This window comes from Limanda limanda, chromosome 17, assembly GCF_963576545.1.
Source record: "Limanda limanda chromosome 17, fLimLim1.1, whole genome shotgun sequence".
Lineage (NCBI taxonomy): Eukaryota > Metazoa > Chordata > Actinopteri > Pleuronectiformes > Pleuronectidae > Limanda > Limanda limanda.
The window spans coordinates 23,832,873-23,974,685 of NC_083652.1; the positions used below are offsets into that span (position 1 = coordinate 23,832,873).

At 42.4% G+C, this 141,813-nt stretch overlaps 12 protein-coding genes across 16 annotated transcripts in view; 4 read left to right on the plus strand and 8 right to left on the minus strand.

Annotated features, from left to right (window-relative positions):
* Window positions 1–2,166: 2,166 nt before the first annotated feature.
* trim35-12 (tripartite motif containing 35-12) lies at window positions 2,167–7,103 on the minus strand. The gene is made up of 6 exons (XM_061089475.1): window positions 6,549–7,103; window positions 5,447–5,542; window positions 3,623–3,853; window positions 3,066–3,088; window positions 2,864–2,982; window positions 2,167–2,726 (listed from the first exon to the last, which is right to left on the minus strand). Exons 1-6 carry the CDS (start codon window positions 7,101–7,103, stop codon window positions 2,167–2,169), a joined length of 1,584 nt encoding a protein of 527 aa, XP_060945458.1.
* A 12,981-nt stretch (window positions 7,104–20,084) lies between these two features.
* On the minus strand, window positions 20,085–24,525 carry gipc1 (GIPC PDZ domain containing family, member 1). The gene is made up of 6 exons (XM_061089479.1): window positions 24,231–24,525; window positions 23,416–23,601; window positions 22,355–22,535; window positions 20,877–20,989; window positions 20,684–20,765; window positions 20,085–20,590 (listed from the first exon to the last, which is right to left on the minus strand). The coding sequence occupies exons 1-6, from the start codon at window positions 24,519–24,521 to the stop codon at window positions 20,439–20,441; spliced, it is 1,005 nt and encodes a 334-aa protein (XP_060945462.1). The 5' UTR covers window positions 24,522–24,525; the 3' UTR covers window positions 20,085–20,438.
* Window positions 24,526–28,872: 4,347 nt separating this feature from the next.
* Window positions 28,873–36,324, minus strand: dnajb1a (DnaJ heat shock protein family (Hsp40) member B1a). The gene is made up of 3 exons (XM_061089478.1): window positions 35,729–36,324; window positions 30,831–31,441; window positions 28,873–30,715 (listed from the first exon to the last, which is right to left on the minus strand). The coding sequence occupies exons 1-3, from the start codon at window positions 35,937–35,939 to the stop codon at window positions 30,485–30,487; spliced, it is 1,053 nt and encodes a 350-aa protein (XP_060945461.1). The 5' UTR covers window positions 35,940–36,324; the 3' UTR covers window positions 28,873–30,484.
* Window positions 36,325–40,837: 4,513 nt separating this feature from the next.
* On the plus strand, window positions 40,838–46,308 carry tecra (trans-2,3-enoyl-CoA reductase a). The gene is made up of 11 exons (XM_061089480.1): window positions 40,838–41,005; window positions 42,309–42,360; window positions 42,437–42,481; window positions 42,581–42,684; window positions 44,291–44,406; window positions 44,648–44,753; window positions 45,107–45,179; window positions 45,269–45,312; window positions 45,409–45,466; window positions 45,542–45,630; window positions 46,135–46,308. The coding sequence occupies exons 1-11, from the start codon at window positions 40,838–40,840 to the stop codon at window positions 46,306–46,308; spliced, it is 1,029 nt and encodes a 342-aa protein (XP_060945463.1).
* A 1,100-nt stretch (window positions 46,309–47,408) lies between these two features.
* samd1a (sterile alpha motif domain containing 1a) lies at window positions 47,409–58,689 on the minus strand. Of its 2 annotated transcripts, none has more exons than XM_061089477.1 (7): window positions 58,102–58,689; window positions 52,718–53,078; window positions 51,495–51,628; window positions 51,324–51,384; window positions 49,832–49,913; window positions 49,433–49,547; window positions 47,409–48,723 (listed from the first exon to the last, which is right to left on the minus strand). In XM_061089477.1, exons 1-7 carry the CDS (start codon window positions 58,519–58,521, stop codon window positions 48,577–48,579), a joined length of 1,320 nt encoding a protein of 439 aa, XP_060945460.1. In that variant the 5' UTR covers window positions 58,522–58,689; the 3' UTR covers window positions 47,409–48,576. The 2 variants fall into 2 exon arrangements, with proteins under 2 accessions (XP_060945460.1, XP_060945459.1); XM_061089476.1 differs by having other exon boundaries at window positions 51,495–51,631.
* Window positions 58,690–62,225: 3,536 nt separating this feature from the next.
* On the minus strand, window positions 62,226–77,803 carry prkacaa (protein kinase, cAMP-dependent, catalytic, alpha, genome duplicate a). 2 transcript variants are annotated; one of them, XM_061089336.1, is made up of 10 exons: window positions 77,018–77,803; window positions 69,650–69,711; window positions 69,005–69,133; window positions 67,919–68,017; window positions 67,730–67,812; window positions 67,511–67,637; window positions 67,313–67,408; window positions 66,996–67,118; window positions 65,625–65,789; window positions 62,226–64,454 (listed from the first exon to the last, which is right to left on the minus strand). In XM_061089336.1, exons 1-10 carry the CDS (start codon window positions 77,061–77,063, stop codon window positions 64,329–64,331), a joined length of 1,056 nt encoding a protein of 351 aa, XP_060945319.1. In that variant the 5' UTR covers window positions 77,064–77,803; the 3' UTR covers window positions 62,226–64,328. The 2 variants fall into 2 exon arrangements, with proteins under 2 accessions (XP_060945319.1, XP_060945318.1); XM_061089335.1 differs by lacking the exon at window positions 77,018–77,803 and adding an exon at window positions 71,992–72,439.
* A 638-nt stretch (window positions 77,804–78,441) lies between these two features.
* Window positions 78,442–83,633, minus strand: asf1ba (anti-silencing function 1Ba histone chaperone). The gene is made up of 4 exons (XM_061090064.1): window positions 83,267–83,633; window positions 80,635–80,750; window positions 80,032–80,208; window positions 78,442–79,233 (listed from the first exon to the last, which is right to left on the minus strand). Exons 1-4 carry the CDS (start codon window positions 83,373–83,375, stop codon window positions 79,042–79,044), a joined length of 594 nt encoding a protein of 197 aa, XP_060946047.1. The 5' UTR covers window positions 83,376–83,633; the 3' UTR covers window positions 78,442–79,041.
* A 2,344-nt stretch (window positions 83,634–85,977) lies between these two features.
* Window positions 85,978–91,057, plus strand: crb3a (crumbs homolog 3a). Of its 3 annotated transcripts, none has more exons than XM_061089446.1 (5): window positions 85,978–86,309; window positions 86,494–86,591; window positions 87,278–87,475; window positions 89,955–89,995; window positions 90,087–91,057. In XM_061089446.1, the coding sequence occupies exons 3-5, from the start codon at window positions 87,343–87,345 to the stop codon at window positions 90,294–90,296; spliced, it is 384 nt and encodes a 127-aa protein (XP_060945429.1). In that variant the 5' UTR covers window positions 85,978–86,309; window positions 86,494–86,591; window positions 87,278–87,342; the 3' UTR covers window positions 90,297–91,057. The 3 variants fall into 3 exon arrangements, with proteins under 3 accessions (XP_060945429.1, XP_060945430.1, XP_060945431.1); XM_061089447.1 differs by having other exon boundaries at window positions 85,978–86,291; XM_061089448.1 differs by having other exon boundaries at window positions 85,978–86,134.
* A 2,069-nt stretch (window positions 91,058–93,126) lies between these two features.
* tubb4bl (tubulin, beta 4B class IVb-like) lies at window positions 93,127–96,433 on the minus strand. The gene is made up of 4 exons (XM_061089450.1): window positions 96,332–96,433; window positions 95,363–95,471; window positions 94,503–94,613; window positions 93,127–94,411 (listed from the first exon to the last, which is right to left on the minus strand). The coding sequence occupies exons 1-4, from the start codon at window positions 96,386–96,388 to the stop codon at window positions 93,354–93,356; spliced, it is 1,335 nt and encodes a 444-aa protein (XP_060945433.1). The 5' UTR covers window positions 96,389–96,433; the 3' UTR covers window positions 93,127–93,353.
* Window positions 96,434–100,992: 4,559 nt separating this feature from the next.
* On the plus strand, window positions 100,993–103,971 carry LOC133023768 (nuclear factor 7, brain). Its single transcript, XM_061090837.1, has 6 exons — window positions 100,993–101,385; window positions 101,585–101,680; window positions 101,760–101,990; window positions 102,073–102,095; window positions 103,140–103,258; window positions 103,350–103,971. The coding sequence occupies exons 1-6, from the start codon at window positions 100,993–100,995 to the stop codon at window positions 103,886–103,888; spliced, it is 1,401 nt and encodes a 466-aa protein (XP_060946820.1). The 3' UTR covers window positions 103,889–103,971.
* Window positions 103,972–106,677: 2,706 nt separating this feature from the next.
* On the minus strand, window positions 106,678–107,631 carry LOC133023743 (G-protein coupled receptor 183-like). Its single transcript, XM_061090804.1, has one exon. The coding sequence runs from the start codon at window positions 107,629–107,631 to the stop codon at window positions 106,678–106,680; it is 954 nt and encodes a 317-aa protein (XP_060946787.1).
* Window positions 107,632–126,079: 18,448 nt separating this feature from the next.
* gcgra (glucagon receptor a) overlaps window positions 126,080–141,813 on the plus strand; it is a 38,736-nt gene continuing 23,002 nt past the window's right edge. The window contains exon 1 of the mRNA XM_061089562.1: window positions 126,080–126,266. The gene's annotated coding sequence lies outside the window, so the exon portion shown is untranslated. The remainder of the gene's footprint in view (window positions 126,267–141,813) is intronic.

The following is a 141,813-nucleotide window of genomic DNA, read 5'->3' on the forward strand; positions in this document are numbered from 1 at the left end:
TGAGGTGAGAGGCTTAACTTCCAATCCGTCTCAATAAGCTCGGAATAACTGCTCATGTGAAGTTTTCACACTGAAAATGATTCTCTCAGACATAAGGCCGATATATGCTTCTCCGTTTTTGACGGACACGGACAGATAAGACCGCCCTCTCCGCCGTGGAACGCCCTCTCCTAGCGCCTCGGACAGCTTTTCGTGCACCTCTGTTTTTTTCTAACTGTCCGTGGATATTTCGGAGACCCTACGGACAGCTCTTGGCTGTGATTGGTCTGCTAACGACTTCATTTCTGTACGATGTCATTTCCGGACCTCAAACTTACTGCCTTCTTCCCTGTGTCACATCAAACCCAATCACAACTACGATTCTACGATTAATGTGACGTGTGTGTTAATCCAGCGGAGTTGTCCGGCTGACGGTGGCTCGTTAGAGCACTGAGGCCATGTGTGCACGGTCACATAGTTATAACGAGCTTTCAAAACGGCGCTAGCGGGCTAGGCTAGCGGGCTAGCCACCATGCTAACTGCGGTGCAAAAACCCGCCGTCACGACTTTAATTCCACTTCTATCATGACACTGTTTCTATAATACCGTCAGGTTAGAAACAAACACTGGATAGTAGTTGTTAGTGTCGGGAGTCCCTGCTGACTGTGTGTGGAAGCTGGGGGGGAGCTAGCTGGGGGGAAGCTAGCTAGCTCCGTCTAGCTTCAAGCTGTGAGATTAGCAAAACAGTTCGGTAAAAAAAAAGCGATTACATCAGCATTTTGACCTGCTGGGTGTCACTTTATTTTATTTAGTTTCCATCGTAGCTACACTGTGTGTAAGTGGGGAGTAAGTAAATAAACAGCGTGGACTTCTTCTGATTACTCTTGAGGTAGGCTTCTCCAAGCTTGTCTTCCGTTGCGCCACCTACTGTTCTGGCGGTGAATTGTTTTCACGGACAACTATAAATGAAAAATTGTCCGTCCAATCCGTCCATAACGGATTCGTAGAAGCATGATGGAGCCTTTACAGTCAACAGTCTGGTTCCTGGATGAGCAGCCCTGTGTTCCGATGTTTACCTGAGTGTCTGCACTGCTGAACCCCCCCCCCCCCCCCCTTTCTTCCTCTCTCTGTCAGACGCCACTGACCTTTGTAGCATGAAACAGTCCGCCCGGCGGGGGTCTCTCCAGCGGCCGCGGGGGGGTCTCAACCTGCTGGTTAACAACACAGGGTTCCCTGCAGAGAGCCTTCAACACCAACGTCATGAACCCAGTGAACAACTTTAAAGTGAGGACAGACAGGAAGTGTCCAACGCACAAACCGAATTCTGTATTTTCTTTCAAAATAAAAGAAGGAAACTGGGCGGGGCTATTCCACTCTGACAGTGTTCTGCTCCTCCTGGATCATTGGGAGTTACAGACACTGTGACCTGCTGGCTTCATCTCACATTCATCAAGAGAAGCTGTCCACCCTTCAGCGTCTCTTCTGTTCTTTTTACTGTCTCCTCCTCTTCCTCACAGGAAAGGTTGGAACATGCAGACGCTTTCGAATAGTTTCCACATGACCTCACTGAAGCAGAAATCATTCACTTTATTAACTGAGAAGCACAACACTGACATCATGTTGCAGGAATTCAGGTTTTCTCACACACACACACACACACACAGTGGTTGGAAGTTTGTACAGTCACTGAAAACATGCAGCTGGAGACGTTATTATTAAATTATTCTGAAACCAATAACCCAAACCTGCTCAGTTCTCATGGTGACACATTTCATATTCTTCATTCACAATCACAGACTCTGGTGTTAAGTTCACTTTGCTTCCAGAAGTGAAGCTGAGATATCCCCGGACCTGAGCGCTGACATCTGGTATCTATGTTTTACTAACTGATTTAAAACCAAACTTACCTGGAATATGACATTTGAACAAACAAACAAAATATTTGATATGTGGTGTCATCATGCCTTCAGATCAGAACCTCTTCTTAGCGCTTGATTTATGAATATAACTGTAGAGCCTCTAAGCAAACAGACGCTGAATCAACCCCCGGAAAATAAACCAGTCATTATTCGGATCACTCTGTTTGTACCGTGGTCATTTTACACACGTACATGCACTGACATCATCTGCCTAAATCACTTGATTTGCACTTTCTTAAATTTCTAGTACACTGAGGTTCTCATCCCGTCACCAGGTGGCACTGTTCCACACGGCCACCTTGGCGGGGCAGATCTTCAGGGCGTCGGGGTTATTCCCGTTGATGTTGGCGCCGGGGCAGAAGAAGGGAAACATCTTCTCAGTGAAGCAGCCTGTGAAGGTGAAGATGGACGTCATGCTGACAGGGTTGGAGAAGGTCACCTCCCCGGCGTCGTAGTCCAGCTGCACCCTGACTCGGGTCAGCTCGCCCTGCAGGTGCAGCGGCGTGCTGGGCCTGGTCATGGCGGCGTACTCGGTCTCGTAGTGCGAGATCATCCAGAAGCCGCCCTCGGGACAGCCCGAGATGCGGCCCTTCCTGTCGATGGACTCGTTGACCACCCCGAGCATCCAGTCCACCTTGTCGCCCACCTCCACCTCCCAGGCGTGGCGGCCCGAGGTGAAGCCCTCCGAGCCCAGCACGAACACAAAGTGGCCGAAGCGTTCGTTGTTGTCCGGCAGCTGCTTCAGGCGACCGCTGTTAGAGACGCTGGTCAGGTCCGAGGAGAGGGACAGCAAGGAGTAGGCGGTGTTGGGGTCCAGGGTGATGGGAGCTGAGAGGGAAGGACAACAACAGGTCATTCAGTGACGTACACAAAAGACGGGTTGAATACCTCCTAAAATTCAAGGTACGCACACACACACACACACACACACACACACACACACACACACACAGTTGAGAACTTACTGTAGTGAACCAGCTCCACCATCTTCTGCCACACATTATATTTGAGGGAGCTGACATGTTTGGCCACATTCACAAGCGCGCCCGACATTTTCTCCGGGTCCTTGTGTGGGATCTGAGCTCTGAGACGAAAGAGACATTCAGGAGCGTCACTAGAAAGTCCAATGAAGTATAAACAGATACTTTAAAAGATTTTGTGTCTCACCTTTTCTTTGTGTTTGTGTAATTCTGAAATCGAAAGCAGACAGAAAGTATTATAGTCAGTGAGAGGCAGGGGGGAATTTAACATTTAGATTTAGATTTAGATTTAGATTTAACATTTAGACTTAGATTCAGATTTAACATTTAGATTTAGATTTAACATTTAGATTTAACATTTAGATTTAAATTTAAATTTAACATTTAGATTTAAATTTAACATTTAGATTTAACATTTAGATTTAGATTTAGATTAAACATTTAGATTTCACATTTAGATTTAAATTTAACATTTAGATTTAGCATTTAAGTGTAACATTTAACATTTGGATTTCAATATTTAAAGTATCTCTAAGTTGACAAATATTGTTGTAAATGTGCAAAAAAGTTACTCTCAAAAATTCAAACCGGTTTTTTAAACATGGTTTGAAGCTAAATGTGACAAAATGTTGCTGTTATTTTCAGCGTGAGCTGCTTGACAAACGGCACCCCATACAAATGAACCCAAAAAAAATTGGTGAGAGGTCGAATGACTTTATAGAAAACTTGTTAAACTCCTCCCACCTGAAGGAAGAGCGCATCGCTGGACGCGATCTCGTTCTCGATGGCGATGACGGCGTGAGAGAAGGTGAGGATCTCTCTGGTGATGCCGTTGGACTTCCTCTGCACCAGCTCTCTCTTCTCCTCGTCCTCCTGCTGCAGGGAAGCCAGACGAGACGTCTCCTCCTTCTGCAGGAACACCCGCAGCTGCTCAAACTCCTCCTTGATCTGCTTCTCTGTGGCCTGGATCTGGTTCTGCAGCAAATAATCAAGACAGAAAACACACTGAACTTAGTCATGTTTGTGCAAAGAGGTCATTACAGATGTTTTAAAGTGTGTAAGATTCAGGTGAAAGGCATCTATTGGCAGAAACTGAATATAAAATAATTAATCTTTCATGTTTGGAAGGGGAGGGGTATTCAGCTGCAACATGCAACTTTACCACTAGGTGTCACTTAATTCTACACATTGAACCTTTAAAAGGAAAATATTTATTTTCTTTCTCAGCTTCTATTTATCTGGCCTAGATCTTGTCCCCTTGGGTTTGAAAGCAATAAAATATAAATAATTCAAATTATTTGTTAAATTATTAATGTTTTTACATTAAATATATTATATATATAAATATATACACTTAGTTCACATCACATGTGATATGTGTTAATATAAACCATATTGATATTATATATCATTTTATACAATAATATTGTCTTTTGCACGCTCTGTCTACATATTCTTACACTCATAGTATATTATATTATCTATTGTATAGTCAAATACTTATATTTATACCTCCACTATATATCATATATTATATCATACTCTCTGTATATTCTTTGTATACATAAGTCTATATACACATATTTATACATGTGTACATGTTATTATTATTATTATTATATTTTCTATTATTATATACTGTTGCTGCCATTATTACTATATACTGCTATTATATTGGTATAATAACTATCATATATAAATATATATTATGTTATATTATATACTATATATACTGTACTATTTTTATATACTCTCTAACAATAACATTACCATCATATCATCAGTACTATTATCTACCTATTTATCTTGTGTTTCTGTTTTTTCTTCTTTCTACCTCAATATTTTTTTATTTTATTGTATTGTATTGTATTTTATTGTTTTCAAATATACCGGCTGCTATGACGACTTAATTTCCCTTCGGGGATGAATAAAGTAATCTATCTATCTATCTATCTATCTATCTATCTATCTATCTATCTATCTATCTATCTATCTATCTATCTATCTATCTATCTATCTATCTATCTATCTATCTATCTATCTATCTCTCTATCTATCTATCTATCTATCTATCTATCTATCTATCTATCTATCTATCTATCTATCTATCTATCTATCTATCTATCTATCTATCTATCTATCTATCTATCTATCTATCTATGTATCTATCTATCTATCTATCTATCTATCTATCTATCTATCTATCTATCTATCTATCTATCTATCTATCTATCTATCTATCTATCTATCTATCTATCTATCTATCTATCTATCTATCTATCTATCTATCTATCTATCTATCTATCTATCTATCTATATTCCTGGGCTATACAATGAGAAGAGAACAGTCATAAAAACCCTAATATAGATCTAAAAATGTGAGTTTAGATTAAAAGTTTCCAGCCTTATTTTGTCATTTTTGAAACAAGCAATACATCACAGCACTGAGCAGTTACAGCATCTTTAGAGAAGACTCAGAGGCTTGGACATGACTTGTGACATGTTGACACACTAACAGTGAGTGCAGGCGCCTCCAGTGTTTCGTGGAATCTTGGTGTTTGTTGATACCTTGATGTGGACAGTTGTGTCATCACACTCCTGTTTGGCCTGATACAGGTGACGCAGGTTTTTCTTCAGAGGGATCAGATCCTTCTTCAGCCCGGACTGCAGGGGTGAGGGGGGGGGAGAACGTGACGACAGGTGTATCATGCATTAAAACATCTGTATTAAACATCTTTTGCTGAAAATGAGTAGAATCATCATGAGACTGAGCCCTAAAGGTTTGTGCTGTTCCTGACTTTGCTCAGGGTCAAATAAAGGACATCAGGAATAACCACACACTGGGAAATGTACAAATGCATAATAATAATGACCACACCCCCGAGTGCATCTCCACCAAGCTGCAGAGAGATAGATAGATAGATAGATAGATAGATAGATATATAGATAGATAGATAGATAGATAGATAGATAGATAGATAGATAGATAGATAGATAGATAGATAGATAGAGAGAGAGAGAGAGAGAGAGAGAGAGAGAGAGAGAGAGAGATAGATAGATAGATAGATAGATAGATAGATAGATAGATAGATAGATAGATAGATAGATAGATAGATAGATAGATAGATAGATAGATAGATAGATAGATAGATAGATAGATAGATAGATAGATAGATAGATAGATTACTTTATTCATCCCTGAAGGGAAATTAAGTCGTCATAGCAGCCAGTATATTTGAATACAATAAAATACAATACAATAAAATAAAATAAAAAATATTGAGGTAGAAAGAATAAAAACAGAAACACAAGATAAATAGGTAGATAAGGTGCAGTGGCAAGATGATGGTAATAGTACTGATGATATGAGGGTAATGTTATTGTTAGACAGTATATAAAAAAAGTACAGTATATATAGCAGTATATAGTAATAATGGCAGCAACAGTAAATATAATAGTAATAGTAATATAATGATAATAATTATAACATGTACACATGTATAAATATGTGTATATAGACTTATGTATACAAAGAATATACAGAGAGTATGATACAATATATGATATATAGTAGAGGTATGAATATAAGTATTTGACTATACAATAGGTAATATAATATACTATGAGTGTAAGAATATGTAGACAGTGTGTGAAGAATGAGAGCAGTTACCTTCAGGTCCTGCGCCCCCTCCTCCAGCGGACACACCCGGTGGCCCTGGTGCTTCTTGGCCGTGTGACACACACAGCACAACACCTCAGAGTCATCGAGACAGAAGAGCTTGAGAACTTCTCCATGAATGATGCATTTCTCCTCCACCATCCTTGGCTCCTCCGGCCCGGTACCATTGACCCATGACCCCGACCCGCCCGCGGCCGCCTGGCGCTCCTGCTCCTGCTCCCTCAGGAAGGTGTCGGCCACGTTCTTCAGCACCAGGCTGACCGTGGGCTCCATCAGAGAGACCTTGCTCCTGCAGACCGGACACTCGCGCCGGGCCTTCTTCTTGTTCCAGAACTGCTGCAGGCAGGCCCGGCAGAAGCTGTGGCTGCACTTCAGCACCACGGGCTCCTTGAAGATCTCACAGCAGACGGGACAGGACAGCTCCTCCTCCAGCATGGAGCCCGAGCGCTGGGATGCAGCTCGAGGCCGGAGCGCCGCCGCCACCTTGGGACTGTGGAGGAAGGAGAGCTTCCCCGGCTGGGAGGAGGCCCGAGGGCGCAGCGCCATGGTTCCTGTCTCTGCTCTCTCTCTCTCTCTCTCTCTGAAGAGCACCTGCTGCTCTCTGAACGCAGTCCTGAGTGATCTGGACAATCTACTGCACCCAGGTTTAAAGATCAACAGCCACTTGAAGAACTGGTTTACTTGTCTTGTGGTAAATACAGGACATGTCGCCACCCCCCCGCTGACAGCCACACAGGGCTGTGTGGAGGGGGGGGGGGCGGCCTCCAGCTGAGTAAAATAAACTGTTGTGTTTTTCTCCTTAGAATAAAAAATAAGAAATCTGCTCTGGTCATTTTTGGTCTATTTTTGAGTGACAGAAAAGGCAGGAGGTTTGTAAAGTATTTCCGGAAAACTTTCCGGAAACTTTCCATTGGAAGTTAAGCTCGGGAATTAGGGGGATTTTGGAAAAAAAACAACCCGCAAATTAAACGCTGAGCAATAAAAACATCATTCAAAACTCTATTTTAAAGATGTATGGAACGTTGAGTTTCAACCCTCCACTGGTCATTCTTCCATCACATGCACAGATAACTCCCAGCATGCTTCACTCTACAGCAGGGCTATTGAGGCCTGCTGTAGAGTGCAGGACTAGTCAGGTAAGATTCCATGATATTACTGGGAAAATATATTAGCATGCTGATTGAGGATTGTTCATCTGTTCATCTAGACTATTTCCATTCATTTATCCATCAATTGTAAAATATGTTTACAGACGATTCCAATTGTTTGGCTAACTCCACAGTCCAATGCTTTGGTTCTGTGATATTAAAATGGAAAAGCAATGACCTTCTGATCTCGAGGCTCTTTACATAATTAGATCAACACCTTAAATATAATAGAGAAACCATCAGTTCTCACAATGAGCAGCTCTGACGATTGAGAGTCAAAACTCTGTTGGATGGAAAACACAGAATCTTAACGTTTGTTTGTAATAAAAATAAAATATCAACATTAAGTTACATGTTCAGTCCGAAGGATTCAGTGACGAGTCCACTTGTTTAGCTTCTAACATTATATCGTAGGAGGTGAAGACTGTAGCTGCTTCTTCTTCTTCTTCTTCTACTGTTTAATTCTGTCTCTGCTTCCTGTGATTGGTCCAAAAGTCCAAACAATCCAACAAGTTTTTCACTGCAAAGCAACAGATTGTTTGAATTAACAAGAGACAAACATCGGAAGAAAACATGAATAAATACTTCATATTTCTCATAATCGTGAACAATTGATCATCTTTACAACGTCCAGAGGATTAATACAAACTCTTCTTCTGTTTGTTATTCTCAGTTTATTAATCTGATCCAAACAACGTGATGTTCCACAAACTTCTTCTTTCAGCTTCAGAGAGAAACTGAAAACCACCAAAGCTTAACAACAATGTCTTTAAACTGGTTCCCATGGTTCCCAGTACTTTCTAATGTGCTCTGGGGGGGTGCTCTATATGACATGACTAATTTTCTCCACAACAAAGGTCCCAGTAATTACGATGGAAGAACCAACTGCCGAAGTCGCACAATCAGAGATGTGTTTTTTATTCCTACAGCTGCCTCCAGATACGTGCTCGACACTGCCCCCTGGGGGACCTCACTGGGATAAGACCCCTCTACGCTGCCCCCTGGGGGACCTCACTGGGATAAGACCCCTCTACGCTGCCCCCTTGGGGACCTCACTGGGATAAGACCCCTCTACGCTGCCCCCTGGGGGACATTGCTGTGATAAGACCCCTCTACGCTGCCCCCTGGGGGCCTTGGCTGGGGTAAGACGCCTCTACGCTGCCCCCTGGAGGACTTGGCTGGGATAAGACCCCTCTACACTGCCCCCTGGGGGACGTGGTTTGGATAAGACCCCTCTGCACTGCCCCCTGGGAGACTTGGCTGGGATAAGACCCCTCTACGCTGCCCCCTGGGGGCCTTGGCTGGGGTAAGACGCCTCTACGCTGCCCCCTGGAGGACTTGGCTGGGATAAGACCCCTCTACACTGCCCCCTGGGGGACGTGGTTTGGATAAGACCCCTCTGCACTGCCCCCTGGGAGACTTGGCTGGGATAAGACCCCTCTACGCTGCCCCCTGGGGGCCTTGGCTGGGGTAAGACGCCTCTACGCTGCCCCATGGGGGACTTGGCTGGGATAAGACCCCTCTACGCTGCCCCCTTGGGGACCTCACTGGGATAAGACCCCTCTGCACTGCTCCTGGGGGCCTTGGCTGGGGTAAGACGCCTCTACGCTGCCCCCTGGGGGACTTGGCTGGGATAAGACCTCTCTACACTGCCCCCTGGGGGACGTGGTTTGGATAAGACCCCTCTGCACTGCCCCCTGGGAGACTTGGCTGGGATAAGACCCCTCTACGCTGCCCCCTGGGGGACTTGGCTGGGATAAGACCCCTCTGCACTGCTCCTGGGGGACTTGGCTGGGATAAGACCCCTCTACACTGCCCCCTGGGGGACTTGGCTGGGATAAGACCCTTCTACACTGCCCCCTGGGGGACTTGGCTGGGATAAGACCCCTCTACGCTGCCCCCTGGGGGACTTGGCTGGGATAAGACCCCTCCTCACTGCCCCCTGGGGGACTTGGCTGTGATAAGACCCCTCTACACTGCCCCCTGGGGGACTTGGCTGGGATAAGACCCCTCTACACTGCCCCCTGGGGGACTTGGCTGGGATAAGACCCCTCTACACTGCCCCCTGGGGGACATTGCTGTGATAAGACCCCTCTACGCTGCCCCCCTGGGGGACTTGGTAAGGATAAGACCCCTCTACGCTGCCCCCTGGGGGACTTGGCTTGGATAAGACCCCTCTACACTGCCCCCTGGGGGACTTGGCTGGGATAAGACCCCTCTACGCCTCCCCCTGGGGGACTTGGCTTGGATAAGACCCCTCTACACTGCCCCCTGGGGGACTTGGTAAGGATAAGACCCCTCTACACTGCCCCCTGGGGGACTTGGCTGGGATAAGACCCCTCTACGCCTCCCCCTGGGGGACTTGGCTTGGATAAGACCCCTCTACACTGCCCCCTGGGGGACTTGGTAAGGATAAGACCCCTCTACACTGCCCCCTGGGGGACTTGGCTAGGATAAGACCCCTCTACGCCTCCCCCTGGGGGACTTGGCTTGGATAAGACCCCTCTACACTGCCCCCTGGGGGACTTGGCTGGGATAAGACCCCTCTACACTGCCCCCTGGGGGACTTGGATGGGATTAGACCCCTCTACACTGCCCCCTGGGGGACTTGGCTGGGATTAGACCCCTCTACATCCTGCCCTCTCTATCCGTGTTCTCTACCTGGTGTCTCTGACTTCCTGTCAGCTGGACTTCCTCTCACTGTCCTCAGGACACGTTCTCACAGTAACATAAGATTATCGTTAAAATTAAAATTGCACTGACCAGCTGAGCACTTGCATTTTGAAGCGTGTTGCTCACTGCGGCTGGAGAACGCTTCACTTCCTGCGTCCGTCACATGATGTCGATCCTCGCCTGCTGATTGGTCGTTAGGGTCGACGCTGTGAACATTTAATGTAAATTGATGATAGTTGTAAAACAAAGCTTAGTTCCTGTTATTTATAAAACGCTTTTCTAGTCGTGATGACTCAAAGCTCTTTACACTTTAACATTCACACACACACATTCACACAGAGCATCTATTAGCAGCACTTTATGCAGATGGGTCCGACTGGGGATCGAACTGCCGACCTGCAGGTTGGAGGACGACCGCTCCCTCCCTCAGCCACAGCTGCACTTGAGAATGGCGCTGCGGTGTGAAGATCTCAGAGACATGTGTCAATCAAACTATCAATGGACTCCACGGCAGCACAGGTGTTTTACAGGTGACCTGCAGGGCGTGGCCGAGCACGCTGGTTAATGTCGACGCACCTGAGAGCCGGGGATTATTCCCCAGATTTATAGAATATGTAATAGAGTGGAGGCCGTCTCTTCACTCAGAGAACCAACACGACAAAATAACCAAGAGTTCCGTTTATTTTATGTTTCTGTACCTCATGTGTTTTCTAATGGGCTGTGAAATATTATTGTTAAATTGATTTTTAGTGTATTTATTACCAAAGCAATCTAATATTATCATTTTAATTTTAATGATTAAATAAATAGCCTAAAAAGCATGCCCCTTGCAAATATGATGATGAATGCTGCCGTGTGAATTGATTTGTCCACTATGGACCTGATGTCAAAGTTTACCATGAAAGAAAATGTCCATTAAAAGTTATAATTCGCTGGTCATGTTTGGAGATATGAGGACTTTGGTAACACAGCTGGTCACTATTTCAATACATATATTTAATGAAGCTACTAATGTGTGCTGCTCAAGGTATTTTATATCATAAAGAAAATAGAAGAACACATAAGTCACTTATTTATGTCGCATATACATATATTTATTGATGCATTTATACATTTACACATTTTTGTCTATTTACTTAATCTTACCAATCTATTTTCTAAAAGACAGGAGTTTCCATAAACCCAACACCAGTGAATTATTAATGTTTTCTTTGCAATTTTGCTTTTAAATCTTACAAAACAAACAGCTAAGAGCTAAGAGCTGAGATCTCGTTCACAAGGAGGATTATCAGAATCAGAATCAGAACCAGAACCAGAACCAGAATCAGAAGGTATTTATTGCCAAGTAGGTTTACACCTACCTGGAATTTGCTCTGGTTATTGGTACATACAATGAACATTGAAACAAAAAAACACAATAAATACACCACACATAAGAAAATAAACAATAAAAAGAGATTATTATTTACTCACTATTTACTTCTTATTTACTCACTTTTTCTAAAATGTATACAAAGTAACATTTATTTAGACATAAACATATCTATATAAAATATCTAAAAGATAAAAGATATAAAAAGTGAAGTAAAAAGTGAAATGCAAAATGCAAAACAGTAACGAAAAGATACAGAAGGAGTCTGAAACCAGGCGGAGTCTAAATGATCCAAAGTGTCTGTTTGTGTTGAAGAATCATCACAGAGCAGATTCATGAAGTGATAACACACAAGTACATCACAAGACATTTCTAGTTTCTCTCACTGTGAAGAAACAGTAGTCAAAACAAACATCATCCAAATATTCATTAATGCATTAACGTTATTAGAATCACTATTGAGACAATTACTGTTTTTCTGATGTCAGGATGTGTTCTCTCTCTCTCTCTCTCACTGGAAGCACCAGCCGCGCTGCGCCATGCTGTAGCAGACAAAAGGTTTTCTTTCTTCACAGGAAATGAATCTCCATGTTCCTCCCTCGTTCAAATCTGCAACACCACATACGACTTCCATCGAGCCAAGTGGGTTGTAATCCTGGAACCAGGAGCTGGAAGAGAAGTTACTCCCGTCGGACCAGTAAATCTGAGGATCTCTGTACAAACCGATCCATGCCCAAGGGCCATCGGGTTTCAGATTCTTTATCTGGTCGTTGTCACAGTGGCCAGATCTGTGGCGTGTTCTCTGCAGTGCTTCTGAGCCTCAGACCAAGTCTTTCCTGTATTCACTGGCACAAACTCGAATCCTCCTGCAGCTGAGTCTGAGAACAAAAGAGGGATTGTTGAGATCACACAATGGATTTCAAAATCATATCTTAAACATGATGTTGTATCGTAAAGATCAATATAAAGCACAACATTACCATTGTAGCAGACAAATGGAAGCTGTTCATGGCAGGAATAATCAACCCATTTTCCTTCTCTATTCATTCCCACACAGAACTGATTGGCTTTTCTATAGTTTGGTTCACCAGGTACCCAGTTCCTGTATTCAGCTCCACTCTGGTTGAACCCATCTGACCACTTCCAGTCCACATGACTGTACAGGCCGATCCAAACCTGAGACCTGTGACCAGCAGCAGGAACTGTGTCTTTCAGTTTCTTCATTTCTTCAGGGTTTCCCACAGTGGCCAGGTCGGTGTACTTCTCTCTGCAGTAGCTCTGAGCTTCAGTCCAAGTCTTTTCTTCAGACACAAAGTGGTACTGGTGGAGGAGGCAGGTGGAGAAGGTGAGGCACCCTGAGGAGGAAACCAGTTATTGTTGTTATGCATGAGGACTAATCTCTATGTTCATATTTCCTGTTAGACATCATACAAACAGTTAAATTCACTGACCTGAGAGACACAAGACACCAAAGAGGATCCGGTCCATCCTGATGCTGCTCGGTGGACTGTCTGTCCCAGTGTCCTCCACCAACACCTAACTGATCCAGCTCTAGTGCAGCTTTAGGGAAATGTAACTCCAGCTCCTCCTCTGCTACAGACAATAGTGTTCTGTTGAACTCTTCATGCAAAAAGGCAAAGATGCAAACAACAATTTTTTCTCATGTATTTCTGGAGGCATCTCACTGTGCAGATAGATCTGATCGTATCTGAACTCCTCTTCCATTGTTCTGGCTGCTTTGCATTGTAAATCCTCTCTGGCAGGAGCTCTGTGTATTCACTCATCTCCCTCAGGGTTATTATCTATTAGTCTAGGTCCTGGGGAAGATTTGTATGCACTTCATATACCAGAGAATATCTCAACTGTTATAGACTAATATGACCCCACTGAACAACGTGGGATGTGTGGCAAAATCTCTCTCCGGGACGAAAGTCCTGAAAAAGACCACTACAGATGACACTATTATCACACCACATGTGAATGGGACTTTTTTCCCCCTTTATAGATATCCTCATCAATTTCTACCAGATTAATCTTCATATTAAGAGAAATACTTTTTGTATTACACTTTGTCTCAGAAATTAAATAATATATGCAAATTAGGCAATATCTCATTAAATATGCGTACTTATAAACTCTTGAAGCTACAGATTTTCTCAGGTGATCACAATGTTTACAGTGTAAGAATTCTGGTTTGATATTTCTAATTGTGTCTCTGTAGATGTCCAGGGTGGATGCTGTGTGTGTGTTGCTGTTATCATTGGAACGTTAACTTAAAGTGCACAATACAAAACAGCAGGTTTATTCCCTGTGTTGCAAGGTAACACTTCAGGTGCAGGTACTGGTAGGAGTCCAGGTATGGGGATGATGATGAGAGCTCATTCATTGATAGGATTTTTTACAACTATTGCCTCCCTTGCATTTGCAGTACTTGCAACAACGGATACCAGCTACCCGACAGGGACTTCCATTCTTGTGTGCACACTTGCCACACGAGCAGGGATCTGGCAAACCTTCAGGTTTTGAGATTACAATCTCAGGGACTAATAAACGGCCCTTTCTTACAAAACCATAAGCATCTGCATTAGAGATTGAGGTGGCGTCTGTAAATGGTGCTCGGACCCAAAGCTGCTGTTGATAATAGGCTCTTTGTATTTGTCTTCTTGCATTAGTTGAGGTGCAAGCAGTCCTCTCAAAGTCCATCTTGAGGACATTACTATCCAACGCAGCAATGCGCAGGTCGTCAAATGTCTCCATGTCTGTTGATGGTTTGAGACATTTGACCAAGAATGTTTCCACCATTTGTATTGCACTCTCTGTTAGCTGTGGACAGTTGACATTGAGAATCAGAGAAGAGTTGTCTGGTTTGTGGACAGTGTTCAGAGCTGCAAGTTTAGTTAAATGTTGCTGGTTGTATCACAGCCAGTCAGCGCATGTAGTGCTGGGAGGAACCTTGCTGGACAGCCATGTGCTCTGCTATGACCTCAGGTCACTATGGCTGCCGAGTAAACTTTTGTTGAAAGAAAAGTTGGAGGTGATGACGTGATGACAGCAATATTTACAACAGCTAGGAAATGTAAGCTTTTAAAGTTTAGGTTAATAAATAACTGGCAATTCCTGTATGTTGCTAGTTGTATGTAATAGGTAATAGTTGTAACTTTTTTTAGCCATTTTATTTATATCAAATCAGAATGCTTACACTCTTCTATGACCTTATAATCATGGTCATTGTGAACATTGTGATCACCTCAGAAAATGTGTAGCTTCAAGGGTTTATGTACGCATATATAATGAGATATCGCCTCATTTGCATATTTTAATATTATTTTTTAGATAAAGTGTAATACAAAAAGTATTTATCTTAATATGAACATTAACCTGGTAGAAATTGATGAGGATATATATAAAGGGGAAAAAAAGTCCCATTCTCCGGTCCGGTGCTGGTAGAATAGAGAATACTAGGGCTGTCAATAGATTAAAAAAAATTAACTAATTAATCTCAAATTTTGAAATTCATTAATCTAGATTAATCGCGATTAAAAGTTTGTTTTTCTTCTAAAGACTAAATCTTATAAATTAACAAGTAATCACTTCAGACAGCCTGTATTTTACACAACGTTGTGTTTTCAAGGAGGCTCAGGCCTATAACACTTTCCTATAAAGTGGCAGCCAGGTCGTTAAATATCATGTATGATAAATTGTGTACAAATTTTTTTTTTAAAACCAGCTGAAAATATTCCCAATGTCCTTGGAAACAATAACACTGCTTCTTTCTTCATTGAAACATCCAGATTAGTAAAAGGTAAAAAAAAGTAATGTATTGAGACACCATTGGTACTGTCATCTTTAACATTGAACAACACACACAACAGCATAACAAGTGGCCTTGGTAAACTGAACTGACATTCAATCTGTCATGTTAAAGTGCAAAAACTTAAAGTGCAAACAAACATGAAAATGAAAACAGGAGATCTCTGCTACTTCAAAGGTCCCACCGTATGCACATTTCACCACAGTTGATATGGTTCCTTGGGGTCTTAATGAAATGTCTGAGACATATTTTGGTCAAACTGCCACAAGGATCATTTAAAACAGCACCTTTTTACCCTGTCTGAAACAGCCCTCCTCAGACTGACCTGTTTTGAGTGCTGGAGACGAAGATACAATATTGCAACCAGATCGTTTTGAACCAGAGTCAGGTGGACCGAAGCCTGGCTGCGAGAGCCCCAGTGCAGGCCCGCAGTGGGCTATGGGCACACACACACACACACACACACACACACACACACACAGTTCGAGGAAGATAAAAAAGTGCACATGAGAGGACGGATGGAGTGGAGTTGCCTGCCTGGTTCAAGTAGCTTCTCCAACGTCTCCAGTTCAGCCAGCTCCGGTGAAATCCACATGGAGATGTTGGTCTTGTGCTGAGTCAGGGCGGCAGACGGGACTTATCTTTTGACGGCTGTGTTTGAAGTGCGTCGAGGAATTCCTTCGCACCGCTGTGTAACGCGACTTTTTTACTTCCAACGCAAAATATCTAGTTTTCCAAACATTGTCAATAAAATGAGCTGTGACAGGTGATGTCATTGCTGACTGACGTCCAGTGGTCACCGGTGAGGGAGACGCTGGCAGCTTGCTCGAGGAGCTGAATTTTCTTCCGCACACCGGAAGTAAACAAAGTTGCGTTAACTGCGTTAAAATATTTTATCGCATTAATCTCGGGCACAATAATCTCATAGATTAACGCGTTGATTTTGACAGCCCTAGAGAATACACATATATGCAGTGGAGTAATGTGAAAAGCACCTGAGTACCTGTGTGTCCTAAGAGTCTGAGGACGTGAACAGAGCCACTGCACTTCTTCTTCTGTCCACCAGGGGTTCTCAGCCGGTCTGTTCGCCTTCTACCACGACGGCAAACCTCTGACCCCCCCCTTCGCCAGCGGCCTGCCGGCGTTCAACGAGAGGTGAGGACCACGAGTCCGTGTGTCGTCCTGTGGAGAGTCGTCCTACAGCTGCTGACTTCAAACCTGTGTGTCTCTGTGTGTGTGTCTGGTCCTCTGTCCTCTGACCTCTGTCCTCTGTCCTCTGGTCCTCTGTCCTCTGTCCTCTGACCTCTGTCCTCTGGTCCTCTGTCCTCTGACCTCTGACCTCTGACCTCTATCCTCTGACCTCTGTCCTCTGTCTTCTGACCTCTGTCTTCTGTCCTCTGTCTTCTGACCTCTGTCCTCTGACCTCTATCCTCTGACCTCTGTCCTCTGTCTTCTGACCTCTGGTCCTCTGTCCTCTGACCTCTGTCTTCTGACCTCTGTCTTCTGACCTCTGACCTCTGTCCTCTGACCTCTATCCTCTGACCTCTGTCCTCTGTCTTCTGACCTCTGGTCCTCTGTCCTCTGATCCTCTGTCCTCTGACCTCTGTCTTCTGACCTCTGTCCTCTGACCTCTATCCTCTGACCTCTGTCCTCTGGTCCTCTGTCCTCTGACCTCTGATCCTCTGTCCTCTGACCTCTGTCGTCTGTCCTCTGTCCTCTGGTCCTCTGTCCTCTGGTCCTCTGTCCTCTGTCCTCTGTCCTCTGACCTCTGTCCTCTGACCTCTGTCCTCTGTCTTCTGACCTCTGTCCTCTGACCTCTGGTCCTCTGTCCTCTGGTCCTCTGTCCTCTGACCTCTGATCCTCTGTCCTCTGTCCTCTGACCTCTGTCCTCTGACCTCTGGTCCTCTGTCCTCTGGTCCTCTGACCTCTGTCTTCTGACCTCTGTCTTCTGACCTCTGACCTCTGTCTTCTGACCTCTGTCTTCTGACCTCTGACCTCTATCCTCTATCCTCTGTCCTATGGTCCTCTGTCCTCTGACCTCTGATCCTCTGACCTCTGACCTCTGGTCCTCTGTCCTCTGAACTCTGGTCCTCTGGTCCTCTGTCCTCTGTCCTCTGTCCTCTGACCTCTGTCCTCTAGGGGATGAACGTCTTCTGCTCCACGGTCACCGAGTGCTGGGACCAGGACCCGGAGGCCCGGCTGACGGCCGACTGCGTGGTGGAGCGCTTCCACGCCCTGCAGGAGGACCAGGACCTGACACCAGAAGCCGTCAGAGACAAGGACGGAGACAGACAAAAGAACTCAGAGACGCCAGAAGACGATCAGATCCGCTCCTCGTCCTCCCAGGCTCCTCAGAGAGAGGACACACAGCTGTGAGGCCTCGGCTCAGAGACAATCAGACTCTTCTGTTGTATGAAAGTGTTGTTTCATCGGAGTCGGTCTCCGTGTGTGTGACTGTGATCCCCCCCCCCCCTCCTGTGTCGGGTGAACAAGCGGCTCCAGCTAACTATTTATATCTCTGGCATTGCATTAGTGTTTTTTTACAAACTTTTTTCTCATCTTATTCTACAGAACAATGCCACGTGCACTCTCTCATGTGTGGAGACATTTCACCCCATCCAATGTAGAAGGAAAGGCTGTGTACATTTGCAAATACTGTGCAAAGACCTATGTTAAGAATGACACAACGATGCAGAAGCATATAGTCAAGTGCCCAAAGTTTCCTCAGGGCTCAAATCAGCCTATGACAAAACAAAATGTTTATATTTATGTCTGTATATGACAAGGTAAATACAGTTAGTATAAATTACCCACAACATTTCCAGTTTATTCCCGTTAATTCCCGTATATTCCCGTTAATTCCCATGGAAAGTTTCAAACTTTGAATATTCCCGGAATTTTGCAACCCTAAGTAGGACACTGGTGATTTTAAAAGGTAAACAGAACAGTAACCAGTCAAACTGACTTGTTACAGATGTTCTTTGTGTGAGATCCCTTCAGTTCACTGGATTCACATGAGGCCTGAGAATGACCCTGCGGAGCTGGACCAGCACGATCAGGTTCACCGGGGGGGGGGGATCCTGTTACATCGCCCTCTGATGGCCACTCAGAGAGATTCCTCCGTCCATTTAAATGTCATACATGTTTCAGGAGGACGAGGGCGTGACACGATACAAACAAACACTCCCTCAGGGATCGTTTCTGGGAATACGCAAAAACATTCCAGCAGATTTACAGCATTGTCTCTGTGTCTGTTTTTTAAACCAGCGTTAATCTGATGTTTGTGATGTTCCTGACTCTGCTCCGGGGCAAAGAAAGGACATCAGGAATAACCACACACTGGGAAATTTACAAATCTGATCTGAATATTTACAGACGGGGGTAGAATCAACTCTCTTGGCCGAGGTAACGTGTGTGATGTATGAACGTGTTTGCAGCTCTTCAAACCGCAGCATGTTGTGTTCAGGAAAAGACCAAACAAAGGGAAAACTTCCATGTCAATGTTATTATTGCATCACAAGTGGCCAATGACAACAATGTAATACAAAGCTACAGAAATAACCAGTTCTTCTCAGTGTTACAGTTTTCTAGCATCAGTTTTATTACAGAACCCCATTAAGATTTTGATCAAATCTAAAGAACGACATTAAACTACAAAATAGCTTCATGATTTTGGACATAGTGATAAGGTTACCACTGGATGTGTTCTTTTAAAAAGACGTGTTTAACTACGTCATGCGACACATGGGGGGGGGGGGGGGGGTAGTTTGGTGTCGTTCTGCTCCGACGACGATAAACTTGCATGAAATGAGGGAGAAAAAAAAAAATCTATTTCTTTCTTTTCCTTTAAATACAACAACTCTCAACTCTCTTCTATAATACTGCTCTCTATAATGCTTTCAAAATAAAGTACAAACACAGGATCCAATTCTTCATCTGTTACACTCGTTTTAAAATAGGCATCACATCACTTCATATAAAAACACTAGCTATAAAAAAAAAAGAATGAGTCAACACTATCCACAAACCTGGAAACTAATCTGCTTCTCATTCCTGTGTAACCACCTTCAACCACAGGCTCATTAACACTGATTCTCTTCAACACTGGAAAATGTTGTGTCTCCACAGTCAACACACACGTCAACACACAGCACGCCACTGGAGCGATTCCTTTAGGTCAGGAGCTACAGTTTAATACCAACCCTTCTGCAACCGCACTTTTTTACTTTATAGACAAACGATAAAAAAACAGCAGACTTCATGATGACGATCAAAACAAAACGGCACATGCTTTTAAACCTGATCCGCAGCAGGAACATGGGAGTGGTTCAACACGACACTGAACTGGATCTGAGGCCGACGCCCCCTTTGTGCTGTGCAGGAACTGAGCCGCTCACCCAGTGGGACCAGTGCAAGCTCCCATCACTTCTACTGTTGGTTTACAGCGCAGAACAATGTGGAAATAAAAACATCACATTTGTGTCAAATATTAACTTTGTGTTAAGCCGTCGCCTCTCCCCCCCCCCCCCCATGTTAGAGACGTGTAGTGTACTTGTTCCACAGCCAGCAACTACAACATTGACATGCAGGTTCGTGTGATGCGGGCTCATCAACGTGCTTGTAGTTTTTGGGATAAAGCCGGAAGACATTTAAAAGCACTTGGGAAGTCCTGGCAGTCCTCTCCCTTCCTCTGGCGTCCTCCTCTTCTCTCGAGGACGAGTCTCCCAACAAGGTTGCACACGAAATTTAAAAAATAGTAGGAGTATACACTGGAATAAAAACAAAACGTGTGACGGTAGTGTTGCGTTGCTTAGTAGTGCTGCATGTTGTGGGCGTCGCGTTCACAGAGGTCGTTCTGCCTCCACTAGTCTCTGGGGTCAAACCCGTCCGACCTTAGCGTCTCCGATGGCGCCCCAAACGTCGAAAACAAATTCGTCTGGGAAGGCGAAGTCTCCCAGGGTTTGGTCTAACGCCTCGGCAAATTCATCAGGGTTCTTCTTGTCCTTTCCCAGCTCCACCATGGTCGCCGCTGCGGAGCCAGAGAGAGGTCGCACAACATTTAGTGAAACCAGCAAATGAAACACACACACACACACACACACATATATATATTCAGAGTTACCCAGCTCGCTGTCTCTGATGCCCATGTAGCTCTCCAGCAGGTCGTCCACCTTCTCAATGGCCTTTTCCTCAAATGCAGAAGGCTGGAGGGTGAAAAACACAACACACGAACTTAGGCAATTCCACAAAAAGAGATTTTCTAAAAGGGTCCAGAGACGTGTTATCAGTAGAGGAGCTGCTGTGAACACACGTACCAGTTCCTCCACGGTGGCTGGACCTTTAGACCGCAGCCGCAGGGTTCCCCGGCCGGTCCCCAGCTGCACCCCCGAGGCCGACCGGGACCCTCCGGACCGCTGGCCGATCATATCTACACAAAACAATTGAACAACAAGAGGTATTTAACAACAGGTTTAAGTTTTTAAGAACTTTTTAAGACAATAAAGAATGAGATTTAAGACCGAGAGTACAACAGATATTAAGGAATATCGGAGTCCCTGGTGTTTTTACACTTCCCCATCATTGAGGATATGTAGCAGTAGTAGAGCATAAACCTCAAAAAGCCACAAAGAGTGTTGATAGATTGAGGTAACAACACCACGTTGGTCTTGTTTGTAGTTTTATTACAGTGTGCTAATGTGTGTATCGTTGAGAAAGAACTGCAACACATGGAGACGCAAAAAAAAAGCATTTCTCAAAACACATAAGACCTAGTGCGTAATATTCTAAGCTTTTAAGACTTTTTAAAGGCTAAAATGTAGGATCCTGCAGAGACTCTATAAAACGCTTGCTTCCTTCTTTATTTTCAGAACCAAAACATCTCATACGGGTGATTTGCTTCTGCATGATCCTTTTCAAGCTGCTGCATGTTGCACCTGAGGAAAGTGGACCCACGGGGAACTTGACTGGCTAAAGGTGCAGTAACTATGAGCAGCAAAGGCACCAATTTCATTAAGTCAGGCTTTATCGCTTCATTTTTACAATATGATTTGAGATTCTAAACTTTAAGAGCTGCACTGAGAAAGAAAATGAGGACTCAGGGACCAGGGTTCATACACATTTTGACCAATGGATTTTCCATGACTTTTCAATAACTTTAAACCAAATTTCCATGACCGAACATTTTGTGAAATCTTGGTGTATACACGAAAAAGTGACAAAATGTAGTATTCAAACTAACAATGAGAATTCCAAGGCATACAGTACACCTTAAATGACACAAACCCAAGTATGCCTGCCTATATTTTGAGCGTATTTCTTCAAAAGCATATGAATTATTTAAAACTCAGCGTAAATGAACTAGGGATGGGCATTCGATTAAATTGTCTTAATCGATCGTCTATTAATTATGCCCATCCCTTAAATGAACGACATGAAAATGTGAATATAACAAATTTCCATGACTTTTCCAAATCTTTTGGGAGATTATTTTTTTCCATGACTTTTCCAGGCCTGGAAAAACACATTTTAAAATTCCATGACTTTTCCAGGTTTTCCATGACCGTACGAACCCTGAGGGACATTAAAGGACGCTGTGAGATCTGAATGTTGCTTTCATAGCCGCAAGCATGGCAGTAATATTAGCCATAAGTGGATTGTAAAATGACTGTTTCAGGGAGTGCAGATGTGTGGAGGAGCACATTGTGATGCTACACAACCACACTGACTAACAAACGTCACAATTAAAGCTGAATCCCCATCGAGTTCGTCTTTCTCCCCCCACCCCCACACATACCGAAGGCCTTGAGAGGCTCCACCAGCTTGATGGTGAAATCCTTTCCCTTGGGCAGCTCCTTCAGCATCTTGGCCACCTCGTAGTGCCGACAGCCAATCAGGCGATGGCCGTTGATGGACTCGATCATGTCGCCCACGCTGATGACCTGGATCTGGTGGATGACGCTGCCCTCACGGATTCTCTGAAAACGACAAATATCAAATAGATCATTCAAAACACTATCCGTAGGGATGGGGGGAAAAATCCATTCAGTTACAAATCGCGATTTTTGTGAATGACGATTTTAAATCGCCATGCTGCCTCCCAAATAGATTTTTTAAAAATTAAAAAAAACATATTTATTGGGATATACCGGGGGGGATATATGGGGGGGGCAACATCACCCCAGAGCATGTTGACCAGCTCTTGTTTTTGCACAAGAATCTAAACATACCCAAGCACTAGCTTTGCATCGCCTACATGCAAACAACAACAGCCTACTTTTTGTTTATTTCAAAGTTTATATTTTAAGTAAACTTTTATTCATTCTATTTAATTTACCTTTTATTTATTGTTTAAAAGTAGCCTAAGTGGCTTACATGTCTTAATCTGTCAGTTTGTGTGCAGTTGACAGGGGCTATACAATAATAGGGAACATTTTTATTTATTTTCTCTATTGGCTGCCCGGCAGTCATTAAGTTAATGTTAATATTTGAAATAAAACTGGTAAAGCTGTAAGTGAATTTGACTGTGTTGTATTTGAAGGTATGATTCAAAATGTTTCCATGGTCCAGTATTTAAAAAAAAAAAAAAATAACCAAAAGAAATCCCAGGAAATCGTAATATCGAATCGCAATACATACCGTATCACCACCTAAGTATCGTGATAGTATCGTATCGGGAGCTCCCTGCCTGTTCCCGTCCCTAGTGTCCAGCTTGTTATGTTCTCATAAATACAAAGACATTCAGTCTCATTTCATGTGGAGCAGAATTTTGTATATTTAGTTTCAGGTTGAGGTCTTTCCCCCGGGGCTACTTGGATCAAAAGGATCAATTCTCTCAGACGGGTCGATGCTCCTCACCTTGATGAAAGCGTAGCCGGCTCCATTATCAGTGATGGTCAACCCGAGAGCATCCTCCCCTTTGAACACCTCGATCTCCTTCTTCTGGCCTTTAATGTGGGCAAAGATAAAGTCCTCCAGTCCGATCTGACCTCCCAAGAGTTTATCCATGTCCACTTTGTGAGTGTTCAGTGTGCAGAACATGACCTGTGGGGGGAGAAGGGAAAAAACAAACAGATTAAAGGTTTTCCAAGCGTTGCGCGTGTTGCCAAGCAATTCCCCGCCAGACCACTAGGCGGAGTAATGTTTTTTGTCGAGGTCGGTTCTTCTTCGTGTGTGGCACGAAGAAGAGCGGTTTATTGACATCGCCACGGCGGCTCCTCAGAGCCTTTTTCTAGCGGACAAATCCTCCGGTCAGTGACGGGTTAAACTAGTGGTCATAGTTTCGGATCTCTTCTGCCAAGTGCTCTTCTATTTGGTCCATATTCGTTCTTCTAAATCTTCCGTGGTTCCCGCCGGTATTATCGGGCATGAACCGGAAATGTGACTCCGGAAATGATGTAGTTAGCAGACCAATCACAGCCTTGTGGCTACGTGATGCTTGCGGAGCTTTGCCGTCTAGTTAGAAAAATTGGGCGACGCACGTAAGGACGTAAGAAGGGATACGTAAGTACTTCCGGGACCCTGAAAACGCTGAAGCATGCGCCGAACTTAACCATGATGGAGTCCACGCTGATGTCTTGTTGAGTCCACACTCAAAGATGTAGACTTTACGAAACAGAAGAGAGAGGCTGTGACCTGAGAGTGTGAATGTTTTAGTCACCAGAACATCTCACCTCCGCAGGCGGGATCCCGAAGGCCTCACCGATCTTGGCGTAGAGCTCGCGCACGTTGCTGAAGCCCTCGATGCGCCCGGTGGGGCTGCCGTGGGCCAGCTGCGTGTGGAAGATGAGGCGGGGTCTCATGCTGCTGTGCGGCGGCGGCAGACCCTCGGAGGCGGAGCCGTCCCCCAGCCCGAGGACACCCCCGTCCAGGCCGTCCACATTGAGGCCCGCGCGGATGGGCTCCGCCTCCTCGTTCTCCACCAGGGGGGACGCCTTCTTCCTTCTTCCCAGACCCAGAGGCATAGTGGTCCTAGAGGGGGGGGGGCAGAGGGAGGGGGAGGAGGAGGAGAGGAGGAGGAGGAGGAGGAGGAGGAGGAGGAGTTATGCTCTGATCCAGGTCAACATAAACTTGTTCAGCCAAGTCAGCTGCAGGGTCTGTGGGGGGGGGGGGTCCTTCAAAATAAAGGTCCTCAAGAGCTGTAACCAGGTCCAGTGTGGATCCTCAGAGCAGCTCACATCGCTGGGTCAGTCAGGACCAGCGGGGGGGGGGGGGTCTGCAGCTGGAACACACAAACACAACATAGATATACACCACGTTCCACATTATTATGCAAATTGGATATAAGGGTCAAAAACATTGATTTTTTAGTTTTTGAATTAAACTCATGGATGGTATTGTGTCTCAGGGCCACTTGGATGATTGAAATCAATCTCAGACACCTGTGATAATTAGTTTGCCAGGTGAGCCCAATCAAAGGAAAACTACTTAAGAAGGATGTTCCACATTATTAAGCAAGCTACATGTTTCAGGCAAAATGGGGAAGAAAAAGGATCTCTGTGCTGCTGAAAAGCAGCAAATAGTGCAATTCCTTGGTCAAGGTATCACAACATTGGATATTTCCAAAAGAATTGCGCGTGATCATCGGACGGTGAAGAAATTTGTCACTGATTCACAGCACAAGCGGGTTCGTTCAGACAAAGGCAAAATAAGGAAGATTTCTGCCAAACAAATGCGTAGGGTTAGGAGGGCAGCCACTAAAATGCCATTGAATAGCAGCAAACAGGTGTTTGAAGCCGCTGGTGCCTCTGGAGTCTCGCGAACTTCAAGATGAAGGATGCTCAAGAGGTTTGCAAGTGTCCTTAAACCTGTTATTCGTTCCTCTAAACCAAGCTCACAAGCAAGAAAGGTTGCAGTGGGCTCAGGACTACATGAAGACTAACTTCCAAACTGTTTTGTTTACGGATGAGTGCCGTGCCACCCTTGATGGTCCTGATGGATGGAGTAGAGGATGGTTGGTGAATGGCCACCATGTCCCAACAAGGCTGAGACGTCAACAAGGAGGTGGCAGAGTCATGTTTTGGGCCGGAATCATGGGGAGAGAGCTGCTAGGCCCCTCCAGGGTCCCTGACGGTGTGAAAATGACCCCGGCAAAGTACGTAGAGTTTCTGACTGACCACTTTCTTCCGTGGTACAAAAAGAAGAACCGTGCCTTCCGAAGCAAAATCATATTCATGCATGACAATGCACCATGTCATGCTGCAAAGAATACCTCTGGGGCATTGGCTGCTATGGGCATAAAAGGAGAGAAACTCATGGTGTGGCCCCCATCTTCCCCTGACCTTAACCCTATTGAGAACCTTTGGAGCATCATCAAGCAAAATATCTATGTGGGTGGAAGGCAGTTCACATCCAAGCAGGTGCTCTGGGAGGCTATTATGGCATCCTGCAAAGACATTAAAGCAGAAACTATCAAAGAACTCACAAGTTCAATGGATGCAAGAATTGAGAAGGTGATATCAAAGAAGGGGTCCTATGTTGACATGTAACTTGACCTGTTAAGATGTTTTTGATTAAAACTTTTTTTGATTTCAGTAAATATGACCTCTTAATGCTGCAAATTCAAAAATGACAATTTTTAGTTCTTTACAACCTATAAAATATCTTGAAACTCAGAACTCATTTTGAGTTTTTTATTTTTGAAAAAAATACTGTTATCATTGGGAGGTTTGTTCAATAAAATTTGAATTATACTCTAACAGTTGATGACTTGAAAATTATACTGACTGGCTGTGCATTAATATTTAGGAAAATCTGAGCAAAGTGTAATTTGCATAATAATGTGGAACACAGTGTATAAACAACAAAGATATATATTTAGATGTATATATTTTGTTTTCTATTTTAAATTTTTGATATTCTGTTTCATTGTTATTCTATCTTATTCTTTTTTATTCTATTTTATACTATTTCTATTTTTATTTTATTTTTTTGGGGGTGAAATAACTGAGCATTGCTTAAAGAGAGTGTGTGACCCAAGCATTTCGTTGACAGTGACTGCTTCATGTTATCTCTCTGCATTTGACAATAAAAAGCAGTGATTACATCAAACACCCCCCCACACACACACACACACACACACCACAATGCATCACCTCAGATCACTGACACACAGCAGTTAGCTCTGTCAGCATGGCTCTACCTCCACATCTCACCATGCTAACGCTAGCTGCTAGCTGCTAGCTCCGACACACATCTTCCCCTTCTAGCAACACAAACGCACAACTCCCATGCAGCAACTGCAACACTTAGCCGCTAACAAGGAAAGCTAACCCGGCGGGTGTGGATCCCTCTGGGTGGGAACGCGTTTCCTTTACTCTTCCTGACGGTGATTAGCCAGATGAACGGTGCTGGGTGTAAACATGGAGCCGGGCCGGCGGTTCTTACCCGGGGTTCCTGCTGTTAGCTACTAGCTAGCCTCCTGCTGTTAGCTAGCCTCCTGTTAGCTTAGCCGGCTAACGGTGCTGCTGGGAGTTGTTTACAGAAATGATCCCGAGCAGGAAGAGAAGGTCCGGCGTCTTCTGCTGCTGGAGTCCGGACAGGGTGGAGAGGTGGGAGCTGTAGGTGTGTGTGTCTCTGTGTGTGTGTCTGTTTGTGTGTGTGTGTGTGTGTCTCTGTGTGTGTGTGTGTCGGTATGTGAAGTCTCCTGTCCGCCCAGCACGGATGGAACACGACGGACGCCTTCACGGTCCCTCGTAAACCCCAGCTTCCCCGTGTGACGATCGCTCTGAGATCTTTAAAGGTAAAAGTATTCAGTGTCAATCATAGATTTACATATAAAGACTAGATGTCTCGGCCGGACGTCACCACATGACGTCAGAGAGACAAACGTCAGAAATGTAGTTATGACACTGCATACATTATTACATTTTTTTAGAAAATAACATAATTATTCATAAGTATGCAGTGTCATATCTACATCTCTGACGTTTATAACAAACCAGACCGTTTCAAAATCGGTTGAAAATTTAGCAAGTTATGGTTATTTACCACTACCAACACAATGTTATGGGTGAGCGAGCTGCCCCGTAGCAAGATGGCCGCCAGGTGGTGACGTTTCTCCGTCGAACGAGACATCTAGTCTTTATATATATCTATGGTGTCAAGTACCAACAAAAACAGTTACGCTACTTTAAAAAAAAATGCTCCATTACAATTGAAATCCCAGAAGTCAGACACGTTACTTACTTTAAAGGTTCAGTGTGTAGAGTTTAGTGACATCTAGTGGTGAAGTTGCATGTTGCAGCTGAACACCCGTCACCTCAACCTCTCATTCCAAACATGACAGAGGACCTGTGGAAGACTTCAGTTGTCATAGAAACTGGAAAGGTGTACTGTCTGTTCAGTTTGGACAATTGGACCCTCTGCAGATGTAAATATAAAGTATTTCGATATAAAGGGTAAAGAAAACAAAAAAACACACAATTTAGATGATTACACACTAGTGAGAACGTCACTAGGATTATTTTTATATTAATCTTTTGCATATAGATCCCACTAACCTAAATTGTATACGCTGAACCTTTAGCAAAAGCACTTTTTTTAAATACTTCTTTCAACATTTAAAGATAAATATATGGAATAAAACATTTAAATGTCTCTTTAAAAAGAAGCGGAGTAGAGACATGCAGTTGACAGGAAAATACTCAAGTTAACTAAAAGTATCTCAAATCTGTAATTTTTTTTTTAAGTTACAATTCATTTCTGTAAACCTAAATTCAAATGGTGTTTATTACACTTTGTTGATATCCATGAGTATACACTACCCTCTGATGGCCACATGACGTAACTACACCAGACTATTATAAAGGTTATATTTTAAAGATTTTAGCCAGAAGGGATAATTGTTGACAATTACTGATATGAATTGACAATATAGCTTAACTCAAAAAACTCAGAAACTATTTTTATATAAATGCATTTTCAAAACTGTACAGGACCTTGTAAAAAATATAAAGATTACCTTTAGTTATTTCTGTGTCATGACGTTAGGTGTAGCCACTTGTTTTAAACTTTCAAAATAAAAATAACCACCAGATTTTTTAAACGCAGTTACTGTGCAGCGTGTTGGTGTGTAATATATAATAGCAGGATATCTCATTTATATGCTATTTCTTGAGCACTATTATTATGAAATAGCAAAGAAATATACGATTTCAGAGATATTATTGCATTTGCTACAGTGCTGAGTGGTTTAACATTCATAATTTACAATGTAATGATCATGTCAGCCTCCCAGGCTTTCTTTTGTACTCTGACCCATAAAAGAAATATGTATTGCATAAGGGTTGTAAAAATACAGTGACATCTGAGAGAAAGGGTTTCAGGGAGAAATGCTTTAATCATTGTAAAACATCCTCATTAATCAAAACAAACAGGCCCTAATAATCAAGGACATATGTCACTTTCTTTAATCTGGAAAATCAAATAATCACAGCATAGGAAAAACCTTTCGAAAAAATTACATCCTAAATCCCACTCTGAAGAATTACATAAACAAGAGGTAAAACAAATATAATACATAAACACTTTCCCGTAAAAAGGAAAACTATGTGCAAGGGAAAATTTTTAATTTTTTAAACAAAAAAAAGTTAAACATTACAGAGATTACACATCTCTACTTCAATCATGTTAAACCACATGTTTGTGTCCGTTAGAAACGTGAACCTGCAGCAGGAGCAGGTTGAGGAAAGAAACGACCGCGGCTTCTTCTCACAGTGGAAACGTCAACACTGAAACACTTAGTGTGCAAACACCTGGTTTACAAACCTCCACAGTAAGAGCTGTGTAGAACTTAAAATATTTCCAGATACTGTGCATGTTATAGTGCACAGTCTGATAAAATAAATAATAAGACATGTTATAATAAAGAATAATGTAGGCTTTAAAAAAAATTATATATATATATATATTCTGCAGGCCTTTAAATCAGGGGTTTAAACACATTTGCATCGCAATTAAGCATCAGTCTTATATCTTATCTCATAAAAAAGAAAAGACAAAGAGCTCAGTGGCTTTAGATGAAATGATTCATCAAACAGAGAAGAGACAAATGAGGAGGAAGGGAAATATCACACAGACGTTGCTCATCTATAAAAGGTACGATGAAGGAGTTTAGCTTTAAGATTTTAATCATTTGTCAGCTACACATGACGGGACACACACATGCTCAACATTTAAGACCTCACACATACATATTTGCAAACCAACAGGGATGATTATTTGGCACAATGATTCCAAGGTTACACAGTGAAGAGTGCAGTCCTGCTGAAGCAAGGTCTTGTTAAAGGAAACATTTTGAAAGATGGGCTGTCTTCAACACATTGGATTTGATAGGTTAACTCTGATATCTCCTGATAGAGGACACCGATCTGATAGCAGTTCAGTCTTTCCTACATTTAAAATGTGTTTAATGCTACCTGAATGTGAAATTCAAAAATCATTGGCAGCTGAAACTAATCACATCCTGTCGGTTAATGTAGTTAAAGCTACATTCAAGCATACGTCAGTTCACCTGAGGTATTGTTAATCAGCTGGGTGCTACTTGAAAGCATTTCCCAAAAAAGTGCTCAACTGAAACCACATCCTCAAACTCTAAATAAAATGTTCAATCAATACAAGTCAGTGAACTGTTAAGTCCCTCCCCTTCTTGCAGCCATACCATTTACACACACACACACACACACACTTGCTACGGGTTACTTTTCTAACTTAATCCTGACACTGAAGCAGGCCGCTGCTTAACACTGTTACTCAACCTGGAGTCTTGAGACACTCGTTACACTCACTGGATACTGGCTCAGAATGTGGGTTTGGTGTTCACGTGGTAACATTACACATCTGGAACCAGATCTGCCCTGTGCCTCTGCCTATCCGGCTCAAGGATGGACAGAGAGAGTGTCAGAGTCGTTACACTTCATTAGTTAAGTCACGGCGGGAGGATCTGTTTGAGAGCGTCCCGCGTGCTTTGTCCCAGTTTGTCAGGGAATTTAACGGTGAAGTCCAAGATCATGTCGCCCCTTTTCTCGGGGCACTTGGACAGGGGCAGCCCTTCTCCAGCGACACGCTTCTTCATTCCCGGTTTGACAACGTCTCTGGAAGACACAGTGATGGTCCGGCCGTCCAGCGTCGGTGCGTTGACCGTGCAGCCGCACAACGCCTGCAGAGAGAAAGAGAGAGAGTAGGAAGCATCAGCATCTTAAGTCAACATGTGGTTACTAGAACAGGTGAAAGGAAAACTGCATGTCTGATTCTTTAGTTCTGATCTCACTTACTTCTCTGAGTGATATCTTTGCAGGGTAAATGATATCGGAGCCCTCTCGTCTGAACACCGGGTGTGGTTTGTCTTTGACCACGAACACCACGTCTGCAGGGATGTTGGTGGGCGTTTCATCTCCCTCCCTGGGAAAGGTGATTTTTGTCCCGTCCTTCCAGCCACGTTTGATGTCCACTGTTAGAATCTTGTCCTCGCTGCGCATGGTGCAGCCGTCCGGGTTCAGCGTCTTCCGGGAGATCTTCATCTTCTTGGAGCAGCCTGAGAAAACCTCCTCGAGGCTCACCTTCAGCTCGTGCACCACGGGCGGGTCCTTCTTCTTCTCATGCGGTCTGCGGGACCCTCCTGTATGGGGTTTGAAAGGCCTGGGAAACCCACCCATGCCTCCCATGCCTCCCATGCCTCCCACACCTCCCATGCCTCCAGCTCCAAACCCTGGGAAGGAGTCGTTGCCGTCCCGGTCATCCTCCCCATTCTGTGAGAACAAATGGTCAAACGGGCTGCGGCCTCCAAAGAACTCTGTGAACATTGCGTGAGGGTCTCCGTGGAAGGAGTAGTGGTAGCTCTGATCGCTGTGTCCTCGACCTCCACCACCGGCCGAACCCTTGAGTCCTGAAAGGAGAAAAAACATGGAGCCACATCAGAGATGTGAGCTTTAACTGGTCAGGAACTATTTTTGTCTCATATGAACAAAAGGTAATTGCAAGGATAAACCCTTCACTTCCTGTGTCTGTCACCGCTGGACCACGCTCACTAATCATTCGGTCCACCCGATCGAGTTAGACCCCATAGTGAAAACTTTATCTAAATCGAATTTAGTTTTAAAAACTAGGCTTTCCTCCTTTTGGCAGTAGGTGGTGCTATCGCTACCACTATACTAGACTCATAGATCTGTTCAGGTCAATAACATTCTTTTCTCTCTTCAGATGATATAAATCTTTCACCATTGCAACTAAGACTTTCAAGGATTCAAACATCACTGACACATTAAAGCAAACTGACAACAAATAATTATTGGCTTAATGAATCCTTTGAAGTGTTCTTTTTACAGCTGATTTGATCTGTATATTGTAAAGCAGCCAAGAGCAGTTCATCAAAGTTTAAAACATGTCACTTCCTTTCGCCAGCAGGTGGCACTGTAATTATGAGTCAATATTGATATGGGTCTGATCAGGGCGGGACTGTGAATGTGTGAATGAGGTTTGAGGCTGACAGAACAATGCACAGGAGTTATATTAAATCCCTTTTTTTGGTGAATCATCAAAATGTCACGCCACGCCACGGTCACACCGTGTGATGAGATCATATAGAGGTTGTTTATATCTCCATCTTGTTGAGATGACATTCACAGAAGTTGAAGTTGATCTAATGAAAGCCAAAGGACAAGTTCATCAGACTAATTTGTTTGTCATGAAAAGACAAATGTCCCTATCGATTTTTGTACATGTCGGCCAATCATAGTGCTGGGGCTTCAGCCAGGGGGCGCTAGTCAGTTATTTTGTCACGCCCATTCCTTAAAACCATATAAATATCTTCAGGGGGGGGCTGTTGTTACACAAATGTATTGAAGGAGACTGAAGCATGAACACTGAAGTTACAGCAATTTTGTGTTTAACGGCGAATTTATGAACTTTGACACCACGCCACTAATATGGCGTTTGACGAAAAGTCCCAGTAATCTTATGCCATTATTAATGTCCTGAGACACTTTTGACACAGTTTGACATGGTTGCAGTCAGTGATGAGGAGGAATACTTCCAAGTGTAAGATGTTCCAAAAACAAGATATTTCCTGTTGCCACCAGGGGGCACTGTGATTTTAATTAACAATTTCTGTGTAGATGTCATCAGGCCGGGACTTTTGTCTTACATGTCTAGTTTGGACTCGATTGCACCTTGTATGTCTGAGACACAGAACATCCTGTTTTGATGGCGTGTAATCAAACTTTTATGCCATGCACAACTCGAAATTCGAGGTAGTTATTTCTCCATCTTGTTGTGATGACACTCATGTCCATATGAAGTTGATCTGATGAAAACCCAGGGACAAGTACGTCAAAGAAAACATTTAGAAAACAGCCAAAATGGCCACATAATCCAAAATGGCGGGCTTCCTGTTGTGTTTTTCCCATTGCACCTCTAGACTTTTTTTTCTAGTCAGGATACACCTGGGCTACGATGTTTGTGAAGATCGGTGAAAGCTAACTGAGAGGCTTTTCCTTAGATGGCGCTGTTGAGCCATTTTGCCACGCCCATTTCAAATTACTCCAGAATACAATTACTTTTTGGAGTTTTGAATTTCCTGCAAACTTTGGTAAGAATTTGAGCGTCTAGGCCCGAAAGGGAAATACGAATCCTTCCATATACAATATAGTGGTGGGGGAAAAATCGATTCTGTTCAGTATGGTGATATTTTGCGCCCGCGATTATATCGATACTGTAGCACAAAGTATTGCAATATTTAAAAAAATAAATAAAATAAAATCAGCCCCTGGCTGGCAAAGCATGACGAAGAGAGTTTCAGAGTTTAAAAGATACCTAGTGTGTCTGCTGAAAGGATGTTCTCCACTGCAGGAGATATAGTAACGTTCCAGAGGAACTTTAACATCTGAGCATGTTGACCAACTCCTTTTTCTGAACAAAAATGCCAATATTCCCAAATGAATTTAACATTTTGGGTCATGACCTTGCAGCCAACTGGACTGGACTCTAGTAGTACACATTTTTTTGTTTTTCTCAATTTGATTGAAGCTCTAGGTTACTCTTATTTATATGATTATTCTCAGGTTTATGTTACTCTATTATGTCTGCTTTATGTTACTGTATTGTATTTAAATAATTGTAAGTTATGTGCTGGGAGCTCAGTGTTCATGTGTGAGGTCTCCTATTCAGAAAATAATTACAAAGGTCCTGTGTCCTGAATGTTCAAGGACAAAGTTTTTGCACTTCAGTTAATGTGTAGAAGACAATGTTGTTCACAGAATTAAATGTGACATTTGAAGTGAGGTGAGCAGTCTTATCTTCCTCATTTTTTGTAATGCCTTTGAATAATATGGGGGACATGAATCGCAATATATCGCAGAATCGCAATACTATTGAATCGTCACATTTTTGCCAATTCCCACCCTCTACAATAGGGCCTCCCACCGTAGGTGCTCTGGCCCTAAATGGTGTCTCCATTTAAACATTTATTTTATATTTGTTACATGTCCTGCTCAATTTCAAATTCAAAACAGCTCTATTCAAAAACTCTTGTTTCCCCAGGTCACTACTGACACACTTCCAAGACCAGAAGGTGACAGAAGTAAACATACAATTTAGTTTATCGCTTTGAAACAATGTCTTCACCCCAGCCATAAACAGCCTGCTGCCGTCGGTGCCGCAGCATCCGGGCCGGCAGCACCAGGCTCAGAGACAGTTTCATCCCCCCCGCCATAAGACTTTTAAACTCCTCTGAACTGCAATAACTCCACCAAACCAGCACCCTGGCATATCTGCATATTTGCACCAGCACCGTAACAAGCATATTTGAATATTTGCACTACTGCACAAATTGAACATTCATCTGTAAAGATATATATATTTAGATGTATATATTTTATATTTTAAATTTGTGATATTCTATTTCATTGTCATTCTATTTTATTCTTTTTTTATACTATTTCTACTTCTATTTTATTTTTTTGGGTTGAAATTACTGAGCATTGCTTAAAGAGAGTGTGTGACCCAAGCACTTCATTGACAGTGACTACTTCATGTTATCTCTGTTCATTTGACAATAAAAATCTTGAATCTTGAATCATCATGTGGAAAGTAACCCCCCCCCCACCCGAGACACAAATCTGAATATATTAAAACTGGTTACACAGGAGGAATCATTCCAGAGACGGACAGGAAAGAACTCGCTGTTTCCAGCAAATTCTACAGCTATTGTTCACACGCACACAAACACACACACACACACACACACACACACACACACACACACGCACACACGCACAGACTGATGACAGACACATCGATGAGACATGTTTGCATCAGTGCTGGGGCAAAAAACGATATCACAATAATAATTAAAATGTGATCTCATCAGTGGATATCGATAATTATCACTATAAAAGGCAAATTAATATATTTTTGTGAATCTTAAAGACAGTTTTTAGCTCCTTGCTGGAGGTTCACATTTCTAACGGACACAAACATGTGGTTTAACACGATTGAAGTAGAGATGTGTAATCTCTGTAATGTTTAACTTTTTGTTGTTTAAAAAATATATATTTTTTCCCCTTGCACATAGTTTTCCTTTTTCACGGGAAAATGCTTATGTATTATATTTGTTTTAACCTCCTGTTTATGTCATTCTTCAGAGTGGGATTTAGGATGTAATTTTTTTCGAAAGGTTTTTCCTATGCTGTGATTATTGGATTTTCCAGATTAAAGGAAGTGACATATGTCCTTGATTATTAGGGCCTGTTTGTTTGGATTAATGAGGATGTTTTACAATGATTAAAGCATTTCTCCCTACAATCAATAAAGTTTTCATCCCTTAGCCATCAAATCTTAATTTTGTCGGTATTGATATTACTCCAGGTATTGTTTTCAACATCCCAGTAATTAATAACATTCCTTTTTTATAGTATTTGTGATATGCTTTTGTCCCACTGTGTGCATTCCATCAAATTGTTCTTTCATTTCTCTCTCAGATGTCACTGTATTTTTACGAAACCCTTATGTTGATGAAAGTTGAATCGCTGATGATCAACCACCAGCCTTCATGTGAGCACCAGCCGGACCGAACCGGACCGGACCGAGCACGACCCGGGTCCGCAGAGACGTCAGCACCACCCCGGGCACATGGTGATGCTGACGATGATGATGACCACCAGAGGAGCAGCGTTACCTTTCTCTCCATGCTTATCGTAGATGTCCTTCTTCTTGGCGTCGCTGAGGACATCGTAGGCCTCCGCGATCTCCTTGAAGCGGTCCTCGGCCCCGGCGGACTTGTTCTTGTCCGGGTGGTACCGCAGGGCCTGCTTCCGGTACGCCTTCTTGATCTCCTCCTCGGTCGCACCTCGGGCGATCCCCAGCACCGAGTAGTAGTCGGCCACCATCCCGGAGTCAGGTCCTCCTCAGACGAGCATCCTCATCCCGGGGGGGGGGTTAGCGTCTGCTCCGTGGCAGCGGCTCATCCAGCGGGGCCGGGCCGGGCGGTGGGGACCGGGGGGACGGGGGGACAGGCTCCGCCGCAGTAGCCGGGCTAGCTAACGGGCGAAGGGTGGTCGCTCCTCCCGGCTGGTCGCGCTCTCACAGCCGGTCACTTCTTCTGTTAAACTCCCGAACCGGAACCAGGCGAGGACCGGTCACTGGGTTTAAAACCACGAAACACCGGGAGAATCAACGGGAGAATCACCGGGAGAATCACCGGGAGAGTCCGACCGTGGGAGTCGGGTCACTGGAACCCGGAGAGGAAACTTCTGGAAGGAGCTGCAGCTGTGTGTCATCAGCACCGGGACGAGAGGAGTCCCCGCCGCGCACTTCCGGTTCCGTCGGAGCCACGCTGACACCGAGGATCTGACGGATGACGCGTCAATGGAATAAATGGATTAAACACATTCTGAATTAAAGTGCATTGTTTTGTTTGTCGGTAATCAGACACTCCTTATAAAATCAAACAATGCAGAAAAGGCTGAATATTTAAAAAAAACGTATAATGAATACGACAAAGAAATGTCAACAACACTGACATTAAAGCAAACGGACAACAAATAATTATTTGCTTTATGATGCTTTGTTATGTTATATAAAGCCTGGGTGGAGTTAAAAGGTAAGTCACAAACAAGAGGTATTCTTTCAGCTAAACCCTTTTTTGAAACAGTCTGGTTTGTTATAAACGTCAGAGATGTAGATATGACACTGTATACTTATGAATAATTGTGTTATTTTCTAAAAAAAATTAATAATTTATTCAGTGTCATAACTACATCTCTGACGTTTATAACAAACCAGACCGTTTCAAAATCAGTTGAAAATTTAGTAAGTTATGGTAATTTACCACTACCAACACAATGTTATGGGTGAGCGAGCTGCCCCCTAGCAAGATGGCCGCCATGTGGTGACGTCCGGCTCCGTTGGCCGGCAACGCAGAAGAGACATCTAGCCTTTATATATGTCTATACTTTGACCCATGTGTCAAGAGTGACCCAGCTCAGTTTTATATTCTTTATATTTGCAGTGAATTAATTTCCTTATTCAGTATTTCAGGTATTCCCCGTTTAATCCTTATTCAACTTTTTCCTTTGATACTTTTTGAATAAAAATCAATATTGTATCACTACCCTTCTAATGCACAACACGGGTAAAACATTAACCTTATTCATCTACTGTTATTTCATGTATGAGTGTTTCTTTTCTGTATCTTTGAAATAAATGAATTTTATCATTTAATATTCTAAGTATACATTAAATATCTTGTTTTTGATTACCACAAATCCTTATTTTCCTTCCTTACTTTATAAGCAAACATACATTTTGTATTTCTACATCACTTTTACCCACATGGGTCAAAAAATGACCGAAACAGTATGTATTAACTACGAAACACTTACCATTCATTTAGATTTACCATTTAGATTTAGATTCAGATTTAACATTTAGATTTAAATTTAACATTAAGATTTAAATTTAACATTTAGATTTAGATTTAACATTTAGATTTAACATTTCACATTTAAGTGAAACATTTAACATTTGGATTTAAATATTTAAAATGTCTCTAAGCATGAGTGTTTCTTTTCTATATCTTTGAAATAAATGAATTTTATCATTTAATATTCTAAGTATTCGTTAAATATCTTGTTTTTGATTACCACAAATCCTTATTTTCCTTCCTTACTTTATAAGCAAACATACATTTTGTATTTCTACATCACTTTTACCCACATGGGTCAAAAATGACCGAAACAGTATGTATTAACTACGAAACACTTACCATTCATTTCACAGAGCTGCTTTTGCACATTTGATACATGTTATCTTATTTTACAATCCATTACTAGTGAGAAATAGAAATATGTACAATTCTATCTAGCTGTTAGCTAGTTAGCTTCTTTTGCTAGTTAACAGATCAACAAAATAAAGCTAGAAATATAACAGTGTATACTTAATAGACTGATTGATATGAAGAATAAGCTGGGACTGTGATCATAGATGAAGATTTTGGTGCTTATTGGACAATGCACAGTGGACAAATCAGTAGAAAGGGTTATGACCCGGAGTTAATATTGACATATTGAGATGTTCATGCGTGCCTTAATAAAATTTAAAGCTGCAATATACTGAACAAGCTGAATATTTATGTTTGAATGGTTGAAATCAATTAAAGTAAGCAGCAGTTGGTGTCAGTCGAGGCACAAAAATCTAAGATAAAGCTGAATATTTCAAAAAGTTGAGAGAAGATACACACGAAATCAACAATAAGAACATTTTGATGTTTGAATGGTGGAAATAGGTTAAAGTAGACAGAGGTCATGGCGAAGTTAAGCCCAAAAATCTGAAGTAGGAAGAGCTGAAGTGACAGCAACAATGTCCTGAATGAGCCGAATGTGTGAAACTTTCCGGAAACATTCCATGGGAAGTTTAGCTCAGGAATTTTGGGAATTTTGAAAAAAAATAAAATAAATACGCAAATTAAACGCTGAGCAATAAAAACATCATTCAAAACTCTATTTTAAAGATGTATGGAACGTTGAGTTTCAAGCCTCCACTGGTCATTCTTCCATCACATGCACAGATAACTCCCAGCATGCTTCACTCTACAGCAGGGCTATTGAGGCCTGCTGTAGAGTGCAGGACTAGTCAGGTAAGTTTCCATGATATTACTGGGAAAATATATTAGCATGCTGATTGAGGATTGTTCATCTGTTCATCTAGACTATTTCCATTCATTTATCCATCAATTGTAAAATATGTTTACAGACGATTCCAATTGTTTGGCTAACTATTTATATCTCTGGCATTGCATTAGTGTTTTTTTACAAACTTTTTTCTCATCTTATTCTACAGAACAATGCCACGTGCACTCTCTCATGTGTGGAGACATTTCACCCCATCCAATGTAGAAGGAAAGGCTGTGTACATTTGCAAATACTGTGCAAAGACCTATGTTAAGAATGACACAACGATGCAGAAGCATATAGTCAAGTGCCCAAAGTTTCCTCAGGGCTCAAATCAGCCTATGACACAACAAAATGTTTATATTTATGTCTGTATATGACAAGGTAAATACAGTTAGTATAAATTACCCACAACATTTCCAGTTTAATTCCCGGTAATTCCCGTATATTTCCGTTAATTCCCATGGAAAGTTTCCAACTTTGAATATTCCCGGAATTTTGCAACCCTAATTATAAATGTCTACATCCATGGAGGTTTACTGGACATTTTATTAGAAACATCTTTCAGTATAAAGCAACAGCAGCCTACAAAATGACCAAAATCACCCATGGGACGCTTGATCACTGGCAGTGGAGTGTTCTATAGCGCCCCCCAGAGGGCACAAGTTGAAATACAGTATGTCCAGAGTGAGTGTGGTCAATCCGAGCCTATGTCCTGACTCGGGACATTAACTACAGACTGTAAAACCACATCAAATCACAAGCTCTGTGAATCACAAAAAGTTGCATAAGGATACTCATAGAGCTCATATATTTATATTGGAATGTTTAGTTGTGTGAGTGTTGACCTGCTGCAGTCACAGAAAGGAAAATATTACATTTCTCTATTTTTCCTAAAGCCACCTTCACATAAATTAAATGTAAACGTAAAACAAATGTGACACCGAGGATCGCTGAGCCCGTGGAGCAGCCTGTCACAGCATTCCTCACATGTCAGACCCAAGTGATACGACCTTGTAGAAAAGAGGCTGGTGCAGTTCAGCATATGTTAGAAATATGTTTCCACATGCATCTCATCGTTTCCGGCCATTAGTATCGAAATTATTAGTGTTAACAGAAGTGTTTCTATCATATAAGACTGAGGGAAATAAAGATCCAGGGCTGCAAACAGTTATAGCACCGCTCGCTGCTGGCTGGGACTCCTGGTTATTAATAGACCATAGAATATAGATATGCAGTTGGCTATGTGCAATGATTCAGTTTGACCCTGCGTGATGAAAGGCGTCTCTGATCTTCTCCCAATCAACATTTTCTAAACCCCGCCTCCCGCCACAAAAAATCCATTGGAAGCCGTGATGTTGGAAGCAGTTTTTTGGCTCCTTCTAAACCTTGACCCACACATGTAGGAGACCCCGAAATAAACATGTTTGTCTTTTTGTGTCCTGGAGGTCAGGAGGAGAAAAGCATACCAGGCTCACAGGTGGTCAGAGGAAAGAGGGGGGGGGTGTGTGTGTGTGCATGGTGTTGGCATGTGGAGGTCTTTTCATCCCGTGGATCAGGCTTTTAATGGGGCTCCACCTCTGTGTATCCAGGCGAGGAGCAGGGGGAAAGCGGAGTTGTGTCTTGTGGGTCTGATGAGAGCACGCTGGCATTCGACACTGGGCACGGCTGGAGGCCGACATGGTTTCCCAAGGTTACCAGGCCTCCGCAGAGCAAATCAGGCAACTTATATATAGCCTTGTAGATGGCGCTCTTTGGATTATGTCTTAGGGCTCTCCGGTTTCGTCTTCGGTGCGTTTTGTTGCCTGGGGGGGGCTGGGTGTGCGGCCAGGGGGGGTTGTGGATCATGAAGAGCCAGCTATTCAGGTGAGGAGCAGGTTCACTTCATGCTTTCGGACCACCTCTCCTCACTCGCTTCATAATATACTGGGGGAAAGAAAAGTTGTTTGTGGTCTCACACACGTCACTCTTCCTCTGGAGCTATTCCGAGAAGTCACCGAAGAAGACGGACTTCGGTTGGACTGGCAGGTCTGTGCAGAGGGAGAGCTGGGAGACGTGAGGGGACGCCATCACAGACGCGTTTGAAAGGCTGCTGAGGTTTGGGATCCGACCTCATCATGGATGTACTCGCCTTGGAGGCAAAGAAAGACACGGGAGCAGATTCCGATAAGAAGTCCACACCGAGGCCCAAACCCAAACCTCCCAAAAAGGCCAAAAGGACAGTTTACTTTGAGGTGGAGATTGTGGACTTGAAGACCAAGGAGAAACTCCTACTGCTGGATAAGGTGAGCGCCACCATGACGACGGGTCTCTGATTACACCCGGCTTTTTATATTTGAGCACAATGATTTTGCAGGACTAAAAATAACCTCTGATCGCAGCTATTTAGGTCATTTTTTCAAATGCGTCAGATTTGATCACCTATCAGTGATTTCTGTTTCATTTATTTCTTTATTTAAACCGTCACACGTCTCTGTGCTAAAAGCAGCACGGCCGAGACTGTGAATCCTCTCCGGTGGCGTAAGAGGAGCCGTGTTTGTTTCAGCTCAAGAACCACAGAGTCATCACTGTGAGCAGACGGGTAATTTGAAAGATAATCATCTGCTTCACAGGCGGCCTGGTCAAGTGCAGCCGTTATCAGTCAGGTTGTTGTATTGAGCCGGGGTTGAAGTTAAGAGGTGAGAATTCCCTCTTCAACCAGGCTGGAATCTGTGTGTTTAGAGCAGCTTGTGTAGATGTGCAGAGTCGCATCAACAACAAGGGAACACTTTGCAAAAGAAAACGGCAAAATGCAAATCTGACAAGATCCAAAAGAAATACCCATATCCGTAGTAAATACAGAAACACTCCATGACTGTATTTTTCAGTTCTCAGTATCTTATATGCAGTGGTGGGAAGTAACGAAGTAGAAATACTTTGTTACTGTACTTAAGTAGATTTTTCACATATCTGTACATTACTTGAGTACTTCTTTTCCTGACGAATTTTTACTTTTACTCGTTACATTTGAGCACAAATATGTGAACTTTCTACTTCTTACATTCTCAAACTGGCTCGTTACTTGAGCAGCGGAGGTTGGCGCAGCTCTCTCTCTCTCTCTCTCTCTCTCTCTCTCTCTCTCTCTCTCTCTCTCTCTCTCTCTCTCTCTCATCTAGGGTTCAAAATTTGTAAAATTATACATTATATACATTATATTCATATTGTTGTTATAATTTTTCAGTCAGTTGAGATAAATCTTGAGGAGAAACATGTTGGGTTGTTTTGTGTCTGTATAGACCTACTATAAAAAGCACTTTGCATTTTTTATTTTGGTACTTGTACTTTTACTTTTGATACTTAAGTACATTTCAACACCAGATACTTTTGATACTTAAGTACTTTTAATATGAGCTACTTTAAGACTTTTATTCAAGTCATTTTCTGATGGGTGACTTCTACTTTTACCAAAGTCACTCTCAGGTAAGATATCTGTACTTTTACTCAAGTATGGCTTTCAAGTACTTTATACACCACTGCTTATATGTCTTTTGTATTTGGCAGTCCGCTCACTAATGCCTCTGATAGATTCTCGGTGGGTTCTTGTTGCAGGTGGAGCCGACTGCCACTATCTTGGATATTAAAGCCTTGTTCCACAAATCGTGTAAGTTTAATAAATGAAGATGTTTCATGTGGCTGGCTTTGGTTTACATTCGATAACAATCTCTCCATTTCCACAGATCAAAAGTGGTATCCCGCCAGACAATCTCTGCGTCTGGATCCAAGTACGTCTGCTTTGTCCCAATAATCTCCACAGATTTGTCCGACTCTGTGGAACAACATGTAATCTGATGGTGTCCGCTCTCCTCTGTCCCGTTTCTCAGAGGCCAGGTGTCTCAGGGATGAGGACGTTCTGCAGACGCTTCCTGTGGGAACCACCGCCAGCTTCTACTTCAGTGACCTGGGACCCCAGCTCACATGGGGAACTGTGAGTGCATCATCAGGAAGGGTTGCATGTGTTAGCTGGTGCTTGACTTCACTGTGAGCTGTGGGTCACTATATGATGTGTTTTTATTTGATTTGATTTATGCCTACCTTCATTGGGTATTGATTCATAAGAAATGAACTGGTCCTTGCCAAGGTTTGAGTATGGTAATTCAGTTTGTTGCTGAGTCCAAGGATGCTTTGAGATCTAATCCTCGGAATATCAATGTTAGTGCTTCAAGAAAAACCATGCTCGCTTTTTCATGTTCGGTTCCCGGGGAGGACTTGGCTTCGACAAACTAGCGCTGGAATGCAGCGGCCTGCTTTTCAAATTGGTTTGCAAAGCACAATTCTTTCTCTCTCAGTGGATTACGAGCAAAACCACTGGTTTGGTCTGTTAAAATTCTTGCATTTTCAATTCAAGCACACTCTTCTCTGCCTTGAATACAAATATCAGTGCCCAGTGACAGATAGCGGTGCTCTGCTGTGGTTCGTCTTTCACTCACCTCTCCCTGTGCCCGTCCTGTGTCCTAGGAAATATAATCCTGTGGCCCCATTTCTCCCAAAGGTGTTTATCCCCATGACCTCTCACCTGCCTCTCACTGCACCTCTTTGCTCTCTCTTGCCCACACACGCTGTACATTCCCTGTCTTTACCAGTCCCACTGACACACCCCCCCCCAGCAGCCTGCCAGGCGTCCGGGGGTCCGGCTGCGATGCCAGTGGGTGACGGGTGGTGCCCCAGACCACCGGTAGCTGCTGGTCGGGCACGCTGAGCCAGGGCTCTGGGTAACTTGCTGATTCAGGGATCGACTTCCCTGTCAGCTTTGCAGCTCCTACTGATCGTATAATTTGTGGAAAGCTGGTATTACAAGGTGCTCTAGCCTCTTATTTGCTCTGTGGGAACATGTCAAATACTATTATTGCTGCACTGAAGGGTTTGCCAGTGCTGAGGAGAAGTAGTTGGACTGTTTTTGCCTTGAGGTGCACTTGACAAGTTGGGTTGAGAGCTGCTGGTGTAAGTTACAGGTTCTCCCTTTAGCAAGGAGTGTAGACTGGCAAAGTGCGGCTCTGACAAGGAGAAATGATTTACTGGTTCGTGTGGACAGGAGTTAGCACTGTCGCCTCACAGCAAGAAGCTTCTTTGTTTGATTCCCTTTTCAACCAGTGGAACTGCATATTCTCTCTGTGTCTGCATGAGTTTTCTCCGGAGTTTTCTCCCACAGTCCAAATACAAACAGTTAATTGGAGAGTGAACAGTATAGATCACTAGAAAGGCAGAGTTCAATTCACTATATCCTTAAAATGTTTGATTGTTTTAATGAAAAACCATTAAATTACTCTGAGAAATCTGTGAACAATTTTGAAACCACCCCAAAAAGAAAGTGCAAAAAACAAAGTGGTTTAAGTCTCATCCTTTTGCGGTTTGGCTTTTTTTTGGTGGTTTACTGTAGGAACTCAAACACAGTTAAAGTTAGATGTGAATGTGAATGTGACTATGTAACCTATGTAACCTATGAAGTGACACAGATAAAACATGGATGATAAACATATGTTCTCCTACAGAAACAAACCTTTAGAGCTAATGTGTTTTCTGTCTCTTCTCTGCAGGTCTTCCTGGCCGAGTGCGTGGGTCCACTGATCATCTACCTGATGTTCTACTTCCGTCTCCCCTTCATCTACTCCCCCAAATATGACTTCACCAGCAGCAAGTTGTGGGTCGTACAGTGAGTGTCGTGTTGTAACGGATCTGTCTGGTTGCTGCTGCAGTGTGTCTCTGCACAGATGCCCCCCCGCCCAACATGGCAAACAGTTGTGGAGCAAATTACAATGTTGACACTGAGTCAGGGCCGAGTATAGATGACTGCAGGTGGACGATGTATAAATCACTGCTCAACATTGGACTGACTGTGTGTGTGTGTGTGTGTGTGTGTGTGTGTGTGTGTGTGTGTGTGTGTCCTGTTGCAGCTTGGCCTCCATGTGTCACTCCCTCCACTACGTCAAAAGGATTTTGGAGACGCTGTTCGTCCATCGTATCTCCCACGGGACCATGCCTCTCAGGAACATATTCAAGGTGAGCGTGTTGCAAACTCTGAACTTGGATATTCAGAATCAGAATCAGAATCAGAAGTATTTTATTGCCAAGTACGTTCACACATACAAGGAATTTGCTCTGGTAATTGGTGCAAACAATGAACATAGAAACATAAAAACACAATAAATACAACATGCATAGGAGAGCAATAAAAAATAGGAAACCAGAATATATTTACTCACTGTTTCCTTCTTATTTACTCACTTTTTACCAATATTTATACAAAGTAACAAGCTTTAACTCTGTGTTCTTGTCCTTGGAAAATCAACCATATGCGAAGCCGCTGCCTCACCCTGACACTTTAACTTATTATAGCTCCCTTTCTATTCCAGAACTGTGGCTATTACTGGTGCACTGCAGCTTGGATGGCGTACTACATTAACCACCCTCTCTACACGCCTCCCTGTAAGTGCTGAACTCTGCGACTCTCACTTGAACTCATCATCGTCGTGGTCGAATCCAACTTGATCTTTGTTTGTGTGAAACATCAACAGATTACGGGCAGCAGCAGATGAATGCAGGACTCTATATTTTCTTGGTGAGTTCTCACATGTAGAAGATGCATCTTTCTGGCTCAGGAAAAAATCATCTTCCAGATAAATTTGAGTTTCATCGATGTTCATCTTTCACGCAGGTCTGTCAACTGGGGAATCTTTCCATCCACATTGCACTGCGTAACCTCAAAATTACAGGTGAGCATTTGGTGCCACTGATATAATGATGTTCAATTCAGGGCAAAGGAAACAATTAATCTGTGTTTCCCTCAGGTTCAAAATCCAAGAAGATTCCTTATCCAACGAAAAATCCGTTCACGTGGATCTTCTGGCTCATTTCGTGTCCGAATTACACGTACGAGGTGAGTAGATCAACAAATCCACTCAGACAAATGTGATTTAAAAATATATAATGTATAAATCTTCAATAAGAATGAATTTCGTAAATAATATGTAAAACAAAAGATTTAAAATTTAAAAAAATGTTCTATGAATTTTGTATCTTTTTACATGAATAACACATTTATAAAATCTTTATAATTACAAACCTGTGTATATTAAAGATGTTATTTAAATGACATGTTACATTGCTATTTCATGTCATTTGTTTTGCGTTAAATTATTAGAGCCAACGATAAATGACTAAAGACTGTATCCACAACCCCAGCAGCCGATACTGTGTTTTATATGCTTGTAATACATGATGCTGCCATCTACTGGTTACACCCTGCACTGTTACCATGAATCTCAATGCTCTGTGTGTGTGTGTGTGTGTGTGTGTGTGTGTGTGTGTGTGTGTGTGTGTGTGTGTGTGTGTGTGTGTGTGTGTGTGTGTGTGTGTGTGTGTGTGAACTCCTTGCTCACAGCTGGGCTCCTGGATCGGCTTCACAGTGATGACCCAGTGTGTGCCTGTGGCCTTCTTCACTCTGGTGGCCTTCATCCAGATGACCGTGTGGGCCAAAGGAAAACACCGCGGCTACTTGAAGGAGTTCAGAGATTATCCAACCCTGCGCTCGTCCATCCTCCCATTCATCCTGTAGAGCCAGAGGACACAAAGGTCGCCACACCCCCCCCAGCTCCTCCCTGACTGGGTCCTTGTTGTGGCCCTCCTCCGTCCACTCGGATGTCAGACTGTGTCCTGAGGTGAACGGCGTGGAAACATCATGATCACAGGAACCTCATGAAACGTGTCCATCCACTACACGGAGTGGCAGTGACAGACTGGTGGTGAATGCAGGACTGTTACTGGCAAAGGAAGGAAATACAGAACAGTCTTAATTTAATGTATGTGAATTTGAAGACAGAGATGAAGACTTATCCTTTTTATTTTGCTACTTTGATGAGTTGTGAAATATGTGATGGAGAGTTTTGTTTGCATTATGTTCGTCGCTGTCCGCAGTCCAATCAGTGAAGTTTCCCACGGAGCTGGGAAACAAAGGGACTAATCTGCATTGTCAAACTCGTTTGCAGCCTGGAGCTGACGACTGTGTGGCCTCACGCAGCTCAGCACTGATCCCACAGATCACACTGACCTACACATTATTTTACTGCCCTTAGATCTGGATTAGAACTTGTATTCCGACTCCAGGGTTTTTCACTGTGGCTTTACTTCAGTCTGTACATGAGCATGAGTGCATTTCTGGCAAAGGAAAAGTAACAGAGAGAACAACACTGTTCATAGCGTGCACAGACACGTCCGCACAAAAATACACCTCAGTCCCACTCACACAGGACAACTACATTGCAAAAGCTGAAAAGCTGAAAAAGCAAAAAGACCACGTTCCACTCATCAAACTTTTATCAGTGTGTTACGTGCATTTTTCGTGGAGCCTGGTTTTTCCAACCGATTATTGTTTTGTACTTATCTGACAATTTGTGCAGGGTTAAATTCATATACAGGATATTGGGAAAAGTTCATTCAAAATCCAAAAGATAAAGCTGTTGTAACCTATTTAAATTCCACAGAAGGCTGCATCAGCTGAGCCTCCTTAATAAATGAGAGTTTTGGTTGATATTGAAAATAGTCCTGCTGTGATTTGAATCTGAGAGGGAACTGTTGAGCAGAAATGTTATCTGCGGTGGAAGTTTTGTTTACAATATTGATCGACTGAAAGGGCCATCAGACAAAAAACAAGACGTCTGAACAGAGAGACACTTTATTTGAGACTCTGGAAGAGGTTTCAATGTTACAGACAAAAGAAATGAGACGAGATACTTGGGAGATGTTGACGACATCAAATGGAATGTTACAATTCAAGTGGCTGGCTTTGATTAAACCACAAAGAGACGATGGATAAGTTACACATGGATGAAAACACAAAATAATATTGCATTTGATCAAGAAATCTGCAGGTGCCGAGCAACTGTATTTAATTCAAAACAATAACTCAGTATTACAATGACATTTCCCGCAGGTTTATTACTTAAGTTTGCTTATGTATAAAAGCTAATTTTATTAGGCAGCACATCGACTGGTCACAGCTTTCTGAAATTGTTCCCAGAATGCAGCTGTATTAAGTTGGACCACATTAATTTATATATAATAAGATAAAACAAGAAACATATTGCCTTGCCAGCAAGTAGTAGTATATCATCTTGGTTATACCACAAAGACGATATCCAGCATCAGCAGCAATATAAGTCAGGAATCAGACTGTTGACTTGTGATGCAGATATGTAGATTGTCTGACTTCCCCCAGCACTTTGATTACATTTAAATTATTTCAACACATGAAGAAAAGAAAACGCACAACAGATGTGCTTTGTGTTGATCTGTGTGACTTACAAACCTTTCCTGGACTGTCAGAAGGTAACGTGAAAGACAGAGGGAGGACACAGGGGAGAAATCTCCGACCTGCAAACAAACCAACCGGTTCTTCTGGACCCAAAACCACGACAACACTTTGCTACAGCGTTCTTGTGTGTGTGAGTACATCAGCCCACAGGTGGTGCACTTGGTGCAAGGTTGAGTGCTCTTCACCGGCTGCATCACCCATCTCTTACTCCTGCAGGACGATCCTTGATAAATCAAACTCTGATCGCAGCAGTCTATTGCCTTCACACTGTCCTCACACGGGTGAAATGGCAACTATTTGAAAACCAAAGACCATAATGAGAGGTAGGATGACTGTCTTTCAGTTTCTGGTCATTCTCACAGTGAAAGTTCATTCCACCGCAGCCTTTCTCTCCCCGCTCACCCTCTACATATACTGTATATGAAGGTGGGTGTCAGGATCCAGATGGGAGAGGGCACCGCATGCATGTGTGGGTCAATGCAGCATCGTCTGTCCGCCGTGTGAACCGACCCTTCAGAGGTCTTCGAATTCCAGGAAGTGGGTTCTCTGCAGCACCTTCACGTGGCGCTCGTAGATTTTGAGGGCGGGGCCGAGACGGATGGACAAACCGGTCAACACATCACTGCGCTGCATGAGGAGAAGAGACTTCCCATCGATTTCCTGTTGGTGAGAGAAAAAGAACATGCTCTCAGTTTGAATCAGCCTTGGGTCTCGAGAGCTCTGTGCTGAATGCTTTATTTCTGTTAAAGAACATTTTGTATGAAGTTAAATCATGTTTAAAAATGTGTACTTTGTACTTCAAGAGAGAAGTCTGGGTATATTCCCAATCATTTGAAGAATGAGGCCAAGACCATGCAGCTAAATACTGGTCCCAACTTGCAGTGAACTACATGTGGACAGTGCAACACACTTCTTATTAACTGCCGCTCAAAACACTTAAAGGGATAGTTCACTGCAAAATGAAATGTGATCCATGCTCCAAAGGGCTCCAGAGGAGGATATCAGGCTTTTAGGCTAAAGACATTGTTGAAATGACTCTGTTTCCACTCGCATTTGAATGTCAGGGTTGATCACAGGAGCAGCAGAAAATAATCTTATATTCTTTTCTGTTGTTTTCTTTTGCCTTTGAAGAATCGGTCGCATTTACTTCAATTGTATTGGATTTGGCTGCAACACTGTTTACACTTGAGACTCGCACATGGTTTCATGGACTCAAACACTTTACCCACCCCCCATCTGCACAGTGGTGAGTAGATAATGAGGGAATTTTCATTTTTGGGTGAACTATCCCTTTAAGGTGATGGAATGCAAGTTTGGCTTTCAGTGCACGTGTGGCGCCCTCTGTGGCAGCTTGTGGTGGTGCACGTACCTGTGTCCGAAAGGCCAGCGCCTGCTCTGGAAAGCCGGCTGAAGAGAAGTAAGTGGCCACATCTGTCACGGTCCACTGCAACAGGTTCTGGCTCATCTTCTCCTTCTTCACAGAGCTGGATGAAGAGAATAAAAAGAGTCAGAAACAATGACCACACAACAACGCTATTTCCCACTTTAGTATTTTAAAGCCTTTATGTGGCCTCGTGAATAGTTAACTGTATTTTTAAAGTGTTGCCCCTCAGAAATAAGCACTATCAATGCACAATGGATGCGTTATTTAAAAAAGAAAGGTTGGACAAAGGTTAATAAAGGTGTGTAAATCCATTTTTAGAAGGAGAGTAGACATTATCTGATTTAGTGGATAAAGTAAAGACCTATTTCAATAAAAGATACTCACATTTCTTCGCCTTTACCACCGTTCAGAAGACCATCTTCAGTTGCTGCAAAGAGTGATATATCTATCTTCTTTTTAAATGTACCTGTAACCAAAAGGGAATCAAATTACAATCATTTTCTGTCTCAGACCACAACAGTTGACCATCTATGTTGTATATCTTACTATATCCACATAGAAAACATGCAATGAATGGCCACAGTATCTATCTTAAGGCCCAAGTTAACATGACTCACTATGGAAGGCTCTCTGTAATATGTGCTCAAACTCTTTCTAATTGAATGTGGAAAATAAATTCAATATAATGTTCAACTTTATATTCTTGACATCCACCGGTGTGATGTCGAACAAACAGCAGCAGAGTGGATAGATAGAATGGAAATGATGCTTTTCCATGGTGGTAGTTTGCCACACTAAGGCCTCTGCTGTCATGGTACACTTTGTTTTTCTATTAGACTTAGTTCACGGCTCAATACAGTGAGGGTCCAGTGAATGGGAGCAGATGCAGCACCCTTACTAAACCAGGCTGCTCTCACAGGCTGCTGGCAGGACTGAGTGTAGTTTCCCTGAGAGGAAAACCCAAGAAATGACGTGTCACATGAAGGCAAAGACATGGGAAATGCCATCACAGGTTAAGTTCACGGTGACATGGTATTCGTGCAGAGATAAAATACTTGGGTTGTGTTTTTTTTAATGTCATGTCAATAACCACTTTATCTACATTAACACTATCATGGCACATTTCAAATTTCCAATAAAGAGGCGCTAGTAAACAACACAACACACTGTGTGTACACAATGGACTGTACATACAGATGGACTTTGCCTCACCACTTCTTGTCCAGTAATGAAAGCAAAATAACACTCGAACCGACATCAATGTGATAAGAACTGCGCTAAATGACAGGGAACATATTTGAGAAAAATGTATTTGGTGTAAATTCTGACTTCAGTTTGGTTCCTGGCCCCATCGACTAACATGGAGGAGGCATGACCTATACTGACACCAGCCACCAGGGGGCAATCGAGAAATTTTGGCCTCACTTTAGGGCGCCATACATCTTCAGATGCAGCAAGAAACGTCTTTATACTGACATTTTTTATTTTAACTCTCTGCAGCTATGTTTTTAAGTGGCCATTCTTGATTAAAAATTAATATGCATCAACTTCAAAACTTCCTGAAGCTTCTGCCATTAACGGAGCAGGCAGTGAGCATGTTTAACAGTCAGAGGGAGGGAGCACTACCTGGACGGAGGAACAAGTTCGTCAAACATTTAAAAAATCTTCAGCGCGCCTGGAGGCGAGAGCTTGTAAGGACAGACAGAAAACAACTAGAACGGTGTGAGCCTGTTATTAGTTAACGCCCCTTACGTGTTTGTGTGGCGATTGACAAAACAGTTTCCATAATGAGAGAGCAGTGGAGTGATCTATGTTTCCTCTCACACAGGCTTCACAGCAGCTTTAACAAATAACAATGCAGAACTCGTTAACTCACAGTTGTCGGACGGCAGCGACAGTGTCTGCGGTCGTCCGTCGGAAACATTCCTGCTCTCGTCCTGTCGGCAAAACCAAACCCAACAAAACAGATGAAACATGAACATGTCGGGTGGAAAGCAGAGACACAGGAGTTGTTATATGTCACAGAAGAGAATAAAAGGCCAATTACCAGTCGTGCTGCATAGTCTGGAACCAACTGGTCGGACAAAGGGCTGCTGTCCTCCACCTTTCCTCCATCTTCTTTCTTCACGTTGTTCTTTAAAGCACAGGTCGTTACCGAGGGGACCGCTGGCTTCAAGGCTGCTTCTAACACAGAGGGAACAATCAGCATCACACACTAGTCTCCTCCGTACTGTCCACACGTACTGTATTTACCTGAACTATTCATTTGATCATTGATAAAACAAGTGCATTTTTAAGGTTGTCCATTAAAACTCAATAGCTGCTCCAAATAACTAGGGGTGGGGGGAAAATCGATTCAGTTACAAATCTCGATTCTTGTGAATGACAAATTTAAATCACCATGCTGCCTCCCATTTAAAAAAAAAAAAATTTTTTTAAAAACATATTTATTGGTTTATACCTGGGGGGATATATGGGGGGAGCAACATCACCCCAGAGCATGTTGACCAGCTCTTGTTTTTGCACAAGAATCTAAACACACCCAAGCACTAGCTTTGTATCGCCTACATGCAAACAACAATAGCCTACTTTTTGTTTATTTCAAAGTTTATATTTGAAGTAAACTTTTATTCATTCTATTTAATTTACCTTTTATTTATTGTTTAAAAGTAGCCTAAGTGGCATACACTTCTTAATCTGTCAGTTTGTGTGCAGTTGACAGGGGCTATACAATAATAGGGAACATTTTTATTTATTTTCTCTATTGGCTGCCCAGCAGTCATTAAGTTAATGTTAATATTTGAAATAAAACTTGTAAAGCTGAAGTGAATTTGACTGTGATGTATTTGAAGGAATGATTCAACATTTTTCCATGGTCCAGTATTTGAAAAAAAAAAAAACCAAAAGAAATCCCCGGAAATCGTAATATGGAATCGCAACACTTACAGAATCACAATACATATCGTATCGCCACCTAAGTATCGTGATAGTATCGTATCGGGAGGTCCCTGCTGATTCCCGTCCCTACAGATAACCCAGTGAATCACTTCTAGCTGCAGGAGGTATATTGCTAAGAGTGTTTCCTCCTGCAGCTCCTGGACTACAAGTCATTTTCTACTGTCAACAACCGTGTCCCCCTGCGATTAATCATCCAGACAGTAAAACACTTCCATCCCTTTTTTGATTACCAGTGCAAAACTATTCACACAATATCAGAGAGCTCCATGATTCCGGGTGTGCGTCTCCGCCTGTGTGTAGCAGTGTGAATACCTTTGTCTCTCTGCATTCCTGGGTGCTGGCGCTCCGCTGGGCAGACGGCAGAATCACAAGCCCAGTCATTGTGTGGGAGGGCCCTGGGGCTGGGGGGGGGCAAGGAGCTGGGCCTCTCACCAGCCTTCTGGAGAGAGAGAGAGTCCGGGGCCGAGCCAGGGCCGGAGCCGAGGCCGGGGCCGGGCCGGGCGCCAGAGGGGGAGCAGGGGGCGGAGAAGGCTCGCACGGCGCTACAGTGCACCGCGGCGTCCTCATGCGTGCGGCCAGGGGGGGGGGGCCTGCCCTGCCCGTCCTGGCTGTCATCAGCCCCCCCCTCCTCCTCTGCATTACTGTCTGTGTCCATAGCCAGAGAGGTGTCAGCCTGCACAAACACACACACACACAGGCATATAGTCAGTTTACATCCTTTTGCATTTTAACGCAACAGTCTCTACAAATAAACTGCATGATGGGATATGATTATATATAGATATGATTATATGATATGTAAAACATCCCGGGGGGGGGGGCAGAGTTCAAACAAGCAAACACAAGAAGGTCCTGACAGGCTGAGGGATCACTAGAGACTCAGCTTGATGGAGGAGATGAAGTTCATTATGAGACACACACTTGCACCGTGTGAGCCTGGTTGTTGTCCTCACTAGGGTTGCAAAGGGGCGGAAAGTTCCCGGTACATTTCCGGAAACTTTCCATGGGAAGTTTAGCTCAGGAATTTTGGGAATTTAAAAAAAAAAAAAAAAAGGCAAATTAAATGCTGAGCAATAAAAAAATCATCCAAAACTCTATTTTAAAGATGTATGGAACGTTGAGTTTCAACCCTCCACTGTGCATTCTTAATAGCCTGGGTGCCAGACGAACTTAGCCCCGCCCACAACATTTTTGGTCGGGAAGTTTGGTCTGGAGAAACTATGCTCCGAACAGAAGCTGTTCGGACCAATCACATTGTCAGGGCGGGCTTTATACGATGATGGACAGATGATCAACCATAGATATGTGATCAGCAGTTACGTAATCAACTACGTCATCAAACAGCGCTCGGGTTGACTCTGTTTTCCACAAACATGGCTGCCGCTGGAGAGCTGAGATGTGTAGATGCGATTGAGTCTGTTTTAGAAGACATCGATAGCGCATTAATTTTGAAAGAGGAAAAGAGAAACGCGATCAAGGCATGGCGATGCAACTGTGGACATTATTTTTTCATCGATAAAACTATTGCATGTCCGCTATGTGGCAGGAGGGTTCCCTGAACGCAGCACAGCGAGGATGTTAGCAGCTGGAGGCAGCAGCCCGGAGCTAAAGGCCAATTTATGCTTGAGCGTATTTTGTAAAACGGACAGATAAGACCGCCCTATCCGTCGTGAAACGCCCTCTCCGAGCGCTTCGGACAGCTTTTCGTACAGGTCTGATTTTTCTAACTTCTCCGTGTTGTGTCGGAGAGCCCGCGGACATCTCTTGGCTGTGATTGGTCCGCGAACGACATCATTTCCGTATGTCGTCATTTCCGTACGACGTCATTTCTGTTCGACGTCATTTCCGGACCTGTAACTTCCTGATTCACAATAAATACATACACAACTACGATTCTACGATTAATGTGACGTGTGTGTTAAGCCAGCGGAGTTGTCCGGCTGACGGTGGCTCGTTCGAGCACTGAGGGCATGTGTGCACGGTCACAGACGGTTATAACGAGCTTTCAAAACGGCGCTAGCAGGCTAGGCTAGCGGGCTAGGCTAGCCACCATGCTAACTGCGGTGGTAACAGTGCATAACCCCGCCGTCACGACTTTAATTCCACTTCTATCATGACACTGTTTCTATAATACCGTCAGGTTAGAAGCAAACACTGGGTAGTAGTAGTTAGTGTCGGGAGTCCCTGCTGACTGTGTGTGGAAGCTGGGGGGGAGCTAGCTCCGTGTAGCTTCTAGCTACATGTAGCCTCAAGCAGATTCAAGCTGTGGAATCAGCAACACAGTTCGGAAACAAGACCGGGGAACCGCTGCGCTAAGAAACGATTACATCAGCATCTTGACCCGCTGGGTGTCACTTTATTTAGTTCTGTTAGTTGCCATGGTTCAGTGTGTGGGAGGAGCTAACATGTCAACAGAGACACGTGGACTTCTTCTTCCCAAATGGGGTAGGCTTCTCTGAGCTCGTCTTCTGTTGCGCCACCTATGGGTTTGGCGGTGAATTTTTTCCGACGTAGAGTGTCGGAGAAGTAAAAATCAAAAAGACTCTTTGCCCCCCCGCTGAGACCTCTCCGAGAAACGGACACGTAGTAGTATATAAGAGCCTTAAGCCTCCGCTGTTCGGCTTCAAGTCCACACGGACCGTCAGTTCACGGGGAAGGGAACCTGGACAGACCCGGGTCTGGGTGAGGAGTTCCGAAAGTGATGGCGTGACAGCAACGGAACTGAGAGGTCGAGAGCCGTCAAATCGAGCTAGCTCTCAGCGGCTAGCTGCTCTCTCAGCGGGGCTGAAGAGTACAGCAGCGCTTATTTACGAGTGTAACATTGAACGGATCCTGTTTAACTGCCACAAGAGTTGTTCATCTTGTAATAAAGATCTCAATGAGGAAACACGCTGTGTTGTTTTTTATGGTAAGAGAAAGTCTTGACTGTCTGACTTAGTAAATAACTCACAATGTCGCTAAACATACGTCACATACTACGTTGCTCTGATTGGTTGAAGGTCTATCCAAGTGAGCGAAGAAGCATTTTTTTTCCTGGTTTGGTTGAAACACATAATCACAGCCCAATGGAGCAGACTCATATTCTGACTAGAATTGAGTATGACAACGTCAGGCTACATTCTTCCATCACATGCACAGATAACTCCCAGCATGCTTCACTCTACAGCAGGGCTATTGAGGCCTGCTGTAGAGTGCAGGACTAGTCAGGTAAGTTTCCATGATATTACTGGGGAAAATATATTAGCATGCTGATTGAGGATTGTTCATCTGTTCATCTAGACTATTTCCATTCATTTATCCATCAATTGTAAAATATGTTTACAGACGATTCCAGTTGTTTGGCTAACTATTTATATCTCTGGCATTGCATTAGTGTTTTTTTACAAACTTTTTTCTCATCTTATTCTACAGAACAATGCCACGTGCACTCTCTCATGTGTGGAGACATTTCACCTCATCCAATGTAGAAGGAAAGGCTGTGTACATTTGCAAATACTGTGCAAAGACCTATGTTAAGAATGACACAACGATGCAGAAGCATATAGTCAAGTGCCCAAAGTTTCCTCAGGGCTCAAATCAGCCTATGACACAACAAAATGTTTATATTTATGTCTGTATATGACAAGGTAAATACAGTTAGTAAAAATTACCCACAACATTTCCAGTTTATTCCTGTTAATTCCTGTTAATTCCCGTATATTCCGGTTAATTCCCATGGAAAGTTTCCAACTTTGAAAATTCCAGGAATTTTGCAACCCTAGACTCCTAACTGAGGAGAACGCGCTCATCCAGATGTCGCACTGTGAGCTGTGGGGGTAACTCCCCCCCCCCCCCCCCGCCGTGCACGCGCTCAGGGAAGCCCTGCCACCGCACGCGCATTCACACGCAATCAAACCTACGTGCACGCGCTCCATGTTCTCTGATCTGCAACTTGGTGAAACGCGCGGAGCCGCAACTTCCACCAGGACACGGTCACAGACACACGATGCCCCCCTCCCCCTCGCACGCACGCACGCACGACACGGGCTCCATCAGCCGCTACGCGCACGGTGCGTGCACGCGCTCAGAGGCCTCTGTGACCGTTCAAACACACGGGGGGGGGAGGAGGGGGGAGCGTTAGGGGCGGTTTCTCTTTTTTTCCCGAAATTTCCTCCAAAGTGCGCATGGAGTTTGGACCTCGCCATTGTGTCTGCGCTGTGTAACGGATCGAGCGCTCCCCCCAGCCCCCTCCTCCCCCTACTCCCCGACGCACGGACACGCGCACGAGCACGCGTCGAGTCTCGCTCACTGTGACTTTGCACCGGGTCGACGGAAAAGAGTAACGACACAAAAAACAATGAGTCCGTTATCGGACACGTCACTGCCCTCGCACTCGGGTGGAAGCTGCACCTCGAGTAAAGGAGGAGGAGGAGGAGGAGGAGAAGGAGGAGGAGAAGGTGAAGGAGGAGGTGGAGGTGGAGGTGGAGAAGAATGAGGAGGAGACGCAGAGACACGAAGTGACCGAGCGCTCCTTCTGCTTCCACACGCTACTGAGAACAAAGTCGATGTGAAGCGAACACACGCGAACAGACGCGTCGCCGTGCAGGAGCCGCGCGAACTGTTCGTCGTTTTCTCCACTTTACGATCCTGCGGTTCATCTGCTGCGAGAGGCCACGGTGGGGGGGGGGGGGGCTGCAGCGCCGAACGCGTCTGGACGTGACCGAGCTCGGTGTGCGACGTGTCCGACAATGGATGCAGGGGGGGGGGGGTTTCGACTTTATGCGCTGCGTCGCTGCGGTGAACAGACGAGACGCGCGTCGCGGGAACTTTAGCGTCGCTGCTACGCGTCCACAGCTCGGAACAGCCTGATGGGCTCTTACATTTAAAAGTCCAGACGGGGGGAGGGGGAGGAGGAGGGGGGGGGGTGGGGTGCATTTCGTCATGGACCGAAGGGATTTATAAAAAACGCGTCTGGACGTGTTTCTGGCGACATGTTCGGCTGTTCGGCCCGGGACGGCTGTTCCAAGTTACCCCCCCTGATATGTCACAAAATCACATGAAACAATCAACAACCCAACAGCGTCCCCCGCCCCCCCACCGGCGGGGTGTTTCAGACTTTTTTTTTTTTCTCTCTTCTTCTTCGCTCCCTCCCACCGCGGACGACCACGCGCGCTTCCGGTCCGAGCTCACCAAAATAAAAGCACAGTAGACGAGAGCCCCATTTTGGTGGTTGTATTTTGAAAGCACTTCCGGCCTCAAGGCGACTACTTGCACATAAACTTGACTCCTCCCACCCCCCTCCGGTCCTCCTCCCCCCCCACCCCCCCTCAGAGTTCGGGGCTCGTGAAGCGCGTTCTGAGGCTCTCGGGCTTTTATTCTCTTCTCCGCGGACCAACCGGACGATGCAAGTTTTTGTTTTTCCGTGCCCGTCGTGCAGCGCGTGCGCGTGTAGGCAAGCGCGTGCTCGCCGTGCCACGCTCGCACTTCACGCGCACCTCCGGTTAGCGCTCCCCGGCTGCGGCAGTTTTTTTTTTTTTTTTTCGGGTGCACTTGCAAAAAAAAAAAATCACTCCCCCCCCAGCCCACCCCCCCCCATCACCACTCCCCGTGTAGCAGACACACACTAACAACACACGTTGACAATGAGAGACACACGCAGCTCCACCTGTTAATGATGTGCCATGACACTGGGGGGGGGGGGGGGGTGGTCCACCTACCTCCAGGTCCTCCTCCTCGTCCGGGTCCGGGTCCTGGTCCGGGTCCTGGTCCGCGGGACCGAGCGCGCTGTCCCCGTTGCTCAGGTCCGAGAGGCTCGCGTCCTCCGCCGCCGCCGCCGCGCTGCTCCGCCGCCCCCCCCCGGCTGCGGTCCCCGCCGTCCCCGCTGTTCCGTCGTCCTTCCTGCGGCTCCTCCGCTGCACCTTGGCGGCGTTGCGGTAGGACACGGAGCCCTTGTAGTTCACTTTGAGCACCGTCTGCTCCCGGATCAGCGCCTCCAGCTCCGCGCACGTCCGCTCGGACTCGAACCCGTGGCGCCGCCGCACCATCCGGCAGATCCGCTCCAGGTCCGGCCGGGCTTTCCGCGACCGCAGCGAGTCGATGGTGTCCAGGATCCACTCCCGGTACTGGGACTCGGACATGTCTCCTCCCCGCGCCTCTCTCCCGGCTCTTCTCTTCTTCTTCTTCTCGCTCTTCTCGCTCTTCTTCACGCTCTTCTCGCTCTTCTCGCTCTTCTCGCTCTTCTTCTGGCTCTTCTGGCTCTTCTTCGGGCTCTTGTGGCTCTTCTCTCTGGTGCGTCAGGCCGTGCTCGTCGCGCTGTTTCTGGTGCGTCTCGGTCCGGAGCGGAAACCTCGGAACGGCTCCTGCCTCCTGAGCGCTTAAGGTGGAGCGACGGGTTGCAGCGAAAAGTTTCACTCGAACGTTTTTTTTTTTCTTTTTTCTTCCATTTAAGGTGGAATGCGCAGTCCTGGATGGGGGACGTGCGCGCGCACCCGGCCCCATGTGCGCTCCAATGGCTGCCGGACGAGCTCGCTTCAAAAAGTTGTTACAGCAAAAACTACCATGAACTATTGATGACGCTGCGTGCAGTGATGCTTTGATCTGTAAATCTGAAGGTTGTGTAACATCCATATGTTTTGTCAGTCGTTTTGGATTGCATTTTTTTTATTAGATTACAAATTAAAATTCAATAGCTAAAGTCCACATGCTCACAATCTCAAGCTGAAATGAATTAAGTGCACAGTGAAGGGTTCATATATGAAAGTACCAAAGTCATAAATCCAATAAAACGAATCCTGTTTTTTTTATCGTTTTAAATACACAGGCTACTTTCAATCACTATTTATATTATTCCGCATATTGGAGCCACAAATAGTAACGTATTGGTTTAAAAATCTGCAGTGATTCTGAAATGAAGGACAGGGTCTAACACCAAGTGAATATTTGCTTTTTGATGCTGTTAATGGGATTATGTTAATGAGTAGATACAGTGTGTGTTGTTAATAAGATTAGATTACATATTTGTAAACATAGCTGTATTTTATGTAGTATAAAAGTCACTAAGTGTGTCTTTGAAGTAAATATATATCTATATATGTTCTTTATATATTTTTTGGGGTAATGGTTTCAATAACGCATATTCAATATTTCAAATGACATTTCATCTTTATATAGTATATACATCAATTTTCTTAAATTGATTTACCCAATCAGTCTTTTCAATGCGATTCATTAAATTGTCAAGTAATGCATTTCCTCCTTTTATACATTTGGACATTTAATAATGAAGTGATCTTTTTGTTATCTAAATGAAAGTACAAAAGTCATAAATCCAATAAAACGAATCCTGTTTTTTTTATCGTTTTAAATACACAGGCTACTTTCAATCACTATTAATATTATTCCGCATATTAGAGCCACAAATATTCACCCAATGGTATAAAAAGCAGTCCTACTATAAACTCCAAAACACAGAATTGTAATCTGCAGTGATTCTGAAACGAAGGACAGGGTCTAACACCAAGTGAATATTTGCTTTTTGATGCTGTTAATGGGATTATGTTACAGTAGATAGTGTGTGTTGTTAATAAGATTAGATTACATATTTGTAAACATAGCTGTATTTGATGTAGTATATAAGTCACTAAGTGTGTCTTTTGAAGTAAATTTATATATGTTCTTTATATATTTTTGGGGGTAATGGTTTCAATAACGCATATTCAATATTTCAAATGACATTTCATCTGTATATTTTCTTAAATTGATTTACCCATTCAGTCTTTTCAATGCGATTCATTTATCATTAAATTGTCAAGGAATGCATTTCCTCCTTTGATATATTTGGACATTTAATAATGAAGTGATCTTTTACGTTATCTAAACTACTTTGAAACCCTCTGAAGCCGGTCCCGCCCCCTTCACATGTAACCGATGAAGCCAGGTCCTATAAGAACCAGGGTGTGGATGGAGAGAGGTGCTGAGCGCTGGCTGGTAACTGATGTCGTACTGTGACAGGATCAACACAACACAACATGAACACAACACTGCATTATTCAATCGCACCCCCCAGCCTCTTAAAACATTCACAATAACTCACAAGACGGTGAAAATACAGCATCAGTCGTCACCTACCAGAACCTGAGTTCCTCTGATGCAGTCATGACTAGGGACGGGGGGAAAATCGATTCAGTTACAAATCGCGGTTCTTGTGAATTTTAAATCGCCATGCTGCCTTCCAAATCATATTTATTGGTTTATACCGGGGGGGATATATGGGGAGGGGCAACATCGCCCCAGAGCATGTTGACCAGCTCTTGTTTTTGCACAAGAATCTAAACATACCCAAGCACTAGCTTTGTATCGCCTACATGCAAACAACAATAGCCTACTTTTTGTTTATTTCAAAGTTTATATTTTAAGTAAACTTTTATTCATTCTATTTAATTTACCTTTTATTTATTGTTTAAAAGTAGCCTAAGTGGCTTACATTTCTTAATCTGTCAGTTTGTGTGCAGTTGACAGGGGCTATACAATAATAGGGAACATTTTTATTTATTTTCTCTATTGGCTGCCCGGCAGTCATTAAGTTAATGTTAATATTTGAAATAAAACTGGTAAAGCTCTAAGTGAATTTGACTGTGTTGTATTTGAAGGTATGATTCAACATGTTTCCATGGTCCAGTATTTAAAAACCAAAATAACCAAAAGAAATCCCAGGAAATCGTAATATCAAATCGCAATACATATCGTATCGCCGGCTAAGTATCGTGATAGTATCGTATCGGGAGCTCCCTGCTGATTCCCGTCCCGAGTCATGACAGAAGCCTGAAGCTTCACTCACCTTCCTTCAGATTCTCATGTCATGGAAAAAACACTTGTTTTCACAAAATGTGCTTCACCTAATTGAGTGTGATATTGTGCAAGTTGACGTGAGAGTTTATATATAACCCAGACATATTAGTCTTAACAAGTAAAACTTTATTGGAATGATACATTTTGCAAAATATTACTTTATGTATATTTTTTTTAACATACTCATTGTGTTCTAAGGGTATCTGTCAAGTTCTCCAGAGGGTAAGATAGTTAAGACTGTCAAAGGCAAGGATATACAGTATTGTTTCCCAAAAGGTACAATAGACTACACAATCACTGTACCCAGGTCATGAGGAAAAGATTAATGTTCTGTTTTTGCTTTTTCTTTTTCTCACTTTTTTTTGAAAATACAATTAGAAAATATGAACGCAAAACATCTCAGATGTAAAAAGTGTTATGTTTGAATGAAGAGTGTGTGAAAACCTGATGAAGATCAAAGGAAAACACGGGAGAGAAACTCAGACCGAGCACAGAGCAGTTGATAGTTTTTAGCTGATAAAAAGAATTAAAGACAACTGACAGGAAGTTTTGAGTGGGGAAACACAAACAAGAAAAGAAATAAAATAACACAGCATTAAGATGGTGGCGTTGCCTTCTACCAACCAAGTCTGATTTAGTCATTAGTCAGAACATAAAGATATTACATGGGCCCTCTTCAAAGCTTTACATTATGTCTATAAAGTTTTAAAGAGTTAGCAAAAATCAATAAATAGGACATTTGAAAAAGTGTGTGGCATGTGCTTCACTAATCTGCAAAAGACTGGACGAGTTGGTTGGTGATCCCCGGCCTTGCTGAGCGTGATGCGTGTGAATGAAAGGTTTAAATGGTGACCAGGCTGTCGGCTGTGGAAACTAAGCTTTCTCTAACGTCGTCTCAGCTCCTGGGGTCGAGGGGGGGGCGGGGGCAGGGGTCGGGTCGGGGGCGGGTCTTGACGTTGGGTTGCTTTTTTACCACATGCAAGAAAAACCAAGCTCATCAGAGAAATATGTATTATAAAGAATACACGTCATTTCCACACAGCATCGGACACATCTCCATCAGACAGTTCAAGACATTCAAAAAAGGTTATCCTGCGTTTCATCTTAAATACATTAAAGAGAGACTCCCAAAAATAATTACTCAAGCCTAACCCCAATCATTTAGAGTCGAAAGAACATTCTCAGAAATTTCATGATACAAGATTTGACAAATAGAGTGATGCACATCAAACAGTTCACAGAAGCTTTTCAGTGAGATGGACAAAAGTCTAGCACCTAGGGGCTATGGAGGGTGGTGGGGGGGGTGGGTGAGAGCAAACATCCTTCATCAAACCAAAACAATGTGTTCAGTCAACAAACCAGCAATAAGATTTGGTCTGTGATTGTCTTGCATCCACAGAAATCAACTTGGCAAAAAAAGGGGGGCGAGCGTTGGGAAAGCTTCCTTCGTTTCACTTGTTACACAGAAAGCTAGAAAACAAGAAAATTAACTGAAAAACAAAAACACTCCAATCGTAGCGGTCCCCAAATTTTGGTTGGACTGCAAGTCTATGTGAATGTGTTATATGTAAAGTATATACAAGAGAAGGTGAGACGCACGAGTTCAGTGACTCGATCAGCAAACTGTCGTCCTCTAAACCGAGCGCTGAACCGAAGCCAGAAGAACCTTCGGACGTTTATCTGGATCTCGTTCCATCTTCAACACAGAGCAGCCGAGAGTCTGCTTCAATAGTTACGCATGTTATCCACCGTCTCTGGTACCTCAGCACGAGAAAAGCATAATGCTATGCCATATTTAAAAGTGATATTGTACAAAAATAACATGCACACTTTGTTGAAACATTTTGCTACTTTTTTGCGTATTAAAATCCACCACCATCAGAGTTACATACAGAAAACTTTGCAGTGTTCTCAGTTTGCAAATTTGGCAGAATTTATATTTGTTTATTAATGAAATTCTTAATTCAGTTTCACAGCTATGAGACAATGTTGAAAAAGATGGATTTTTCATGTTTTCTATCATATATATATATAGAGATATATATATATATATGATGTATAAATGTACTATGAATTAAATAAACAATAGTCAGGAGTGTGACCACAATGTTAGTTGCTGCTAAATCACAGCTTTTTAACCCACCCTTGAGCACTAAATAACACACAAGCACAGAGATTGACAAAAAAAGGACAAAATGATCACCAATAGGATTTTCTTTTAAATGCTCTAATAAATTCAGCTAAGAGAAAGACAGATTTAAATGCAGACCTCATGTTTACCATCTCGTACAGGTCCCCGGAAAGCAGTAAGACCCTGATGAAGTTTACTGTGATAAATCATGATCTCGCTGATCACAGAGATCCCCACTGCTTCAGCTGCGAGCAGTGAGCGCATCATCATCATCATCATCATCATCATCATCATCATCTACCCAATAATCACACGGAGCAGACGAAGGCCGGCGCAGAGAGTTTCAACCCGTGAACCACCGCAGCCACAGCTCTGCACCAATGCTTCCACGCAGGTTTCCAACCAGTTGGCATTATGATAGGCACATCTGTTGGACTTGGTATTGCTTGGACAGATTCAAAATGGAGAGATGGAGTGGGGGGGGACGGGGTGGGGAAGAGATACAACAATCGCTCCTTGAGAAGCTTGAAGAGAGGGCCTGTTCAGGGGGGGTATGGGAGGGGGAGGAGCCTATAGCAGATTCAGTACCTTAACAGAAAAACCAATGCCTCAACCTGCAAAGACTTGAAACGTGTCATTAACCAATCAGAAGTCTCCACCTCTCACTGTTCTCCTCCAGCCCCGCCCACAAACACAAGAGGGATAAATAAAACAAATCGGTAACAGTTGAGAAACAATCAGAAAAGGCAACACTGCTGGTTCTGCTGGATCTTTCTTCACTTTGCCTACATTTCCACTGGGGGGGGGGGGGGGATTTTACATTGTTGTCGTCATAACAAATAAGCAAGTTAGCAGTCCACCCTAGCGCTTCCTGTCTCCAGACCCCCGTTTACCTTCTCAATGCCTGTCTCTCTCTCACTCGTTCTCTCACTCGTTCTCTCTCTCTCTGCTACTCATGGTTGGAATCTAGAACTCAGAAAACTCCTTTGCACACTTCTCTGTGAAGGAGACTCGGATTTCCTCTTCCTCGTAGTCGTCGAAGTTGCTCGTGTCGCCGGGGCCTTTGCACTTAGGGATGAAGGGAGCTTCCACCTGGAACACACAGGACACCGGGGATGAACGAGGGAGAGTCGACTCAGAGAGAGAGTGGAAGCCACAGCAAGCTCCATAATCAACTAGGACGTTAGAATGGATCCAAGGAGATAATGGAAACACTTACACATATTTACAGTTTTACATGGCATCTTAAGATGGTTAAAATGGATGTGAGTGTTGCACAATAGGAAAAAAATCACACTCAAATACTTGGAAGTCTTTGGATTAATCTGCGGTCACAATGCAGGACGAGTTTATGTGATCACATGATATCATTTGTTTTCCCTGAAGCCAACGAGCTCAGGAGTGTTGAAATAAATCAAGATAATAAATTAAATCTTGTCTTTTTAAATAACATATACTTACAGTGTTTTCTGTGTATTGTGCTTATGGTCTGTGTCTTTGTGAGTATTTAACTTTTGTTGACATACTGTTGGGGGGGGGGGTCAGTTTCTGTGGTGCATTGCACAAAACCTTTTCCTGATGAGTCCAGGGTAAATGAAGGGGTTAATATGAATATGATATTTTACAGCACTAGGTATGGGTCAGGGAGGAACCCACTAAATGTTGGTGTGAATCCGGATCTGGAGGTAGGAACATTTTTTTCGACTTCCTTTAACGTTGCGAGATCGGGTGTTTTCTAAATGTTTTGTTGTTTATACTCAGAGAATAATTCATGGATCTTGTTGACAGAAATCCGAAATATTCAGGCAAATTTATATTTATATGAGTTTGAATTTTGGTGCAGATCTTAATCAAAACCTGCATCCAGTTAATTTAAATATGTTTTCATATGAAGAATGTTATCGTCTCGTTATTATGTGAACTCTGTCCATTGTATACGTGATTCAGGCTTTGTAGAAATAAAGTTGAGTTACTGTCGGGCTTTGTTTGAATTCATTAAGTATTGTCAAATGAAAAAGGAGTTCAATATACATATTCTTGCTATAATCTGACTGAATCCATCAGCTTTTAAGTTCAAAAGAATATTGAGAGAAATACATATTTTGGGTGATTTAGATAGATCTCTGATGAAGCACAGATGGTCTGAAATGACCCACAGATGTAAATTGAAGGCACTTCTACTGACCTAAGACTCATTAAAACCATTTCGATTTAAAAATGAGAGTTTGACACATTGCAGCTGTGTAGACGCTGGCCTCTCACCTTCCTCTGGTAGATGGCTATCCAATCAGTGGTGGCAAACCACTTGTGGCCCTTGATATCGTTGACTCCATTCCTGAGGTTTCCAAAGCGCTTGGTCAGGTCCACCTGAAGCAAATTTCTCAGCAGGTCCTTCAGGTCTGAGCTGAAGTGAGAGGGAAAGCGAACCTGCAAATGAAGAAAAAAATAAAACACTGTGTGAGTGTGTGTTATCAAACACAACTCATTTAGACCTTGTGATAAGGTTTAGGTGTACGGCAGGTGGTTAGTGCCAGACTGAGAGTGATGCAGCTATAAGAGCAACTGTATTGATGACATATTGCCCACTGATGGTGAATTTAAATGGGATTTGCTTGGTTATGGACATGTGTGTATGTTGCACCATTCTGTTTTTCTTTGTCCTTCCTCATCTATAAATCTTTTTGGTCCACATGATGACAGATGTGTAGGAGGTGCAACAACAGACCAGCTGATGTGACCCATGTAGCTCCAATACTCTGCTGAACATCTACAGATGCTAGGGGCGCTGTACGACTGATTTGACATTTTACACACATGTCACATCTCTGAGAACTTGAAGAAAATTAAACTTTGTATGTCACTAATGTACGTGCCTAGTGAATCGTAAATCTGTGGCTTTATATTGTTGTTGAGCTGTTGTGAGATTACCACAACACATGCTAAAAAGTTCAGTTATTTATATACGTGCCCAAAATGTATAACCACTTGTAAATAAAGGTTTTTGATTCAGTTGATTTGTAAAATGTCCCTTGAAACTAATGCATTGTGAATGAGATTTATCTTCTCGAAATAAAACATATTGACAAACAAATAACAATTTTTATTTTAAATTTATATCTATAGCACATATTTGTAAAGTTTTATCTGTTTTCTATCAATTACATACAAAATCCTCAGAGGAACCGATGAGTTAAGAGCAGAAATGTCCACACCTCTAGTCAACATACAGAGATAAAGAACCTCTCACTCTCCCAACTCGATCAATTTAGAGTCTCAGATTCATCTAACCCCAATCTGCATGTGTTTGGACTTTTGAGAGGAGGCCAGAGAACAAGGATCCAGTGCTGACCACTGTACCGCCTTGGTTTAGCAGATTTGAGAACATTATTCCTTAAAAAATTATTTCTGTTGTTTCTTAAGAAGCATCCATTCAACACAGGAAGAAAAAGTTGCTTTACCTGAAAAATGTGTCACACAACAACTACAATTCCCATTTACATTACTTTTTTCTACAATCAGTTTGAATTATGGACTTCAAACTCATTTTAAAGTTTTTACTTCACATACCAGTACCTCTGATGAGTAACAGTGTATGATTGTGCACTGTATTGTGATGGCACTGTCAACACTCACCTTCCCTGATACAATCTTCTCGTAAATTTGAATAGGCTGGTCGGCAAAGAAGGGGGGGTAACCAGCAGCCATCTCATATATCAGCACGCCCAGGGCCCACCAGTCCACTGCTTTATTGTAACCCTGGAAAACACAAAGACAGAACAGGACGGTCAAATATGTCCTGGAACTAAATGTCTAACTCAAACTATATGAGAACATAGAATAAGCAGCATGTTGTACCACAGTTTGCTGCTTTTTAATTTAATGAAATCATGAAGCCTTAACAACTCTGTCCTCAGATACAAAGTAGTGCTGTTGCTGGGCAGAACACTGACCTTACTGAGGATGATCTCCGGTGCCAGGTACTCCGGGGTCCCGCAAAGCGTCCAGGTTCGGCCCTTCACCCTTTTCGCGAATCCAAAATCTGTTACCTGAGGGAGGGAGGGAACAGTTGTGAGAACTAAACCACAAAGAGAAACAACCACACAACAACTGTTGTTGATGACCAAGAAGGAGAAACATGCAATCCTTGCCTGTATGTAACCTTGGTGGTCGATGAGCAGGTTCTCCGGCTTCAGATCTCGGTAGATGAGATCCAGTGAGTGAAGGTATTCGAAGGTCAGTACAATCTGGGCTGCGTAGAAGCGGGCGTGTGGTTCACTGCAAAACAAAATCATCCGCAACATTAATAATCAACCAGCAGCACATGGGAATATTTATATTTAGGTAGAGTAAGCAGAAAGTCAATTCACCTGAATCTACCAATTCTCCTTAAGTGTGAGAACATTTCACCCCCGGGTACATACTCCATTATCATATACAGATTACTGTTGTCCTGCAGAGAGATGAGCAGAGTTTTACTTTGACATGAAAGACAAAGAAAAACAAGGAGGTGCACACATGCTTAGAGGATAAAACACATGAACTTATTTAATGCATACCTTAAAAGAGTGCTCCAGTCGCACCAGGAAGGGAAAGCTGACCGCCTGCAAGATACGTTTCTCGTTCAGTGTGTGCTCTATCTGCTTCAGCTTCACTACCTGGGAGGAAGTAGGCAGGAAGCTTATTAGGGACACACAGGTTCATCAGACATATTAGAACATGTAGAAACAAAATAAAAAATAATTGGATACAGTAATTCAATCAAAACGTGTCTTCCATTCCTGCATTTGGATCCCTACAAGATGTTGAGCCGGATATTGTGCGGTCACCAGTTGTTATGTGTGAACTCTTCAAAGACCTGATTCTAGAGGGTCACAGACATGCTTCCTCTGACTAGATATCAAGCTGGCTACAAATTTGCTTCTACTACAGCCAATCAGAGCGCAGGGGGGGGGGAGGGCAGTATAAAGTCTGGAGAGCAGACATACTGGTGGAGGGTTTCTCTTAGTGAGTGGTCACGTAGTGTGTGAACCCCTGGCCCCAGTCAGTCATGTACTATGAAGTGAGCAGTAGTTTAGTCTGTACTTGGAATAATACTGACGAGATCCGGGACACTGTGACCTCTTTAAGAAACAACAAACTGAATATATGTCTCGGTAGGTGGCGCTATAAGTAGAGGTAGATATAGATATAGATAAAAATTAAAATTGTTATTTGTTGGTCAATATGTTTTATTTCGAGAAGATAAATCTCATTCACAATGCATTAGTTTCAAGGGACATTTTACAAATCAACTGAATCAAAAACCTTTATTTACAAGTGGTTATACATTTTGGAAACGTATATAAATAACTGAATTTTTTAGCATGTCTTGTGGTAATCTCACAACAGCTCAACAACAGTATAAAGCCACAGATTTACTGTTCACTAGGCACGTACATTAGTGACATAAAAAGTTACATTTTCCTCATGTTCTAAGTATTGGAGCTAAATAAGTGCCCTCAGAGTCTTCTTTCTTCATGGAGCTACTAGCCAGTGAGACAATTGTGTAAATAACCCGTTATTATCCCATACAAAATAGATTACCCCAAGTCAAGCATTCAAATGTACTATTCCACCTGAATACAATGCTGCAAGTACTGTACCTTCTGTTTATCAAGTATTTTCATGGCAAAATGCTGGCCCGACTCTTTGTGTTTAACCAGCATGACTCGACCGAACGAACCAGTGCCTAAGGTCTTCAAACGCTCAAATTGGTCCAATGCCGCAGTTTGCTGAGGAGAAGAGGAGGAAGTCAGTGAGACGGACGAACCATGAAGAGTCCTACTGTAGTTCAACTATCATACAAAATGATTCTGCTGCTAAAACATCCTGATGTGGCGATTACAAGTATTCACTAAATAAATCCTGTTGGTTTATTGTGAAATAAACCTGCTGAATTTAACAGTTGACATTTTGTTTTCTGTGAGTGAATATTCGAGGTGCACTCATTGTAGAAAATATGTCCACATGTCCACATTAGCCCAGCAGAGGGGGCAATGGCCCTATAAAAATAAATTGGAATGAATTTGCAATCATGTGCGGAGCTGTTCCCATGATTCTGCCTGAGAGCAAGAACAAGCACATGAACACAAAGTCTGGTTCATTCATTATGAAATGCATCTTCACACTTATATGCCTCGGCACACATAAATAAAAACACTGTAAGCACAATAAAATAATGAATTTATGTGACAACGTACAATAATAAAATACAAATGAAAAGAGTAGAAATTCTCATTCACTCTTACCTGAGCTGGATTCTCCCATTTCTTCAAGAAATCTTCTTTGGCTTTGGCAAGAAACTCCTTCACTGCAATCAGTAACAAAGGGCATATTCATTAAAAAGAGTTTGTCTGTTTAAAAATATATATATATACAAGTCCAAACTAAACAGGATTTTGTGTAACAGATCGACCTAACCTAATCACCGAGACCCAGAGAACAGCACAACACTCCTGTTTTACAATCATGTGGAGGAATTTGTGTCGATTCCAGTAATAGAGCATGATACATGATATGTGTGCATTACAATACAGAATGTGTCTATGATCTGATAACAGTCTGCAATCTTCTGCTTGGATCTAAACATCTGCTTCTACTGCAAAGAGGGAATTGATCGAGATATATGTAAATCCATCTGAACTCCACTCAAGCTGAGGTTGATCTTAACACTAATACCACTCAGGGTAAAAATACGCCATCTCATCCAGAGAACAAATTACAAGTAGTCAATTCCCCGCTTTAATATGACCCACCAAAATGATCACAGCTGCAAAAAAATGTTTAGAAGCAACATAATAAAAATGAAGAGATCCGTAAGAGGTGTGAGGTTAAATAAACCTGCAACTGAGAGATTTAAAGCTCAGTGACTCCACTTCTTTGCAAAAACTATAGTGAAGAATGAAGACAAGCACATTCACAATAGGGCTGCATGATGTTAGGAAAACATGCGATAACGTTGGTTAATATCGCGACGACAATATGACTTTCCATATGCCCAAATTCACAACTATTCTCCTAAAAATTACATGGATAAAGTATGACAGACAGCTGTACATCTGTAGATGATACAGGCTTCCACAGCTGCAATGGAAGACATTGTGTGTTCATCAGCATTATTGGAAAGGGGCAGAGAAGAAAGCCACTTGAAGGACATCTCGGTTGTGAGGGACTCTGACACAGTGCAAAGGTTTTATGAGCTGTTGGGGGAGAACTGAACCCTGAACATCATCTCATGATGTCAATACGAGCTATTGTCCAGACAGGTTCAAATGTGGGGATGCTTCTCTGTAACAGCAGGATTGTGCGACCAGAGCCCGATGATTCCCTGGATTACAGGCACGTGCGGAGTCAAAATATCATGTAGACATGAACCCAGTTAACATGAACGATCCAAAACCAAATCAACATTTCATAATGTTTTGTCCAGCGACCCACACTCTACTCATGGTGCAGTTTACCATGAGGCTACAAGAAGAAACCAACTTTGGCAATGCAAAAAGACACATGTACAGCACATGCTAGTATAGGCCTGTGGACACATTCTGACAGCCAGGCACACACGGTGTCATATGGAGAAGTACATTTTTCCGGGCTTATCTTTATGAGGCCAATCCCAGTGCTCTGTGGGAACATGTAGATAACCAGCCCTTCCTCATTCTTCCTCACCATCTGTGGGTGAGTTTTAGGGACACTCGCCGCCCCAGCAGCTTGGGGAGCACTGCTATTTCTTTACTGTTAGTCCAGGACACCAGGGGATCAAGGTTGTACTTTTACAATGTTTTGTCACAAAACAGCGTTTGATTACTGCCGGGAAATGTCAGGCCAGAGCAGCGGAAAACTATCTTGTAACGGATTTGATTCAGATAATATTTTTCGGGCGAAAGATTTCACAAATGCAGTGTAAAGTATAAATGGGGTTAAGGGCGATACAAAAGTATTATTTATTCTTATTTATGAACAACTGAAAAAATCTGTGGAAACATGACCCATCTCAGGATAAAATGGAATGTCAGACTAATCAATGGAAAATAGCAGCCTGAGGCACAGCTAAAATAAAGCCAGTCAGATGTCAATAATGAAATTGCACTGTAATCTATTCATCAACTTTGTTATAGGAATATTTAAACTAATGGATTTTTCCATCGATAACTTCATATCAAAAAGTGGCAATATCTCAAGCATGTGTGTAACCCTCACTGAACACATACACTGAAAACTAAATGAGGCTTAATCCTCATCTAGCAAATGTGATTTCCTGCTAATTCTCTCAGGACCAGCAGCTCCGACAATAGGATGAGAGAAAGCCAGCGAGAACACCAGAGACCAAAGTTCACATAAACATGTGGAGAGCTCTGCTGCTCCCACACTGGAAGCAGACTGGTTCCTGGAGGGAAAACATTTCCAGAGAAAGTTGCTCCACTCCCACTTACAAGGGTAGAATGGAGCTATTCCTATCAGAACTTGAAGCTGTTCAGAAGAAACATTTGGGTTCTGATGTAAGGCAATATCTCCATCTTCATCCAGACTCTATGAGCCTTGGGAGTGTCCGTTCAACACAATGACTCTCCTGTAACTCCACAGTCCTTACCATCTGGGATGACTATGGGAACCTCTGGAGCTGCTGCGTCTGCCGAGCGCGACCCAGATTCACTTGAGCGCGAGGATGACTCCCTCTTGCCTGCGTGCCTTCTGGAGCTCTTCCTGTCACACATTAGCCCTGCGAAGTCGCCCCTGTTCTTCTGCCTTCCTCACAGCCGCTGACTCATGACCTATCCTCCCCCCTCGGTGAGAACTTGGTTCAGAACTGCGACCCTGCGGAGGAGCATCCACAGAAACCAAGTCAAGTGTCCTTGCTGGAAGGCGGAAAGTCTTCAGCGTGTGTCCTGTGACTGTCACTTCTGCCTCGGACCGAGTTCAGAGAGTTGCAAACACCTCCCGTGTGCTGTCGAACGTAGCACGGAGAGCAGCGCTGCGCCCGTTACACTCACAGATCAATTTGGACCCTTGCTTGGTTTGTATCAATATTTATTCTGCTCACAAAAGTACTCTGTGCCGTTCCCTCTCATGTCAACCACGCACGCAAACACACACACATATACACACACAGAGGCTATATATTGATCTTAACAGGGGCATGATCATCAGGGGGAGGAGCATAAAACAGTAGCTGGTATATTTATCCAACCCAGAGAGAGAGTTCTATGGAAAACTAGGCCCAAATAAGAGACCCTGGAGAGGAACCAGACACATTTAGATGCAACTCAAACTTTCCCTTATTAGCAGAACCAATCAGATGTCACATCTGCAACGAAAAACACTTTCCGACCTGAACATAAAAAGCTAAGGGGGAGCGCACCGACCACCGGGAAACTTTTTTCCTCCCTCCACAAATGCACCAGAGAATCTGTAACGCCAGTGTTGAATTGATCCTCAAAAAATCAATCCTCCATCGCTCCCCTGCAGGGCCTCAACAGCCCCACTCTGACGCAGGAACAGAAGGGTTATACTAGGGCGAGCTGACCGACATTTAACTGTGAAGCGCGCCAAATCGGGTCCCGCTTTACAGCAGGCCTTGTTTTGAGAGTGCACAGCCTTGTGTAGTGGATAAGAAAACAGTCGGAGGAAAGAACAGCGCTGCGTGTAATCTAGGAAGGTGTTTGCATGTGTGTCAAGGTGAGAAATAAACTACGCTGGGTAGATAAATCACTGACCAATAAAGGAGCAGAAAAAACTGACACTTGAGCTGATTGCTCATTTTACACTTTCCTGTTCCATTCACATATATTCAACTGCATGCAGAAGACAGTTTAAGTACCAATATCTGTCAGTTTCATCGGGTGGTGATTTATTCAAACTGCTCAGTATCTCTTCCACCCTTAAATCAAACTTGGAGAGTCTCACTTTGGGACTTTCTGTGGTGGTATGCGAAAAAAATAAGTTGTCTGATTCAGTTACCTCAATGTGTATGATGGTGTCTCGCAGTGTAAAAGAAAAACAAAAAAAGTGAAAAAGAAAATCCTGCATCCACCCATTTATCATCTACAAAACTGAATGGGTTTATCCTCGGGTCAAGCCCCACCCCTCCACATCATTTCATGGAAGGCCCAACTGTCCTCTTATGAAACCACATTTTAATTCACTCAATCTGGATTTTTGTTTGGATCTGCACCAAACTGCACACACACTCATGGTTACCAGTCCTCTAAACATGCCTGATTTATTTCATAAGGATCCATGAATTATTCTCTCAGAAATCAATGAAACGTTGAAAAGCGTCTTCATCTCACATGTTGAGGAGAGTGAAAACAAATTACTGCTGGATCCAAATCAAACTTTAAATGGAAACCACATCCTTCCATCAAGTTTCATGGCAATTCATTTGGATTTTATTTGCATAATCCTCCTAAATAACAAACAGACAAATAAATAACCTCCTTGGCGAAGGTAACGGTCCTTTGAACATCGTGCAAGATTTCATCTTCATGCCTCTATAGCTTTCGATGGTGGGAGGCTAAAAGTGACCCAGTTGAAAACAAAAACATGTTTCCCTGTGTATCTTCTGTTCCTCCGGGAGCACTCGTTTCTGCAGAAGAAGTATTTTCAGCAGCACCACCACCAATATAACCTCAGCTTTAAAGGATTAAGGACAACACAAACAAGGATTCACAGACCACCACACCCGTTGACGTGAGAACCCGAAGGAAGCTACTGTTGCTTTTAAGATCACTGAACTCCATACTCAGTTTGGTGCGGCCTGCTGCTGCATTTTGCATCTCAGGATTGTTCCAAGGCAGCATGTTGGCTTGCCAACGGTACGTTAAGCTTATCTGAGCTGGCTGATTGGCATTTCAACCGTAAGGTCCACTGGTAATCAGTGCAGGATTATAACAAAGCCCCTTTTTACTGGAGACAGGAAGTGATGAGCGATCCAAACACAAACCTGCGCCTGTTACACAAACCAGCTGCGTGCAGAGCAGGGGCAGGACGTGAACCACACGGATATTTATAGACAGAGGGAGTTGCACTTTGACAGGGTGCCACCTCGTTATATGGCCAAATCCAAAATGCACAACATTCAATTCAATAAAACCACTGTATCCCAGCTGCTTGTGTTGCTGTGAGAAAGTACTGGACATTATTTCCTGGCCATCAAGCGCTCATACAATCAGCTGGATTTAGAAGAGCAGTGAGAGGACAATGAAGCCAGCTATGTTGTAAACGCTTTTTTGAATCTGTGTATTTAGATAAGTTTATCATCACACTGTGTGAGGGTTCAAGGCTGCCAGTGTGATTCTGTGCAGCACGGCAGCTAACTGACACATCAACAGTGACTGAGAAATGCTTTTGTTCCAAGAGTAACTAGAAAAACAATAGGCAACAAAGCCGAGCCAAACCGATGGTGCTCTGTGTGTACACAAGTGTATTTGGATACATGGACAGAAGCACACATACATCTTGGCTTCTGGCCATAAATACCAATGTGTGCCAGTATAAATGATCTCTCCACCAAAGCCAACAGATAACAACCCATCAGGACACGAGATGAAAAGTAATAACAAACCTCATTATTATCAAAAACGGATTAACTAGATCATCTTCTAAATGTATGAACTTGAGCACAAGTTCATACATTTAGAAGCTTGACCGGCTAAGCTAGTAGGACATAGCATTAGCAACAACTCCACCCATAGCCCACGCTCCTGTCCAGCTTCAGGAGGAGAACTCACGCCAGCAGCAGGCCTCTAGCTCCTCCTGTGGTCGCTCGTGTCTGCCTTCTCCACCGCCTGCGTCCCCTAAACACGGCCTGGCTCGATGGAACAGCCTTCCTGCCAGCCGGTGAATAACAGACATGGTAAAAGGCTGGAGGAAGCCAGCCGACCGTCTGTGTGTAGAGCCTCAAAAGTGCAGCAGGTCCAGTCGATCCAACAGAGCCGGAATTCCAGAGAGTACGAAACCAACAGTTTCTTCTAAGTCAGAACTCAGAGCTCTCCCGGCTGGCTGCGTTCAGCCCATGGAGCAGCACAGGCGGAGAACAACAGAGCAGAGCCAGGGCTGGAGCTTCCTTGCTCCTTCACTTCCTGCTGCAGCTCACAGTGTCTGTCCGCCCTGCTTCTTCCTGTGGGCCAGAAATCTGCTTTCTACAGGAGAGCAGCGACTCTCGGCTCATCTTCTCCGGACTGGAAAGTTCAGAGGAAACAGAGCCCGTGCACCTGAACCAGCTCTCAACACTCCCTTTCCATTTTCCATAGAAACCAAACTGAGCTGCCATGCTGTCTTTAATCTCTAGCGTCTCTGTGGAAAACTACACTCCTGAATGAGGCTCGGGACCCCTGGTCAGCACCTGGCCTCGGGGGGATCGGGTGGGTCCACGGTGATCGGGCTGATAAGGACCTGAGCAAACCTCCCACCAGCATTACCTCCTATGTCCTTGGTTTTAACCTTTCAATTCACACATGTCTACCACCGGTAAACCTTACTAAAAAAGTCTTTGAGGGAATCTGAAAGTCATGGGCTTAGTTACAGAAGCTCCCAGATGGGTTAACATTACAGTGGGACTGAAGGCCATTCTTCACACCTACTCTCCACCAGCAGCAAGGAGCTGACACTCAGGTTGCAGATAGCTGCTCAGACTTTGCACACTTGAGCGTTACTTATGGTGTCGTGGATAAAAGCATGGAAATGTCTTCTCTCCGGACTGGAAGAAGAAGGTGTAACAGGCTTTGTATCGAGACATGTCCCTCATTTTTCTAGTCAATACCTAACCCTTCCTTGACATTTATTGTTGAATGTCCACTCATTTCTTATTGTAATGAGCTAGCATGAAAACATGAAAACATTATGATGGATGAGAAACTAATCAACCAAACCCAAAAGTTGCGCTCGCTAAAAAGGATTAGTGACAGCAGAGCATACATGTACATGGTGACACATACAAGTGCCCTTGTTCTAGATGCTGCTCATCACATGATGTTCAACAGACTCCTCTGCTCCAAGTTTCTGCCTCAAGAGGATCACCCTCATGCATCATATGACCAGGTCCTGGTGGTTACCCCCCCCCCCCTCTATCCCCTCCACCCACCAACTGTATGCGAGAGTGTATCCACTTTAGATTCAAATCATCACTTACATACACATCCTGAAATAATGTGTGCATATGTGGTCTTGAATCAAATGTCTACATTGCTTAGCCCCACACCAGGCTTTGGGTTTGCAGTGTTATTATTCCAGCCTTTCATAACCTTTTGATAAGAGGGAGGGAAGAGGAAAAAAAAAACTTCTGAAACACAAGAACCACAAGTAAAACCTATGACTGTTGTATAAGAGCAGTTTGTGTCCTCCTCGCCTCGCACCTCTCAGTATAACCTGGGGCTTTGAATCACGAGTTTCCCCACAGAACCAGCGGGGAGAATGAATAACATCCTGGTCTGTTCTGCTGGGGAGGAGGAACATGGAGGCCTGGTTCACAGCAGCCGGGCCTGGAAGTGTGTGTGAGGCCACAGTTATCAGTAAAGTTGTGTTGTTGTGAAGGCTGGTCTCTGGGCCTCGGTGTCTCTGGCTACATGGTGGAACAGGAAATGAATGTGAGCGAGTGGATCCGTGGTCCTGGTACTCACCGCTCTCCATCTCATTGCCCTTCTTCGCGGTGGGCGTGTTGCCCATGGTGGCAGGCCGCTGGTGGAGCCCCTGGGTCCGGGCTGACTTCTCCTGGACAAGTCGTGGAGGAGCGATGCTAACACCTCCTAGCGCAGTCGACAGTCTCAATGAAAGCTGACAGCTAGCCACTAGCTAACATCTACCATTATTGACCGATGGGTGCGAATGTGTTTCTTCCACAATGCTTTCCCCCACGTCGAGGAGAGACAACCTCCAGCCCAGCAGGGTAGATCCAAGTCCGCAGCTAAAACTGACGCTTTGAAGCTAGCTAGCTAGGCTAGCACTGCTGCTAGCCGAGATAACCAGTGGATGTTAGCTTGGTTAGCGCTTAGCTTGTGGATTTCCAGGCGAGCACCGGCAGGTCAAGGCGGCACTCGACTGTCCCCTGCTTCCAGATACGGCTTCGTGGATCCAGAATCCGGTCGGGACCCTGAGGGATCGTCGAGTCCCGGGTTCTCCGTGGGTCCACCGGGGAGCTGGCGGTAGCTCGCAGCGTCCCTCGCAGTCGTATCCTGGCCTGACCTACCCGGGTGCTATCTCTTGTAGTCAGGCCTCTTCAGCTGAGACCCGGGGAACAGGAGGGCCGTCCGGGCTACTGGTTCTCTCCGCTGGTGCTTATGTCAAATGGATCTCCCTCCATTCATTCCTAACGCAGCCGTCAAGCGCGATGGGACCGATCATCTGATAGTCGATTACTAAAATCAACAGACCCCCCTTCCATTAATCTTCAGACCGCAAGGGAAACTCCAGTCATCCATCTGGCTGGTCCCGCCTCTGCCTGGCTCCCATTGGCTGCGCTCACAGACGCTGGCGTGACAGAGGTCAGGACTCGAGCGCTGATTGGACGAGCGACAACACATCCAATCGTTGCATTGATGCGATTGGTCTGTTCGCGTTGTCCCGCCTCCCGGACTTGCTTGTAGCCCAAACGCCCCAAACTGTGTTTTTATTTTACATTATCGTCTTTAAATATAAACTGTCTGTTTTCATCAGACTCAGTTTAGTGCAGAAATGGAATCTAATGGAGAGATCTTGTAATAATCATGCATTTGCATTGCAGTGGTTCTCAAAGCTTGTTCTGTAGCTTAGCCACTCCTCCTACCCAACCCATCTATGATTGGGTGTGACGTTCACAGGCTATTTTTAGTAAAATGTGAAAAAAACAAAGGGTGTACTCACAATGTTATTTGTGTTGCAGAGTTTGCAATCTAACGTGTTTTAAACGTATGGTTAAAAAGTTAAAGTACATACTGGGCACAGATTGGATGTATTAAAAAGTGGTTGATATTCAGTTTTCCTTTCTGTAATAAAAAATAGGAAAACATGAAGACAAAGTATGCACAATAATTAAGAGAAAAATAGGTCTCACAATCACACAGCCACATAACAAATACAACGTTGTTTTATTTGGAACACAAAACTGCAAACAGAAAAAACACAGAGGAAGTGATACAGCCCACACAAAGCCCATCCCATAGTCCACAATGTATGTGGGAAAACATTTTAAGTGCTTCAGGAATTTGAGCACAAACACAATGGCAGATTATGCCATTGTTGTACAGCAACATATTGCAATTTATTTGCCTATTGCTTCAGTGCTGAAATCCTCTTAAATGGGTACAAATTCATTCTGCACCAACAAAAACAGAAGGAAAACCAATCCCACCACAGCTTTCTGTTTGTTTCAGTCCAGCTGCAGTGTTTCTTAGCTGCTGCTTTTCCTTCCATGATTTTACCTATTTCAATATTGCTTTCAGCATCATGGCAAGGAACTCCCCAGCTATGAGCGATGATAATTCGAGATGTCTGATGCCAAGGAGGTGAGAGTTCATTTGTGACCACAAGCCTCACTGACATAAGTGCAGCTTTGAGGCAAAGATGTTTGTACATCCACACTGGAATGTCCACAGGCATTCTTCAATGTTAAGGTCTGGTGCTGTGGTATATCACCTTTTGGATCATCGCTACGTCTTCTGGGGCGTCTCTATAAGCAGTCCATGGAATTATCTGGTAGTAGTCCCAAGGGTGGGGCCTTGCCCGGGAGTAGGGATGGAGGGAGCATGGAGTTTGATGAAGGATCCACATTTTCATTGTCTTCCATTCGCTCTGCACAGCCTTCCCAGTTTATATGGAACCTGGTAACACGTGGGTTTGACGCCAGGATATTTCTCTGAAGCTGAAAAAGAAAATTGGACATGAAGATTAATATTGCACCATATTATTATCAGATCTGATTGGCATGCAGTTCCTATCCAATAGATATGTTTCCATGATATTTTCAGGTTAGTGTTATTTCTAAAACTAAGTATGGCTCAGAATAACCTGAAATATATGTGTAAACACTTTAATGACATAATTTAAAAACCCTTAACACATTTCCATATGACTGCTAAATGTTCAATTGCAACTATCCTGGAGCTAGATATATAATAGTATTTGGCATCTTGACTCCGGCAAGTGATAGTGTGAGCTTTGACCTTCAGAATGATATTCAACATTGAACGATCATATTGACAACTATATAAATATCCTACACAGAACTATAGAAATGCAACTGTCGTCACTGTTAATCACACATCTTGATATTCTTGTGCACCCAAGTGTGAGAGGTTTCATTACAAGTGTCAGTAACTTTAAAAAAAGGTTACACCTACAGAAGCGTAAAACTGAAGTTACTATCAGGATTATGATTTTGAAAAATAGACTTTTTAAGAATTAGAGAATCTAAGCACTTTTTCTCCAAAGTGCAGCTTTGGCAGAATACCAAGCTGCAGCTCCACGCTGCTCGCTGACAACATGTCTTGTGATTTTAATTGTGTATTTGTATTGTGGGAATTTTACGAAGCTTTCTCTACAAAACTTGTATGACACATTGAACTTCGAATATTAATTCAAAAGCAATGAAATAAGCATTAGATAATAGACTTGTTGACATCACAAGTTATATCATACAGAGGTTAATCAATAATCTGACCTGTGTGTAGTCTGGCTTGATTGGTGGATTTTCACGAAGCTCAGGATCTGTGTATTCGTTGTTCACATAGTAACCAATGCGAATGAATTCCTGTCCACGATATGTACAGGTGATCAGCACCACAGTGACACCAACAGCATCACTTTCAGGGATCAATCCAGTGTTTGGAGCATCAGCCTGTTAGAAGAACAACACAGAGATGTGACAAAAATACATAGAATGTTTTCATTTCAGGAGCGGTATCTGTCTACCACTAAGACAGGATTTGTAGCATTGCTGAGTATAACAATTCAGTCAGTCCAGTCTGACCATTTAATTAAGTGTTTGGTTTCCATTGTTGACGTAACCAGCATAACATAGCATGACATGATATTCAAATACTGTGGGGGAGCAATAAGGCCAGGATAGATGCAAATGTAGAGATGAAAAGAAAAGCAGACTACAACAGTAGTCTCCGGGTTGTTTAGAAGACAAACAAAAAGGTTAGAGGGAGTAATAACCATTGCTGAACAAGAAGCTAAGATTTTATCTACTGTTCAAGGTTTATGTTATACTTTATTTTGTAGAATCCATTTTGAAGTTCTTTGAATGATCCAAACACACCTGAAACACAAACATATGTCTGCCAGCGGGTACAGGTCCAACCAGGACGGAGTCAAGGACTTGGTCATATTCTTCACTCTCTGCTGATCCAACATAGATGATCTTCCATTCCAGGTCTATAAAACATGAAATAGTAGTTAAGTAAAACATAAATAAAGCAAATGCAGTGCTGACACAGTTAGTCCATCAACTGATCTGATGATCAACAAAAACATGTCCAGTTATATTTGAAACACACTTATCACATTAGCCACATATGCACCGTTACTTTACCCTCAGGTTCTGAGATCATAAATAAGCAACACAATTATTGTATATAATAAACCACTCAGTGATCTGAACCAGGACAAACGCGATCACCATAAGTTTCCACAGTGGAATTTAGTCTGGAGGAGGCACGAGATTTAACGCCTCGCAATTTTCTGTTCTCCCTATTCTCTTCTTCAGACAATGATTCGTTGATGAAATAACCTGTAATGATCTGAATATCTTTAATTTATTATCTAGGACAACAGGGCTCCATCTAATTGGCCAAATGTTTTGACATGCAGTGCATGAATTCATGGCGTATGGAACACCTTTTATCGTAGTTAAAGCTGTTTTTGTGATATCACGCATGTTGATATTGCAATGACAATACATTTTCGATATATCATGCAGCCCTAGTAAAATCAGCAGAATTTATATATTTAATGTATGGAAATCTGAAGCGCACTGTGCTTGGCTCGATTCGGTTGGCAGAGTGCAGCGCAAATGACAAGAGAAAGAGCGAAATCGATTCTGTTCAGTATCGCGATATTTTGCTCCCTTGATTATATCGATACTGTAGCACAAAGTATTGCAATATTTAAAAAAAAAATTAAATATTTATTTACAATTATATATGTAACAGCCCCTGGCTGGCAAAGCATGACGAGGAGAGTTTCAGAGTTTAAAAGATACCTAGTGTGTATGAGGAAAGGATGTTCTCCACTGCAGGAGATATAGTAACGTTCCAGAGGAACTTTAACATCTGAGCATGTTGACCAACTCCTTTTTCTGAACAAAAATGACAATTTTCCCAAATGAATTTAACATTTTGGGTCATGACCTTGCAGGTCTTAATTTGATTGAAGCTCTAGGTTACTCTTATTTATATGATTGAGCTCAGTGTTCATGTGAGAGGTCTCCTATTCAGAAAATAATTACAAAGGTCCTGTGTCCTGAATGTTCAAGGACAAAGTTTTTGCACTTCAGTTAATGTGTAGAAGACAATGTTGTTCACAGAATTAAATGTGACATTTGAAGTGAGTTGAGCAGTCTTATTTTCCTCATTTTTTGTAATGCCTTTGAATAATATGGGGGACATGAATCGCAATAAATCGCAGAATCGAATCGCAATACTTGCAGTATCGCAATACATCGCAGAATCGCAATACTATTGAATCGTGGCCCAAATATCGCAATACTATTGAATCGTCACATTTTTGCCAATTCCCACCCCTAGTAAATCAGAGCCGGTAATAACTGTAAAAAAAAAATTGTCGAAAGCAGTAGAAGTATGAAAAGGCCTCAAATTAAATCTCTAAGCGGATTTGGTGGCTCCCTGGGTGTCTGCCCCAGCCTTGGTGGTGCTGTGCCCAGGCTGTGCCCCCCCGCCCCACCATCCAATGGCTCAGTACCACCTGACAGTAATGAGCTCAACCCCATGGTAAGCATCACATGACCCCAGTATTGTGGATACAGTCACAACCCTAGTGACAGTCACATACACAAATTTAAGAAGGCAACACTGTGTGTAAAAATTGTGTATTAAGCAAAACGGTATAAAGAAAATGGGTATGATTTTGCTATACACAATAATAATAATATACCTAGTTGTTAGTTAATGCAATCCAATACAGTATAATACAAGCCTTCAATTTGTGGTGATGCTTTGGATTATCCTGGCAGGTGTTCCTATTATTTAGCTCCCCCCTGATCACATCAATGAGGGTCAAATTAACAAAATACACCTCTTTGTGTAAGGAAGTACTGTTTAACTTGTTTATTTGTGTATTGCTTAGGTAAATAAGGGTTGAAACTGAATTGTGTTGTCAACTATACTGCAGTAACAACAATCCACTCATCATTATGCTAATTATTATTAGTGTCGATACTTTACTGTGACATACAAATACTTTCATGATTGCCCATAACTCTGTAACTGTATATACTTCATTCTATTTTATTTCTTATATATTGTTGTTTTTTTACATTGTTGTTTTATGTTCAGTGCACCAACGACACCAACGCAATTTCCTGTATGTGCAAACATACCTGGCAAATAAAATAATTCTGATTCTGATTAGCATGTGTTATTTGAAAGGTAGTACATTAATTTATCAACAACTGCAATAATAGTAAACATTATCGTAATCCTGAGTTTCCTTGGATGATTGTGATCGGAGTTAAATAACTTTAAAATGCAAAGGAAGCACAGAAAGTTAAGCTGTGTAACCGCACTTTGCTAAACTGTTGCCCTCAACCCCGGACTTTCTGTTTACGAGTTAGCAAAAGCTGCTAACTCCGCGTTAGCCGTTAGCATCCGTCACATACACACACACACACACACAGATAAACAGCAACACACTGAGACACACAACAGCGTTACCTTCGGGGAGATCCTCCATGCACTCGAACGTGATCTCGAACTGGAAGGGGTTTCCGAAGGGACTCGGGTTGTCCAGCACCGCCACGTTCAGGACCTGCACCTTCGCCATTGTTGCGGGAGGAGAGCTGCGGGAGAGCTAGCTGCGGGATGCTAGCTGCGGGATGCTAGCTGTGAATCACACACAGTTTCCCGGGTAAAGCTTTAAAACGTGACCGGAAACCACAACGAGGACAAAGCAGCGGCGTCGCAGGGACAGTGGGACACTTTAACCCGAGTCGAGACTGATGTTTGAGACTGAATTCCTTCTGTTTGCTCAGTTAATGCGCAAATAAACACGGATCAAATCCAACGTGAGTGCGTGAACCGCTCTCCCGCCGCTTTGACCGAGTTACCGCGCCTACGGGAAGAGGGAGGAGCAGCTGGCCCCTCACAGGAAAGGCAAACGGTCAATACTGCCCCCTAGCGGCAGGATAGCATACGAGTGGAGAAACTATTATATTGCAAGAGTGGGCCAACAAAACAAATACTGTAAATATTTCCACCGTGAAAACACAGTGAGTTCCTTGACCTAAATCCCTAAATCAAGTGGCATGCATTATTAAAACGTGCAGTAAACATCAACAATCAAGTTATTCAATATGTTGCATGTACTTTGCTGCTGTTTGAGAGTGAATAGTTGAAAATTGAACTATATGGCGGTGATGTGTCCTTCCGTGTCGAGTAATCCAGGAAGATTGTTGTGAAGCGCCTATAGAGGCCATACACAGTCTATGATAGAGGCTTTGTGTTGATGACGTTCAAAGCCGGCCGTACCACGTGACTGAGTCCGGAAATGGTTCGCGGGTTTGCGATTCGAAATATAAAAAGCAAAAAAAAGAAACCGCCTGAAACCCAGCACTGTGGAAGAGCTGTAATTTTTAAATAAAAATTAATAAAAAAAGTAACACAACTACGTTCACATCACAATCCTTTGCCCAATTTGTTTCTTACTATCATATATAAATATATATTATGTTATATTATATACTATATATACTGTACTATTTTTATATACTGTCTAACAATAACATTACCATCATATCATCAGTACTATTACCATCATCTTGCCACTGCACCTTATCTACCTATTTATCTTGTGTTTCTGTTTTTATTCTTTCTACCTCAATATTTTTTATTTTTTTCTGTTGTATTGTATTTTATTGTATTCAAATATACCGGCTGCTATGACGACTTAATTTCCCTTCGGGGATGAATAAAGTAATCTGTCTATCTATCTATCTATCTATCTATCTATCTATCTATCTATCTATCTATCTATCTATCTATCTATCTATCTATCTATCTATCTATCTATCTATCTATCTATCTATCTATCTATCTATCTATCTATCTATCTATCTATCTATCTATCTATCTATCTATCTATCTATCTATCTATCTATCTATCTATCTATCTATCTATCTATCTATCTATCTATCTATCTATCTATCTATCTATCTATCTATCTATCTATCTATCTATCTATCTATCTATCTATCTATCTATCCATTTTCCCTATTGATCCCACCATTGTACCATAAAGACAGACAGACAGACACCATATTAATAAGTTCATAATTTATGTATTGCCATTACAAATATCATTCATTCATTTATTCAATTCAAAGCTTCATGGTGTCATTATAATCACTCAGCCTGTTTTACATTTATTGTCCACTTGATAACGCAGTAGAGCAAATGAAGCACCATGAAGCTTCGGCCCATGAGTGAACCAATTGGATGGAAAGCTTCAATGCTTCATGAAGCTTCATCTCGCCATCACTAAGTACTAATATTAATAATAATATTAATAATCATAATCATAACAACTGGATGATCATTCACATAATACATATATCTACCAACAATCCCCTTATGAAACCACATTCAAATTAAAAAAAAAAATAAAATTACATTCTGATCTTCCGATACATCAACTGTATGGATTACTTTTAGAATATTGGTAGGAGGAAGCAGAACAGTCAAGACAGAACACATACAATTTGAGCATGGATCTGGATCTGAGGGGAAATCCAGGACTATTTGTTTTACTTTCTTTAACGGAGGATTAATTCATGGATCTTGAATTTTTTTAGGGGGCTGATATTTATGAGTGTGCCATTTGGTGCGGATCCAAATACAAATCCAGATCTAGAGAATTTAGATGTGGTTTCAAAGGAAGACTGTTGGGCTTTGGTGGAGGTATGTTCTATATGTATTTGATATATAGTGTCTTTCTGAAGTAGGATGTTGCACCTACTTTGAAAACATACTTTCAGTTTGAGCTGACTCACAAATTTGAGAGTAAATCACACACACAAGACGAATGAGTCTTCAAAATGATATCTCTGAAATGCTATAAATAGGACAGAGAAAAGGCACATTGATGATATGTTCAGAGGAAACCACACACTGACTCAGGCCTCTCACATGCAAACCCTGACCACCACAGATTAGTCCTGGAGCAGCAGTCCTCTTTTCTCCTTTTCTTCTTTGCCCCTGTGAGTCTGAGAAGGAGAGATTATGAGCGGATTAGAGTCCAGTGAACCAGCTGGCCGCCGAATTCATCCTCCAAACATCTCAGGAATGTTGATATGCTCTCTCATGTTGGAAAACATGAAACCTGTAGGGGGCGCTGTTCCATGCCACCAGCACCACCAGCAGCACCACCAGACACACAGACAGGTTGCTAGGTAAGAGCTGGGGACGGAGTTCAGTCAAACACTGAAGTGAAGCAGGTTGTAAGAGAAACCTGGAACCCTCGAACTAAACACGACTCTTCATCAAGGATCACACGCTGAACAGACACAGGAGACGACCACACGGAGGTGAAGGGTTATTTCTATAAAGGCAGGTTATTCTGAGGAGGGTTTTTTTTTAAACAGGTAACAGGAGGACCTGGCTCTGTTCTGCTCCACTTCTCCAAAACAGCGTTTTTCTTCCACTTTGCACAAAGGAGGATCTGTGCTGCTGCTGCTGCTGCAGGTAGATAACTGCGCTCAGGTAATGTAACACGAAACTCAACCATGTGACCAATGGCGATCTGAAGAGAGACCAGAAAGTGTTTTGCATAAAAGCACAGACTGGTCGTGGAGTCGCTGGAGGATTTACTTGTTTGGTGTGGTAGGATGTTCCCTGTCACCTTCACCGGACTAAACCACTCGCGTCGGTTTTCCTCTCTGACCAGGTGAGGCGGAAGCGACATGGTTCATCCGTGAGGAGGGATCGAACCACCGGCTGCTCTTCCCGTTTTGCGTCGCCCACCTGTTCACATCCGGATCCATGGTACGTGTTTGTAACTCCTGTGGAAAGTCACCTCTAAAAAGAATATATCACCTTCTGCCTTATTATTAGTGGATGTAATAACAATGATTATAACGTTGCAAATGAGAAGAGGTTGACGTGAAGCTTTGTTATAAATGCGCTATTTATAGGTTATTGTTTGTTCCTGTTGTTTGAGCAGGTTCATGATTCAGCATCAGGCTGAGTGTGTGACTCAGAAAGGAGTGAAACACACAATGTGTCTTCCCGTTACTGACAACAATATATATATATATAAACTTTAATACAGGCTCAGGGCCCACAGAGAAAAACAAAACAACAACAATAGATGCAATCAATACATTACATACAAATATACAGGGAAAGAAAGGCTAAAAAAAGGCACTCATGCCAGTGTTCCCAGATCTTGGATGTGTATTTGACCGAGCTGCGGCCTGGGTCTGTCATAAGATCAATTATTAGATTTGTTGAGCGGTCCAGCCGACTCTTAAATATAAAAGTTATGAAGGTGGTTAGACCCATATTACAAAACAACTCACTGGCTCTCGTACTCCTGGGTTTCTTCAGGAGTATCTTAGGCTACTTTCAACCTACGCAAGCTTTCCTTCTTGTAGTTCACCCCGAGTGGATCTGTATAGAGACGGCTGCAGTAGGCTCTAAACAAATGAATCTTAACCTCATCTGTACAGTGTCTCCAGCTGTTCCTGGAGGACCACATGTCCACCCAGTGACCTGATGCCATGGGCCCCAGCTGATGCCCTCAGGTCCCCGGTCTGCCCGCACCCGGCCCTGGATAGAGATGGAAGCAAACCCGGACGTGCTGACCATCCCTGGAGCTGTGGCCGGGAGTGTTCTCCTGCTGCTGCTGAGCAGTGATCCGGCGTGGGGTGAGTCAGGAACCATCTCCTCATCCTCAGCACTGAGATAACCCATGCCTGTGACCACACCTACACACACAAACACACTCACACACACACACATACACTGACAAGGACACACTGACAAACCACTGAATCCTTCAATGATAAACAAATACAAAAAAATATTGGAGACATTCCAGAGCAAATCTGTAACGTGCACCGGCTTGTCAGCAAGAGGCGTCTTAAGAAATGATTTAACACAGGCGTTGTGCTGTGTGAGAAACAGTGGATTGATATCCAGTCTGAGCTTATTATTAGTAATTACCTGCATTATAAAAAAATCCATTGTGTAATATATCCCGCTTCTTTTTGAGCCTGAATCGCCCCCTCCTCTTAACTCCTGTTATCAGGTTGTACTTTTGTCCTTGGATAGTTGACTGTTTGTCCTGGTGAATGATTGACTCACAAAGTCATATATACACACGAGTTGTTATTTCAGAAATGCTACTTTCTCTTTAGTGTGTGTTTGGAAACAGCGTTGTTAAGCTTAAAGACAACAAACAACACACAACAGGAGTTTCGGGGGTTTTTATTTTTATTCCATATTTCAGACCAGTGCGTTGTGTGACTCAGCTGACTGTATGGCAGCAGTGCTCTCTGCATTCCTGAGCTCCCCCCCCCCCCATTCACTCTCCTGCTCAAGTGGCCACCGTGTAGTTCCATGATGTCCCTCACTGATCACATGGCCGCTCATGGATAAAATAAGTGGGATCAGCAATAGACGGCAGTGGCAAGACGACTGCTACATTGTGTGTTTGTTCCCTTCAAAGTGTTCATGAGGTTAAAGGTCACTTCTGCTGTGCTGCTGGTTCCTCTTTGTTTCCAGCTTGTGTAAAATAACGCTACAAATCCATTAAAAAAAGAAGTTCTGCGTGTGTGTTGAGCCGTGGGATTAGATTCGTTCTGAAGGTCAAAACGGGTTTAGAGCGTCTGCGATTTGGTTTTAAGGGTGTTGATCTTTTGGCAGTTGAGTCATTAGTGGAGGCTGACATTCACATCTCTATCATTCATTCCTATTCATTTGGCTTTATTCATTTATTCTGTTTCAACAACTGTGCTCAAGTAAGCAAAGTTAAATCTAAATACGATTTTAGAATATAGGACAAGATGGTGAATATCCCTTATGTGTTTGAAGGTTTGACCACCAGTGTATGTGAGCAGGAGTTAGCGGCATAAAATGTTTTGGCCTTTTAACGCTAAGGCTAAAGTTGAATCTTATAATATATGTTTAAAATATATATGTACACATGTATTTTGTCCTGGCAGAATCGTAAGGCAAACAATATTGCAACTTTGGTGCTATGTAATAGATTTAAATGGTCAGATCTGAGAGAGTGAGCAGATTTACAAGGTTGGAGTTGATCAGTTAGATATGAAGGGGCCTGATTATGCAGTGGTCGATATGTAAGAGTGAGATATTTGAACTGAATTCAGCGACAGGAACCCAGTGTAGAGAACTAAGTGTGGCTCTAATATGGGACCATCTGTTTTTACATGGACTTTAAATAATCGGCCATGCTCTCTACATGTGTAATATTCACTGTAGCTTCCCTTTTTCTGAGCTCAGCAGCCAGACTGGAAACATGTGGAAACAGCGAACTTTGGTTCTGTCAGAGGAAACAAAGTCTGCTTACTGGCAACTCTAAAGTTTAGTGATTAACACATTTTATTATTTAATCCCGACCTCGGCTAGAACCCAGGTCTTGGTAGAAGAAGGATATATATATATACACTGTGGTTCTCAAAAAACAATGTTTATAGTCCCTAAACAATTAATTGAAAAAACACTTTAATATTAATGAACTAAACATTTCTCTAGTTAAAGGGACTCTTACCTTTGTTGCATTTTTACACTTTTTTTGGATAAGGTTAAATTGGTATTAATAAGGTAATGACACTCTAAAATGCAAGACAGACCCACCAGGAGTAAAAACAAACAATTATTTCACTCTCATAATATTTAGTGAAAACTTCAACCAATAAAATTCTTCGGACCGAAGGACCTTATTGGCCGACAGACCTGTCTGTTTGCTGCATGGACATGCAGGTTTTCCGTCTGCTTCTTGTGGCGCATTCGGGCCGCGTCATCAAGGCATGTGAATGTAAATGTATATAATTTACCGAATCCATTGCTTTGGTAAACAATAACTCACGTGCGTGCGCGGAGGCAGTATTGTAAGTCTGCTTGTAAATAAAGTTTCTTCAAAAAAAACACCGCGGATGGGAACGAGGGGGTGGGGCATTGGAGGAAGGCGGGATGATTTGAATGTGCTGTAATTCTCAAATGCAACAAAGGTAAGAGTCCCTTTAATGGATAACCCCGGCTCCAGCCCCCCCCTTGACCCTTGAATAGATGGATAATCCCAATAGGTTACCAGCAGTGTGAGCTCTATGCTCAGTTGTATAGTGCATAGCCTTGATTCTAATGTTTCTGTTCTTTTTACAGGAAATTTGACCACCACTAGCTCCCCTTCAAATATAACTAATGTGAGTATAAAACATTTGTCATGCTCAGTAAACAACCTCAGACAGTTTCCAGCTTCACTAAACTGATCCATGCCCCGTGTTTTTCCTTTAGGGACCCAACATCGCGGCTATCGTGGCCCCCACGGTCACTCTGGGGGTCTTGGCCATCGTCTTGGCCGTGCTGGCTTGGCTTTTCTGCGTGGTGAAGAAGAAGAGGCAGTCGGAGGGGACGTACAGACCCAGTGCCGAGGAGCAGTCCGGCGTGCACAGCGTGGCAGCACCGGACACGCTCAAGCTACCAAAGGAGGAGCGACTCATTTGAGATGCAGCGCTCGGACTCAAACCCTCGGCGCTCCTGCGTGACGAAGCTCTCTCTCTCTTGAGCTGAAGGATCTCTCCGGGCCGAGTGAGGACGGAGCGCCACCTTCACACGATGCTTTGACCGACCGCTCCGTCTCTACAAGCACAGAATCCTGTGTGACCACGGGAGGAGACTCACCTGGATGTGTCTTCCAACAGATTTTAAGACAGTTGAACATTTCAAGTGGGATTTCTCTTCTGCACAGGAGAAACAGGAGCTGCAATATTTTTTATCACTACTAGTAATTTTCTATTTGGACATGTTTTCCTGTTTCCGTTGCCTTAATATTCAATGTAGATGATTAGATTCATTGTAAAAACACTGTCACCGGCTAAATCTATGCTGATCCTTTACCTCAAACTTTATTTTTTGCTACAGAGCTCAGACGAGTCCATTGCATTTACAAGTGATAATGTTTTTATCCTAACAATGAGAGAAGGTAAACCTGCTCTGTGATGAAAATGAGGTTACACTGGGAAATTAAACCCAGCACAAAGCAAATTGTCGTTTACACTTGAAGTATTCTTTAAATAATCACACTAATGTAAAGGTTTCTATCGTTTCAAATTTTTCACTTCATTAGATTAGCCATGAAGTGCAAGAAGCATCGTAATCATCAGAGATGTTTCACAGTGTCACAGCATATTTATTAATTCTTTCTGTCTGATAAATACCAACATGTTTGTACCATAGATGAGTAATTAAATCTAACAAAACATTTACTAAGTCCCAGTGGGAGTTTTGTCATGCTCATTCAAAAATATAAACAAGAACATGACTCTGTGTTTGTGCAGGGAATGTTTCAGGATGATAAAAGAGCAAAGCAGATAAGCACCTGAGAAAGTCACTTCAACAATGAGGCCATTGTTAGAGTCTCTCTGGGGAACAAATGTTATCTGTGATGTGGTGAATAGATGTAAAGTGAGTCTGAGGATAGGTTTCCACCCTCGTCTGTTTGTCGGTTGTTTGATTTGTTTGGAGGCAAGTTTACACAAAAATCTACCGACTGTTACGAAACCGGTTGGGAGGAGGTAGTTTGTTTCAGGGAGGAACCAAATTCATTTTGGTGCTGATCCAAAGATTTTCACCTCCTTTAGCTCAGCAAGAGAGGGTGTTTTTCATCATTTTCCAATCAGCCATGTTTTAGGGGACTGATATTTATGAGTGTGCAATTTATTGCAGATCCCAATTTAAATCCTGTCTAGTGAATTTAATTGTGGTTTCCTAAAGGGACTGTTGGGCCTTGATGGAGGCAAGCGCTCTACTGAGTGGCATTATAGTTTACACGTCACCTCTAGATGAAATGTTGTAAGATTTAACACCATTAGTAGTTTATATCAGTACACCAACACGTGTCATTTAATATCAGCTTCATGATGAATGTGAATATCATTGTCATTATGCCCTAAAATTCATTAAGATAAAGTACCCAAAGGATCGGCTGAAATCGGTTGTAAATCTCAGAAGTGACATTTCCTCTCTCTTACATTAGAGAGAGAGAGCACATTAAGGGAGGATTTATTTTAAAAAGTAATATTTAAGTGTTTCTTTATCCCCCATACAGACTGCGGTATTATTTGACACTATTTACAGACAAGGAGTTCTGAAGAAAACGTTCAGTGTAACTCCTCCTGATAAACCCGGCTTATCTACCACTCAGCTGATAAAGAGCAGAGAACAGGTAGAACTTATTTAAACAGGAACAAGAACCAAGACTGTTTTCAAAAGAAATTTGTTTAATGAAAACAACTGAAGATAATTTCTTACTCAGCAATTGTTCCCTGGGTTTCTTATCCATATATTGTTACTGTTGCACTTTCCAGTATTAACATCAGTTACTGTGTGGCTTTAAAGTGGTAGAAATGTTATATTTATCCAGTTTGCATGTTGTCCCTCGGTGGGTTTTTATCGTCTTCCCCCCACGAGACATGCTGACTTGAATGTGAGTGTGACTGGTTGTTTGTCTCTATGTGTCGGCTCAGCGTGAAGCTGCTGACGTGTCTCTGTTCTCACTCAGTAGCAGCTGGATTCGGCTCAGCTCCCTCTCAAAGGATACAGGTGGATACAGTAGTAGATTCGCTTTGTGAAGTTATTGAAGTCTGATTCTTGTCAGTGGTGATGAAACTTCACAAAGCATTGAACTACAGACAGGTTCATCACTTTTTTGGTTCCCTGGGAGCATTTCCTTTGTCATTTTTTACAGTTTGCAGTACGTTTCTGTATTTGCATGTGTTGTGACTTTTTGCAGCTCATGTGTCGTCAAACAGATGAAGTTGTTTTCTCAATTTGCAGTGTGTTGAGCTCTCTCAGCCACCGTAAGGAGAAGATAGGTTGCTTTAGTACTTAATCCTACAGTTTTGAATTATTATGAGATTCAAAATAGGAGCTGCATTGTACACTTTTAATATAATATTTTGTATATGACTTCAGAGACTATCAACCCCAGTGGCTTGCCACATGCTCACAACCCATTCATTGTCTGTTTCCTGACCTCACCCAGGTTAACGATTGCTCTCCTTTAATTTAAATTAAATATTCATATTGTGACCTTGTAACCAGGGCGGATGTGACTCAGGAGGTAGAGGGGGTCGTCCATTCATTTGGAGGGTCGGTGGTTCGATGCGAGTCTCCCACATTCCAGGCGTCTAAGAAGCTCCTCCCACGTCCCAGATTTGTCAGAACAGGCACAGTCAGATCACATACCAGATAAAACAATAAAAATCTCAGATGCAATAAAATGTGCCTTTTCATCAGGTTTTATTCAAGGCTTCACAGTAAAAATTCCCCTGTGGCTGAATTTATCAAGGCAATGACAGGACAGATGTAAGGATGTTAATAATTCAACAAACATAAACTTATGAATCAAGAAATTCACTAGTAGCATTAATGTCTAACACTGGAGCGGTCTAGATGGTGTCTGTTTTTCAGTGCAGCTGGATGGGGAGGGATGAGAGGGGCGGAGTTTGTGGATATGGGTGTGGTGAAGTGATGTTTGGTAGCTGGGTGGGCGGGAGGTTTTTAAGCGCCCTCCTCCTCCCCATCTTCCTCAAACTCGCCCTCCTCGGTGGTGGCGTCCTGGTACTGCTGGTACTCGGACACCAGGTCGTTCATGTTGCTCTCGGCCTCGGTGAACTCCATCTCGTCCATGCCCTCTCCGGTGTACCAGTGGAGGAAGGCCTTACGACGGAACATGGCGGTGAACTGCTCGGAGATGCGCTTGAACAGCTCCTGGATGGCCGTGCTGTTGCCGATGAAAGTGGCCGCCATTTTGAGGCCGCGGGGCGGGATGTCACAGACGGCGGTCTTCACATTGTTTGGGATCCATTCAACGAAGTAGCTGCTGTTCTTGTTCTGCACGTTCAACATCTGCTCGTCCACCTCCTTCATGGACATGCGGCCCCGGAACACCGCAGCTACGGTGAGGTAGCGGCCGTGGCGCGGGTCGCAGGCGGCCATCATGTTCTTGGCGTCGAACATCTGCTGGGTGAGCTCAGGCACGGACAGGGCGCGGTACTGCTGGCTCCCCCTGCTGGTGAGGGGGGCGAAGCCCGGCATGAAGAAGTGGAGGCGGGGGAAGGGCACCATGTTGACGGCCAGTTTACGGAGATCGGCGTTGAGCTGCCCGGGGAAACGCAGGCAGGTGGTCACTCCGCTCATGGTGGCCGACACCAGGTGGTTGAGATCTCCGTAGGTGGGCGTGGTGAGCTTCAGCGTGCGGAAGCAGATGTCGTACAGAGCTTCATTGTCGATGCAGTAGGTCTCGTCAGTGTTCTCCACCAGCTGGTGCACGGACAGGGTGGCGTTGTAGGGCTCCACCACCGTGTCCGACACCTTAGGAGAGGGCACCACGCTGAAGGTGTTCATGATCCGGTCGGGGTACTCTTCACGGATTTTGCTGATGAGCAGCGTGCCCATGCCGGAGCCGGTGCCCCCCCCCAGGGAGTGGGTGAGCTGGAAGCCCTGCAGGCAGTCGCAGCCCTCGGCCTCTTTCCTCACAACCTCCATGACCGAGTCCACCAGCTCGGCTCCCTCGGTGTAGTGGCCCTTGGCCCAGTTGTTCCCGGCTCCACTCTGGCCTACAGACAGAGAGGATTGCAATTTACTGAGATGATGTTCGAATCACCGGCAGCCCAAAAAATTCATCGTAGCTAAATTCCCACAGCTCACCGAAGACAAAGTTGTCAGGTCTGAAGATCTGCCCGAAGGGACCGGACCGGACTGAGTCCATGGTTCCAGGCTCCAGGTCCACGAGGACGGCTCGGGGGACGTACTTTCCTCCTGGAAGGAATCAACTGAGTCATTCTCATCCAGCTCAGTGCAAGAAATACAAACCACACACGTGGATGAAAATCATCAAACCAGTGGGGAAGCTGGAGAGATGAGCTCATAGATGGATGGATGGATGGATAGATAGAGGGATGGATGGATAGATGGATAGATAGATAGATAGATAGATAGATAGATAGATAGATAGATAGATAGATAGATAGATAGATAGATAGATAGATAGATAGATAGATAGATAGATAGATAGATAGATAGATAGATAGATAGATAGATAGATAGATAGATAGATAGATAGATAGATAGCTGGATGGATAGATAGATAGATAGATAGATAGATAGATAGATAGATAGATAGATAGATAGATAGATAGATAGATAGATAGATAGATAGATAGATAGATAGATAGATAGATAGATAGATAGATAGATAGATAGATAGATTACTTTATTCATCCCTGAAGGGAAATTAAGTCGTCATAGCAGCAGGTATATTTGAATACAATAAAATACAATACAATACAATAAAATAAAAAATATTGAGGTAGAAAGAATAAAAACAGAAACACAAGATAAATAGGTAGATAAGGTGCAGTGGCAAGATGATGGTAAAAGTACTGATGATATGATGGTAATGTTATTGTTACACAGTATATAAGAATAGTACAGTATATATAGCATATAATATAACATAATATATATTTATATATGATTTCCTGTGTGCGTGTTGCACTGGATCCTACCTGAGGCCTCATTGTAGTAAACGCTGATCCTGTCCAGCTGCAGGTCGCTGTCTCCGTGGTAGGAGCCGGTGGGATCGATGCCGTGCTCATCACTGATCACCTCCCAGAACTGAGGGAGAAGAATAGGCGTGGCAGAGGGAGAGGGAGAGAGAGAGGGAGAGGGAGAGGGAGAGGCCGGTGTTTATTCAGACCAGGCTTGATACGAATAATTGAACATGTTGAAAATACACAAAAACACAACACAACCCCTGAAACAGCAACTATATTTAAACCTGCTCGGCTGAACACAGGTCACAAGTGCAGTGCATTAGTCTGAAAGGCAAAGTGTCTCTGGTGTAATCGAGCAGATGGCAGTAAATCTGATCAGCAGCCGGTGCTTTGATGCTATTAGAGAACTCTGTATTCAACGAGCTCAAAAACACTAAATAATGGAGCCAATGTTAAAATACAACAATAGTGGATGTATTTCAAACAGGAGAAAAGAGCAGAAACTGGTTTGAAAAGAATCATAGGGAGATAATAGGTCCTACATGAGGTGGGGGAGGGGCGGCTGCTCCCATAGTCAGACAGTGAGGTGGCATTACTACTACAGCCGGTGCTTACGTAATCATCTGAAGCTCTTGACAAAGGGAGACGAATCAAATATCAATTTTATATGCAATGATCAAATTCAAATATTGTGCATCTCTTTCACGGATATTTTTTATCTATTACACAAATCAATGCACAACATCTATTTGGGGGTTTTGAGCCCTGCAAAGAAAATTCTTGAGCAAATAAGTATTGATTTAATTTGTTTTTATTAGTTTTAATAACAGGAAGATTTAATAAAACAAAGACACCGGGCTGTGCTTCTCTTTAGAGATTTCCAGGAGGATGGATTATAGGCGTGTCTGCATGGATGTGCTCTGCAGAATACTAAATAAAAAAGAGAAACAAAGCAGAGAAAGAGAAGAATCAGACAAATACCTTTGCTCCGATCTGGTTCCCGCACTGACCGGCTTGTAGGTGAACGATTTCCCGCATCTTGGTGATGTGTTGGCGAGGAGTCTTCGAGGAGGAGACGTGAGAGAGAATGAAGATCCACGGGGTGATCGCTCCTGCGCTCGGTTTTGTAGAGAGGACGAGATCCAGTCGTGGCAGCTGCAGCTCGTAGAGGCACTTCCGGTGTCACCAGAGACTGCCACTGGTACAGGCAGCTGCCTCTGGTGTCACACTGTCTGAGAGCAACTACAGCTGTCTGTGATTTATTCAAATAAATGTATTTATACTATCTCTATATATATATAACCGTTATATATACAGTTTCATCCCCCAGGCCATAAGACTTTTAAACTCCTGAACTGCAATAACTCCACCAAACCAGCACCCTGGAATATTTGCATATTTGCACCAGCACCATAACAAGCATATTTGAGTATTTGCACTACTGCACAAATTGAACATTCATCTGTAAAGATATATATTTAGATGTATATATTTTATTTTCTATTTTAAATTTTGCTATTCTATTTCATTGTTATTCTATTTTATTCTTCTTTATTCTATTTTATACTATTTCTATTTTTATTTTTTTTTTCGGGTTGAAATTACTGAGCATTGCTTAAAGAGAGTGTGTGACCCAAGCATTTCATTGACAGTGACTCCTTCATGTTATCTCTGTTCATTTGACAATAAAAATCTTGAATCTTGAACCATTTATATATTTATACATTTATATTTATATAGACATTGCATATTGCAATTTGACACTGCTCACTGTTTTGCTTTTTGCATTGTGCATTTCACCTTTTACTTCACTTTTTATATCTTTATATATTTTTATATAGATATATTTGTCTAAATAAAGGCTACCTTGTATAAATATTAGAAAAAGTGAGTAAATAAGAAGTAAATAGTGAGTAAATATATATTGTTTTTTATTATTATTATTGTTTTTCTTATGTGTGGTGTATTTATTGTGTTTTTATGTTTCTATATTCATTGTATGCACCAATAACCAGAGCAAATTCCAGGTAGGTGTAAACCTACTTGGCAATAAATACTTTCTGATTCTGATTCTGATTCTGATTCTGATGAAAGTTAATGAGTTGGTTTGTTAGCTCTCGGGGGGGTGGACTCTAAATGAATCAAGAAAAGCTCCACATCTATGTTCAAGGAGTCTCAGGTGTGGCACAGGCACAACTTATAAATAGTCAGTAGACAAAATAAAATAATTAACATGGCATGGACCCAAAAAATGCTTAAAACATCTTAACTTAAATTAGTTAAAAGAAAATGTTTTTGGGGAATAAATTGGCCGTATTTAAATACAGAACCTGCGTTGACAGAAAGTGGAAAATAATAAAACAGAAGTGATATCTCTGTATCTGTCTTTAAAAACCAGTGGCAGTTTCTATTGCCACCGGAAGTGCCTCTGCGAGTTGCAGCTGCCACGTTGTGAGCTTGCTGCCACGCCGGTTGTGTAGCTCCGCCTCCAGAAGCGTCTACTGGGCGGAATCGGTGGCGCAAATTGACGTCATCGCCATGGCAACCACAGACCGGAGGAGAGAAGGAGGAGGAACCAGTCATGGCGAGGAGGATCATCAGTGGATCAGCGGGACTCACACACAGCTCCACTGCGGCTGCGCAACTCTCACCACCGAGGTCAGTGTTGTGTAGTTTTGTCAGTGTTGCACATTGTGTTGCACATTGTGATGCACCATGACGTCATCACGTTACTTCAGCCACGGAGTGAAAGGACAAGAACCGACACGAGCAAAGTGAGTCAGCTTGAGTCTGAAGATGACTTCTGTGCTGACGGTTCTCATCGAGGTTGTGTTGGTGCCAAGAGGTCTGCATGTTGTTCGGTATCTTGCACAAATCAATGCACAACTTCTATTTGGGGGTTTTGAGCTTTGCAAAGAAAATTCTTGAGCAAATAAGTATTGATATAATTTGTTTTTATTAGTTTTTTAATAGCAGGAAGATTTAATAAAACAAAGACACCGGGCTGTGCTTCTCTTTAGAGATTTCCAAGAGGATGGATTATAGGCGTGTCTGCATGGATGTGCTCTGCAGAATACTAAATTAAAAAAGAAACAAAGCAGAGAAAGAGAAGAATTAGACAAATACCTTTGCTCCGATCTCCACAATTTCCCGCATCTTGCTAATCATCACGTTACTGAAGCCACGGAGTGAAAGGACAAGAACAGACACGAGTAAAATGAGTCAGCTTGAGTCTGAAGATGTCTTCTGTGCTGACGGTTCTCATCGAGGTTGTGTTGGTGCCAAGAGGTTCGATGTGGTTCGGTATCTCGCCCAAGGACACTTCGACACATGGAATGAGGGAGGCCTGGATCCAACCACAGACCCTCCAAATGAATGGACGACCCACTCCACCTCCTTAATTTAAATGCAAGAGAAAATGATAAAACAACCAGGATTTGCAGCCACATATAGACCCCAGATGTGCTTTACATTGTGTAATATTAGTTTTGTAGTAGGGTGAGAGGTGGGGTGCACGTTGGACAGGTCATAGGGTCGCAGGGCCCACATACGGAGACACACAACTCTCATACCTGCAGTACATTCAATTTAGAGTCTCCAATTACTCTGACCTGCCTGTCTTTGAACTGTGGGAGAAAGCTGGAGAAGCTGGAGAACATCCCCACAGAAAGACCAAAGCCAAACCAGGATTCAAACCAAAAACCCTATTGCCATGAGGTGAAAATAACTCAGTAGAGCCCATTCCTTCCCACCAGTTCCCCTATGGAATCACATTTAAATTCATTAGATCCATATATTTATTTGGATCTGCACCAAATGTCACACACTCAGCAGGTTTTTATTCTTCATCAAGATCCATGAATTATTCTTTGAGACATCAAGGAAAATGTTGAAAACACCCTGTCTCACAATGTTAGGGAAAGAGAATACAAATCTAGATCGTCAACAAAATTGATTGAGTTCTTTCTTGACCCAAACTGCATCCGTCCTCCAGGTTTTGTGTCTATTTCTTTTGCGCACGCCTCTGACAGACAGACAGATAAACCAGATTCATTCTCCACCCTAACGACTTAAAGCTAGTTTTCACCTCTGAGTCAAGAACAAACCTAAAATTAGATCCACCCAAAAAACACGTAACAATCAAAATAAGAACCTGCTTCCACACTTCTTCTGATGGTGAGACTAAAAAGTTCCCTGTATCCTTTCATCTATTTTTGGCTGCAACATATTCAATACTTTGCTTTTTCACAGATCTTTTTCCAGAAGAAAAGAAACATGTTCCTCTGGTTCCTTATTTTGTATGCAAGTAAATACTCAAGATAAACACAGTGACATATGTGGTGTGACAAAACACTAAGAGGACTCAAGCGCAGAACACACAGGGATGTTTAAACAATCTATTATTTAAAGTTAGTGTACTATTTGACAAATATTCAACAAAACAGTTAATCAAAATGTTCAGAACATTGTGGATTTAAAGTGATTGAAGTGTTTTAAGCATGTGGTGAGAAAATTCATGAGTAAAGGATTTTTAAATGTTAGTATTGTATCAATATAAATTAATAATGACATATATATCATCACATATATATTTATCATAATATATAAATAAATATATGTAAATATAATCACATGTTCATAAAATCCCCTATAATGCAATCTTACAGATTGTGAGTGAATTTCGAGTTGATAAAAATTAAATAAATGAAAAAACTTAATAGATAAAGGGATGGGCTGACAAGACAAGACACGCGTGTGTTCCTCTTAACATGATCTGTTAAATGTTACATTTAGAAACTGCAGAATCCCTTTTTAGAAAAGTGTGTCTTCTACTTTGGCTCAGTCATTTAACGTAATACTATAAACCATAGTCTGGCAATGATGACTCATCAGTCCATGAGAGTGGTTCCCTGTAATTATAAAGATTATATTCTTGACCTGAAAAATGAGTTCAGAGTGTTCTGTTGAAGGCTGTGACGAAACCTGTGTCTGCTCGGAGCTGGTTTATCCAGTTCAGGTGGAACCTCACCTCCTGGAGTCAGACCCACGGCTGGAGAGTGTGTGTCTGCAGCAGAGTTACACTCACACTTACACTCACTGATGCAAACAATCAGCTGCAGCTTTCTGTTTCCACCCAAACACATCCTTTGTTTAAATGGTCATCGGCCAAACCTGTTGGAATCCATAAACACCCAGAGGGGGGGGGGGGGGGGGGGGTTGTCAGTGTGCAGCCCCCCCCCGAGCTGTTGACACGGACGTCAACACTGAAACATTCACGTTCGTATCCAGAATGATCGCATTCCCAAACATGCACCAAGTCACTGACCAGTTTTGAAGCACTCCAAAAAACAGCTGACCAATGGGGTTTCAGTTCCTGTTCCCGTGCTCCGCCACATTCAGTGAGTGTCACGCTGCCACATGATTTAAGTTACTCCCACCGAAGTCATGACAGGAAAACCAAGAGCACTTAGTGAGGAACAATAGAGAGGTGGCTGGTGCGTGAGAGGCTCTCGAGAGGCAAGTTCTGACGAGGAGGAACTCTCTGTGTGTGTTGTGGTGCAATAGAGGAATCGTTCAGGGCGTCTGCTGCTGTGAACCGAGGATTCACTTTAACTGTACATGACCACGGGGGGGGGGCGATCATGTCCCTGCCGGAGGACGACCTGACGTGTCCCGTGTGCTGCGACATCTTCACCGACCCGGTGCTGCTGTCATGCAGCCACAGCTTCTGCAGGACGTGTCTGAAGCGCTGCTGGGAGACGTGCTCACGAGAGTGTCCCGTGTGCAGGAAGAGAGCCGCCAAGGCCGCCCCCCCCACCAACCTGGCCCTGAAGAACGTGTGCCAGGCGGTGCTGCAGGTCCGGGGCCGGGCGTCCGTGGCGCTGGACGAGAGGACGAACTGCACGCTGCACGGGGAGAGGCTGAAGCTGTTCTGTCTGGTGGACCAGGAGGCCATCTGTGTGGTGTGTCAGGCGTCCAAACTTCACAAGAGCCACGACTGCTCGCCGGTGGAAGAGGCCGTGCTGGAGTGTAAGGTAAGAGAATTGTTCAACTGCTCAACTCAATGTTGTGTTGGCTCACATGAAGTTTCTACAGTTACACCTACAGGCAGAATGCTGCTCCACAAGTCCGTCCTGATAATCCTCATGAATCCGCGCTGTTAACTTTCAGTGATCAATTACAGGCTGAAGATTTCCACGATACTTTCCCCTGATCTCTGTCTCACTTTTGCAGGATGAACTTGCTTTAACCCTCAAACTCTTGCAAGAGAAAGTGGAAAACCTCATAGAAATTCAGCGGACCTCCAAGGATATCTCAAAGTTCATCAAGGTACAGCTTGTGATGAGAGATTACCTATACATGTCTCATAGATACAGAAAAAAACAACATATTTTGCAATGATCTCTAGAATCAGGCGCTAGAAACGCAGAGACTGATCAGGAGCCATTTTGAGCAGCTGCGTGAGGAGCTCTGTCAGGAGGAGTCGGCCAGACTAGCTGCTGTGAAGCAAGAGGAAGAGGAGAAGATCACGGGGATGAAGGATAAGATCAAGGAACTGTCAGCTGAAGTGCTGTCCCTCACCGAGACCATCTCCGTCCTTCAGGAGCAGCTGCAGGAAGAGGACATGGTCCTGCTGAAGGTCGGCACACTCTTCTTCACTGAAGCGCTTTTTTAAAATTGTGTTTCCAAAAAACATCACCCTGTCTTCTTATTTTTTCCAGAATTTTAAAGCCACCAAGGACAGGTAGGTGAAAAGAACAAGTTTACACGCTTTCCTGCGTTTATAGATAGATAGATAGATAGATAGATAGATAGATAGAGAGATAGATAGATAGATAGATAGATAGATAGATAGATAGATAGATAGATAGATAGATAGATAGATAGATAGATAGATAGATAGATAGATAGATAGATAGATAGATAGATAGATAGATAGATAGATAGATAGATAGATAGATAGATAGATAGATAGATAGATAGATAGATAGATAGATAGATAGATAGATAGATAGATAGATAGATAGATAGATAGATAGATAGATAGATAGATAGATAGATAGATAGATAGATAGATAGATAGATAGATAGATAGATAGATAGATAGAGTACTTTATTCATCCCCGAAGGGAAATTAAGTCGTCATAGCAGCCGGTATATTTGAATACAATAAAATACAATACAATAGAATAAAATAAAAAATATTGAGGTAGAAAGAATAAAAACAGAAACACAAGATAAATAGGTAGATAAGGTGCATTGGCAAGATGATGGTAAAAGTACTGATGATATGATGGTCATGTTATTGTTAGACAGTATATAAAAATAGTACAGTATATATAGTATATAATATAACATAATATATATTTATATATGATAGTAATTATACCAATATAAAAGCAGTATATGGTAATAATGGCAGCAACAGTACATATAATAATAATAGTAATGGTGATATAATAATAGTAATTATAACATGTACACATGTATAAATATGTGTATATAGACTTATGTAAACAAGAATATACAGAGAGTATGATATGATATATAGTAGAGGTATAAATATAAGTATTTGACTATACAATAGGTAATATAATATACTATGAGTGTAAGAATATGTAGACAGAGTGTGCAAAAGACAATATTATTGTATAAAATGATATATAATATCAATATGGTTTATATGAACACATATCACATATGATGTGAAGTAAGTGTCTATGGAGCGGAGTGTGTTAGCTGTGACATTTTCTCAGCGTAGTAATATATAAATCTGCTGTCACGACAGAAGCGAAAGCAATGTGCTTGGTTCAGAAAACATGTCTGGATTACTGATTGACGTGACCAATCATCTGTGCAACCTCAAGTACAGAGTGTGGGAGAAGATGCTGGACCACATTGATTACAGTAAGTTTTTTCATTTAATTTTCCTCAGTGTAGGAAGCGTTAAAAGAGCAGAATTATAAATGGCCGTTGTTGCTCACTTCCTGTGTTGTAGCTCCAGTGACTTTGGACCCGAACTCAGCTCACCCCTGCCTCATCCTGTCCGACGGCCTCACTTCCCTCCACTATGTAAAGCACTCCGGCCGTTGCCCTGACAACCCAGAGCGCTTCCACATTAGCGCTGAAGTGGTCGCCATGACTCCGCTCGGGTCAGGAAGTCACCACTGGGTCGTGGAGACAGGAAGTAATCAGGACTGGCTTCTGGGCGTGGCCTCTCTGTCCGTGCCCAGGGACGCTGAGGTCTCCGCTCGGCCTGAAAACGGCTTCTGGACTTTGTGCTTCCGGGACGGAGAGTTCAGGGCGATGACCTCCCCCCCCACCACGCTGACACTCTCAAAGACGCCAAAACAAATCAAAGTGCACCTGGATTACAACAAGGGGACAGTGTCTTTTCTGGACCCTGCTGACAACACAGTCATTTGTGGATTCACCCACACGTTCACCGAAACTTTACTTCCATATTTTTACACACAGAGCAGTCATCCACTTAGAATAATGCCAGAGAAGGTTCTTGTCACAATGTTGCGTCAATAACTGACTGAATGAATAACTTGTTGTGTAAAAAAACACCACCTCAGGTCAGAGATGAGATGGTTTGTCATGGTAACAACAAGGAAAATATTCTTTATCCGAATCATTTAGCTGCTTCCAAAGCTTTGGCTCTAGTCGCCTCAGTTTGACATTTTGGGAAAGAGCTGGTCAGCCTCTTCCAAGGCTCCGCCCTACTTCACCTCTGATACGCCCTCATTAACATGTTATATTTAGGTTTTTTAAATAATATGAAGCACTTTTTAATAGCAGATTTCCAAAGTTGTGTGCACAAATAAAAACAGAGTAACGCAAAAAGACATGAAAAAGTGACAGTTAAGGAAAAGAAAAGAATAAAAGGGAAAACTGTATATATGTATGTAACAATAATAAAATAAAGAACAAGGGAACAAAAACTGAAGTGTAGGGACAGGAATCGGCAGGGAGCTCCCGATACGATACTATCACGATACTTAGGTGGCGATACGATATGTATTGCGATTCTGTAAGTATTGCGATTCGATATTACGATTTCCTGGGATTTCTGGAACTGGACCATCGAAAATGTTGAATCATACCTTCAAATACAACACAGTCAAATTCACTTAGAGCTTTACCAGTTTTATTTCAAATATTAACATTAACTTAACGACTGCCGGGCAGCCATTAGAGAAAAGAAATAAAAATGTTCCCTATTATTGTATAGCCCCTGTCAACTGCACACAAACTGACAGATTAAGAAATGTAAGCCACTTAAGCTACTTTTAAACAATAAATAAAAGGTAAATTAAATAGAATGGATAAAAGTTTACTTAAAATATAAACTTTGAAATAAACAAAAAGTAGGCTATTGTTGTTTGCATGTAGGCGATGCAAAGCTAGTGCTTGGGTCTGTTTAGATTCTTGTGCAAAAACAAGAGCTGCCTGTACCCTCCTGTAACATGAAAAACTGATTTAAAAGTGCTGTGCAGGATATTTTCTTACTTTCTGAGAGATCCGTGTTCGCCCAGTTTCCAGTCTTCATGCTAAACTAACATAAATTCACCTACACACTGTAGCTATGAGGATGAGGTATTGATATTCTGCATATTCCATATTAAGTTGGACTGGGATAGAGGAGAGTTTTCTTACCTGTCCAGCATCATGCACCATAATAAATGGAATTATATCATGCATGAAACACACATGCAAACCTGTTTCCCTGTTCCAGTGGGGACACTCATTGACATCACTACCATCACATATACATGCCTTACCAAAGTTTAACTTTTACACTTAGCCTAAAACTCAGGTGTTAACCCTCAGAAACCTGTCCCTACACACATGTGGGGACCTCAACCTTCAGAGTCCCCATGGATCAGTGTGTATTCAGGTTCAAGTCCCCACCAGGATATAAAAACTAACACACACATACACGCACATACCTCATTTGTGTATTTGGGTGGATGACATGACGCATGATTTTTCTGTAACTAAGTGTGAATGTCTATTTAGATGCATTTAACCACTTAAACAACACATGGATGTGATGCATATTATGGTACTTTGTTTTAAACTTAGGATTTTGTATGAAATATCTGTTATGTTTTGATTATATTTTAAGCCGAATACGCAAAATGTCCTGCGGTGTGACCGTAACATAGGTGAAGCATTAAACCTACATATTAACAAAATAAACCAGAAATATCTGGAGCAGGTAATAGCTGCCTTGGCATTATATTGTATATAATGACTTTATTAATATTAGGTTTTAATATGCACAAAACTAGTATATTAGTATTTACAGCAAAATAACTTTCGTAACACAAATAATTTCCTGTGGCGTGACATGGAAAATCAGATTTTTGAAACGGCAGTTACATGGACAACTATAGGGGTCCTTAGTTTATCCCACTACCAGGAAGCCCCCCAGATGTTGGAATGTACTGTGTATGTTGAAAGGTGACTGTTAACCTCTGATTAATTTCATAAATTTCACTCTTTCAATCAGAAAATGAATGTGTGATTTTTCGAATGTCCTGTAGTGTGACGGCTGTAGTTAAAAAATTGTTTAAAAAAAAGTGTAAACAAAAATTTCAAATTTTTTTTTTTTAAATTTAATTAAACATATTAAGGTTAAACTGTGTTATTCTTCAGTTAGCATAATAGCTAAGGTCAGTCTTGTATAGCAAATAACTCACAAGGATGAAAATGTCCTGCGGTGTGACGGCCGGTCACACCACAATGAAATTATACAAAAAATCAGAGGAACACTAGCAGTTTAAAAAAATTCAGCATTTGAACATTATAATTTCATAAAACTGTAATCCTCATTAGAACTTTATTAAAAAAATACTGTTTCACCCTTATTTGTCAACTACCCATTTGCATGTTTGGTTTTCCAGTTAAATTCCAACTTCATAAAGTAACACTTCACTGGTGAAAATGTGTTTTATTCTGGAGGGATTTAATATGGTACAGTTTATTAGTCTGTTTTGTACACAAGGTGGCGCCAAAGCCAAGCAAATATTTTTGAAGGATTTCCGTACAGTTGAGAGAGCAGCTTTGAAACCAACAAAGTTATTGTAATAAGAGAAAATAATTTTGAAGAACAAAATCAATTTATTAAACATAACATAAAAAAAGTATTTCCTTGTTTCTTCATAATTCCAGCATATGTTAAGATATATTTACATACTATTTGTTTCTAATAAAACCACTGCGCTGCATAAAAACACATTCAGTTCAAATGTAATCATTGAAGTACAGAGAAATGAAATCAATTACAATCTCTGTGTTTATTATTGTAACATATCTCAAGAGTTGAGGTTTGGCTCAGGTGTGACCTTGTTCTTCGCTGCGTTGACCCGGGAGCAACACTTCTTCACGCAGGCGTCGGAGAGGAAAGGAACCTTCTCCAGACGAGCCAGGTACACCAGCGGCTGGATGGTGCTGCTGATGTTGAGGAAGGCGAAGCCCACGGGCTGCACGTAGCAGCGGAACACATCGGGGGAGTAGTAGTCCTCGAAGGGGAACAGGGCCACAGGGGGCAGGTAGTTAAACACAATGATACACAGGATGGACAGCACCATCTTGAAGGCTTTCCTCTTCATAGGATGCATCTCATCTTTTCCTGCACTGCGGGATCTTTTCAGAGCCCACAGGATGCTCACGTTACACACAACCATCCAGGTAAAGGTTGCCAGGATCTCACCCGTGAACACCTTCTCGAAGTTGGGGAGGCCTCCCACGGTCTTAGCAGCCGAGTAGGCGAAGGTGAGGCAGAGCACCAGGACCGCGAGGCTCAGCCGGTACTTGATGTGCTTGAGCTGCCCAAACTGAATCGGCAAGAGCACGGCCACGAAGCGATCCAGGCAGATGCAGGACAGGAACAAGGGGCCGCTGGTGTCTTTCACGCCGTAGGAGAACTTGAGGGCGGACCACACCCCCTTGCTCTGCCAGTGGTAAAGGTTGATGAAGTGGAGGGGGGGCATGGTGCTGAAGTAGAAGTCCATGAAGGCCAGGCAGCCGAGGAACATGTCCGAGGTGGTGGGTTCTTTGCGATTGCGGATGAGGACTGCGAGGACAAGCAGGTTGGCAGGGATCCCGATGAAGAAGTTGATGCACTGGAGGGTGAGGTCGAAGAGGATGCCCTCCACCTGGTCATCGCAGCCATCGAACACACTGAAGGGTTTCACTGTGGCGTAGAGGTCAGCGGTGGTGTTGAGCTGAGGGAAGCGTGTCGGGGCAGAGGTCACGTTGTTCTCCATGTTCCTCCAACTGAGCAGACCAGGACTCTGAAGGGAGAACAACAAGAAGGTGGAAAGGTTTTACTGAATCACGCCCCTGAGCCGGAAGCAGCCGGAGACATTATGCTTCTCTTGTTGTCCGTCTTGTGAACTTGATATCTAAAGAATGCTTTGAGGGAATTGATTCAAATTTTGTGCTAATGTTCACTTGGAATAAAAACAGAATTGATTCGATCTTGGTAGTCTTAGGTCAAGCTTCTTGTGAAAGTGATATCTCAGGAACACCCCAAAAAATATATTCACTTAGACTCACAGATTAACTGGATTGAATTTGGTAGTCATGGTCGAGGTGGCCTCACAAAATATGTTTTTGGCGTCTTCAACATGATATCTCAAGTCTGCGTTTTGGAAATTTAAGTTTGACCAGTTCACACTTGGACTCAAATGTGAACTGATAAGTTTGATTATCTCATCCAAGCTCAGTGTCGAGGGAATTTCACCCGGACATATAACAAAGCTGTAAGAACTCACTGAATCAAACACCACACATACACAAGTTCTTAGGTTTTACCTGGATGGGAAGTCCGTACCTCTGAGTCGGTCCAGCCAACTTCAACGGTACTTCCCTAACACAGTGTATTTATTCACATAGCTCAGTATTACAACACATCATGCATGTTTTTTCAAATTTCTCGACAATTTCTTTGTCCTCGTGTCACTTATTTGGTAATACCACATTCTGCACGTAACAAAAACCACATCTATGGTTTCATAACCATAACAGACAGTTCCTTAAAAACAACTTCTAGCGAAGCACAGCAGTGGTTAGTCAAGCTACAGTTGCAATCAGAAATATTCAACCGCCCAAAGATTTTAAGGATTTATCAATTAAAGTTGACTTTGAGCAAGATTCTGCTTCGGATGACTTCTTTATGAGTTGAGTGATACAGAAAATAAACACGGAAAATGCATGATGTAGTATTTGTGTGTAGCAGTATATTTTGTTAAGATAGCCATGTCACAATAATTCAACCCCCATATAATATTGTTGTTTTAAAAGCTGTTTTTTTTGTCCTAAAGTGGAGTTGAAACATAATTAAGCCTTTGGGAACTCTTTACTGATCCTTAATCTGCTGCAGCTGTGATGCGTATATAACCCCCCCCCCCCATGAAGGTATTCAAGGTGAGTTGCAATCATGGGAAAGACAAAGGAGCGTTCATAAAAGCTGAGAGAGGAAATTATTTCATCACACCTGAAAGGCCTTGGGTAGAAGAAGATTTCCCCAAAAAATTATATTCCAAGAGACACGATTGGGATCATTATAGGGAAGTTTAAAACTTATGGAGCAGCTGCAAACCAGCCTGGCCATGGAAGAAAGTTCAACATTTCATCAAGGGCCCTCAGCAACTTAGTCAGAACAACTCAGATAAACTCTGTGTGACTGCAAGACACCGACAGGACGACCTGATGAAGGCTGGTACAAGCAACTATAAGACGTGCACTGAATAGAAAAGGACTCCATGGCCGGACTCCAAGACGCACTCAGCTCTTGACCACAAGGAACATCAAAAGTCGACTAGAATATGCCAGGAGGACTTTGGATAAGACTCCTGAGTTTTGGGCGACAGTTCTCTGGACTGATGAAACCAAACTGGAACTGTTTGGACGTATGGACCAGCGGTAGATCTGCCGTGGGAAAGGCTTCTGACCAGAGGAATACCATCCCCAAGGTCAAGCCTGATGGTGGGTCATTGATGATGTTGGGCTGTTTTTCTGCGGCAGGAACTAGGATCTGGATCGTGTACCTGGGATCATGGATTCACAGAAATACCAGGCCCTTTTAAAGAGGAATGTGATGCCTTCTGTTGACAAATTGAACCTTGGTGATCATTAGACTTTCCAGAAAGACAATGATCCAAAGCAAAACCTCCAAGTCAGACAAAGCTTGGTTGAGAAAAAGAACCTGTTAGTCCTGGAGTGACCTTCTCAGTCACCAGATTTAAATCTGATTGAAAATCTTTGGTGGGATTTAAAGAAGGCAGTTGCAGCACGGACGCCATCAAACATCACTGAGCTAGAGGCTTTTTCACTTGAAATATGGGCAAAGATTCCAATCGAGAGGCGTAAGAAGCTTGTCTGTACTTACCGAAAACGTTTGTTAGAAGTTATAAAAGCTAGAGGATGATCCACAAAGTCCTGAAGCTGGAGGTTGAATAATACTGAACATGCACATGTGTTGAAAGAGTTACATTTTTCATTTTAACTTAAAAGTTAAGTTAACTTCTGTTGTCAAAATAACTAAAATACGCATCAGTAAATATCTTTTGATGTTTGATGAGGTTTTTTGTCATTTATTGTCATTATCTGTCGTCCACATCATTATAATATCTTTTGAGATGAGGGGGTTGAATATTTCTGATTGCAACTATAACTCTGGCGTAAGAATGTCGCCACACATTTATGCTTATTTCAGCAGGTTCCAGTCAACTCCTGAACTCAACAACGCAGGGTTATATTCAGCTCATGATAACTTATTATACAATTATTCCAACACTCGGTCATCTCAGAAAGTCTGTTATTCATTCCAATCACTGTTGTGATCTGCTGGGAGGTGAATTCCCAGAAGAGTTGAACTAGTTAGAGTGAGATATTTCCCCGAGAGAACAGACGTGTTACAAACAGCGTCCGGGCTTCTCCTCCGGCTGTTATCATGTTATTGTGTCTGTGTGTGGTCTCTCCTCTGGGAACCACGACTCCCTGCATCGAGGGACATGTAACTCACTTAAGGGAATCATGATAAAAGCTCCACCCTTTCACAACAGAATAAAAAGGGCAGCTAATCCCAAACTAAAATGGCAAAGTTCATCTCTTCTGCACATGGACAAGACTTCTGTTTGTAAGGGCAAGTGGAAATTTGGTGATTTCCTGGAGCTCTTAAAAGCCTGCATCTGACATTTAGATATACCTGAAGCTAATTTCTGAGCAGAAAAAGGATGAGAACCTGGAAAATAAATCCAGTAGTGGCTGGATTGATGGAATAATGACTGGAGTCAGAAACTAAGCAAACCATCACAGGCGTCCTGGGCTTTGAAGTCTGTGTCCTTGGCTCTTACCACCAATGGAAGATCTTTTTTAACAAATCTTTTGCAGTTTTTTCCCCGAATGTCCAGTTCTGTTCCGAGCTGTGGGACGATTCACAGCCGCTCTGAGTCGGGCTGATTAACACGACCTGTTTGAACATGTGAGAGTGTGCTGGACCTCCAGTGAAGGGACTGGAGCCAGAGGCGGTGAGCGTTCCTTGTACAACCATCAAGGGGCCGTTTCTGGTTAAATGTGGACCTGTGTTCCCTCTGTGGTGTTTCTCATCTACCTCTGCTGTCGGCTACACCTCAGGACACACACACACACACACACTCACACACACACACACACACACACACAAACACACTCCTGTGGGACTTATCAAGTTTGACAGAGAAGCTTCTCCCTGGAGACTTAATCAATGTTCTTTAGACATATATTGAAATCTAAATAGAAGTAACAGAACACTACACACTTGTTCTGGAACATTTAATTAGTTGTTAAATACTAAATAAACACATTTAACCACATTTTGAGTTTTCTAGTCTGAAAAAAACATTTGTTTCAATTTACATGTTATCATTGGTTCCTCAATTCAGTAATGAAGTTGGAAACATTTTTTGGTACATTTCCAATTGATTGATCACAGTGATTATATATATAAATACATATGATCTTCTTGTTTCCCTTTATTAGTGGCACAAAATGTTTCATGAAGCTTTTTTTTATAAAGTTTTAGTTAATTTTATTTGGATTTTACATGTTTTAGATCTTTCAGCTGTTAAATGATTAGAAAAATCATTTGATATTATTATCTTTGTGGCTTTTGTAAAATAGGTTACGTTACAATATAGATGTTTTAATGCAGGCTTTTAAGTGAAACTATTTTAGTGCTAAAATGAATTAAATACTCCCATTCTATTGATTTGTCATTGAATCTACCATTCACCATTTACACTTTAGTCAATTGTTGCCTTGAGATAATATATGTTGCCATTTAGCGTTATACAAATATAATTTAATTTGACTGAATACGACCGAAGCGATGCCAATTACATCGAGATGAGCGATAGACATGAACAACAATTTACAACAGACTTATTAACCTGTGGAGCTTTGTAAAAACAATAAAACATGTTGGTTTTACTCACCTGTGTTGGAATATTTGTTGTTGATGCGACGCAGCTTCTATAAACATCAGTGGGTATTTCAGTGGTTCATTTATAACTTATGTGGAGTGACGAGGATTTGACGCTGACCAGGAGGGGAGGATCTCCTGGAGTTTGTGATGCCATGGGAATAACGGGTCTCCCAGTTGAAGGCTGTTTGTCAATATTTCTCTGTAAAAGGAGAATATCTGATGCTGACGATTTAGTATTGAACTGAATCTCCTGGGTTTTCTATTTTAAGTGGATCCAGGACCATTGTGGGATCTATCTGGTGATGCTGTGGGTTTACATGAGTCATCCTTACTCAGCCCTTCATCCACATCTCCTGCTTCCTGGAGAGGCCGAGCCCAGGTTCACTAGAGAACAGTTTCACTGAGTAACTTCCCCTGGTCTCTTGTTTTCTTTGTTTTATAACATTTTTCAAATCCTGCGATGAAAAATTAAAGCCCCTTTTGCTCTGTCTCAGTCATGCATGTGAAGGAATCACAGTGGAGAATCCCTCTGAAGTTTAAAACACTTAAAACAACTGCAGGTGGGAAGAGCTGTGTGAGTGTGTTGAGCCTGTGTGGTCGCAGGGTGTGTGTTGGGAATGATTGTTTTCACAGCGGTGGTTCGTTGAGCTTCTGCTCGGGCGAGTCAAACTGAATGTTCTGTTCCCATCTGGGGAACAAAGACAAAACCCACATCGATCTGTTGTCTTTCTGATGTGTAAATCACCAGAGAGAGAGAGAGAGAGAGAGAGAGAGAGAGAGAGAGAGAGAGAGACTCAGGATGCTGTAATGTGGTTGCTCTCTCTCTTTGTCGTGCAGGGGGCAGTAGTGGTCTGCTCTTCATGTTCATGTGTTTTACGAGGACAGCTGGGTCTCACTTGAAGGACTTTCAGACTTGACATGATATTTACTCTTTGTGAAATTCTCCAGGAGCGTCAGAGATCTGTCAGGTTTACTCTCACCTCCTTCCAACCAGATGAAACTTCTCTCAGTTTCACACATGTATTTTGTTTTAAATACATTACATGTTCTCTTATCCAATCAGGTGCTGAGCTTTGGACATCCTTGTCTCTATGTAGCAAATGCAGCTATTGTCTCTTATTCTCCAGGTTTCTCTCTTTCTTTAGATGTTTCTCTTTATTTCTCTATCTGCCTAGTGGGTTTATATCAACGTCTTTTTAAATTTTTTATTACCAAATTAAAATATAAACTTGACAATGGCCTGTCTGCGCTGCCGAGGTAATTAATGGAACATACATCTAACACAGTTTAGAGTAAAACGTACTTATCCAGGGGAGAATGTGTTTATGAGGAATCAAATGAATGAGACAAAATGCACAAAATGCTCAATATAAGATCATTAGGATTAAAGCAAGCACAATCTGTTTAAAGAAAAAAGCACAAGGAATCTGGACATATTCTGGGCTGCTTCAACGGTTCATATAATTGTAGCAGAGTTGAGTCACGTCTTACATAAACACATAGTGCTTTGTCTCCCCCTTTCTCTTATTCTCTGTCTCAGATGTTCTAATGTTATAGAAGGAGGCAGCTTACTCTATGTCAGTGGTCGCCTACCGGTCGATCTCCAGTCTTCACTGTCGACCCCCAAACCGAAACGCTGGAGTGCTTTTACTCTGAAAGGGTTCGGAAAGTGTTGCAAATACATTTGTGTCAAACAGATAAACATTGTGGTTCACAGCAGAATAAACAGAGAAAATGATCTTACCTGAGTTTTAATGTTTATCTGATGAAATTATGTCAGCGGAAGATGCACGGCTTCATACTGTGTAGTACTGGTATTTATTTGAGTACAAGGGACTTCTTTTATACAAGAAATTAATCCTATTTGTGGCCATATTCAAATCAAAGAGTATATGTAAAAACATTTTGCTGCAGTAGCAGGTCCTCTGCAGAACATGATGTGTGACTGAGAAGCTACATAGTTTGCATTGCAAATTTTCATTGATATTCTTTTGAATGTCGTGCATTGAATACAAAAAGTTGCACAACTGCCTCTCTTTGTCTATATTCATTTCTTGTACATTCAGCCTTTAACAGAAATTGCAAAAAATTGTAAATACGACCTTCCTAAAGTTTTTTTTTGGAAGATATCAGGGTGCTAGATCTCGGCTTACGTTTGGAATTAAAATGTGATCTTTGGTTTGAAAAGGTTGGTGACCACTGCTCTACGTGGTATCAGCCAGGATGAAACATTATCACATATAATCCTGCAGGGTTCAAGATACCAAAACCAAAATTATAACATGAGACGTTACTGATACTATGCAGAAACCACTGTTGTGTGTGTGTCTGTGTGTTTTCAGAGGGTATCTCCAGATGATTAACTTTTGGAGCTGATCGGTCAAAGGTCAAATGTCAAAGTTAACACTTACATGGTCTTAAAGACACATTTTCCAAAAAGCTTTTTATATATTACACTATAAAGAGTCTGCATTGCTGGATTGGGATATGCAGCCAGTGAATGTATCACCCTTCCTCCGCTTTTAAAAAAAAAGTATTCTTCTGTGGATTTTTGCAAATGTGCTTTTAAATCTGTGTCGGTCAATAAAGAACCTAACTACTTATACATGTTGAGCGTTATTAAAATGATGAAGTCCTTTGTCCAACATACTGCATGTATTCATTGTTAGCATGACCGTCCACACTACGCATGTGTCAGACATCTGTAGATATTTGCCTCCAGTCTTGAAAAAGATGCAGGTAACAAAAACACACAATGCCCGTACTTGTTGTTGTACATATGAGATTAGCGTTGAAGTGATATCTACTTATACTAGAACACGACCAAAAGTCCAAATCAGTTTCACAATAAATCTTTGATAGCGGTAATTGTGAAAACATAGGTAATATGTTTTCCTCCGAAAACACAGAGTCAGTGAAAGCAGCCTGAACAAATCAGACCAAAGATTGCTGCTGAAGTGAATGGTTCATCTGTGGAGCTGTTGTCCTGTTCTTAATTAGAATCGTATGTCAACAAGCAAAAAAAATCTCTTATGTTCAAAGTATTGAAGGTAAATTATCTAATATGTTCAGATACAAACACAAAACACTATTGCACAATGCTTCTTTGCTTTTCGGGCCCTTTTCTGTCAACTCTCATCACAGTTTCACGCATGTATTTTGTTTTAAATACATTAAATATTCTCTTATCCAAACAGGTGCTGAGCTTTGGACATCCTTGTCTCTATGTAGCAGCTGCAGCTCTTTTCTCTAATTCTCCAGGTTTCTCTCTTTCTTTAGACATTTCTCTTTATTTCTCTATCTGTCTAGTCCAAATGAGTTTCACAATAAATCTTTGATAGCGGTAATGGTGAAAACATAGGTAATATGCTTTTCTTCCGAAAACACAGTGTCAGTGAAAGCAGCCTGAAAAAATCAGACTAAAGATTGCTGCTGAAGTGAATGGTTCATCTGTGGAGCTGTTGTCCTGTTCTTTATTGGTATTAAAAAAATCTCTGATTTTCAAAGTATTGAAGGTAAATTATCTAATATGTTCAGATACAAACGCAAAACACTATTGCACAATGCTTCTTTGCTTTTCGGGCCCTTTTCTGTCAATTCTCTGTAATTGTTGTGCAGAAACGTAATTGGCTGCAGAAGCAAACCTACGTGCGTCATGGCCGTCGGGATGAGGAGAGCTAGATTTAGAAACAGGACTGAAACTTTTCTGTGGAAGCACGCACCCTGGAGAAAGTGTCTTACGTCTCAGACAGGTGAAAGTAGAGAGATGAGGCAAAGAGAGAATGGGACAGAGAAAGAGAGGAAAATATGGTGGCCCTGAGAGGTCAACCCACCACAATTAAAAAAACAAGTGCAAAGAAACAAAACACATGCAAATAGAGAAACGATACCTACTAATTCTGCAAGCGTCTGTCTTTCTCTCTGTCTGTCTCTCTGTCTGTCTGTCTCTTCATTCTGTTCCTGAATGCTTCACATCGAGCTGAATTACAGATCGTTTATTAAAACTTGTGAACTTGAGTCTGAACATTGTTTCAACATGCAATGTCTGACAAAAGGGCACTTATTCATTAAATCACTCAGACTTACATGTGAACCACACACATGAACGGAAATAAAGCAAATTCAGTTTAATTTAGTGAAAAACACTGACTTTAAAATCATTGCAGATAAACCAGGTAGGATGAACACAAAGTTTTCTAACTTCACTCTGCACCAACAACCTGTTTGCAAACAATACAAAAGTGACATTGTCTTTTCAAACCAACGTGTTAGCTTAGCAAAGTTGACACATCATCTAAATGTAACTGTGTTAACTTAGTGTAATTCGTCAGATTACTTGATTTTACACTAAGTTAACAGCGTATACTTACAAAAATATCGTAATAATGCGATCACAAAGTTAAAATTAGCAACCATCTTATATATTTTTATTAAATATCAAATTCTCTCTTTTTAAACAACACAGAGGGATAGTAAACAAAGCACATGTGTGGTCAGATTGAGGAAGATGTTTTCTTCATTTGCATGTAATTTGCAGTATGTTGAGCCTTCAGGGTCACCGTAGAAAAAAGAGCAGCTGAAGGGAGAAAGGTGTTAAATTATATCTGATGTATAGTATGGCGTCTTTTTTCCAAATGAAACAGCATGATGGCTCTTGTACAGTACGGGTGCAACAGATTCCCTCAGTATCAGTCACAGTGAACGTCATGCTCTGTGCTCCAAAGATGTTTGTTTGCTGAGCTGATTCCTTTAATACGATTTTGACGCGGACGTAAACAGTCGGAACTAACTGAATGGCCCTCAGCCAAAACAGGAAGAATGGGCATCCCACCAACCTTCCACCCATTACTACAATTATGTCACTCTGAATAAGCAGTAAATCACCATAATTACGGCCCCTTGGTGTCACGGTGGCTAACCAACAAATAAACAACCCAGAGTTTCCAGTCGTGTCCTCGTGGATTTAATTACCGAACCAAAAAACAGAATGCGATTAAGCCTTCTTCTTTTTCCCTTTTCAAAATGAGCTGCTGAATCTGACTCACAATAACTGCTGCTGGTTATCTGATTTATTTCAGAGTGATGTGGACAAGCTCAGATTTATTATGAGAACAAATCGGCAAGAGACAGACAGATCTATTTTTAAGATGATCCACAGCTTTGTGAAGACAGTAGCACTCAGCTGCCTTGAAGAATTCAGAAATCAGGAATATTTTGTGTGGAAATAAAACTGTTATTGAAAAGTGGAGATGTCTGTACATCTATCCTCTGCACTGCTTGTCCTTGTGAGGGTCGCATGAGGAGCTGGAGCCAGTTGTTACTGGTCAGGGCCAACACACCATTCACACTGACTTTCACATATATGGTCAATGTAGAGTCACACATTCTGTGACCCCAATGTCTTTGGACTGTGGGAGGGAAATCCACACAGAGACAGAAAAGCATGCAAACCCTATATAGATGCACTTACATCACATGCAGTAATTATACAATATTGAGAAATCACAGCTTTGCAGCATCAAACTCCACTGATACTGGTTGTATTTCACATTGCATGAGTTGAAGCTTATTTGTCACTATTCATTGTCTGTGGAGGGCAGTGTTAATCAGTTCCTTATTGAATCAATTATCTATATCCTCTATTTCTATTTGTTTGTGTCCGCTCTTTGCACTTCTCCCACATAATGACACTCTTGGTATAATCTCATTTACACAGGGCCTGTTGAGTCAAGCTGAGCTGTGCTTGGGTGAATGGGGAATTTAAGTTCAAGTGCTACTTAGAATAACAAATTAATATTCATTATTGATGTCAACGCAGCAGGTATGGAATCCTTTTGCTGCTTTAAACTGTCAGTGAATGCAAATTGGAGCAAGAATGAGACACAAGTAACGCTGACGGAGAATTTTAAACACAATGTTTGGTTGTTTTAATTATGCTGCTGTTTGCAACTGGTTGCAGAAATCTTTTATCTTCTAAACAGCACAGCATGGTGGTTACCTCCCAGAAAAAACAACGTCCTCATCCACCCGAGAGTCTCATTAATCATAAATCCAGTTTTGCAAACAGGCAGAAAAAAAGTGTGAAAATGCTGACAAGAGATATATTTTGCATTGAAAATAATCTGTTTTTTTGTCTTTCTGTCTCTTCCTCGCTCTCTGCTGAATGTGGTTCCTAAAGCTAGGGACAGGAGGAGACACTGCGAAATATGATTGTCTGATGTTATTGTCCGCATATGACCCTTAAAGTGAAAAGCAAATTAGCAACAGCATCAGTGCACATTGGTGATTACTCTTTCAAACTAGCTCAGATAAATATCCTTTGTGTTTCTACTGCCTCCAGGGATAATTGTGGGTCTCATCTTTCTGGCATCTTCACAGTCAGAGGCTGAAATGTTTGGGATCCACTGAACACAAATATCTACACAGAGAAACTCTTGATATGTTATGTTGGATTTTCGATATGCGTTTAAATCGCATTTATTTCAGAATAAGGATTATTTATTTGAAGAAATTCTAATGAATGAATATATCAAGTACAAAGCAGAAACCTTAGATCTTGTATGAGCATCAATATGATGCAATGTATTGTACAAACCAGGCATGAACACAACAATTTTAGATACATCTCACGGGAACCTATCAAAAGACAACAAGTGTATTTTTAAATTATTCCTGTCTCTTAATATTTCATATTTCTAAAAGCACCAATCTCCAGGGTGTTTTGCTAAATTATTTGTTAGGGCAGATATTTGCTTCGCAGCTTGTGAACTGTGAAATGTATTGGGAGGACTGAATAATTTAATCCTGTTCTTTATGAATAGAGAACTTAACTAATCCTCTTATGATTTCAGAATGAATGTTAACCTCTATAACAGATACAAGCCTCTTAAGAGCCCTTTTTCCCTCTGCAGGATTTAAAGATTTAATTAAAACCCACGTCTTAGTCTTATAATACTTTTTTTTTAACTCCCATGTTGCTGTTCAAACGCTGCTAGAGGAAACTTTTTGGAAGAATTCGAGAGCGGAAATCCTGCCGGGTTCCTCTTTTGTGTGCAGCTGGAGACTAATAAACCACTTAACCACCGTTCACATCTCTCAGAAGAGACTTTTGGATTTTCCATCACATCGCTGCAGCAGACTGGGCCTTTGTTCGCTGGTCAGGAGTTGTGTGAATAGAGAGATAACGCCATTCGTCAAATGGATATTTTTACACTCAGGGACGTGGTCCAACTCTGTGACATGAGCCGCGGGGCTCTATTGTACCTCTGCAGTCCACAGGAATAAACACCTGCCGCTGTTCTCAGAATAATTATACACAATGTTTGAGCCGGCCTGTCACACAGCGGCCAACTCGGCTCTCAATCCGGAGAAGAAACAAAAGGTCTTTAGCATCCATGTGTGTTTATCCCAGAACGACACTGCAAAACACTGAGTCCTTGTAAAGGTGAAAACATCTTCTCAACATCCCTGAAGGTTGCATATAAGAGGGTTGCTTCAAAAGGTTATGGCCTTTCTAAGTCTGCTTTCAATTTAGGTTTTTACTTTTTCCTTTTGGTTTCTTCTTTCTTCTCAGGTTTGAAGGGAGCTGCATGGTCTCATTCTTAAAGAGGTGATGCCAATGATACTTGTTCGCACCAATCTGAACTTAAATAATGTGAAGACAGCTGTAGGTGTGTTTGCTTTTTGAATAAGTGTTAAATCATAATTCAGGATGTTCTTTTTAATTAATGGGGTTGAAATCCAGGGGTTTTAAACGTTTGAAGTTTAAGCCTGAAGTTTGGGTCCTAAATATATATTGTTGAAAAGTAAAAATATTCCAAACTACATTTGACACATGACTTTAAATACCAGTAAAATGAGACAACAGTTGTAAATATTATATATTTTTAAACCAGAGTCTTTCAGGTCTCAGCCCCTTATGAATATTTTTTAAGAAACTGAACAAACTGAAAACAAATCATCACTATCAAGCTCAAAGATGATATTTATTATTTTATTTCTGTGGCAGTTAATATTTTGCTCAGAGAAACTTTCGCAAAGTAATATCGACATAAAAAATCATTTGAACCCCTTGGCAGCAGTGGTACACATCATACAATATTTACTATATTATATAATGCGTTCTACACACTACAATTTAATCATATTGATTAATATTGTAGTGGTATGTGAGCTGGTGAATGAACAGATAATAAAGAACCATCTAATACAACATAGTAATAATGAAATAGAATACATGAATTGTTGAAAATACATCTTTAAAGAAATGTCCTCATGCATGCTTATAAGTAAATCACATTTCTGTGTTTATATGATGTTCATATAATAAAAGATGAATTAAAGGGTAACAGCTGTATTTGCAATCATTTTGCAGGTAACTGCAAATGTGAAAGATGTTCAGAATAATGAGGACCCAGCGAAGCTTCTCTCTGTGTACCACCCTGTGGTAACACCTCTCCAGTGGTCATGAAGCTCAGCGACGCTCCTGTGGTTCCACCATGTGCAGGGAGAGCTGACTCCTGATAAGAGGAGCCGCCCATTCCAGTCTCTGCCCTGCCCCCCCCCCCCCCCCCCCCCCCAGGGAGGATCATGGTCTGGCCTGCTGAGTGTCAGAAGTACCAGGGTGAGAACAGAGCTGATAGACTTTCAACATGACCGTCCATCGGGCCGTCCCCTAAACACCAAACACCATGACATTACCGCTGATGGACATCTGGCTGAAGAACACTTGTGCGCCCGGAAATCCTTGAATGGAAACAAGCACAGATTGTCTGTTGGCGTGAGGCCTCAAGTCGCCTGGTTAGGGGATGCATGCGTGTTGTTCCATTACGTGTTGCTCAGCAACTGGCTTCTCTTACCTCATGCCACAGCAGCTCAAGCACTTCCATATGGACTCAGAGTTTTAAACGCCAAAGTGGAGAAAGAAAGTTAATTCTTTTCTCCTATAGACTCAAGTCGCTGACAGACAGTTGAAAAGCAAAAAAAGTGAACGCAAAGGTTAAAGTAATAACTTGAACATTAAGTGTTCTTCAGATTATGACATTTTATAACCTATGGATTCATGGTGGAAATTTCACATGACCCTGAATGTCACTTCCTCTATTAAAACCCTCAACGAATTGAATGGAAGATAACGGCGTAAATAATGAGCAAGTGAAGCATGAAACATCTATAGGATCGCTGCCACATGCGACCTACATTTAACAGTAATTGTCTTTAAATGAGCTGGAATGTAAACCCAGAAGTTTCTGGCCAATCACAAGTATATTAGGGACAAAAACAGGCCTTTAAAACTATGGAAGAATTGTTTGCGTGCCGCAGCGAACTGATCTCATTGTCTGGTATTGAAAAAGCGACGCTGCCAAATGCTGCTTGGATGGCCAGACTCAAAGAGCGTGACCAGACTCCAAACAAGCGTGTCCCCGAGGACCCGGAGGACCACAGGCTGGACGGCAGCTGACCCACACTGAGACATGCTGCACTCTACCCTACTGCCAACACTGGTTGTGTAACCCTGTTCACCTCAGCCCGGAGCGCTCCCAACACCAAGCACTATCTTTACATGGTAGTAAACATGTGGTAGAAATGCTGGTCCGAGCAGAGGTTCTCCTCAGCAGCAGCGAACCCACTGACTAAATCAACATAATCTATTTATTATGACGTAATCAAAAGCCTTGGAAAGAATAGGAAAGAACCTTTTACTCTACCACATATATTTACAGCACAGACTCTATGAAAAGATGGACGACGTGTCCAGAAATGAAGTGAAGTGTATTTCTGGTCGGCCGAGAGGTTGATGTGGTTGTAGAAGTTTGATGATGAAGGAAAGGAACGCGGACCCAGTACTTACAAGTATAATAATGTTTATTACACAGAAGTTTCACAGGTCAGGACGAGCTCTAGAACTAGGAGATATCACCCAGGACCAGATAGTGAGATCTGACCAGCCGTGGTCTTACACACACTTATATAGAGAGTTTGGTTCCGCCCATGACTTCAGGTAAATGCCGTCCCCCATGGGATTCCTAACTAAAGAGGGACATGTTTTTGTGCCCGAACATGAAGACACATTGGTCAAGAACATTCCTACTCCCATCCACATTAGCTAGTCAGAGGTCATTTCAAAAAGGTAGAGAACTTCTAAGATAAACATCTGGAGGACTCTCTGAGAACTGTCTGAGAGTCCAGAAGGCAGGTATCATAAACGTAAGCCTGTCATTATGTTTTGAACACATTACAAATTTATCTACTCTAACGAATATACGACAGAAGCCAAAATACCCAGAAATACCCAGAATGCTGCTGTCTTGCGCATTTGGAGCCAAAATCTGCAGAGAGGGATCGGGGGATTGAGCCGATCTACCGAGGTACTGATACATGTGCTCAACCAATAGAAAGTCAGTCTCACATGTCAATATATTGTGATATAGCAAGGCAAATAAATAAAAAATAGCATCAAATAACTGATTAACGGGAACATTAACGCATGAACTTACATCAGTGTAATAAGAACTCCCTTGAAACACAAAAAACATGTTTGAGAACATTTTATTTGATGTGTATTCTTTACGTTTTTGTTTGGTTTTATCGTATTCACTAACATGGAGGAGGCGGGATTTATTACCTATCCTGCAGCCAACCTCCAGGGGGCAATGGAGATGCTTTGGCTTCACTTTTGGGGAGCAATCATGTCTCCATCTTTATATACGGTCGAGTTAGGAGTGTCAGGACTGTGCTAGACTAACAGTTTTTACATTAGACCATAGAGCTGCTGAAATCATTAAAACTAGATCTCATTTTGTATTAAAGCTAATTTGTTCTGACTTCGAAGCCTGCGGCAGATTCGTGTTCTATAATGACACGAGACATTGGACATAGAAAATGTCGGGATAGCAGCCTGCGTGGAGAAAGAGACAGTGATTGCTTCAGGTGTTTATCTTTTAATTCATCAAAAGCCATAAGTTAATACTGAAATGTTACATATGTGTTGTTATTGAACTCTTCTACTGTGTGTCCCCTGGCTCCCTCTGTTGGATGATCTGGCTACTGCGCCTCTCTCTCCCTCTCTCTCTCTCTCTCTCTCTCTCTCTCTCTCTCTCTCTCTCTCTCTCTCTCACACATATATAAGCAGATGTGATGCATTTTCCATTTTGTGCCCTGAGGGCCTGTATGAAAAACATGTCTTATTGCATGATGTTGTTAAATCATAAGACACGTTTCTTTTTATAGCTTATTTGGAGCTTCTAGAAGGAAAAGGTTCATACGTTTGTTTGATCAAATGATGGTTAAGCAAGAGGCTGTTGTAATTCAGAGTGTGGATAGAGACTATAAATGTGCCAGTAAATTAATTCAAATGCTATTATATATAATATCTCCGAGGACGGGGGGAGGAGGGGGAACTTCATAACCGGCTCCTGATTTAACTTTTCCTTATTTCCACCTAATTTCAAAGCATTTCAGCCTGGTGGACGCCATTGTGTAGCACTTCTCCTCCAACAGAGCTCGAGGACCTTTCAGCACCATCGTCTTATTCTTGCACATCATCATGTTTTACATCCAAAGGAAAAAACCAATCAGGTTAGCTGCTGATCGCCGTCTCCTCCCACATTCAAAGCCGGAAACCTTCGACAGCAGCTGTTCGAGCACAAGACAGCTGGGGAAATGTATTCTGACACTGTCCACTGCAGCTGTAAATGTATGGCTGTTCTTATCAGTACAGTAGGTAAGAGAGGATGTTTTTATTTTTTTTTAATTAACATTTTTATTGATTTAAAATTTGCAGTAGACAATACAATCAAAGACAGTTTGATTTCCATTTTGTATAACCCCATGCCCATCCCACCCATCCCAGAGATCTTCACACATTTTAACAACAGTATAATATACCAGATCGGTTTTAGATAACACGACATACAGAAATAGATAAAAAAAATAACTGATAGACAATAACAATAATAAAATAATAAGGTATTAAAAATAAATAAAATGAAATAAAATAGATAAAGAAGGGGGGTGTAATATAAGTTGTTTGCTGCCTGTGTCTTTGCATGCTCAACTGATCAGCCCACTGTTCCTGGGTCAGAGACGATGTTTAACAACAAAGCAAGACTTTAATAATGATTACATATCATGCAAGGTGGGGGGGAAGGTTCTTGGTTTGGTTCCAGGTTCAGGTTTCTCCCACACATGCAGATTCAGGTCAGGTTATCGGAGAATGTGAGCGTGAATGGTTGTTTATCTCTGTACGTTGGCCCCGGCTGGGATTGGGCTGACATTGCCCAACAGTCTGGTCCCATTTAGTTCCCTAAATCTCTAAATGTCAAAAACGCCCTATCTCTCAATGTTAAATCAAGTAATAAAGAATTCCTGGACCCATACTCATCCCTTCCACCAAATGTCATGGTAATCCGTCCAGTAGCTTTGTGCAATCTGGCTTAAAAGCAAATACACCAACAAAAAGGCAGGTGTGAAAACATCAGATCAAATGACAGGTTAATAAAGATGGAGATAACGTTTGACTGATATGCTCATGCATGATATATTAATCGTAGGATTTTTACAATTATTGGAAGAATAATGTTTTACAAAATGGCAGAATCCTATCTGTTGCTTTAGCCTCAGGCCTGCAGTCTGCACTGACACATGCTCGAGGTCGGTGAACCCTGGTTATGGGCAAAGTTCATGTGCAAAAAAAGTATGTGTTTGTTTTGCAAGGAGAGAAACAGTGTTTTGTTCAGCACAGCAGCTTCCAGCCGTCTACACCTCCTTCTCATTCGGGTCTCAACAGCAGGGATTTCATTCTCTTATGGTCAATTTCACTACAGGGCGATTTGATTGATTCGTTAATCGAAGTGTCCAAGAGATTCCCCAGACTGAGTGTTAACACACCAGCTGGAACTCTGAGATAATCCTGAAAACACTGAGAGTGTTCGATGCGTTTTCAGGCGCTAGCACTTTCCGATCCTTTGTGATCTCAGCTTGACATTTGAGTGGTCGTCTCGCCAAATTCAACCCTCGGTAAAGAATCTATAGACCGGTTTAATAAAAGCCTCCGCTCTACCCCCGGCCTCACCAAGGTTAGAGACACACAAGAGTTTGATGGAACGACAGCAGGAGTGGGACAAGGTTCATGGAGCCAATACACTGTTTAGGAAATTGGGGTGAAGTTTGGAGAACTCAGGCGATCTCTCTCTCTCTCTCTCTCTCTCTCTCTCTCTCTCTCTCTCTCTCTCTCTCTCTCTCTCTCTCTCTCTCTCTCTCTCTCTCTCTCTCTCTCTGTTTTAACCAGATTACATTTTTTAATTTTTACAAGACAGAGAAGAGATTAACTCAATCCACGAGACTATGACCAAATCATATTTTAGAGTTGGGCCATGTATACACCGCGTTCCACATTATTATGCAAATTGGATTTAAGGGTCATAAACATTCATTTTTTAGTTTTTGAATTAAACTCATGGATGGTATTGTATTCAACAAATGACATTTTTTAGTTCTTTACAACCTATAAAATATCTTGAAACTCTGAAACTCAGAAACTCTGCATAATAATTTGGAACACTGCATTTTGAGTTTTTTATTTTTGAAAAAAATACTGTTATCATTGGGAGGTTTGTTTGATAAAATTTGAATTATACTCTAACAGTTGATGACTTGAAAATTATACTGACTGGCTGTGCATTAATATTTAGGAAAATCTGAGCAAAGTGTAATTTGCATAATAATGTGAACGCGGTGTATATATATAGTATACTGTTGGTTTTTTACATATTTGAACCATAACGTGAGATAAATGAACAATTAAAGGAACAATTAAAACTTGGAAGATTTAATGTCATGGAAATTATTGAATTATTGTCATTATTAATAATAAACTGCAGCAGGAGTCAAGTCAGAATTTCAACAAACCAGGATGGTGAGAAGTCTTTGGTGGAACATGTGATGCACACACATACACAAACACACACAAACACACACACACACACACACACGACCTGGTCCCAGGGTTAGACCCCCCCCCTCTTACGTCACACGGGTACAAGGAGCAGTGCGGCTCTGTCACACAACTGAAGCTCCTGCAAGTTACTCTTTATAATCGACTTCCCTGTACGTCATCATTATTATTATTACTATTCCTTTACCTCTGTACTGTTAGAGGCAGACACAGGGAAGTTATTCGCTGACAGGACAGAGAGAGAGAGAGAGAGAGAGAGAGAGAGAGAGAGAGAGAGAGAGAGAGAGAGAGAGAGAGAGAGAGAGAGAGAGAGGAGCTGAAGGTGCAGACACGCGTCTCCTCACACAGTGAAAGTTGGATTTTACAGCGGAGGAGGAGGAAGAGGAGGAGGAGATATCACCAGAGATGATGAAGCTCAGAAGATGAGCAGCGGTGAAGAGAGGACCGGGGCAGATCCACGGAACCCAGAGCTGTCCACGGTAACTCACTTGATCTAATTCATCTATTTCTATATCTAGTTTAATTGATTTTCCAAACGTGCGTAAAATGTGGCGAATGTCAGCACTCGCATGGAAAAACAAGATGTTTGTTGGTCTTTGCATGAATTGAAATAATGATAATATGACTTTATTGGTCCCATTTATATCCTTATACTTGAAGTCTTTGCTACAGACACACAACGATCACTATTGGTTTCGGGTTTTATTCGCCTGTTAGAAACCTGGTGGTTCAATTTCTGGAAACACTTTTCTCCAAATTGCCAGCGACCGCAGTGAGTCGGACTCATCTCTGGTGTTCGACCCTCGTCTCATCCAGACCAGCCTGGATCTGGAATCTGCACTCGGTCTGCTTGGTCTCAACCCTGTTCCTCTGGCTCAGCATGAGTGTGAACGTGTGGTGAAATCAAACTGCACAAATTCTTAAATGCCTAACATTGCTAAATTTCGTTTCTGAGGCAAACAAATACAATGATATTCTGCTTATTGCACAAAATAGCCACGAGCCTTCTTCAACCACTGCACAAGCCACGGTTCTTACAGTAATGTGTTGCTTCATGAGTGGCAAGAAAGATACATGAGCAATGTTATATGATATAATGCAACAAATACCACACGTGTGAGAAATAGTCTTGATATTTTTGTGTCAGTGAGGTGAGATTTTACCTGATTTTGCAGATTGTGTGATGTCGCTGCAGCTCATTGTGTTTCACTTTGCTTAAAAAAGAAAAACACATTCAAGCCGTGAAAATCCTTTTAATGAACCTGTGCTTATTTACTTATTAGATGAATGTGTCTAATCATGTCCTGGGCCGAATAAACACATTAGCGCTTCTCTGTTTATACTTTAACTCAGACCACATACAAATGTAATTGTTGGGGGAGTTCAATGTGCAGGAGTGATTTTGATCCTAATTAGAGCCACTTGGGCAGCGTCACGCGAGTGAGAGAACAACACGTTGGCCCCCGGTCCCTTGTGCATCTTGTATTGTGTCTAATAAGTGTTCCTGGATTCATGTAAACACTCCTCACACACAACTAGACAAACATATTCATTATTGTGTCACATCTGCTGCGGTGATATAGGAGCAGAGCACTTCATGGCTTAGTGACGTCTCGCTGTATGTTGTTGTAAGTGGTAATTTGAAAACATTAGCAGGTGGAAGGAGCTCCAACGCATAGTGAACACACATTAGTAGAGGTTCTGAGAGGCATCAAGTCTTAATCTTCAGCTTTCTGAGTGCTGCCACACTCAGCAGGGTGAACTTTCCTGCTTGCAACGTCTATTATGTATGTGGCTGGAAATGCTGAAGGATGAACACAGGGTTAAAGGGGTTAAAAGGGGGGGGGATTGCATTTGCTGAAGGGCTGATTATATATGTTTGACCCGTGTTTGCATGCTGCTGTACGCTGTGGGGTCCGAAGAAGCTCGGCAGCTGCAGGACTCGGACTGTGATCGTCCTCCAGGGGCTGAGGCTGGAAGCAGTGAGTGCTTTCAGATCTCAGATCTCCTGTGAGCTCAGCGTGTTCAGCTCCAGCATCCTGAGGTCCGTCACAGAACTGTACTCCTCTCTCTCATGGCTTTATCAGCGTTGGATGAGGGATACATCATTAAGATTAAGATACATTTATTATCCCACACACATGCACAGACATGCACAGACACACTCATGCAAGGAGGGAAATGTAACCTCTGCTTTTAACCCATCTGGTGCAGGACACACAGTCTTGTATTTGGATTTTTTTTGGCTCTTGGATTTTTGGACAGATCAATCCAGGTTCGTCTTTGTGTTGTTTCTCCGTGGAGTCGAACCAGAGACGAACCAGAGACCTTTTCTGCCCATAGTCCAAGTTTCTGCCACTAGTCCACCACCTCTCATTAACATAAGATGTGTCATGTGACCAAGGACGGCCTCACATTCGCTTTACTCTCATATCCGTCATCTCCCTCGGTTTAATTGTGTGGCTTAAGCCAAACAGCATCAGGCTCACGCAGCGTGCTCTGCTGTTTGCCTCTGAGGCTGCAGCGTCCTTATGTGGTAGGAAGCCGGGGCTTTGCTATTCTTGGTTCGCCACAAATTCAAACCAAGAGCTTTTTTTTTTTTAAAAGATGGTCACCTTTAATATTATAGCATGTTGTGGAGTCTTGCTTCTTCAGGGTGTCAGCTGTTAATCACAGAGTTGGTCAAAGCTGATGTACAGAATATGCACATCCTGCCTGAGCATCTGTCTGTGTCGGTCTTTTGATTCAGAAACGGGAAAACATTTGCGCACTTGAAACTAATGTTGATAACTTAAAGAAGAAGAAGAACGGCAGATACCGTTATTAGAGTTTAGTAAAATAGCATTACCCATCAATTCCATTTGTAAAGAAAATAATGTTTTCTTAAACCACAGCTCATTCATTAACCAGAATGCGAGTGAACATTGTCTTTATTATGTAGCTACTGTAAAATAATCAGTAAAAGGGGGCAAAGAGAATTTAAGACCCTGCCCTGCTCTCCTGAAAAAAGTCAGATACCTTCAGCTCAAAAATAAACCATCTTCTTTCTCTGACCTCCTCTTATTGTGTTGTTAAAGTTACTTGTTTTGTCTGCAACACACTTTCACTGCTCTGCAGATACACAAACATTTGTTTGCCTTGTATCGACCTTGACTTGTAGCCGAGCGCTGGAGACTCTTGCAGAGGGAAGAGTTACGTCTGTAAACATTCTGTGTGTGTGGTCACTGCTGGAGAGAAACACCATGAGGAAGAATAAATCAAAGATGGGGAGGAAACGTGACAGAGAACTCTCTTGACTCAAGTTTACCGTACAGTGTCACAGTTGGTGGGCAGCGTTTGATGTAATGTGACGTATCTGAAACCAAAGTGCTTCTCCACAGACTCTCAAGTGTTGAGTACTTGAAAATGCATTTGTTTGGTTTGTAGTCTCAGTGTGTCAGCGCTGGAGAAAGACCTGGCAGCACCCATGAGGGGAAGAAAACACTCGTGTGGCTTGTTTGTTTTTTCCTTTTAACCAATCACAGTGGTCTTGTGCGGCTCCAGCCCGGTCGGTTTACAGCGATGGTGCCTCTGCAGAAACAGAGCATCAGTGCTGAGTGATCTCATCACAAGTGGTCCGCTCTGAGCGCAGGTGTGAACACGCCCAGGATGCATCGAGGAGACATTTGTGATCCGATCACTCAGATCACCTTCAAAGGTGGTCCCTCTCTCTCTCTCTCGCTCTCTCACACACACACACACACACACACACACACACACACACACACACACACACACACACACACACGAGACCCATCTGTACAGCCAGATTGGCTAAATCAACATGATTAGATTTTGCCAAACAGAAGTGATGCATGTGTTTATTTGCATACAGCACCGCCAAGTGTGACCCGATCACAAGTGTTTGTTGGATGAAGATGCATTGGTCCCCAGAGCGGTCCACCTGTACTGGGCTCATATGAGGGTCCAGATCTGGATGTGGTCATGGCGTCGGGGAGAAACTTGCTCTGATTGAACATTTGCAGAATGCATCGTTTCTGCATGCACGTTGCAGCAGGTGTGAGTTGTTGCTGAGTCGTTTGGTTGATGCCGTCGTGCAAAACATAACCGATATGCTGCAGGACAGAGTTTAAAGAGAGGTGAACAAAAGAAACGCTTCACACATATAGAAAGAAGGAAAGAGGACATCCTCACATCTCTCTGTCTCTTGTGGTTTCCCCGACTGAAGAGACGAGAGCGAGAGGAGAGAAACAGACGTTTTGCATATACGCTTCGCTGTGCTGCCTTTATCTTTTCTGTGGCTTCAGTGCCGGGAATCGAGTTGAGAAAAGAGACATAGATAGAAACTACGTAAAGTGCAGGAAGACTGCAAACAGAAACAAGAGAGCTAAAGAGAGAGGGACGATAAGGAGATCCTCAGCTGGGTGAAGACGGGTGTGAGAGGAGTGTTCGGGTGTCAGCAGCCGTCAGGTGACCACGGACGTCCTGTGCAGCTCTGCAGGCTCCGGGTGAAGTGAACCCCACGATGGATCCACGGAGGCTAAGAATAGCTTCAGCTACAAAGGGCTGTCACTCTAGATTGTAACAGAGCGGCGATAAGAGTCCGTCTGGAACCCGCCGCAGGGCTCCACTTAGACGTGTTTGCCATCCAACTCACAACCCCGGGTCCAAACACACACACACACACACGTACACACTTCAGAGACACATTCTCAAGAGGTTAAATCATTTTTTAAGACAAGCACAAAGAAGTAATCCCCTCAGAAATGATGCAGGTTTGCACAAGCGTGTACCACAGTGTGTCCGATCTCAGGTCAGTGTGTGTTTGTCCCTTAAGAGAATCAGATTGGCAGCAGCCGAGGATCTGTGCTCGTCACACCAGCAATTGAACAAATGTGATTTTCCTCCCAGGGCGTCAGAGTCGTGGTTGAAGAACAAAAAAACTTTAATCGGAACAACAACACACATCACATCCGATCTGTTTCATGCATAAAGATCCACTGGTGTCAACAATATGCTTCAAATAAAACCCTTTTTTTCCACTTTCTTCAACAAAAAGGCATTTTTCTATTTCGTGGATTTCATGAGGAATAATGCTGATTTCTTGATGAATATGATCAGGCGTGTGTAAAGTGCTAATATCTACAAACAGGTGAAATATAGTGTGGCTCTGAATAATGATCCAGATGTGTCTCAGCACATGTACTGTTTATACAATATGGAGATAAAGTGGCCAATCAGCATTGGTGACGGAATCTGTTCTAATGAGAAATAAATTCGAGCTTTTCTATTATAAGAAATACACAATCTGTATTGTTCGTTGAAGGTATATGTGTCCTGCTGAGGGCAATTCATCTTCACCCTTGTTTCACGCAAAGAAGAAGAATTTCATTTCATCTTGTTGTTGCTGCTAGTTGCACATCACTCTTCTTTCCGTCCTCATACTCACGAACACACTGTGTTTATACACACCCTTGAATGGGAAGGATCAGAACCGATCCCTTCCTGTTGGCGGTAGGAAACGTCTACGGCTTATTGAATAGACATCGACTCCCATGTTGCTCTGAGCCACGGTGTGATGGGTGATTTTGTTCTCCGAGTTAAACGGATAACTTGAGAGTTTATTAAATCTTCCCAAGTGCAGCCAACAGTGAGCCAGTCGCAGAGCAACTGTCACTTCCCTTAACGACCTCTTTAACCTCCTCAGAGCGAGCTCTTTACCTCGGGAGGGAAATCGAATTACTCATTTTGTTTTTTTGTTTTTTCTTCCGAGCAATAAATAGACACACTTGCTATGGCAACAGAAAACGGCCGGTGAATAAGCGGCAACACTTTCCCGCGGTTGAGTTTTTTAATGGTTGATCTTGAAGAAGACATCGTAGTTTCTTCACTGAGCTTCTTTCTCAGGTCTGAATCTTTGTTAGCTGGCTGGTGTTCCTCTTACAGATGGTGCTGCTCGAGTTTCTTGTTCACACTTAACGTGTTTACCGAAAACCCATTCCTCCCGTCCTCTGCTCCTGTGAGCGGCGTCCTGAAGAGGCTCTCGGGGTCTCGGGGAAGCGCCGCTCGATACCAGAACCAGAATCAGATATGAAGTGCAGCACATTCCATCACTTACTGAGGTCTGGACGGCTGCCAGCATCGTACCTTCCTGCCCCTGTGAACAAATCCAGACAATGTTTAGATGTTGCCTTCGCTGCAGCGGGGAAAACGCTCCGATGAATCAATGTGACATGTAGGAGAAGTTTGCTGGATGTGGACACGCTGAATTGTTCCTGCAGCGTGGGTCGAAGGGGATCAGCCCTTTAGCTGTTGTCAACACAAGAAGCTGAAACATGTTTTTTTTGCGAATTCAATTTTTGTATATTTGTATTCTCGTAATTGTGTGTCTTGCCACAGACGGAAAACATTGCGTCATTCCCTTTCTCCACTTTCACACACACACAAGGAATCTATTTTACAAAACCGATTACAATGTTGTAAATAAAGCAAAACCAGAGATGCATTTCTCTGGAGGAAACTAGCACATCATTTCATTCTTCGCTGGCTAAGAGCTTTGCTATTTCACCCTCACAATACGCCGGCTCACTACATTCTCTTTGGTTATCAGCCACACACCGAAACGCTTCAATTTCGTCCTTCCTGTCTTCACTTCAAGAAAGTGCTGCAAGTAATAATTTGAGGCTAAGAGCTCCTCAGCGTGTGAATGAGGCTCAGAGGAGAACGTCTGCTGCTGCTGAGGGAAGCAGAGAGATTAGTTTGTTCATTATTTCAAATGGACACCTGCTCGCTGTTCATGCCGGAGTCATTGACAATGAAACATCCTGAGTACAAGTTACAAAAGAGCCGTTACGGAGAATTCGATTCCTCGGAAGGTTATTTTTAACTTTAGCAAAATGGAATAAGCTGCCCTCCACATTGGGAGGGGCGTGTGGAGAGTGCATGCCTCTAAGCCAACGCCTTAGCTCGCCATTTTAAAGAAAGTGGAAAGCAATTGTTGGATCCGCCCATTTATCTGGATCCGCTCCAAAACAAAAATGGGCTTCTCCTTGGGTCGTGCTCGACCTGCAAGGTTTCATGGACATCGGTTCTGTGGTTTTTGAGTTAGTCTGCTGACTGAAGGACAAAGAAACTGGAAATCGACTGTCGTAATAATGTGGCAGTCCTTTGATCAGGATCAAAGGAGCGAGGGCCGTCTTCCTTGACGACCTCAAACCATGTCAGCTGTGATTTCATATCAAATCATAAACAGTAGAAGCCACCTGGTAGCAGAATGTTTATGGTGAACATCACATCCACTGGACCGACGTGTCCTGTCCGCAGGTTGGACTCCTGACCAGCCGGACTCTGTGTCAGTCTGATCTTCTCTCTGGTTCCTGTCTCTCTTCACCATGTTTCCATTTCCCAAAGTCAAGAAAACTCACTGACATCCACTGACATCTGGCTTTTGTCTGCAGAGAGAATGGAAACAATCAGTTTTAACTCCCGGGTCAAAGGACTCTGCAGTATAGACACAGGTTTTTATCATCTCCAATCGATAGATCCAAGAAGTGCTTTTGATATTCAGCTCAACAGATGTGGTGGAATAATGATTTAGGACTCGCTCCCATGTGTTCATACTGAACCTCACGTCTCAGGGTGTCTGTTAAATAGCTGCACTGAAAACATCCAACCTGCCCATTAAACCCAATCAGAGCTGGTGTGTAGATGGACTCAGATATGCAGCTTTACTCAGGAGGTCGTGACTGGAATGAAATGTGAAGTCTCCGATAACTCACGCTGGCCAGAGAGAGAAGTCAGTGGGTTGTGGTAACGGGAACACATCACTTGCTCTGTCTCGTGCTCGGAGATGAATCACACGATCTGGCTCAGCGTGGCTGATATGATTCCTCTCTAATGACCGGCCCACACGCCGCGGCGCCGGGGCCGGACCGGGGGCCGCGGCACGTGCCCGGTCCGGGGGTCTCTACGGGTCGAGTTGCGGATCAGAGTTGTGAAGGATCACAACTCTGTCAGTGTGTGACCGGGGGGGGGGGAAGTCAATTTCCACGCAAGGTGCAGACCGGAGCAGGAGAGATGTATCGTGGGAGAATCGATCCCGTTTGGACGGATAAAAGAACACAACAAGGTTTTGCTTTTCTCTGAACTGCGATGTAAACCCTGGAGGAGGAGACAGTATTGAGCCACTTGGTGTTTGCTCAGAGCCACAACGGCCAGGCTCTATAAATACTCCCCCTCCTCCCCCGTAATGTGTGTGGGTCGAGGGTCAAGTGTTGCTTCTTTTGCTCCCCAACACAGCCTATTATCACAGTACAGAGCACAAACAACCGTTGGTTTATCTCAGCGACCGCTCAACTGGAAACTCTCTCAGCCACGCCTCCTCCTGGCCCGTGGGTCGCACGCCGTCCGTTCAGAATCTCTCCTCCAGCCGCAGAATAAATGATCTGTGAATTCTGGCCCAGTCGCTCATTTCAGAGGGAAAAGGTTTTATCCTACGTCTGCAGCTGGAAATGTGCAAGATTACGATTTGATGACAGAAAGTTGTGTCCTGCAACTTTAAATCTGTAATCCTGCATCAAGTTTATAAAATAATAGTTATATAAAGCTATAAATTACTTTATATCGGTAATACTCCATCAAGTTTATGAAATAATAGTTATATAAAGCTATAAATTACTTTATATCGGTAATACTCCATCAAGGTTATAAAATAATAGTTATATAAAGCTATAAATTACTTTATATCGGTAATACTCCATCAAGTTTATAAAATAATAGTTATATAAAGCTATAAATTACTTTATATGGGTAATACTCCATCAAGTTTATAAAATAATAGTTATATGAAGCTGTAAATTACTTTATATCGGTAATACTCCATCAAGTTTATAAAATAATAGTTATATAAAGCTATAAATTACTTTATATCGGTAATACTCCATCAAGTTTATAAAATAATAGTTATATAAAGCTATAAATTACTTTATATCGGTAATACTCCATCAAGTTTATAAAATAATAGTTATATAAAGCTATAAATTACTTTATATCGGAAATACTCCATCAAGTTTATAAAATAATAGTTATATATAGCTATAATTTAATTTATATCGGTAATACTCCATCAAGTTTATAAAATAATAGTTATATAAAGCTATAAATTACTTTATATCAGTAATACTCCATCAAGTTTATAAAATAATAGTTATATAAAGCTATAAATTACTTTATATCAGTAATACTCCATCAAGTTTATAAAATAATAGTTATATAAAGTTATAAATTACTTTATATCGGTAATACTCCATCAAGTTTATAAAATAATAGTTATATAAAGCTATAAATTACTTTATATCGGTAATACTCCATCAAGATTATAAAATAATAGTTATATATAGCTATAAATTACTTTATATCGGTAATACTCCATCAAGTTTATAAAATAATAGTTATATAAAGCTATAAATTACTTTATATCGGTAATACTCCATCAAGATTATAAAATAATAGTTATATAAAGCTATAAATTACTTTATATCAGTAATACTCCATCAAGTTTATAAAATAATAGTTATATAAAGCTATAAATGACACACAGGGATAAAAAAAAACTAAAAAACAACAACAAATATGATAATGACGTGAATAATACAACTTAAAAAGCTCAACATGCATCTAAAGTGTGAAATGAAGCGTGCTGTTTTCACAATATTGTAATTTTCACTGAAAATAGCCTTTAGCTGCTGATTCATTTAACCACATTTTCATACAGATTTGTTGTCCCCAGGCGCGTATATGTTATTGTGTTTCCAAATGAAAGAATGTGGAAAAAATCAAATCAGTGTGTTTGTTGTGTTGTAAACAAGGTCTTCGTGTTAGGAGCTCACAGAAAGGCTCTGGTGGTAGAACGTGATAAGACAAATGGGGAGAAAAAAAACTGTAAAACTGTTTTTTATTTTTAAACATTAATCATTGAAATTAATTGAAGTATAACAAATAAATTCTTGGAAATACAACATAAAGAGCTCACATACTCAACACCCCAAACATCCGTCCCTCTGAAACGATGCTCATGAAATTGAACGTGACTTTAGAGTATTTGTTACCACGGAGCTTGAGGCTTGGCCAGTAGACCTCCACCAGTAAACGTGCCAAAATGTCTCCTGGAAAAAAAAGAAAAGATGAAACCGCAGAGGGAGTGCTATACGTGAATTTTGAAACAGATCCATTTTCCTTCACTGTAGAGTGAGTGGCGTTCAGCCGTGATGAGCTGCTGCAGCGTGTACAGTCTCCACCCGAGTGGAGAGTATTCCCACCACGGGGACACAACTGCCTTTTCTGAGACTCACATTCACAATAATGTGTAATTATTGTATTATTCATAGAACGAATATATAGGAACATGGAAATACTGAATAATAATGAAAATACTTTGTTTTACAGATCTGGAGAAGAAGGTCTCTAAAATTGATATCATATGATTCTGTTAATGAAACTTCTCTGTAAGTGAATTTCCATAATTCTTTTACCTCAACTTCTTCATCTCTGGCAATAGAGCTGGATGTGAATATGAGGACACACACAAATAATAATTATTTATTCATATAGCACATTTGGAAAAGAAAAATTATAGGAGAATAGAAAACATTTAAAAGCTATTTGAGCGTCACAGAGCTTGAGAGCACTTATAAGAAAGGATCTGTTACAGATAAAAAACAATATAAATTGTTAACATAGTCAGTAAGATCAGAACTAGGTTTAAACACACCTATAAAAATGTGTCTTCAAGAGAGATTTAAAAGAGCTTAAGAACAGACGGATCTCCTCAGGGATTGTTCTAAATGACAGGAGCCCTTACAGAAAAGTCACAGTCACCTCTGGTTATCAGTCAGGACTGTGGAATAGTGGGTAGGGTCTTGGCTCTGGAACATATGGGGTAAAAAGATCTGATATCGGCCTTAAAAATCATAAATAAAACCTTAAAAATCAATTTAAAATGTGCAGAAGCCAATGAAGAGGAGTTCTATGCTCTCTGTGAGTCCGGCTGCTGCTGTTTGGACACGCTGTAATTTATGCAGACGTTCTTGGCTCCGGCAGGTGAAGAGAGAGTTGAATCCAGCTGAGACGAAATAAAAGCACGAAAGACAATCTCCAAGTTCCTTCTGGTTAGAACTTGCTGATCTCTGCAAGTTTCCTGAGCTGCAGAAAACACGGGTGGACAATTAAGAGAGTAACATTTATCCTGAGACGTCCTCCTCCAGAGAGCGTTCACCCCGGCCGCTGCAGAGCCGCCTGCTGCCTGCTGGTGGCGCTGTGACAGGTAAACCTTCACTTGTTGAATCGCAGACACTGTCAGACTAATATCTTCCAGAGGAGCGTTTCTGGGCCTGTCACCTTTTCCCATGAATAGCTCCTTTCTCTTGACTCCTCAGTGGTGACGATTGTTGGTGGGAGTTGAAAAACAACTTGTCCTCTTGCGTCACCGGAGAGACGGCTGATGTCAGTGTGTTTTTGATGGGCTGGAGGTCCTGTGTACACAGCAGGAGGCATTGACCTCCATCTCCGTGCAACACAAACTCACAAACACTTCCCGCTTTGGGCCGTCACAACAACAGACCGACAAAGTTCAGTTCAAGTAACTTAAAGCACCCATCCCTACAAACACTGGAACGTTCTCCAGGCCTGTTATAATAAAATGATAGCGTGGAATAATTTACAAAGGTCCAGATAATTTATACTGACTCAACTAGCTTATGTCACCTGACACTCATTATCTCGAGCTACCTGCCGCATGCGCTATCGTCCACAAAGTTGTTACCATCCAAGGAGAAAGTCAGACCTCATTCAAGATTCAAGATTCAAGATTTTTATTGTCAAATGCACAGAGATAACATGAAGTAGTCACTGTCAATGAAATGCTTGGGTCACACACTCTCTTTAAGCAATGCTCAGTAATTTCAACCCAAAAAAAAAAATAAAAATAAAAATAGTATAAAATAGAATAAAAAAGAATAAATAAATAAAAGAAATAAATAAATAAAGAATAAATAAATAAATAAAGAATAAATAGCTCAGCTGCAGTTTTGCAAATACACTCTGTTTACTCGTCACTGCCTTTCCGACATAAATTGAATACAGTCTGTGGGATACAGTGTACATAAAATGTGAAGAAGAAAATTCTGGATCTGCCAATTTATCTACAAACAAACACTGATGGAAACATAATGTTCTCGGCGGTTACAGGTGACCGAACGCCTGAGGTGAGGATCCACACAACCGACAGATGATTGTCTCTATGTTGGATCATCTGCTGGCATGTCATCATCTGCTGTGAGAGCTCGCAGAACCGAGTAATGTCAGGGATTTTTTTTGTTTGCTTTCACGACCTCTCCTCACCTGCCTGTAGTCCACTTCGTGACCGAGCTCCGGTGATTCAGCTCTCTCCTGTCAAACCTCATCTCCTCCTCCCCTTTAAAGAGCTGCCATTAACCAGGCTCCTCTCCCTTCGCCGAGCCACGTTGTCCTACACTAAACACATCAAATATTCATCACACACTAACACACTGCTGCTATGGAGGATTATTCATGCTCCACGGGCCTCTGCGTAGGGTCCTTTCTTTCAGGAGCTCAAGACGGCCTCATATATCCATCCAGAGACTCTTTCTGCGGCTCAACAGAAATCCTCTAGTGTGAAGACAAACATTCAAATGAATCCACCCATCTTTAAAATCACTCTTCTCTTTGTGTTCCCCTTTTCAGTCTCTCTCAGTGAAATCAGGTTTTCCATTTCATTACAGAAGCTGTCAAGTAGATATATTCACAAGTGATTCTGCGGTGAGTGTGTAAGAGCCTTTAAGGGGTTAAATTCGCTCTTTACCTCAAGATTGTAGGTCATGTTTAGGGTTGCAAAGGGATGGAAAGTTTCCGTAAACTTTCCAAGGGAAGTTTAGCTCGGGAATTTTGGGAATTTTGAAAAAATACGCAAATTAAACGCTGAGCAATAAAAACATCATTCAAAACTCTATTTTAAAGATGTATGGAACGTTGAGTTTCAACCCTCCACTGTGCATTCTTCCATCACATGCACAGATAACTCCCAGCATGCTTCACTCTACAGCAGGGCTACTGAGGCCTGCTGTAGAGTGCAGGACTAGTCAGGTAAGTTTCCATGATATTACTGGGGAAATATATTAGCATGCTGATTGAGGATTGTTCATCTGTTCATCTAGACTATTTCCATTCATTTATCCATCAATTGTTAAATATGTTTACAGACGATTCCAATAGTTTGTCTAACTATTTATATCTCTGGCATTGCATTAGTGTTTTTTTACAAACTTTCTTCTCATCTTATTCTACAGAACAATGCCACGTGCACTCTCTCATGTGTGGAGACATTTCACCCCATCCAATGTAGAAGGAAGGGCTGTGTACATTTGCAAATACTGTGCAAAGACCTATGTTAAGAATGACACAACGATGCAGAAGCATATAGTCAAGTGCCCAAAGTTTCCTCAGGGCTCAAATCAGCCTATGACAAAACAAAATGTTTATATTTATGTCTGTATATGACAAGGTAAATACAGTTAGTAAAAATTACCCACAACATTTCCAGTTTATTCCCGTTAATTCCCGTATATTCCCGTTTATTCTCATTAATTCCCGTATATTCCTGTTTATTCCCGTATATTCCCGTTAATTCCCATGGAAAGTTTCCAACTTTGAATATTCCCGGAATTTTGCAACCCTAGTCATGTTACATGTTTTCTAAATTTTAAGTCCACACACTCAAATCAGTTTACCTGTCCCAAAGTGGAAGGTTAGTTTTTTCTGCATTAAAGCACTCGGGCTCCGCTGCCTCTTTTTGTTTTACGACAGGCGATCGGTCGTAAAGCAGATTTCGTGCTTAGATCGAGCTCAGAAGTTCAACACACGTTTGTTAACCACGCAACATGTAGCGAGTCCAGGACTGAGTGTGAACAGATCATCAGGTCAGTAGCGGAGTCACCCTGGTGCTGATGTGTAAAGAAACCACTCTCCGGCTTCCTGGCTGAAGTGTGAGTTCGCTGAATGTTGTAACGATGCAAGAATTTTAATCGGATCAAGATACTCTCCCTGGCTACGAGGTTTTAAGAACTCGGAGAATGATTAACGTCAGCTGTGGTGTGTTGTCTGGATCCTTCTGTCTCTGTCCGAGCCAGTTTGAGACTTTCTGACATCATGAGCTGAAAGGTTTCGGGTTTTCTTTGGGTCGTCGGTGGTTCAAGAAGACGTCATCGGGTTTACAGCCTGCAGAGAAGAGCGGGTCTGGATGCTTTGGTTCATATTTGTTTGGGAGTGAATGGAGTCAGTGGCTGGTCCTCACAAGGATAGAGATGAAAGAGCCTGTGTGCTTGACTCTGTGCATTCATATACTTGTGTGCTCTTCTGTTTTACTGCCTAATTAGTCTCTGTTTGCTGATTACATTACCTGCATCACACAGCCAACTGCAGGTTTCCAACAGGCGTGTTACTGCAGGCTGACATCACTGCAGCTGTACTACACTGAACACTGACTGGGTACGACTGGTGTGAAACTGTGAGAAACAGATTATTTGATGCATCGAAACTTTTGATCCTTCTGCTTGATGGATTTTTTTTGTTTCTTTGAAATTCACAAACAAGTTCTGGTAAATGTCAGGATGTTGTTTGATGGAACCTGAGTAAAAGTCAAACTGAAATCATACATTTTCAGTTCTTTGCTGTTTTAATTTCAAATAAAAAGATTTTTTGCCTCATAAATCTGAATATTTTCAGCTGTGTGTGTGTGTGTATGTGTGTCTTTTAAAAGACAATTGAAGACCTGAATTCTATGATGAACTTTCGTTTGCTGACATTTTAAAGTCTGTGATTATCGTAGAAAAAAATTAATTATTAGTCCCTGTTCTATATATAGATATTCGATGGAGTGTATTTTACTCCAGCAGCGTTATGAAGGGAACGTACTGCGAGCTCCACATTTACTCTTCACTTCCTTGACCCTGTTTTACACCGACATCCACCGCGGCGCTGTGCTCGGCCTTTCTGCCGCTCGCCGTTGCGTGACTCGATATTCTCGTGTTTACCTTGCACCACACTTTCTCGTGAAAGCTGAAGAGATGATGATGCAGCACAGTGCACGTTAGCTCTCCTCAGCCAAGTTACACGCGACATGTAGTTCTACAGTCTGTAAACTTCACCTCACTGCCTCCTCCTGATTGATTGACTGAAATGAAAACTCCCAGGCCAGAAAGCAGTTGACAAAGACACGGTTCACGTTCACGGACCAGCTCTGTTTCCTGGGTCTCAGGCTGCAGAACACTGATTTATGCCTGGAGATAACATCTGCTTTAGGGACCCGGACTGTTTGCATGGTGGATTCGTTCACAAGTGGAGTCAGTCGCAGCAAGTGAACCCCGACAGCTCTTCACGGGAGAATAAATGACACTTGAGGCCGACTTTGCCTTTTCTCTGCAGCTCGTAGCAGATTAACAAGAACATTCCGACGCCTCACAACTGGTGTTAAGCTTAAACACACTTTTGCTTTCTTGTTGCAACAATCTTTGTCAAGTCGGCTCGGCCCCACGTGAAAAAACACAAATGGCAGCAAAGTAGGAAGTAAAATCATTTTGGGAGCATCACAGCGCACTTGAGGCTCAGTTAACATAATGAAGGCTTGAAGCGTCTTCAATCATCCTGCAACGAGTGTGTGTTTGTGTGTGGACCCATGTGTCTGAGAGAGGCAGAGCGTAACTTGTACAAAGCTGAGATGATGGAACGGCCATTACGACTTCCTCTGCCGAGTGGTACAGCAACCAGGGAATCAAGTTCATTTAGATGAAGGATGAGACAGACGCTAAGAGGAGGTAATGAAGTGAGATAACTCAGATGAGGAATACGAGCGATTAAAGAAAAGCAGGGGCTCGAGTGGGAGGAGCCGAGAGAGATCGAGACCAACGTGAAGAAGAGTGAAAGATTTTACGTGACGACTTAAAACTTCAGACCTTG

What these genes read in the sequence shown, in the direction of transcription:
- trim35-12 (XM_061089475.1), bottom strand. Translation starts at nt 7,103, where the DNA reads ATGGCGCTGCGCCCTCGGGCCTCCTCCCAGCCGGGGAAGCTCTCCTTC. An exon ending in GCGATGCGCTCTTCCTTCAG is followed by an intron (nt 3,089 to 3,622) that starts GTGGGAGGAGTT and finishes TTTCGATTTCAG; the next exon opens with AATTACACAAACACAAAGAA. An exon ending in TACACAAACACAAAGAAAAG is followed by an intron (nt 2,983 to 3,065) that starts GTGAGACACAAA and finishes CTTTCGTCTCAG; the next exon opens with AGCTCAGATCCCACACAAGG.
- gipc1 (XM_061089479.1), bottom strand. Translation starts at nt 24,521, where the DNA reads ATGCCTCTGGGTCTGGGAAGAAGGAAGAAGGCGTCCCCCCTGGTGGAG. An exon ending in TCGGGATCCCGCCTGCGGAG is followed by an intron (nt 23,602 to 24,230) that starts GTGAGATGTTCT and finishes CTCCCCCCACAG; the next exon opens with GTCATGTTCTGCACACTGAA. An exon ending in CCGGCTACGCTTTCATCAAG is followed by an intron (nt 22,536 to 23,415) that starts GTGAGGAGCATC and finishes TGTCGTTTTCAG; the next exon opens with AGAATCCGTGAGGGCAGCGT.
- dnajb1a (XM_061089478.1), bottom strand. Translation starts at nt 35,939, where the DNA reads ATGGTGGCCGACTACTACTCGGTGCTGGGGATCGCCCGAGGTGCGACC. An exon ending in CGATAAGCATGGAGAGAAAG is followed by an intron (nt 31,442 to 35,728) that starts GTAACGCTGCTC and finishes TTCTCCTTTCAG; the next exon opens with GACTCAAGGGTTCGGCCGGT. An exon ending in CAAAGATATCACTCAGAGAA is followed by an intron (nt 30,716 to 30,830) that starts GTAAGTGAGATC and finishes TTCTCTCTGCAG; the next exon opens with GCGTTGTGCGGCTGCACGGT.
- tecra (XM_061089480.1), top strand. Translation starts at nt 40,838, where the DNA reads ATGGATGTACTCGCCTTGGAGGCAAAGAAAGACACGGGAGCAGATTCC. An exon ending in GCGTAACCTCAAAATTACAG is followed by an intron (nt 45,467 to 45,541) that starts GTGAGCATTTGG and finishes TGTTTCCCTCAG; the next exon opens with GTTCAAAATCCAAGAAGATT. An exon ending in GTCCGAATTACACGTACGAG is followed by an intron (nt 45,631 to 46,134) that starts GTGAGTAGATCA and finishes CCTTGCTCACAG; the next exon opens with CTGGGCTCCTGGATCGGCTT.
- samd1a (XM_061089476.1), bottom strand. Translation starts at nt 58,521, where the DNA reads ATGTCCGAGTCCCAGTACCGGGAGTGGATCCTGGACACCATCGACTCG. An exon ending in AGGAATGCAGAGAGACAAAG is followed by an intron (nt 51,632 to 52,717) that starts GTATTCACACTG and finishes CCTCTGTGTTAG; the next exon opens with AAGCAGCCTTGAAGCCAGCG. An exon ending in CAGACTATGCAGCACGACTG is followed by an intron (nt 51,385 to 51,494) that starts GTAATTGGCCTT and finishes TTTTGCCGACAG; the next exon opens with GACGAGAGCAGGAATGTTTC.
- prkacaa (XM_061089335.1), bottom strand. Translation starts at nt 72,115, where the DNA reads ATGTGTGACAGGAAGAGCTCCAGAAGGCACGCAGGCAAGAGGGAGTCA. An exon ending in TCCCATAGTCATCCCAGATG is followed by an intron (nt 69,712 to 71,991) that starts GTAAGGACTGTG and finishes TACTGATTGCAG; the next exon opens with TGAAGGAGTTTCTTGCCAAA. An exon ending in ACCACCAAGGTTACATACAG is followed by an intron (nt 67,409 to 67,510) that starts GCAAGGATTGCA and finishes TCCCTCCCTCAG; the next exon opens with GTAACAGATTTTGGATTCGC.
- asf1ba (XM_061090064.1), bottom strand. Translation starts at nt 83,375, where the DNA reads ATGGCGAAGGTGCAGGTCCTGAACGTGGCGGTGCTGGACAACCCGAGT. An exon ending in CATGGAGGATCTCCCCGAAG is followed by an intron (nt 80,751 to 83,266) that starts GTAACGCTGTTG and finishes CATGTTTTATAG; the next exon opens with ACCTGGAATGGAAGATCATC. An exon ending in GACATATGTTTGTGTTTCAG is followed by an intron (nt 80,209 to 80,634) that starts GTGTGTTTGGAT and finishes TTCTTCTAACAG; the next exon opens with GCTGATGCTCCAAACACTGG.
- crb3a (XM_061089446.1), top strand. Translation starts at nt 87,343, where the DNA reads ATGCCCTCAGGTCCCCGGTCTGCCCGCACCCGGCCCTGGATAGAGATG. An exon ending in GAGCAGTGATCCGGCGTGGG is followed by an intron (nt 87,476 to 89,954) that starts GTGAGTCAGGAA and finishes TTCTTTTTACAG; the next exon opens with GAAATTTGACCACCACTAGC. An exon ending in CCCCTTCAAATATAACTAAT is followed by an intron (nt 89,996 to 90,086) that starts GTGAGTATAAAA and finishes TTTTTCCTTTAG; the next exon opens with GGACCCAACATCGCGGCTAT.
- tubb4bl (XM_061089450.1), bottom strand. Translation starts at nt 96,388, where the DNA reads ATGCGGGAAATCGTTCACCTACAAGCCGGTCAGTGCGGGAACCAGATC. An exon ending in GGAACCAGATCGGAGCAAAG is followed by an intron (nt 95,472 to 96,331) that starts GTATTTGTCTGA and finishes CTTCTCCCTCAG; the next exon opens with TTCTGGGAGGTGATCAGTGA. An exon ending in TTACTACAATGAGGCCTCAG is followed by an intron (nt 94,614 to 95,362) that starts GTAGGATCCAGT and finishes GATTCCTTCCAG; the next exon opens with GAGGAAAGTACGTCCCCCGA.
- LOC133023768 (XM_061090837.1), top strand. Translation starts at nt 100,993, where the DNA reads ATGTCCCTGCCGGAGGACGACCTGACGTGTCCCGTGTGCTGCGACATC. An exon ending in ATATCTCAAAGTTCATCAAG is followed by an intron (nt 101,681 to 101,759) that starts GTACAGCTTGTG and finishes AATGATCTCTAG; the next exon opens with AATCAGGCGCTAGAAACGCA. An exon ending in GCTGGACCACATTGATTACA is followed by an intron (nt 103,259 to 103,349) that starts GTAAGTTTTTTC and finishes CCTGTGTTGTAG; the next exon opens with CTCCAGTGACTTTGGACCCG.
- LOC133023743 (XM_061090804.1), bottom strand. Translation starts at nt 107,631, where the DNA reads ATGGAGAACAACGTGACCTCTGCCCCGACACGCTTCCCTCAGCTCAAC.